The sequence below is a fragment of the Tympanuchus pallidicinctus genome, unplaced genomic scaffold (genome assembly GCF_026119805.1).
Source record: "Tympanuchus pallidicinctus isolate F22 unplaced genomic scaffold, pur_lepc_1.0 scaffold1, whole genome shotgun sequence".
Taxonomy (NCBI): Eukaryota; Metazoa; Chordata; class Aves; order Galliformes; family Phasianidae; genus Tympanuchus; species Tympanuchus pallidicinctus.
The window spans coordinates 107228078-107372256 of NW_026294618.1; the positions used below are offsets into that span (position 1 = coordinate 107228078).

Here is a 144179-nt window from a genome sequence, read left to right on the forward strand (position 1 = left end):
CTGCAGCTCTCCCATCACAAGAAAGAAGGACTCAGCCTCAGTAGTCTGCATTCCTGAAAAAGAAAATGTAGACTGCTTTACTCACGGTGTGGGAGCACAACAGGGAACAGTTATTCTTTTGCACCTGAAAACCACAGAAAGCATTTCTGCACACATTTTTGATACCTCTCCTGGCACTCTGCCACTCTTCCCTTGGACCAAGTAAGAGCAGCTGAGATTGTTGGAGAGGCACCAGGAGACAAAACCTAACAAGTGAAAAATTGCAGAATTTTGAGGTTATGAACTGGTTCTTACCTTCCTCAAAAGGAAAACTGAATCAGAAGTCTGAAGAAGCACAAATGAAGCTCCAGGATTGGATGCTGAATGCTATGTCTAGAAAGACTTGGTCTTTTACACGTACCACCAACACATCAAACATTTCCCTTCCAAACACAGATACACCTTGTTATTTTGCTTTTGTTGACCCTTCACAAGATGACCTTTTCTACAGCTTCTCATACTCTTAAGGCAGTTTGAAAGCACTGTTGTACTGTGCTTAACCCTGACCCAAAGGACAAAAATCACTATGCTGCAAGGAATGCTGCAGCATTTGTGCTGGTTAACACTTACTCCTTACTGCTAACTTTCTGTTTTCTGCCTATTGCATCATGGGGTTTTCTTGGATTCAGTATGAAGCAGCAAGGAAGAAGGGGCAGGGGAAGGAGAAAAACCAAACAAAATTGTTATGAAGGTTTGCTTCATGATGCTTCCTTAGCAAATGACAACGTAAGGATTCACCTAATGTTAATATAGAGATTTTCAGAGCAATAGACTTTTTTTTTTTTATTAAGAAAGATATATCATGTTGCCTAGTAATTACATCAGCAAAGCAAATGTATGGCATTGTGCCCCTACAATTTCTCTTCTGGCTGCCCAGCATGCAGCTCAGCAAGCAAGGATACAGGCCACTGACTGCAGAAGATGTGATTTTATTTATTAATTGCAAAGCTCCAGGTTATAGAAATGCCACTCAGACTTGCTATGATGCTTCCCATATAAATAATTGATCATGTTATAGCTCAACACAGCTACTAGAAGAACATGCAACGCACAGAAGATCAGGCATTTATTGATACTTAGTGCAGTATGTAGGGAACCAATAGAAGCCAGAAAAACTGTTCCTATGATTCCTTTCTTCACCCCCTATTTGGTTAGACCATAGGCTGAATGTAAGTTAGGAACTGCAGGTTGTGATGAAGGATGCCCACAGAGCACATCATCTCCCATCTCACCCTTTGCAGGATTATCTGCTATTATTTGCTGTACTTTGCTCTTTCACTGCCAGCAAATTTCTTGGAAATCTCTGAAAATCATTGTGTCCCTTTGAATGTGAAGCACTTCATTGTCCTGAACATGAATCAGGCACATCTGCAAATCTTAATGCTCCAGGTTTTATCTGATGTCATTTGGTCAGCCCAAGCCAAGAATTTCCAATATGGCCCATGCTTTGCATCTTCACTGCAGAATCTTGGAGTCAGAGAACCTGGCAGAAGAGTCACTGCAACACCCCTTCCTGCGATGAATGGCTCTGCTGCTATATGTCCAACACAGCCTTAATCTAACTTCTATTGCTAGAACAGTGCCCCTCAGAGTGAGAAGATGTGATCTCTTTTTGAGAATGCTCCATCTAAACCAAGCAGATTGCTGCCAAACGTGCCAACAATCCTTCTTGCACCTAAAAAGCATGGGCATGTGCATGCAGATGCTATGGAAGAGACTGACAACGTACTGACCTGAGCATGATAAACAGGGCTTCAAAGACTACAAGCATCATCAGCATCATAGTTGTCTGCCCTGTATTACACAGGGAATTTCAGCAGCTGCTGCAGTGAATTTCTCTCTTAATGTCTCTCTAATGTTCTATTGCACACATCCAGTCCAAGACATAAGGCAAGTTCCCAAAACTGAAGAGAAGATGCTAACACTTAAAAAGCCAACATTACATTTTCTCCTATATCGATGCCTGTGATCTAATAACATGGAATAACAATAAAAGTTAACTCTGGAAGTGTGAGCCATTTCCTGCTCATGTTCATGCTTTAGGGAAAGGCATAGAAACTTTTCACAAAGACTTCACCAGTATACGAAATGTGGAAATTTTCTTTTTGTGTATACAGGCAGTTGAAGGATTTTTTTTCCAACTATGGCTGTACATGTTCCCAGTTTTCCCACAAAAACAGCATGAGTAGAATGAAGCTCTGGTAAAAATAGATAAACGTTACTCTTATCTGCACCATGGATCAAATTTTACTTTTTCTCTTACATGTGAAGCTAGCTTGATGGCACTAAACTTTGCACCCCCCTTTGGGTCCCTGCAAGGCACACCTGTATAGTAAACAGAACAACATGTTATGTCTGCCCACTGCTCTACTGCAGCATTTCAAGCTTCCTTTGGAAAAACAGCTTCAAAGCATTCGAATACAAATCTCTTCTAATGCCCACCCATACTCGGTCTGTCTGCTCACACTACTAACCAGAGTGCCAATTAGTGTCAGTTGCAATGGTGGATTCTGTACTACAGGCATTCTTTAGCTGGGAATTGGGCTAAAAGACAGTTGTCTCATTTCACACTGGAAATCAAAAGAGTCATCACGCAGTAATAACTTTTGGTCACTGCTAACCCAGACCTCATCAAACCAGTGACCTTGAAACAAGAAAGTCTGCGTCCCACTTCCCTTCCTTCCATTTCTCTAGACCGGCAGTGCCAAGAGTTTTTAGGACTGGAAGGAATCCAAAAGTAATGGGTTTGTCATTGAACCCTGAGCCCTAAACTGGAAGCCAATGAGATCTATTATCGAAAAAATATATATGTATTAAAAGCATTCAATTTTCAGCAACATGCTATGAGCAGTGCAGTACCTACAAAACCCATAATCGCTGACCTCGGGACATCTCTCACCACTGGCTGAAAGCCATCCAAAATTTTCTTATGGCAACAGTCTTTGATGCGGTTCAATTTCTATGCAGAACACTGAATATTTGGACTCGGTCCACTCTAACTGACCACTTAAGCTACTGGGTTCTTATTTATTTGAATTATTAGTTCAGATTAATTGAAGAGGTTTTATTACTGAGCCAGTGCTGCTCTACTACTCCTTTCACAATTTGAATAAAGTGGGGAGATTATTTGGAATAATGGAGATCAAATTTTGGTCTTTTATTTCTATTTTTAAATAGTTATATGTACTACAGTAACTGGATTATAATTTACCTGCTGATCTCTGATTTCCATTCTTATGTGATTTCTTTGGGAACAGCAGTTGCTCTCTTTTCATTTTCAGAAAACAAAGACTCAGAATTTAAAGTGAGATCTGTGTATAACAATATATACATATCTGTATGTGCTATAGAAACTACAGCACAAATATCTACATATGCTGTCAGTTTTAAACAAATTAATCCAAGACTCTGAAAATACCTAATATGTGAGCATCCTACATTTGGCCCAAGATATTTAAAATTACTAAGGCCGGCTTTTGCATTACCCATGAGAGGTTCTTCTGTTAAAAAAAAAAACAAACAGTAAATCTTTTTTTCTCATGCCCAAAAAGTCCTTTAAGAGACTTGTAAGGAAATGCAGTGTGGATTGCCATGAACGGAGTAATAATCGTAAAATTAGAAACAAAAGAATGAGACAAAACAAAGCTCTTTTTTTTCTTTCTTTCTTTCTTGCTTGCCTTTTTTTTTTTTTTTAAGATTCTAAATCACACACAAAACATTTGTTCTGCTCCAGCTCTTTGTGAACTAATTGGCTCTCCTGGAGGGACAGGTAATTGTACTTGACTACACAAGCTGTCCTGAAGCTCCCTTGGAAAGCTCCAGTAAGCTTCCAGTGTTAGCAGCCATCAAGGATTTCACAGGTCAGGCATCGGATCGATACAGCTAAAAGCAGCAGGGACTGTAATGTCGACAGCAGGTTTCAGAAAACGCTGCAAGTGCCAGTTTGTTCCCCTTCATGCAGAAGCTCAAGACAGCTTAATTAACCCTTGGAAAATACAATTTATCCAGAGGCTCTGCGGGTCTGTGCTAGGCCTTATTGGTGAACTGATAGCAGAGATACTGTAGCTGGCAGCTCTGAATTCCCATTTCCCCCCTTAATGCCGTTTCAGTTAGGATGCAAACAAAACACGGTTTTAGGTGGCTGCGTTCTCCTTGTCCTGAAGAGCGTGCTACGGGAGGCCAGGGAGAGGCTGTTTTGTTAGAACTCACTGGCTATTTCAGCAGGAGCCGGGCCCAGCAGGTGCATTGATCACTCACGTCTCTGGCTGTGAGTGTGTGCATGCCCGAGAGTGTGCGGCGGAAAGAAAGAGCGAGCGAGCGAGAGTCAGCTCCCACAGGTCTAAATGCTTCTTTGCCCTCTTGTAAAGATGTTCCCTTGTTAGTTGTCTATTTTTACTATCTTTTAATACCGCGTGGCCACGAAAAGTACAGACAAGGTAATTTTCCACATCCCAAAACATCCACATCTTAGAAGACAAAGAACTTGCCAGGAGTGACAGAGCAGGAAGAAGTTAGCTTGTCTGACGTGATATTCAAATGTGTGTCTCTGGTGTCAGGCCAGCCGGCTGAAGGGTTTTTCCTTCCACAGCTCTTTTCAAGCTCAGGAAATCTTCCAAGTAGACACACACTGAGCAACCGAGGAAAAAATGTCCCTGTTACTGAGGCTTCACAATTCTACCACTTAAATATGCCTGGGATTTCAATATTTTAAATGTTACCTCCACTTATACTTCCATTAGTTGTGTCTTTAATTTGTATAATTTCAATTAATTCATGTAAACTCGTGTTCTTCACTTTATGTTTACTTTCATTAGTGAATGAAAACATAGCGTTTGTTCCAGAACAGTGAGCCTTCCTGGAGTAAGCAAGATAAGCACTGCTTTCTTTCCACAGATTCATTACTTCTTCTGATAGTAAAAGCCACGCAGCAACCAGAATGAAGTAGAGGAAATCAGATTAGAAGGACTTCTGTACACACACACACACAAACCATAATAAACACTTCCACACTTTCACACAAAGATTTCTGACATTTACACGACTATGAATCCACATTTTCGACTTAAGTAACCATTAAAGGCTCAGGAACTTAAGATGGAACAGAAAAAATGCTAAGCAAAAAGCAACCAGGAACCTAAATGAAAAGAAACAAACAAAAAAGACAAAGCCACAAAATGGGTTGGGTAATATCTGCGACTTTGGATTTAACAAGCTCACAAAAACAGCTCAGAAAAAGTTCTTGATAGGATTATTTCATACATCTGTGTCGTAGACCTCCTACCCAAGCAGTAGATATTAATTTGTCAAAAGAGCTAGCAGGAGATAGTCTGCCAGAGGTAGTGAAAGGATGCTGTGAAAGGACTGCAAGCAAAGGGTAATGCTAGATACTTGACACGTTTCAACCTGGTATATTGCTACCTAGTGGGGAGCCTGTGCTCTTTTGACGTTTGTATTAATGATGGGCAAGAAAAATAAAACAGTGCTTGAATGACAAATGCAGAAGCAGAAAGGGCTGGACTGTGCCCAACACATGTGTGCAAATACAGAAGATACATTGCAATGAAGAAATTGCACTTACTGTACATGTAGAAGGCTAGTTTCACGCCAGAAAAACCACCATGAGATTGTGTGTGAGTCTATGAGATACACCGCTGCACACTGTGCCAGGAGAAGACTTTGCAGATGAATGAAGACTCAATAAGGCAATAACAACAAGTAAAGTTTTATGATTGCTTACACCAGTGCTAAGTCAGCCTGCAGAATATGAGAAAGGGCCAAGAAAAGAACTGCTTCTGTCATGGTTTGTGAGCAGCTAGAAGGTAGGAATGCCACAAGTAGCACCGCTGTACATCAGATTTGTATTATTAAACAAACCCTCCTATTTTAGAGAAACCTTTGCTTAACAGTTCAGACTACAACCAAAACATGCTTAAGAAGATGATAGAACTCTATTAGTTATCCAGGATTTGTGAGATCAAGAGCAAGAAAAAAGCAGTGCTAAGCACATTGTCCCCGTTCTTAAGAAAGGCCAGTGCAGAACTGAAGAATGAGCAAGATACCAGATGATGCCAAGGGCAAGATTTATTATTAGTGCTAGAACATCAATTACATAAATGAACGTTTTTGACACTGGAGTGTACGTGCATGCTCACAGACAGGCAATGAGGTATGCAGGTATGAAAAAAAGAGCTGAATTTTCCTCTTATCTGCCATAGGTCTCGTTGCTCTCTCTTTTTCCTGTTACTGTCTTTTTCTGTACCTTTTGTTACATTTATTTAATTGTGGTGGTTTTTTTTTCCCCTCTCCATTATTTACCCTCATAAGGACTCAAATTCTGTCAGAACCAAGCATAACCTGACCAGCTGGTGTGCATGTGGGGACAACTGTAAAATTTGTAGCTAAAGCCAGAACGTGCTGTTTTCCTTAACAAATTAAATATTGCAACACAGAACATTAGAAGAAGCATGCACATTGAGACCATTTTCTTCAGGAAATGCAAATGGTTTTGGAGGACATGCAGTGAAGTGCTGTTTATGACAGATTCAGAATACAGTGGGTAAAGATCTTTTAGAAGAGCTTGCTCTGACATGTTCTAAGCAACACTATACTGCTGTAAGAGCCAAATAAATGTAAGTCTGATTTAGCTTGATGATTCCATTTTAATAATATCAACGAAGAGCTTTTACATGCCTCAAAGTATGAGATCATCCTCTTAATTATTGGGGAGAGCAGGCTCACAAAGGTTGTGTACCTATTTCTGTTTAAAGGTTGGCACTTTAAGTGCTTTAAAATCTGCATGCTTGCTAAAATTGCCTCCATATTTGGTGTGCCCTGCGAGGATCCGAGGTAAGGTTAGCGTCATAAGCTCAAATTCATGTCTGCCTGTGCTTTTCAAGATAGGGCCTGAAAAAAAACAACTTTTCCTAAGTGAACAAATTCTGATAAACTTTGTTTTTCTGTTCTTGCACACCCATAGCTGATCAAACTATACTTTTGACAGTGCATGAGGTTGTTAGCATTCAACATTTGGCACACCAAATAGGTAAATGCAGAAATTTCTGATCCTAAGTGATTATAGAACATACCAGGAATCAGAAAGAAGAATGCCTTCCCACTTATTAGCCAACTTTGATGTGAGCTTGGTAGTTCCAGAGGATACATAATAATAACTTCCTCTACCTTATGCCCAGTGGAGTTTTCATTTGACCCTCAAAAAACCAAATCAAACCAAAACAAAAAAATCTGAATACCAAATAGTTTTTGTTAAATCTCCCCTAGAAGTGCTGCAGTAGATTGCTGAACACACCTCCTGGCACTGTACCTAACTGTTGGACTCAAAGGCAGCATGTTAAGGTTTCCTGGGAGTCCATAGCCTGAAACTTTTCAGTCATGAGAAGCAAAAGGAAGAAACGTAGTTACAGCATATCAAAGTCTCCAGTAAGGGACTCCAATCTCCTGCTTCCATTCAGAATGTGCCTAATATATTCTCAAGTGTATATTATCCACTTTTGATCACATTACAAGGAAGCTGGATGCTGTTTTCCTTAGAGTCCTCAAGGTAGTTTAGCATACCCATGCTTGCTCCAGGTTCAGGATTTGACTCTGCAGATCTCTACAACTCATTTTACTCTAGAGCAGTGCAAAAGTCTATGGAAAGCCAGGACACAACACTGCAGAAGCCTGTCTTGCAAACATGAGCAGAAGTCATGCTCCTGTATCAGCAGACAGCTGAAACTGCAGATGTCCAGAGGATGTTGCTGAGAGTAAGCTGGAGGTCAGAACTGTTGCTCCAGGCTGATGCAGAGGGAGTGAGAAGGGGAAGCAGGTGGTGTAAAGGCAGTCTCTACAGACCCAAGGAAGTGACAGAGGCAGAAGTATACCTGACACTAAGCAGTGAGCAGCATGCTGCCTGGCACCAAGAAGTTCTTAGTTTCCTTCACTTATATATGTTTAATGTAGCATTTACCTTACCAAGAGGTATGAATAGGTAGAACCAATAGGTATGTTTTCTCCAAGCCCAAACAGATCAATCTGACAGTTTCTCTGTCAGATTCAACAAGATTGCTCAGTGACCAGGGTAAAAATTGGGATACCAGGTGTCATCCGAAAAAGATCACCGCAGTTGTGAATATCAGCTGTAACTGTTCCAAAGATGAGCTCATGCAGCAGCGAGGAGAGAGACGGGGCTAGGACAGAATGAGGATGAGATCAGGAGATTCAACCTAGTGCTCCAACTGGTGCTAGAAAGATGGAGAAAGAAACCTTGCTACCTCTGGAAAGAACAAGTACCTCCTGCAGCAGTTTAACACACTTAGGCTGAACACTCCAGACTTAATTTGCTTTTAAAACCTGGCCGATGTATACTCAAGGTCAACCATGTTCCCAAAAAATGTAATGGGCATTGATTTTAAAGATAACAAAGTGATTTTCACTCAGTAAACATAGCAGAACACAGTAACATAGTAGAAGAGGACTGGATGGAGAAACTTCAAAAATTGCACTGCTTAAATGCATAAGATTGGTACAGTAAAACAAAAGAACTTTGCCTTTCTCCTAGCAACACTGCTCTTAAAAGCAAGATGTAAATGGTGAGAATGCAGAAGAGGCGTGTTATTGATGTTCCATTGTATGGATGTGATACATAAACATTACTTAAATATGAAAAGTACTGAACACTACTTTCTGTTAAGATAAAGAAGCTCTCACCAGGCACCACTTCAGTGCAACTGAATGGCTCAGGGAATCTCTGTCAGAAGGGTGAAGGAAGGAAGAATGATGACAATGGGATGAATGATGGTCAACACCAATGTGATGACTAGAGAACCAAGGGACACCGAGACATTACCAGATAAATACAATAGCTCACAAAGGCAGAAGCTAGCTAGAGAATCATGTTGCTCTTTGCAGCTACTTACAGGTGAAGTTAGTCCCAGTTTTCTCTTTAGTGGCATAGTTACTCCATTTTCTGAGATTTTTGTGGGCCACCCCTCAGAAAGCAGTGCTGGGAAACAAGCACATATACATATTCAAGAGGCTTTTCCTTTGATAGGAAGAACATAAGGACCGCAGAGTTAAAAGTGGACAGGCTTCAGTTTCTCTGTCAGCATGAGGACTGTGCTCACTACAGTACTGAATAAAGCTTCTTAGAACTGTGAGAGAAATACTTAGTGTACACTATTCACTGTGGCTCTCTACATGTGCTGGGTAAGTATCCTGTGAAACAGCATGACTCTCCCTGCAGTTACAAAAACCGTAAAGCAACCCTCAACAACTGTTTAGACGAACCTGTTTTACATCCTGAAAGCCTGGAATCACTCTATTTAGTCAGCACTGGGGCAAAAGATGAATTAGAAATAGCTTCCTGGTGTGTCTGGAAACACATCTGTATTTCATCACATAATGGAATAAACATGGCATAGTTCAAATTCAGGCATCTGTTATATAGATGATGTGTTCATTACAGGTACAAATTAGGAAGCTCTTTTGGGAAGATCAGCCTATTCTGAAGGTCACTGTCAGGTTAGATTTTACTCCAGTTTCTTTTTCCAGAGCCTGTACCTAACACATCTCTACTCCATGCTCAGCTTTTCTTCAGCTGAGTTTTTACTCATGTTTTGCCTTTTAATTCAAGATCAGCCCCAAACTTAGGCGCACTCATTGCTGTCCTTAGTCTTTACAGCACTTAGAGCCTTGACAGTGTAACGTCATACCCAGCGAGAGCTGACACTTGCCCCTGCTGTCACTGCTTCTGCTGCAGAGGGGAGGCTCTGAATCCTGTGCTGCACATGGTGAGTCCCACTTCCCCTGCTGCTCTGCTTCAGCAACAGGAGGCTGCACTCTGCATTTCTGAGCAGCACCACGGCTGTCTTCAGTTGGCTCTGACATGGCAATAAATCGGCATTGCAACTGTACAGAACTGATGCTCAGCATGAGAAGGATCTGAGAACTTGTTCTGTTAAGAAGTGAAAGAGAAAGGAGTGTGGAGTGGACTAGAAAGGTAGAACTGAGGGGTAAGGTGCAGCTTTTGCAAGAAGAGGGGAGCACAATGGGAAAGGAAAAGCAAGGGTAAAGCAAAGGGATCAGTAGGAAGACCAGTAAAAATGCCAGAAGAAAAACTGAGATGAGCAGAAGAAAAGGAGATAGTGCTAAACAGATAAAACGGATTAATGAAAATCAACATGTAGATAAAAGTGAGTTGGTTTGGTTCTCTGTGGCACCTCACGCTTCTGCCAAGTATCCATTAGTTATTACGTGAGACCAATTGCTGCATTCCACCAAAGCAGAGTAGAGATGTATTTGGATGCCATTAAAACCCCAGGAGCAACTTTGGTGCTGTGATCACATCAGTAAAAGCATGTGCTTGTCCTCTCCTTTTAACGGCTTCCATTTTCAAAGCAGTAGAAGTTCTTAAACAGTTTTTTTTCCTTTGCTTTTTATGATAGTCCATAGTCTTAAGCTTGATACACACAAAAGACTCGCTGCTGTAAGTTAGTATTTGATGAATAAACTACAAAGAATTCGCTCTCTTTAGAAAACAGCAAAGTGACCTCATATGTGAGCATCATGATGTCACTTGGGACAGTCCATCACATGCTAACTTGTCGTGTATGGTAAGGTGGTAGGGTTTGGGTTTTTCTGTTGGCTTTTTTTGTTTTTAGGAAAAAAGAAAACAACTTGAATGCATGCTGCATGCCAAGATGGTAACCAGCAGAACAGGAGAGTAACACACTGAACTCTGGGACTTTTCAACACTGTGTTTATTTTATCTGTTTGCGTTTCATGGCTCATTCAAATGTCAGCATGAAAATCACACATATAAACAAACCCCTCAAAGCATTTATGTTTTTTACTGTGCATTTTGAACAAGGTTTTTGATATTTTCATTTTACAATCAATTAATGAAAAACCACTCTGAGCCATAAAGAGAAGATAATGTCAGGTTGTGACAGATGTTTTGTATGCGTGGTGCATTTATTGCAGTGCTTTCACTGGAAACCTGGAACGAGAAGCTTCAAATAATATTATTTTGTTTGTCCAGCATACCTTAAAAATATATCTGGGAGAAAAAACCCTTAGGAAAACCAAAGAAAAGTCATTCCAGTGGTTAAAAATCCACTGGATTTTTGTGTTATGTGTTTTTGTGTTACTCTGAAGTAACACAAGCCTCCAGCATTCTTGTCCAAAAGAGTAGAAAGCCAGGCTCTTTCCTCATTTCTCTTCTAGTTCTCTTTTACAGTCTCCTCAAATCTGGAATGCAAGATACCTATCGCCATTTTTCCACTTAAGATACTTGGACTTTCTTGTCACCTGCTGTCTGGATTTCACTGTACATATGGGCTTTGCTGCAGTAAAAAGTTCATCATCTCAAAGCTGACAAAAGGCCTCATTTTTTTTTACCACCCGATCTGCTTTCCCATGAGAGGAAATGCGTGTGGGCATGTTTGGATGCATTCTCCAAGCTGCAAGCCTTTGGATGTGTAGAGAAGATCGATGACAGAGCTTCTTCTCCTTTAATTTATGTCTGCCAATGGCTAGAGAACTTAGAGTCAACCAACACCAACAACTGGCAACAAATTCAGATTTTAAACCACCTCTGAGTCATAATCACAATAGGGAGCAGTGACTGCTGTGGCAGAACATGCTTCTATATCATAGCATGGATGTTCTAGGGCATTATTTACTTGGATACAGAAGAGCTTAAGGTGCTTCTTGTGAACTGAACCTGAGGTGACAACAAAGTCAGGAAAAGCAAATTCTAAAAATGATATCTTTATTTATGGGCACTGTGACAGTGGTCAGGCCAACTAGGTGACAGGTTGCATGACTATTTGCATCAGAACATCTACTGTACGTGATAGAACTCCAGAAGTGGTTGAAACCTGATGCTAGGCATTGTTGCTAAACAGGAGTAGTTATACCTGGTGTATGTGGAAACACCATATCAGCTTCTGTGTCCATATTTGCTGAAGAAACTCAACTTGGAATTAGCTGCATACTCCAATGACCACCTCAACATCAACATCAGGCTTAAATACAAAAAGTCACAGAGTCATATTTCATTTTGTTCTGTCCAGGTTCCCTTCGCAGGAAAGGAAGTCCAGTGAATTGAAGCAACCACAAAAGATAACCATAATCTGTTTTTCCTTAAACACCATCATGTCATTTATTGCTAGAAAAGCCACACAGAGCAAACATGCTTTCCTATGTCAGGTGATTCTCACAGTTCTGACAGAAGCCAAATAAGTATCACTAAAGAAAGCCATTACGCAGAGGCTAAGCTTTTACTTTACATTTACTTTTACTAAGCTTTTACTTTAACAGAGTAACTATTGTTTGTGATATTGTCCCATAAAACTGTTTTATCCTTGACTGCAGGGTTTAATAGGGAAATGGATTTTGTACTTGTTAAAAATGACATCTGCCTAGTCCATAATGTTCCTTCTTCCTTCCTTAAATATATTTTTTAAAAGCTGTTTTATGCCAGCAAGTTTTCCTGACAGGATACACATGCTCCTCTTGCTCTAAGAAGAAAAATTTCAAAATCAAGTTACCCTTGAACTTTACCAAATGGCCCTACACAAAACATCTCAGACTAGCTGATGAAAAGAACGTAAATCTTTTAACATTTAGACACCTGCTTGAGTTCTGCCTTTTCTAACTGAAAATTATAATGACTTTTTCATCAGCTTGCCTCACACTTGCATTACAGCAACATTCAGCGTCAGCAACACAGTGTCACCTAGGGCAGCGTGGCTCTGAGAAGCAGAGAGATCAACTGAAAAATCAAATTCCTCTGAGGGTTGCAGTGCAGTCCCTCATGAAACTCATCAGGAATCACAAACAGCTGCATTAAGGCTGTCTGCACTAAGAGGTAAGCTCTTCCTGGCAGCGAGTGCTCACTAAGGAAGAGTGAAAACAAGGGAGCAGGAGAGTTTCAGCAGGGCAAGGTAATTCTTCAGCCATGGACTGAAACTGAAACTGAGCTTATGCACAGTCTTCCTGAGGCGTTCTATGGAGGTCATCATCAAAGCACATTAGAGGTGATCTGGGCAGTTACCAGCTGTGTTTCAATCAGCAAGCTTGCATAAGAACTTCAATGAAATAAAAGCCTTGCAACAGGCAAATACAAAAACATCAGAGTGTCAGGGAATACTGCCCTGAGCGTGTCTGGAATTGTCTTAGTCTTCCTTGTGCCATAAAATAAGCCTGTAATAATGCAGAACTGGAGACAAGAAGTGGTTCCCGATAAACAGAAAAACGAACTTCACTCCTTTCTGCATTTAATTAAGAAAAAAAAAAGAAGAAAAACAAACAAACAAACAGAGATTTAAAAGTCTCATTGAAACTGTACTGTGGAGCCAAGGAACAAAGTGCATCAGAGTGAGAGAATGACAAGATCACTGATAGCTTGAGGGAAAATTCGCAAACTCAGAAACAAAATATTGTGAAAATTAAGCAATTTAATTAATCTAAGTCTAGGGCACAAATACTTTCTGCAGGGCAGTGAAACTGCCTGAATTGATTTCTGTTTGGCTTACAAAGTTATATTGAGCTACTGAGCACAACTGCTATGAAACCAGGAACAGTGCAAATATGCGTACCAGTAAGTTAGGACTAACACACTTGGGTGACTGAATGATGGCACCTACTTGCAAGTTCAGAATAGGATAAATTGTACAGAGTTGAGGAACAACTTCCATTTATTGGAACAGAAGTGTCAACCAGGAACAGAAATATCATGTGGGCCACAAACATCGTGCAGACTGTCCCTTGACTAACAGAAAATACAGCTGAAAAGTGCAGAAACTTCAGAAAGGTGAAGGCTGTGAGAGCCACTGTGATCATCCGGTCAAATAATCCCAGGCTGTAACATTTTAATATGTAATTTCTACATCCAACCAAGTAAAGACCAAACCTGTGACCAGTCATAACTTGGTAGGATGGAAGAGCTAATGGCAATATACTCGTTAAAGAAAGATTACTTTTAAGCCCATAAGAAATTGACTGATTCAGTGGGAAGCCATTCATCTCATTTTGCCTTGAAACCAATGGTTTGAAGGAGGCTTAGAAGCATTGCCAAGATTCTGACGCCCAGAAATGTGTTGGATTTAAGCTGGTGGCAAAAATTGCCTGAAGGCCATCATCTTTGGGTTGTGGTGCCCCTTGCAGACATTCTGTGTTGCTCACTACATTCAGTCCTTCTATACCTTTATTACAGGGTAGACTCATCTTCTGTACGGGTAACATTCACCTTGGATGCATTATTGCTTTTTCACACATCTTGTGACAAATTTACAAAGAGCTTCTTTATAGATTTTCTGCCACATATTAGAATAGGGAATGTAACTCTATTTTCTTTATGCATATTGTCTCTCATTTGGATTCAGATGCCCTTCACTCCGTAAGCGGAGGGTCAGCTCTTTCACAGGGAAAAAGTGCAAGACTGTTCTTCCCAATCTGAATGGGATGTTATTTATATGGTGATAGTGCTGCCAGTTGGCTCTTCTAGCATTTACCGTGCTTTCATAAAAGTGCAAATATAGTTCAATATGACTTTATAAAGCCATGTTGCATACAATTGTCATCCAGTGAAAGACACTACCTTTTCCCTATGGTGCTCCATTCCTAGGATGTCAGCTTCAGTTTCTAGCACCCTTCCTAGCATTAACTCCATGATGTGCTGAACTGATCCACATTGATGGAAAGGATAAATAGAATATTTACTGATTCACCATGTGTGCACACCAGCAGTGGCGTAATGGGAAGGAAATGGAAAATATTTTTTTCTTTGCTCCAGCCCCACGGAGAAAACGACAGGAAAGACTGAGACAGAACACTAGAGCTTAATTATCTCTTGATTAACTTATTGTTGCCATTTAGTCATAGGTGGCAGCAGAATAATGAAGTAAAAAAAAAACAGTTGCCACATGCCCTTCAGTGGTCATGTAAAACAATTGTTTCATTATTTATGTCAAAAGAGTAGCATATGAAAACTAGGATTCTTTGAAACAATTTCTCTTTTGCTTTTCTTTTCCTGAAGACATCTCCGAATTTCTGCGAGTGATTGCCTGATCAATCTAGAGGCCTTCTATGATGGAGTGACAGCATCAGTGGACAAATAGAAGGCAACTGATGCAATCTATCTGGAATTCTGCAAGGCCTTTGACACGATCCCTCTCCACAATCTTATCTCAAAATTGGAAAGATATGGATTTGAAGGGTGGATAAGAAATTGGTTGGAATGTCGCAGCCAGAGGATTGCGGTCAATGGCTCTGTGTCCAGGTGGAAACCAGTAACAAGTGGTGTTCCCTGTGAGTCCATCTTGGGACTGCTACTCTTCAACATCTTTATCAGTGGCATAGATGATGGGATCGAGTGCACCCTCAGCGATTTCTCTGATGACAACGAGCTGAATGGTGCAGTTGATATGGCAGAAGGAAAGGATGCGACACAGAGGGATCTTGGTAAACTCAGAAGGTGGGCCCACATGAACTTAATGAGGTTCAACAAAGCAAAGCGCAGAGTTTTGCACTCGTGTTGGGGTAATCCCAGGTATGCATACAGACTGATAGAGGAAATCCTTAAGAGTAGCCCTGCTGAGAAGGACTTGGGGATCCTGGTAGATGAAAAACTGAATATGTCATATATGTCCTCTAGCAGCCCAGAAGGCCAATGGTATCCTGGGCTGAATTAGAAGAGGGGTGGCCAGCAGTGTGAGAGGGATGATTGCCCTCTACTTTGTCCTTGTGAGGCCTCATCTGGAGTACCGAGTCCAGGACTGTGGAGCTTTTGGGGAGTATCCATAGAAAGGCCACAGAGATGATCTGAGGGCTAGAGCACCTCTCCTAAGAAGACAGGCTGAAGGAGCTTGTTCAATCTAGAGATGAAAAGGCTCCAAGGAGACCTCATTATGGCCTCCCAGTATTTAAAGGGAGATTAAGGGAGAAAAACAAAACAAAACAAAACGCCAAATTTTTACACAGATAATGATAGGACAAGGAAGAATGGTATTAAACTACAGGAACGAAGATTTAGATTAGATAACAGGGGAGGTTTTTCACCAAGAGGGCAGTGAGGTGAGAGGTTGTGGATGTCCCATCCCTGGAGGTGTTCAAGGCCAGGCTGAATGGGGCTCTGGGCAACCTGACATAGTGCTTGATCTAGCAGTTTGCTGGCAGCAGGGGTGGCTGGAACTTGTTGATCCTTGAGTCATTTCCTGCCCAAGCCATTCTATTATTCTTTGATCTCTTAAGGGGTTTCATCAAATCTTCTCCCACTCCAATTTCTTTTCCAAAAGACCTAAATCTGATGAATCTCTCAATGAGAGTAGGCCATTGTAGTGACACAGACACTTATACACGGCAGTATGAAAGTTTTATTTAAAGAAACAGAAAAACTGTAGTGATCTCAAAAAAATTCTAGCTACTTCAATTTTAGTGCTTTGTTCTGGTGTTGTTTTGATTCTCTTGGTACAATTTTCCTGGTCGAGCTTGACATGGCAAACACTACAGACAAAAAGGCACAATCTGCACCATTGGTAGTTCTGCTGTAAAGCATTCTGCTTAACTAAATGGTCTGAACTACCATTGCTTCCCAAACCTGCCCCAAATTTCAGCAGCAGTCTCTATACTTCCCAAGCTACATCAACCACAGGCTACTTCTAAAAGCTGGCTGTGAAGTGGGCAAAAAAGCCTTGAATGTTTGCTCTCCTGATCTCATGCCTCAGCCAAAAAGAGATTCTCGCATTCCATATACTACTCAATCTCTTGTGATTAGCCACTGTACTTCTCACAGTATTATATGTGTCCTTTCTGCCAACCTCTCCCATTCACCAGTCAATCCAGCCTCAGGTTTTTGCCAGTTGAACTTCAATTCAGCAGTATGCTCACTTCTGAATACTCGTTGCTCTAGTCCCTTTAGTTATCTGCAGCCTCACATTTGTAACAAGTCTGTTATGTTTCAGCATTGCAGAAGATACAGGAAGCAAAGGATTGTCCAGAGCTTCTACTGCAAAATGAAATTGATCCTTAAAACATGTGACAAAATCTAAGGAAACATTCAGACTTTCTACTACTAAGCAATTCAATGACAAAGTGGCTTCAGAGTTAAGAACTACTTTACCTTTCTATGTGAGCAAAATTCATAAGCACACACACAAAAAAAGAAAAGACTGTCAGATAAACAGACCCTCACACACTTATTGCCTCTGGCATAGAATTCTGTAGTCATCAGCTGTCTCTGGGTCACTGTAACAGCAAAGAGCTTTTAATGCCCTGGGCCCATCTTCCTCAGTAATGCTAAAACGCAGACGTTGTAGATGTAGGTTAAAATACATTTTTAGAAGCTGTATGTATCTCAATATCAAGTTATATGAACTACTACTGAAATGTAAATAAATTTCACATTATTTAAATCTTAGCATGCATCAAACTGATGCGTACTGAGCACACAGTAATATATGCACTGTTAGGCTACCATGTACAGACTGCAATAAGTATTTCCACATGTTTTTTTGAATGTAGCTTGCAAGAGTCTGTTGGTTTTGAAGGGACGACACGCCAAGTGTTCCAGTGTGAGAGATTTGGTTGGCATTGAGAATGTTTATCCCATGTATTCTTACCATTCATATAACCCACAGATGAGCCCAAGGCACAAATCCAGACTAACGTGCTGTACAGAAAGCAAAAGAAATCTTGTTTCTACCACCAGAGAACATCTGTATCTTGTTATCAGAAGCTACATTTCAGAGATTGGCCACTTCTCTATTTTTAAACCTGTTTTGTATGGGAAAGTTCCAGTCCTAAAACAGGCCTGTGGATGTCAGTGTAATGTATGCCTATTATCACTGTAGATGAAAGCCATCAGAAAAAAATGTAAATCATAATAAAATTGCCAGGTATTCAATAACAAACTGTTACAGCTTTCAAATGACAGGAAAGTTCTGGCCCAGAGCAATCTGATGTAGCTTCAGTGTTGGTCCTGGTCTGTGCACTAGCATTGAAACAGATGACCTCAAGAGGTCGATTTTGGCCTCAGTTTTATTATTTCAAAAAATTATAATTACCAAAGTGAAATATAAACCATCTTGAAAGTTTATGGAATGCTAACTTACACCTTCAAATTTCAACTAATATGCATGAGGAGGCAGATCTTTAAACTGGAGATGAGAACTTCAGACAGCTGGGCAATCACAAACCATGTGAAGTTTAACAAGAGCAAGTGCCAGAGTCTTTACCTAGGAAGGAGCAACCCTGGCTTATATAGACTGGAGGATGAAAAGATGGAGAGCAGCCCTGCTGAAAGGAATTTGAGGGTCTTGGTCTACAGTGTGCCTGGGCAGCCACAAAGGCCAACCACATCCTGGGGTGCATCAAGCACAGCACTGTTAGCTGGTCAACAAAAGGGATTGTCCCACTCTACACAGCACTGTTGTGGCCTCACCTCAAACACCATGTGCAGTGTACAAAAAGGACATAAAACCATTAGAGAGTTTCCAAAGGAGGGCTAATGATGACGGTGAAGGATGTAGAGCAGAAAACATATAAGGAACAGCTGATGCCCTTAGGTTTGTTCAACCCAGAGAAGACTGAGGGGAGACCTCATCTTCCACACAAGGGGGAGCAGAGGGGCAGGCACTGGTCTAACCTCTCTGACAACAGCAACAGGACCCAAGGGAACGTATGAAGATGCAACAGAGGAGGATCGTGGTGGATATCTGGAAAAGATTCATCACCAAGAGGGTGCTGGGGCACTGGAGCAGGCTCCCCAAGACAGTGGTCATGGCACCGAGCTTGCCACAGTTCAAGAAGCATCTGGACGATACTCTCAGGCATGTTGTCTAATTTTTGGGTGGTCCTACGTGGAGCTGAGAGTTGGACTTGGTAATACTTATGGGCTCCTTCAACTCTATGATTCTACAATGGAAGTAAATTGCAAAGTTTCCACTGATTTCAGTGGAACGCACTGTCAGTCTGAGAGGTCTTCCACCACACGAATATACAGTGGTAAAAATTCTGCATGTGATGATAGCTAGAAAGACGTGTCTGAGTGACCTCTAGGGTACTGAAGCTGTTCAAACGAAGCTGTCTTTTTCAACCCCGAACACTGAGCATTAATAAAAACTAACCCTTTGGTATACCTAAAGGGTGGGTAAATATGATCTATGTATTACTGATGATAGGAAGAGAGGCTGAACATAATGATTTACCCAGTTAAAAACACAGCACTAGCTGTGTTATTGAAAGACAGCAGTACTGACTTCACGCTCCCTTCCTTTCTTCAGCACTGGGATGAAGGTGAAATGTCAGTAAACGAGAACTACTGCAAGCTACTGCTCAGCAGGCCAGAAGTCCTTTTAATGCCCCAGCATGGAAGGAGCAGTTTATAGCTTTCATACAACCTTTGACGCCCTATTTGCAACTTTGAGAGATGGCTGCTGTAATTTGTCCTAATGCCCATTCCCTGGCTTGCTCACGAATTCAGTTTCACTGCAGTGTCTATATAATACCTTAAATGCTGGCAATATAGTCTCCATTCAGCAGTTAAAGCAAGTATGGAGTGTACTGTAGTAAAACAAACAGCTGTACCCTACACAGAATAGTTCAAACCTCCAAATGAAATACTGAAATGAATCTCTACAGTGCATCTAGCTTTATTGCACAGAGAGATGAGTCCATGAAGACCATATACACAGAAGCATTATTTTTTGATGGAAGCGTAGTACTTCGCTGTTAGAAAAGCAGTTTTGACTGGTTTTCCTGTGCTCTTCTTGTAAGCACCATGTACCCAGCTGTCCCTTTTATACAGCTTTATGTATCATTCTATGTATTATTTATCCTTCGATAAGACAGAGGCACACAGGAGTCAGAACTCGTTTACATATCAGTTATGTAGTAAGTTACTGCTGCTATTGTACAAAAGGTACTTTGGTTCACTCAGCAGTCCTATAATCTGATGATAAAAAGTCTCGATTAAGAGACAGTTGTAATATTTCCCCCTAAATATATTATAGTACTATATTGATTTAATGGCCTGTTAATTTTAAAGTGTCTATTTTGAAAATAGTTGCACGTAGTTGCCTTTATTATTAAAAAAAAGTATGGAATTGGAGTATTTACGTTAAAGAAAACTAAGGCAGAACGTCCATCTTCTCAACTCTAATAGACGCTCGTTCTTCATCTTTTTCTTTTCAAACACAAGAAAGCTCAAAATACTTAAACCAGGTTTAGTCGAATAAGAGAAATAAGAGGACTGCCACGCAGAAAATGACTAAATTATGCTCAGTTTAGGGGTTCCACTTTTCTCTTTTGCCTCAGGCTTTTGGGACATTAAGACCACGTTATAAATCCTGGTCAGTGCTTTCTTCTAAAGAGCAGAAATGAGAGTTTATTAGCATCACAGCAGTTGCCTCAATAATGACAAAACAGTTGCTCATTACTGCTCATTAGATTCATATTAGATTCATTTGCAATAGCAATACATCTTCTATTCATATTCAATTGCAAAACAACAGATATGATTTGACACCTGCTGTAGTACAGAATTCATTAGGAAGTAATAATACAAATAGGAATTCAACGGATGGACTGATGGGTCTAAAATTTGTCATTTAATGTAGAATTTATATAGGATAAATACCACAGCAGGCAATCAGCTTTTTCAAATCGTATGTGCTGCAAGAAAATAATTACACACACAGAAGCATGTATGTATGCCTGCTCTTTGCATATAAACATACATACAAAAAGAAAATCAGCAGTACCATATGCAATATGCTACGTACACTGTAAAATAAACGAGCTCTTCCTGGCAAAATCCCTAAAATACAGATTAATGTAGTTATTAATTTCTAGAACTAGGGAAATATAAGAAGTTTCAATTTCCTCAAAGCATTAAGTAAATAAGTAAACAGGCCAGACGTTCCCTTGAAAATATCTGGGCCAAGCAGAGCACAGGATCTTACTGAAACAGTGCTTAAATGCCAGTGCCTGAATTTACTTGACTCCTGACTAGTGCACAGCCACTGTATCACTGTATGTAACAGTGTGTAACTGGGCTGTAATCCCTCCTTTCTCTAGCAAATCTTGCCAGCCAAAATAAAATTACCTCAAAACTCAGTTCTTGCCTTCCTTTCTGTGCAGGGGATGAGACTATACCCAAGTAACAGGCCTTCCTGTCATGGAGAAGTAGAAGCGTGTGCTGATTTCAAAACCTAACCCTGCCTCCCCTAAAATAATTCATCTTTCATGATATTTCTGATGTTATTCCTTAACGTACACAACAAGCACCTCCTTGCTATCCTGCTTATCAAATTAATTAATCCCCTATTGCTCAAGCAAAGGATTTTCTGTTCGTTCTTACCATACAACACTCCAACTGACTTGTCTCAGTCTGAAAAAAATGCAGAATTTTGTTCACTTTACCTCTGGAAATAACTTTCTTCTGAACGCCTTTTCATACCTATCTTTTACAGAGACTTTCTTTCAGCAGAAGAGATCCTCCTCCAACACAATATACTGTTCATCTAGTTCTGTTTTCCACAAGCAAACAACAAAAACCCATATCAACAACAACAACAAAACCAACACAGCAAACTCACACCACAAATACAAGCATTACTCTCCCTGAATCATTTTAGAGATACTGCTCACAATTTAACTTTTTCACAATTTGACTCACAATTTATCTTCCTGATAAACTTTCATATCATTTTTCTGAACTGCAGAAGATTAGAAAGATGAATTCTCAATAAAAACTATCAAATACATATTCTAAACTTCACAATGAAAGTACAGCTAAGGATAGAAAGACCTGCAGAGATACTAAACTGGTAAACCATGCTGCATGGGAACTGCTGAGTTACAGCCTGAACCACTGATTGATCACCTGGAGAAAAGCCCCAGTCAGCCCTGGAAGCATAGGTGAAGCTCTATCCCTCTTAGACCTCATTGAAGGGCTGACTGGCACTGGGGAAGAATCTCTTGCTAGAGATCCTTTCTTTGTGGAGTTTTTCCTATGAGCCTAGATCTTTGCAGATGGGTGAGCATTCTTCTTTTGTAACATCTTCTCATGGTGCTGGTCCTGCTGCCATCACACATGCTACAATCCCATCAGCTTTTGTAAAGCTACAGCCCTTTAGACTGGCTGAAAGGCAGCCCATTACATTATTGACTTTCTTTGCTCTTGCTGGAAGAACACTTACTGCAAAGACCACATTACTGGGCAGTCTCCAGTTTGAGGACTGTTGCATGTGATTCAGTTTAATTTCAATCCTCCACATTAGACCTAAATGCCAACATTGCCCAAGATCTGAAGCCACATTTGGTCTTAAATGCTGTGGCCAGTTTTCTGTCAAAATACTTTTTTCATCATAGTCTGCCTTAAAGCCCTTCTGCTTTACTTCCCTGGAAAGAAAGACACCTTGCAGATCTACATTTGTTTGGTGTTAGAAACTTCACACAAACATGGCCAGTGTGCATTCATTCAGCTTAAGATGGGAGGGCAAAAGTTATTTATCTTCCTGATAAACTTTCATATCGTTTTTCTATATAGAGTTTCTATGTATTCTCTAGAGAGCAATCATATCTCCTGATTGTCAAGCTTATTTAGCCTCATAAACTTAAGATTCCATCCAATATACTATTTTTTGAGTTGTTTTGTAGGAACAGCTTTCCTTCCACAGAATCAGTGTCTCTGCACTTAGGCAAAAATCAGGAAATTTTGTTCTGCATTCTTGTATCAAGACTCCAATGGCTCACATCTTTATATTCACCAGTAAACTGTATGAGGAGATTTCTGCCTTGTTGCTGTTGCTTGGCAAATTAGCGTCACTGAATTAAGGAGAACCACGAGTAGATTCTTAGCAAATATTAGGGGTTAAAAAAGAAATAAAAACAGTGTATTTTTCATTATCTTCACAATCTCCCTTTTCCTGCCCATTTCTGCACCCCTTTGCACTTCTCGTGCTTATCTGCACACTGTCCAGGTTAATTAATCATTTCCCGTGTGGTTCTGTACTAAATGCCTTGCTGAAGTCCTGTTGAATCAGAAATCCCTATGAATTGGATGTACCATACTTCTCTTGCCTAGCACATTTGTTATCTTAGCAAAGAAACAGATCAAGGTAGCTGCATTTTTTCCTGTTTTCCATTTATCCTCACAAACCTTTGTTATTCTTTCTTTCAAAGTTTTCTGCAAAGCTGCAGGCTGTTTGAGTCGCACTGCCAAATTTTCAGTTGCTCAAACTACTTTCTCTCCTTTCTTAACTTATTTTCTGTATCGTAATATGTCATTCTAGACATTTATTTTCTTTGCTGTCTGTGAACTGTGGAATGGAAGTTGTAATCTTCCTTCTTGACTTATATCACCTGACACGAAATATTCAAAACACGCATTAAACTGAAAGACCGCTCATAAAAGCAGTGTTTATAAAAGACATACAAGTATTCCTCCTCTATGTAAGTGGGCACCGTTTTCTCAGGACCTCTGGAAACTATGCAGCATTATTTAAAGGTTATTTCAACTTCTACCCTCCTATCCCTCCCTGTCATAAAATCATATATGCTTACTCTGCAGGAAACATTTAAAAACAACAGGGCTTTTCTGCTTCAGCCAAGCATTAGAGCAGCATTTCTACACCTACATTTACAAGATTGCTATAAACACGAATAAATAAAAATAGCCCACGCTCTAAGCAAAGGCTAAATAGAATAAGCTAACTGCTTTCAAAGTCAGCTGCAAAGGAAACCATTGCAGAAAGCAGAGGACAATAGTGCAGCTATTAACCAAAGCTGCCAAATTAGCCTATCTGTCTCCTTTCCCAACTATGATTCTCTGCATGGAACTGACTGCATGGCAGTGGATGGTGGAGCATTACCAGGTAAGGACTAACCACTCCATTCCAGCATTCTGGGCATGCTGGAAAAGGGATGCATCACTATGTTGGATTTATTATGCAGTCCATTCGCCACTTCACCACTATTTAATTATTATTATTATTTTTTTAAACCAAATTGAAAGCAGTCAGAACAGTCATTAAAATGCAACAGCTTCCTAATTTCTCCTGGGGAAGAAGGTATCGGCACCCTGCCTTTTTCATTTGGGATGTGATCTGAGAAATAACAATGCAAATATATTAATATTGCATGGTCAGGGCTATTTTCTATTAATATGCCATTAATATAATGACCTTTGCACTACGTTTTCAGATTATGAGGATCAATATTTATTCTTAGGTCAGGGGAAAAAAATAATAATAAAAAAATCAATCTTGCAGTAAAATGAGTCGTATTTAATATATCACATCATAATAATTAAGTTTATATATATAAAGTAGCACTGATAGGTGAATAATGGGTGCTGTGATGGATGAATTTCCTTTCCCAAACAGCTTTAGGTAGATAAAGCTCAGAAACTGAAAGACCAGATTAGTGCATGCACCTTTCTTCCTAAGTGCATTGCCAAGCTCCTAGTGCTACTATTCCTGCAATTCCTTCATTTTCATCTCTAAATAGACATCAGATCTTTTAAAAGGATAAGTAACAGAGATCACAGGAATTAAACAGCCTTTCTTGCTGTTTGTGCCAGTCTTTGTGCCTTGGACAAGATGTACAAGAGTGTCAGTGGATAAGAACATACTTATTTCCTGTGATCACTAGCTTTGTGTGTGTTCCACCTGCACCTGTTGTTGGAGGGGAAACAACAAGAGAAAGAAGAACATATATTCGAGCTGCCCATGTTGGAAAACCAATTCTAATACATCATGCATATCATGATAATGCAGGGAAAATGTTTCCCATCATAGCAGCAGTAGCAATAGTATGTACATAGTAACTCTTAAAACAAGCCAACTGGATTGCTTCACCGTGGAAAAAGTGAGACAGGTATGAAATTATTCCTTTAACATCAGCAGCAGAGCCAGAATTAGGATTACTAGAATTACTCCCATAAGGAAAATCATTTCTGATCTCCTTTACTTTAGCCACTTGATATTTTGCTCTCTCTGAAAATACGATCCACCCCCACAACAATAAGAAACAATAAGAAACATTAAGTCCTAGCATATTTTTGAATTAAATAAGTGTGGCTAAAGACCATTTCTTTTCAATGCTTGTAAGTAATTTCCTTCTAAAGGTATGAGAAGTAAAATCCCTGACGTACAAGAAGAGATAGGATATGCACCCATGTTCTACGTATCTTTTTAGTTAAAGCAGTAGGAACTGGCAGATAAGTCATAGGGGCTAAAACAACCCCTCTAGGACTATCTTTGCTGGCCTGGCAAAGGGCAGTGTAGGAGTCAGTCAGTCATTCATTTAGGCTACTTGGCATTAAAGCAAATGTCACGTATTGCCGTTGACATCTCCTGTATTTTAATAGAGCATTTCAAATAATTTGTTTGTAGATTTACTTTTAAGATGAATGTTTTAAGATCTCCATTTTTATTTTTATTTTATTTTTTGCATTTTCTTTAGAGAGAGGCCTAATTTCTTGCCTGTCTTATAAAGGTCTCACCTCTTTCTTCTGCTCTGTTTAACACATAAAAGCTTTAATACCTTGAACTTATTGCGAGATACAAAATACAAGAATTGTCTACATACAAAACCTTAATCGGTCAGGAAGTTGGTAAATTATGTCTTCATGCCATCCATATTGAGCGTCCATTACTCCTGGACATAGCACATTAACTGACTCATTAGCTATTTCAAACCATATGGACTTAGGTTTTGGGTGGGCTGCTCTGATAATATCCTGAGGTGAGCTTCCTAATTATTGTAATTATGTGATCTCAATCATGGGGCCAGTCACACAAAATAGTGTCAAGAGTCTTTAAAATGGGAGTCGGTGCACCCAGACAGTGACTGAGTTGAGCAACATGCCCCCTAGATGTTGGAGATCCCCTGATACCGCAGAAAGTAATTACTCTCAAAGTTCTAAGAAATAGGAAGCAAGAACAATAACAATTGAATTAGCACAGGTACACAGAAATCTGTGCTGATGCACAAACAAGTGGATTTCTCTGTAGTAATTGGGAAAAGTGATTTCTTGTTTACGGTTTTAATACAGAGATGTTACATCTCTACTGTAAATTTAGTCATGATACATTAAACAACAAAGGCATCTGGATTGGAGGGGGACAATTAACAGTGGAAATACTAAAATGGCAGTGTTAAGTACCACAGAAGTGTCACAGTGCAACAGTGAGTGAAGTTAGAAATTGCTCACCTAACTCAACAAATCTAAGATTTGTGTATGTGAGGCTGCAAGATCCTGTGTAACTGAAGTTATAATATTAAAGTTTAGATATGAGAAAATAATGCTAAAACATAGGTATACTTTAAAACAAAGATATAAACAGACAGTCTTCAAACATGGATAAAAAGTTTGTTGTACAGTTAAACGTCTGAAGAAAGCTCTGGCTCTCTGATAATTTCACTGCATTTTTAACACTTAACTCATATTAACAGCACAGTGCTTTTTATCAACTTCTGAAACTTACTCTGTCAAGAGAGTTAGGAGTAGAGCAATGCTTCAGAGACAAAGAGCAGGATAAAACTTGTGGCTTAACCAGGCAGGTGCTGAGCACCACACAACTGTTAGCTCACTCTCCTCTTCCCAGTGGGATGGGGGAGATAACTGGGGTTGGGGGAGAGTAGAATTTGTGGATGGATTGAGATAAAACTATGTTCTAAGATAGAGGAAAGGATAATAACTATAATAAATATACATAAATATATGTATGTAACAAGTGATGCACAAGGAATTGCTCACCACCCCTGACCCATGCCCAGGTAGTCCTAATTCTGTTCCCTCCCAGCTCCTTGGGCCCTTTGCTGCAAATAGCCTTGGCTCTGTACAATGCTATTTAGCAGAAACTATAAACGTTAATATGTTATCAACTTTCTTCTCCTACAACCAAAACATAGCATCCTACCAGACACTCTGAAGAAAATAATCCAATTCTAGCTGAAACTAAGACAAAACTCAAGTTTGTACCTTCCACTTTCCAGAGCAGCTCCTAGACGCCAACAAATTCAAGAAGCCAGATACTTAATAGCACAGTGCATCCGAATATACAGCTAGATAGTGAAGCCAGGTACTGAAGAGTTACTTAGGGAACTAACCTTGTTTCACAATCTGAAAGGACTTCTGCTGGTAACTAGATGGCTACAGTCAAATTATGGATGAGCCATCTTAGGCAACATAGCACCACTGTTTTCTTTTTCAAGAGAACAGTGGTAATCATAGCTGCATTGATTCTGCAGAGAAGCTAGGATTTGCTCATATTTCACATAGCAAGAGAGATACTGCAAGAAATACAAATTCAAAAAAAAAAAGCCTGTCAATATTGGAGCCATTTATACCAACGTGCAAATAGCCTGTTGCACCAATTGTAAAACACTGCTCAGAGTTTGCACACACCAAGCTGCATAAAGGATTGATTCCTAATGAGAAGGGCCCGTGGCTCTCAGCTGCTGGCAGCAATGTGCCACTAATAAGTAAAATAACAATAATTTGATTTTCAGTGCCTACGTCTTGAGTCTCAGAAGCTGACATCTTTAGGGAGCATGTGTTCATTAGAACAATAGTATAATAAGCACTATTTGCAGTAGTAAAATACTCACTAGGAGGAAAAGGTGTGCTTATCCCTTACCCTTAACGCAGACTACATACATTACTACATCTCGATCAGTAAGCCTTATAGTTCTCCTTTCACCCAGCTAAAAAAATTAAAAAAAAACAACAATAATCCAGAAAACTCAGTGCAAAAAAAACCTGTTTCTGTCTAGGCATAAGGTATGCAACTAAGGTCATGCTCAGTTGTGTGCTGGCAGGATTTGTATATTTTTATTCTTATTAGTGTACATATTTTTCTCCTGTAAGGATTCTTGAACTTAGCAATAATGTTGGCTGTCTTATCTTGAAGGGAAATAGCTTCCATCATAATCGGTGTTTCTGCAAGAAATAAAAGAACAAAAAATGAATGATCAAAAACAAAAAAAATGACAAACCACCACACCAGAGAAAACACAAATAAATAAATATATTAGGCATTTATATCCTCTTCCATCACAGTTCTCAAACTGCTAATTTGAAGCTCCTGTGAAAGGGAAATTGAGGCTTTAACCTGACTAACGAGCTCATGTTTCTTGAGAGGCTTGCTGGCTGATAATAAGTGAGGTTTTCTCAGTACTTCCCACAAAACACAGCAATGCTCTATTTTTAGGGTGAAGATGACCTACTGTTTCTTCCTAATCTGCTCTTTTTTATTCCTCGAGTAAATTTAGTGAAGTTTGTTGCTTTTTAATTGGTTATATACATATGCTTATTTCTGGAGCAGGCAATTTACCGGCAAAATTGGTGTCGGCTTTTTTTATTTTCTATTTGCTGTGGTTCTTTATTAATAAGCACCTTGATTTAGATAACAAACACTACTCAGAAGTAGCTTGAACTACTCAAGAACTTTTTGCAGTAAATCTTTATGATAACCGTAATTTCTATTGTATTTCCATGCATTTATTTCTGAAGGTTTTTAACTCTCCAAACAATGACGAAAGCTTAAACGTTTAAGTCTTGGGTGTTTTTGTTCTGTTTTGTTTTTTTAGCCTTATCTAGGCTGAATAAGCCCAACTCCTTCAACCTTTCTTCATAGGAGAGGTGCTGTAAACCTTTGATTGCTTTATGGCCCTCCTCTGGACCTGCTCTGACAGCTCCACATCCTTCTTGTGCTGGGGGATGTAGCACTGCAGATGGACCCCACAAGGGCAGAGTTGATGCAAAAACAAATTCTTCTTGTTTCTGGGATCTCTCTCCTCTGACTTGTAGAGAATATACTTTATTCATACCATGTTGAATTTTACAGCTTGTAAAACAATCAGTAAAGACAGGAAAGATTTCAGATAGTCTTGCCTCTGGATGAAAACCTGGATGGTTGTCAACCTAGAACTTCTTTTAAGTAGTGCAAAACAACATTTTTACAGCTGTGGGGTCTAAGTCTACCACCTATGCTGCATTTCTGCTGCATGAGTCACTTGGATGTTACATATATAACCTGACTAAGTCTTCAAAAACATTAATGTGGTACACGCTACCAGCAATGAAAAAGGCCCTTTTTGCTGTAAGGTCCTTACTATGTTTATTTTAAAAGTCCTTACTTTTATCTTCTCCTCTACTGATGCTGATTGATGCTGATGCATGCTTTGCAGTCATGATCTGTTACTTGCGAAGTGTAGACACAGAAGACGATCTGGATTTTGCTTATTCTCTTGGAATCATCCCCCCGCCCCAGCAGGGCCTTGATCTGTTGGTAAAACGCTTTAGCAATTGCATGGAGATTGTGAAGGTCCATCTGGGGAGAAGAGCAGCTGAACAGTGAAGTGATTAGTGCCCTTTTTTTTTTCTAAAACAGTCTGAAGATGAGATGCAAGGTATGCCTGGGTGTATAGATTAGTGATAAAATGCAAAGACTGAAGTTGGATGTCAGGGGGAAGTTCTTTGCTATGAGAGCGGTGAGGTGCTGGAACAGCTGCCCAGAGAGGCTGTGGATGCCCTGTCCCTGGACGTGTTCAAGGCCAGGTTGGATGGTGCTCTGGGCAGGTATGAAATATGGAGGTTGGTGGCCCTGCATGTGGGAGGGGGTTGGAGCTTCGTGATCCTTGAGGTCCCTTCCAACCCCCGCCATTCTGCGGTTCTGTGGTTCTGTGGGAGCGTCACGGCGCGCGCTGAGCGCAGAGCCCAGGGCGGGAACGGCGGCCATAGGGCGGGAACGGCGGGAAGAGAAGCAGCGGGCGGGCAGAGCGCGCGGCCCGGCCGTGGTTGTCCCGCCCCGTCCCCGCCCCGGGGTTTCCCCCGGGAAGGCGGTGTGCCGCCCGAGAGAGGCCTGCGGGAAGTTCCTTGTCGGGAAGTTGGTGAGCGGAGGCGGAGGGAGGCTGCGGGCGCTCAGGGGGCTGGGGGGTTCGGCGGCGAGGACGTTGGCGGCCGGATGAGGGTGGGTGTGCGGCCAGCGGGGCTCGGCGTCTCCCCGACGGCCGCGGAGTGCTGGGCGCCTTCCTCGGGCCCGGCCGGCAAAGGATCTCGCTTTTTTCGGAGGAAAGTCAACTTTTTTTTCTTTCCTTTCATCCCCTCAGGGTGCGATGCCGCCCAAGGAGCGCGGCAGGGGCAAGCTGCCTGTTCCTCTGCCGAGAGACATGATCCTGAAGGACACCGAGGGAAAAACGTGGAGGCTGGGCAGCCAGATCGGCCAGGGCGGGTTTGGCCTGATCTACTTAGGTAAAATGCGGTGTATTGAGGTAAAACCCACAGTAATGATAAGGGCGACGTGTGAGTTTCGTGTTGATGTTCTCACGTGAATCAGAGGCATAAACCGCAGGAGGTGTAATTGCCAGTCTTCATTTGTTTCTGTATTTATTCTGTACTTATTATGTTTCTGTACTTTCTTCAGAAGAAACTTTCACTTGGTGTGAGTGTGGCAAGGAATGAGTCATTGTGAGGCACTTTGTAAAGCATTCTGAGTCACTGCGCATATGCAGGCAGCTATTGCTGATCTATAGGAAAGAACAAATCCTGTTTTCAAAGGCAGCGTTGTAAGTTTTGTTTTTTTCTTCTTCTTTCTACTGCATGTGTGCAGTTCTGGTCACTCATCTTCTGAAGTAAAGCAAAAGATGCTTTTTTTTTTTTTTTTTTCTTGCTTTAGTAAAGCAAAAGATGTTCTGCACAGAGGCTCTTCTTCACCTCTGTGAAACCACACTGAGTCTAGCAGTGCCCTGCAGACCTAAAAGGAGTTGTCCATCAGTGTCAGACTGTAGGATCAGGCACCTACTTCATAAAGAGATGCATTTTCTTTATAAGGATTAGTGTGTTTCCTCTTGTTGTGTTTGCAGTCATAAATGAGGAACTTGCATGCCACTATTCTTTCAGTAGCAGACTTACTATGATTTTTGTTGTGACTGGTTAACTCATTGTGCTTGTCTGTTTCCAACTGTTTGGGAACACTTTCACCAAACTGTTCTTCCTTTCCTTCTTTTTTTTTCCTCCTCTTGTCTGTTATGGCTAATCTCAGCAGAATGTCAACTAAAGGCCCATCTTTTGTTCCATGATGTGATGATCCCATATGTGGTCAGGTGTTGTTTGCCTATAGTTATACTTCCAGCTAGTAACGTGTGGCTGTAAATTGAAGGGGAGTGGACAGTTTTTCTTGCACATCTGGACTTCAGGTTTGTGTGGAAATTTATTTTTTTTTATATTTATTCGTTTATTGGAGAGAGGGTGGGACTGAAGCCATGTATAGGCACTGAGATTTCAGTGTAAATAAAAAAAATTAAGAAAAAAGGAAAAAAGCCACTGCTTCTGCTTTCCAACAAAGTAAACACAGTCACTGGAAAAACTTTGATAAAATTAGAAAATTAAGGCTGTGTTTGTTCATCGGTGGTTTGTTGTAACAATTATATGAGTAACTGGCAATAGCTGCTGGCCGTGGCCTACATCTGCCCTATATTTAAGGGTTTTTTTGTTTTTTGTTTTTTTCTTTTTTTGGACTAGTTTTGATGTGCTCTGCTGCGCAGAATTTCCTAAGTGTGTGATTTGAGGAAGAAACCGTTGTGAATCCTTATGTTCGTGTTAAGAGTTTGAGTATATCTGGTGGGCTTGTATAGTTTCATTTCTTCTGGAATTGATGCAGTTCACATGTACCTACTGGCTCTGCAAACTGAACCAGTGGGGACGATAAGAGTTTCAGCTATCTGCAGTTAGAGGAGTCAAAGGCCAGCATGCTAAGAATATTTACATTCTTTTTCTTCTGATGTGTATGATAGCTTTTTATGACCTTCTTTATACTACTGGTTGTTCACATTTGAGAGTTGCTGTACCTAGAGAAAATATGAAAAATGTTACCATAAGAAAACAGAGCTTGGCGGGAGCTAAGAAGTAAAATTACGTTACTTCTGGATATTGCCATTCAAGGATGAATCGTGGGAGAGGGTACAGGGATGTCAAGTGGGGGTCAGGATCCAAAGGAATGGCAGACAGAAGCTTTTAGAAGGCTCTCACAGAGGAGGGTGTGCAGATGCAGTGCAGAAAGTAAGGCTATAGCTGTGAGTGTAATTCAGGCCAGACAGAAAACGTTCCTGAGTCAAAATGTAGCTGCCATTTACAGTCAAATTGCAGTGGACCTTGTGTGTGGTATAGCACATGGAATTCAGTTGGTATCTTATAGATTTTATCAGTTATTTGCCTGATTGTTCAGACTGCTGAGATGATTTCGTGTCTTGTGGTGTTGCAGTTTGAGTCCCACTGGACTGGAACAGGAAGCAGTCAGTGGATTTGCTGAGAATGAGAATACAGCCTGGAACCCTTGGTATTGCAATTAGATGTCTTGTCATAAGTGACACCATAGCTGAAGAATTACAGCTGCCACTTGTAATGGTGTTTGTGTTCGTTTAATTTTTTCTTTTAGGATGACAGTGAATGTTACATGTAGGACTGAACTGAAGGCTTTGTTCCCCTTACACCTTATCTTACAATTAAAAGAGGTAATGGGCAAAATATATCCTCGTATTGACGCTGAGTGAAACTTTCTTGTTTGTCCACATCCTTATCTTAGATGCATGTTCATATTTAGTAACGTGTACCATATCCCTACAGAAGAGAGTCTGAATGGCAAGGAGAGTGATGATGATACACAGATTCTTGGTGCTGAGCCAACTTCTTTCTCTGTGCTTTTCAGCCTAGTTTCTAATATGTATGCAGCAAAATGTGAGAGTGGCCACTAAAATTTCAGCGAGAAGCTAATGCAGAAAGAACTGTGGAGAGGTGGGTAAGACAGGAAAGTGGAGACGGATTCGATTCCCTGCCAGATATGAGCAGCATGGCCCTTTTATAAAAGTAAAGGTTAACTTTTCTGGCTGTATCTTCTAACAAGTATTTTTACTGTAGTGGTGTAAAGATTTTGATGTGCGCTGTTATAGCTTAATTTGCCATTAAGGGTACTCCATACTCCATTAATCTACACCAATGTACTTGAGATATTTTACACGATCTCTGCAAAACGTGTTTACTGGAGGTGCATTCCTTGGAAGGTTCAGTGAATCAGAGCTGCTGAAAGCCATTCACTAACCTGGAGCCCTACAATGCTGGGAGTCTCTTTAGGAGCAGGGCTTCTAGTTATGTAGGTGACAGTTACCAGTAGCTACAAGTTTTGTTCTGCATTGTGAACATTTTCACTGTTTTTTCTAGTTGCTCTTTCCTGTCTGTGCGCCATCTTGTCTGTTTCTCTGTTGACTTGTTCCTTCCCTTGGATTTCTTTTGCATTTTTATTTTAACCAGGATAAATAGGAGGAGGCTGGCAAATACTGATTCCTCCTAATGCTCCCAAAGAGCTGCCTTTCCTCTGCTGCCAGAAGCACTAGGAACTGTCTAGAGATATTCTTTCAAACATTGCTTTTGTCCCAGCAAAAGCAGTACGGATCATACACTGGACCTAGCTATGCTCTGACATGCTGGTTTTTGTTCCTGGTGCTGATTTGCCATCCGATACCTCAGACAGAACCATTACCCCTTTGATAAGGCAGAAACAGAATGGAGAGTAACCAGGGGAGGACATGACATATTGTTGGTCTCACAAATAGGTTGTAGCCCTGTGGAGCACCATGGCAGAACATACAAAAATGAAGCTAGAGTTGAGGAGGGTGCTACTGAGAGCCTTGCATCCTCTCATTTATCTTACTGATTGCAGTCAGTAATTAACAGCGGTCTTTATATAAATCATTCTGTAGTCCTGCTGCAAGGACTCTATTAATGCACAATTTGGATGGAAAATTTGAATTCAGAAAGGTCACACAGTGTTTTGCTAAGACTCCATTGTTGCAGTAAAACCTGGTGTACACAGCATTACCTGATTTCAGACTTCTTTCTAACAAAAGCAGGTAGTTCTTAATACATGTACTTATATTTTGTTAGATTGTGTATTTTACTTGCTATGTGGTAAATGTGATCTAACTGTATTATAGCTGTATATTGCAATAGAACTTTATAAATGATAGGTAAAAAAGTTTTGAAACCATTTTTCATGACTGGCTTTGTAGCAGGTGTTTGTATATTGCTGTTTGACTGCTATATTTGCAGGTGTTGTTAGGATATAAGAAGCTCAGGAAAGTGATAATGCAGCAGTCAGTGATGCTCTTGTCCTCCTTGGAGATCTGTCACTTGCCTAGCTATTTTTTCTTCTCCATTTTTTTCTTCTTTTTTCTCTCCATTTTCCAAGAGGAGGCAAAAAAACCCTAACCAACCAACCAAAAAAACCTGCCTGTGCACTAAACAGTGGTTGAATGGATGAATGTATTTTAGTACCGATGTCAGAGAGAGCTGTAGTCATTGTGGCCTCTTCTGACTTTGAGTTTGGACCATGGTTTGCTCTGCTGTTGACACTTTGAGACCTGGTGTTCTGAGAAATAGACTGAATGGGCTGAAATAAAGGTTTCTTCTATTTCAGAAAAAGAAATTTCCATGGCTAATTTGTACACCCTTGCTAGGGGGTATAATGTGCCAGGGACCAGAAGCATTGATTGCCATTATCCATATTCTATCGCGTTCTTAGTGTTCATTCCTTGGTTTGAGTTAGGAAGCAGTGATTGGTTCTAGAGAGATGAGGTACATAATTGCTTAAATTAACTTCTCCAAAATTGTTTACTGTACTGCAGCAAATAAATTAACAATGCAGTAGCAATAATATCTAACTGTATATGTTCAGGATTATCTTTTTCAATTCAATTTCAATTCAATGGAAAGAAGAATATTAATAGCAAAAAAAGGTGTAATTAAAAGCACTAGCAGGCGACTGACTAGGGATGGATCTTTCTCAAACTTCAGGTGTGAAAGTGCTTTTCAGCAAAGCACTTGTTGTACCTGCAGGTGTGAACCTTAGTGTGAAAAAGTCATTGCCAGATAAATGCCACCTCAGGAAAGTATTGTTGTCTAGTCAGTAACATTAAACTTTATGCAATCTACTTGCTGTATGTACATTGATAGCTTTTCACCCTATAGGCAAGTTAGAACATACAGTTGGCCTCTTTTTGTTACTTAGCAGTTACCTAGGGCTGGTACTTGTTACAAGCTCAGATTGCTCCATCTGTTAGAGGAAATTCTCTTGCTTCTCCAAGTTCTTGCTGGTGCTGCAGGAGCTCACTACTATTGCTTTAATGTTCTAACACTTTTGTTTCCTTGTTTGTCCATATGCATGGCGATTTGGGAGCTGTTGTTTTGCTCTTTATTTGTCCACTTTGCAGGAGTTCTGATCAGAGACCAAGACCCTGACATGCTAAGTAAAACTGAAAGGGAAGAAGGCAGGTTTATTAATATTTTTTTTCCCAGTGAAGGAGGTATTTCAGAATAGGATTATATGTAAAAAGGAAAAACTGTGGTTGAAACATGTGGCACTTGTTGCCTTATGGAGGGCACTCTCTACAGCTGTCGTTGGCACCTGTAACCTACTGAAACTGGCATCATACCTTCTTAGTGGGCTCTACATCAAAATGGCAGATGGGCTAGAGCAGAATCTTGCCAGAAAACAGTTTGTGCACCACGTTTAGAATATTAGAGGCCTGAGCTCCTGTTTGAGAGTGCTGTAAGAGCAGACCATGTGTAGCTTTTCTGCCTAGGGTTAAAGGATGTATCTTGCCTATTCCAGCTCAGAGTAATTAACTTTGAAAGGCAAACGGGAGCTTCTGTTGCTGTGGAATGCAAAACTTTAGCTTTGGTGAATCACAAAGGTTTCACAGAGCGGTGTGTAAGCAATACAGTGAAATTTCCTGCCAGCACTGAGTGTCCTTCACTTGGAGGCATTCACAGGTGTCAGCAAAACGCTCTGACAGTTAAGCACAATTTTCTTTCAAAAAGCAGTTTACTTGTGTCCTGTGGAAGGTGATTTCACAGGCGAGGCAGATGGACGTGTATGTGTAATTCATGTAATAAAGCTACATTTGTAAGTCTACCTAGAAGAGGAATGTAGGAAAAAATATTCATAAACATTGCTTGGAAAAGAGTGTGTCAAGGAAGTGATGATGCATCATCAGACACTTACAGCACTGAATGTTTCAGTTCTTGGGGAAACACTGAATGGAAGGAAGTGCTGGGGAGGGAGACTAAGAAGCCATGTTTTTTGCTTGCCTTTAAATATTTGCATTAATATTCTCCATATGTAGGATATATGTGTAATTGTGTACTAAACAGCAGATGCTATTTCTTGTTTATTTGTTTACATTCTGGTTTTAGTAACTGTAAAGCTGCAACTTGGATTATTTTCAGTTGTTAGATGCTCTGAGCGATGCATTTGTCAGCCATTGGATTTAACAGCTGTTGGCTGACCTCAGCAGGGTCAGAGTTTTTTCAGGTTTTTTTATTGGTAGCTTGTAACATCGGGTTGTGGTATTTCTGATTAGGTACCCACTGAAACAAAGCAAAAGCATAATGCTACCAACCCAAGAACTTCTGATATACTTTTTTCACGTTGCCAAAACAAATATATCCTCAAAATATGCAGCAGTGGCAAAGACACCAGCTGTGGACAGGAGCAGGGATATTTTGCTAACTACCAAATCAGTGCTGTTTTCTTTTCCACCGTGTAAACTTTGTCAATAAAACTGGTTCTGTGAGAGCTATTGAAAATATTTCACCGTATTCCACATGTGACTGTCACAAATTAACTGCTAAATCTGTAACAAGCACATTTGAACTGGCAAGTAGAATTGACACCTTTCTTTGTCTGACTGCATGCAATTGTGCTTGTGGTTGTAGGAAAGCAGTTCCTACAGTTTCTGTTCTAACAGCTCTTTCTGTTATCATGCCGTATTAACATTTACAAAGCTACGTTGGTTAAAGTTGTGGCACTCAGCAACAAATTGGATGAAATCTGTGATTCAGGTGGATGATAAGACTGTAACTGCTGTGCCTAGATGAAATTAGGAAATTCTGGACAACGTGAGGTAAGTTATTTGCGGTGCTCTGTAGGCACTATAGTCACAAGTAATGACCAACACTGTGTATCCCACCACACTGCTTTGTTTCAGTATTTCTGTACTTTGCAGTGGCATGAGAGCTGTGATTGTAAAGTGAAGGAGAGGAAAGAAAAATGGAGCTGTGCCCTTTGCAAATGTTTTGTGGGACTCTTCTTGGCTTGAGATGGAAACAGCAGCAGCCCCTGCACAGATTCATCTTGTACCAGTGTTCCCAGTTAACAGTGGCTTAGTGCACAGTGGTTTTGGTTGTGTGCATACATGAGCACTCTTCCCCCCCGACGTAAGGAAACTGCATCTGTATTTCATATGAGCAACACAGTGTAAAGTGGGAACTCTCACATTTGTTGTGCTATTTTAAGATACCCTTTGCAAACATAATCTCACCATATAGTGCTTCTGGTACTCTGTGTGTACTTATACACCATCAGAGACCTCCTGCATATCAGCATTGCCCTCCTGCAGGGTCTCTGCTTACTGTCCTGCAGTCTAGCATTTAACTGATTGTAATATTATAAATAGCCATGTGCTACCACACAGAACGAGGCTAGCACATGGCTAATTACGAGTATACAGTAATTAACTATGAGCTAAACTCGCAGGAGAGTCTGTGGTGGTGGTCTATGAGGTATGTAATCAGACTGTTTGTTAAACCTTGGGAGCCTTTCCAGTCTGTTAAGTAACTATACATAGTAATGAGACCATTTTTTAAAAACCATTTATGTATATTTATGGACAAAAAAATAGTCTGTTTTATTTCTGCACCATGGGTAAATGCTGCTGCCTGATATTTGAATAGTTAATTAAAATATACAATAAAAGGTACATAGGCAACTTCCAGCTATCTGTAAGTATGCGATTATCTGAGCTTTATGTGCATAAGAGGTGTAGGATATTATCCGTTCTGTATGTTCTGCCTTATTTCATGTACGTGAGGTAAGGATGATCATTCAGTTTTTCCTTTTGTATATTTGAAAGTCATTTTCTAGAGCATCTGTTTCTCTGTCTTCTTGAGCTTTGTCTAAAAGTCTCTTCTTTTTCACATTGTAACAGATTGCAGTTAGGTTTGGTTTTATTTTTCTTCAGGATATGCATTCAGCATTACTCCAAAAAGCATCCGCACAGTTACAATGTGAGAACCATGAGGGTTAGGCTGGGCTATCTCCTGTTAATTGCTCTTCTTCGTTACCCTGACAGCTGTTACTGTCTGTTCCAGATTACATGAATGAGGCCTCTCTTTATAAAATGTCAAGATGTCTACAGGGAAGTTAGATCAGTCTTTGAAACACATTTGTTACTCCTCTGTACCTATCAAGCCTCAGTTAAGTAATTTGGTATTGAAATAATTTTTTTTATACACAGGTTGTTTTCTGATCCGTGTCAGTAAGAGAGTGCATCTAATTCTGCTTGAGTAGTGTGACATTATTGAATACAATGAGAACACATGGGATGTGTTCTTTTGAGCTAGTATCTTCAGCTGTTAGCACCTAGCCCACGTGTGACAAAGGAAGATAAAAGCCTCAGCACCTGTGCCTTAATTCCCAGTTTAGTACAAGAAAATGGTAAGAACAGAGTTTACCGAAATTTCCTTGCTGTTCCTAAGAATAGTTTTGAATTGTGTACTGAACAGGACTGGTACCCACCCGAGTCCATGGATAGTTCATGCATTCCAGAGCTACTGTTTTGGAATACGTTCATTTTTTCTTCATGTGCCGTTAACAGAAACATTCACGGTGAGGTGGTCAAGCTGACAACAGCGTGAAGGACAGCTGTGGGGGTTGGGGTGCAGTGCTGCCACGTTGAACCCAGAGCCTGAGTAAAGTTGAAGGAAGATGATGACGTCTGAAAAAATCTGTATTTTCTGACCCTAAAAAAATATAAGCTTGGCTGGTTTGATCAAGTTTACTTATTTTTATTATTTTTATTGTGTGGATAAAAGTGGTCTATTTTTGGTGTGTGCTGACAGTTGAAGTGTTTCTCACCTGGACTGTTGTTGGTATTTGATCATTGCAAGAAGTTTGAAAGGAACACTTATTTCCTAGGAACTGTATTCTTTCTACTTTTTTTTTTTTTTTTTTTCCAATGATGATTCTAAAAGATGATTTAGTCTCATTAAATTTTAATCCCAGTATAGCTCTCTGTAGCTTCAGTACTATCAGAGAGAGCTGATAGTTCTCTCAGGGTCAGAATTAAATAGAATCACATTGTCTGTGCAGAAAGGTTCTGTCTCCTGGGCTGTAATTGGCACATGTGGTCAATTATTGTTTTGAAATTTCTGATTGTACTGAGGCACAATCCCTCATCTCCACTTTTAGACCGGTGATGGCTGTGCGATCGCTAACTTAGGCCAGTGTCTAAATAATGTCAGAATAGAAATCGAGGTTCTGAGGCCGGAGTAATTTGGGTTAGAGGAAAGACGACAATCTTGTCTAGAGGCATAATGTAGGTCATAACTTCTGAGTGGTGTCTTTGTCACGACAGTGGATTGACAGGAACCAAATACAGAGGTTATCCAATTGACTGGTAGTCTGTTATAATGGAATACCTCATTGTGGTGAAAACGTGCAGTGGGGACGTCCTGCTTACTCTTTAGTTAGCACTGAAGGAGACAGCTCTGAAAACGTGGGTTAAAATTGCTTCTATGCTTGTTGATTAAACTTTTACGCTACTTTGTTGATTTGTTGTTTATTTTTAAATTTGCAAATCTTTGACCTTTAAAAGTAGGAATTCAGATAGAATGTTGGATACCTTTGTCATGTGTTTTTCTGATCACCTTAGTTAATCTTAGCTTGCTCTTTGCCGCTTTATTTCACGCAGCTTGATCCTTTCTTTCTCATTTTGCAGCTTCCCCTCATACTCATGTTCCAGTAGAAGATGATGCAACGCATGTAATTAAAGTGGTAATGTTTAGATCTCATTTCTAAGTTGTTAACTTTGTATGCAGAGCTTTCTCTTAATTATCTATCCTTATTGTCAGCATTCAGTGCATGTTGCATGCTTGTGGTGATGTTTTTTAGTTTTTATTTTATATGTCGTTGTTTGTTTTTTTTTTAACATCTTGATGTACTTTCCCTGCTAAAGGATGTACTTGGTGTTCCCACAACACATGGTATTTCCTTGACTTGATTCTTTCTTGATTGCTGCCTTGAATAGTTAGGTAAGGAAAATCAAGCTATGAATTAAAACGTGTCCAATCGATAGGATTCCTTAAAATAATATCTTAATTCCTGAAAGAATCTGTGTTGTATGAAAGTGCATTGCCAAATAACTACTTACTAAGCCTGCATGTCAGATAGCATCCTATGTGGGAGGTGGAAAAAGTGATTTTAAATCTCTTTGCATTTCTCTAGGACCTTTGATTACAATCTGGTGTCTTTCTGAGGTATTTTATTGTACTGTTTGTTTATTTCTAAATAGGAGTATCTTGAAAATGGCCCCTTATTTTCTGAACTGAAATTTTACCAACGGGCTGCAAAACAAGAGCAAAGTAAGTAATAGATCAACAAATTAAGAAAACGACAAGCATTGAATTCTGATTCAGTTGAAGAATAATTTTGTTTTCATTTGTCTGATAAGAACTGATGCTTTGGAGCATGACAGTCAATTCACTTCACATACACTGAACTGATTTTGCCTGCTGCAGTGATAATTTTATTTTGCTGTAAGTTTCTTTATTTCAATGTTATCTTTGTTCTTTCTGATTGGAAGAGAAAACAAAAGTATGACAAATATGTTAGAAAGTGCACAACAGTGTATGGCCCCAGGGAGCTGTCAGCCTTAGAACAGCAGTACTTCACTGACCCATTTGCAGCTGTAATTCTGCTAGTTACTATTCCCATGTACAAAGTTAGGAACTTGTGTAATCATCACAGGCTTTAGTAGAAATCAAGGCACTTGATTCCACAGACACTTTGGCATTGGATGTATTTGTGGGAACTGTCCTAAAGACTTCCGATGAGTGAAACCACTGATAGGCATAAGCACTTGTTGAAGCACTGCATGAAGTGAAGTAGTGCTTCCAAAAGACTTTGACAGCTACTGATCCTTGTTTGTCTGCCTTTGAAGGGAACAAATTGCCATGTTGCTACAAAAACAAATACTTCCTGTCTGGGAGAACTCAGAGAACTTCAGGATAAAGCTGTGATCTCTTGTTTGCTACAGTAACTGCAAAATAAGTCATACTTGTTTCATTGTTTATTCTCAGTTTTGGCTCCATAGCCAAAAAAGAAATGAAACTCTGAATATTCTCTAGTTACCTTTAACCCAATTTTATATTTTCTTTATTACTATTTCAGTAAGAAAATGGATGAATCTCAAAAAAATAAGATGCTTAGGAATCCCAGTGTTTTGGGGATCAGGCTTGGCTGAGCACAAGGGAAAAAGGTAATAAGATGAATTGAAATTGAGCCTGAAATTGACTGAAGATCACTTTTCAACAAAGTGGAGCTGCCACAGATGCGCCGTCTTGTCTCTAAGGTATTCTCCCTTTTGTGGATTTCTGCACAGCTATAGATTCATGGTCATGGAGAGACTGGGGGAAGACCTTCAGAGAATCTTTCAAGACTGTGGAAGCAGATTTAAGAAGGAGACTGTTCTGCAACTTGGGGCACGAATGGTATGTATACAGAGAAGGGAAATTGCTGTGCCTCAAATTGCTGAATCCAACTAATACAATCATCTTCCTGAAATGATGAAGTTAATGTAGGTAGCTGTTGAGTTTAGAAATTAAATGTATGTAAGTGGTGTGCATTTCCTTAATTTTTTCGTTCTTTTAAGAATACAGTTAGCATGGAGTGTGAGATCTGTGGATTGAATGTTGGGAAGCTCAAACCAAACCTTTTCTAATAGGTGAAAACAGACCATACGCTTCAAAAAGTGTGTCTAGACTGAGCTGTGTAAGCCCATTCTCATGCTTTAACATGTATTGATTTTTTTTTTCTTTCAGAGTTTGAAGGGTTTTGTATTAGACATCCATATTTGTCAGTGCTCACAATTGCATGCCTGAATGCAAAAATTTGTGTTTGCTGAACTGCACGACTCCACTGGTAGTACAGGCAGGATAAGGCTGGTGTGCAAACACCAGTTCCAAAGACCAGTTCAAAACTGGTGTGTTCTAACAGAACGTTGTATTATGTGCTCATTTGTGCTTTAACTTGTTAATGACTGCTATTACTGCATAGAAGTGCACAGCAAGTGGAGCAGAGGCAATGGTTGTAACTTGAAAGAAGAGGAATTCTAATTGAATCTTAAGGAAAAGTTTTTGCAGAAAGAATAGCGTTGCTCTAGAGTGTGTATCCCAGAGGTTGGACAACACCCATCATGAGAGACTTCTAAAACTTGACAGTACAACCTGGCCTAACTTACATTGCCACTGCTTGAAGCAGGGCTTTAGACTGGACGCCTGCAAAGTTTACTTCTAACCTAAAACAAAAATAACATGAGGTGAAGGGCTCTTATAGTCGTATCATTGACAAACTCTGAACACTCTTTGGCTATTTTTACACTCCTTAACAGCCAAGATTGCCCTCTTATGATTTGCCAAGTGCATGTGCACATGTTTTTTAAGTTTCAGTTAGAGCTGTTGCACCTCAGTAAAGAGCTGAAGAAAGATGACAGTGAGGAGGGAATGGTGATTTGAGATGCAAGCCATGTAATAATTGTCATAATCAAACATATTACAAACTTTCAGGTCTGACTGTGTGCTCTCCTGATGTTCTTCCAGAATTTATTAAGTGCTTTTTCTTTTTGCTTTGTGACCTGGTATTCTCATGGCAGTTACACAGGGATACTCATGGCAAGGTAGGACCTTTCGACCCTGTGGACACAGTGAGCAGTCCTCTAACTAAAAATGGTCACCTCAGTCTGTGTAGCCCTTGGCTTCACTGTGTATGTGTGACGTATTTGCTGGTAGAGTTGAGGGTGGAGTGGAGATGATGCTTTCTTTTTTGTTTTAAATCCCTTCATAGCTGGATACTTTGGAATATATACATGAAAATGAGTATGTTCACGCTGACATTAAAGCAGCAAATCTGCTGTTGGGCTACACCAATTCACGTGAGGTAAGAATGTTTACTTATCTACACTGTTATACTGAAGTTTAAGTGTTCAGTAGCTTGCTAAGTATATTCTTTGTTAACAGCCCACGTATTAGGAGAAGTTGGGGCATGAATATTCACATCCTCTCATGACAAATCCAGCAGTGACTCTAGAGCTTTAGGTTTGAGAAAGAGAGCAGTGAGTTTTGTTCAGATTCTTGGTGCTCTGCTGACTGGGATAGTGGTAAAGGGCAGGTAAACTGATCAACTGAGTAAGTTAGAGGAGCTGACTGTGGTTCTAGGTTATGCTGGTTTAAGTATAGTAGTAGGATTTAAGGATATGGCCCAACTCGTGGGATGTTCTAGCTTTCTAATATTCTTGTGAATGGCGATTCTATGCCTCTGAGTCTTGTTCCACTTGTTGTAGTGGATATGGGAGGAGAGTAGGGTTAAAGCCTCTAAATAAGTCTGTAATACCCTCAAGTTAGCCTTGACATTGAAGTGTTTTGATAAAACATTGTGAAACAAAACTTTTGATCCTGTCACGTTCTTTATGATCTTACCATGTCTTTTTTTCTTAATACAATTATTCTTTTTTTACTGAACATGGGGAAAACAATCTCTAACTTCACTGAAGTATAGTTAACTGTAAGCAATAGTTGTTCTTTTTTTTTTCTTTCCCTAACGCAGTGATGAAGAAACAGATATTGTGAAACAGCTCATTGCCATTAAAGGTTGAGCCATTAAATTGTATCTGCTTTCTTACAAGTTTCAAGTTAAATGATAGATTCAAAATTATCTTTTCAGCTTTCTAGAATACATAGTATAAGAAGTATGAAGACTTATGAAGCAGCCACGTTTTTAGGCACTGGTAGCAGCCAGTGCATAATCTCAGTTTATGACATTTACCAGCCTGCTGAATCTGGGAAGAAGGCTATTTAGAAACAGAACGATCTGCTACCCAATTCCATTAACATAACTCAAATGACTTTTTTTTGTCCTGACTGTTGTGTATTTTTATGACAACAAAATGCTGCTGTTTTTCACATTGAAATCATTTTGGAAGTGTCCGTTAACAGTAATCGTAAAGTTTTAAGGCATGTGGCTGACTGTGATCTGGTGCTGTTGACTTAGAAGATCACCCCACAATAAAGCTTTATTTTTCAGGTTGTCTGCATGAAGATTATGTTACTAGTATTTAGTTTTTGTGAGTAGTGCGTTCACTGATGGACTGAAAATAATTTTGAGTGAAAAGATAGTTTACTAAATACAGAAAATAGATATTTCAGCTGAGGTAGTTCCTAGCTCAAAGTGTACAAAGTGTAAGCTGCTGCAAAGATATCGTTTCAGATTTTGTTTTGGTAAAATGTGTTTTCCACTGAAATGATTCTGCAAAACAAATGAATCACAAAGTTAGGAGGAAAGGATTTCTAATACTTGTTTGCCTTGGTAAGATGTGAATTGTGTTTCTATTTCCTTCAGAAAACTCAGAGCTGTTCAGATATTGCTAAATAAGAGTGAGGTTGAACTTAAACTCCCTAATCAAAGGTCCCCACAGTTCTGCAAGTGCCATGGGCCTACAGGTTTCACTGAAACCATGATAACTGCTCCATGCTGGACTTGGAATCACATTAACAGAGCCTGAAATTGTAACGTGGATGTGTGTGTACATGTGGTGATCATTAGAGATGTATTTTAAGGTAACATTTACTATATTTAACTTACACAAGGCACTTGTCTCAATTAAGGCAGATTTTGGTCAAACAAAACCAGATTTCCCAGATGTGCTTGCCTGTATCTTAAAACGTGTATGCTCTGTGGCTTGTTGGAATAATCTTAGCAATGTTACAGCTGAAGTTTTAGCATTAGAAGATGTCGTGGAATTCAGTGCACCTTCCCCTGAGACTGGTTATTTTGCTGTGCTGTCTGCCTTCTGTACTTCATTAGTTTTTCCTGGCACTCTACATGTAGGCAGGCTCAGTACTGGACAGTATCTCCACGCAGACTTGAGCATTCAGAATGGTGCATGTATACTTGCACACACGATATTGCATTTGTTACCTCTTGGCCATGTTCACATACCTATAATTCAGATGTAATTTCGGTATGAAAGTTGCTTCTTCCAATGTTCAGATGTCCTGTTCCTATTGTGAGGTTCATGATGTTTGGACAATCTTTACAACACGCTGCTGGGCTGATGAATATCTTATGGTTTTATTGCAGCAGTATTTTGGAAGCTCTGTGAGGCCCCACCACTGACTCAGTGTGACAGCAGTGTGGAATAATCTGTCCTGTGTCCTCCAGATGGTTGTCAGAGATGCTGTATTTTAATTTGGCGATCTTGCATCAACCTTACACACTTCAGTTCCTCAAACACTATTATTACCACAAAATGTCTGTGGAGCATGTTTTGCTGTATCTGCTTCCTCTGTTAAAGTGGTGGGTGGCTAGATTACCTTGTTGTGTTTATAAAAGCAATGGAATTGAGAGTTAGAGTGGTCAAGATAGTTTCACATTTAGGGAACAGGAGCATCTAGCCAATGGCAGAATCAAACTCAGGAGCAGATAAGCTGGGAGAGCTCTGGCTCCAGGGAGTAGCATGACAAAGCTGACTGACTTCACAGTTTATGTGGTGAGTTTTTGCTATGTATTCTATGTTAGAGAGTTATTACTCCCTAGGATTTAGGATTTTAATAGAAAAGAAAATTGAAGTGTAATTTTAATTATAGAAGCTCTGCTTTTTAACTGGGATCCATAAATCTCTATGTAGAAATACTTTTCAGATGTTTTGTGTATTGTTTTGCTGAAGAGGCAGATCTCTACGCAAAAAAAGCATATGTATATTTATACTGAGCTTTGCATTGTTTGTTATTTTGTGGTTGTTGATGTGCAGTGTTGTGTCCAAAGTTGCCACTGATGTCCTGCAGTTCCAGAAAAGATCATTTCTCTTTGTTGAACTTTCTGCTCGTATGCTGTCTCGTCTATAAATTAACCTAGTAGGCTTACACTGCTGCCAATAAATATCAGTCCCTTCTTGAAATAACGTGAAATCTATACTGCTATCCTTTACCTTCCGTGGCAAGACAGAGAAACAAATAAAGTAAAGGTCCTGTCACTCTATGACCTCCAAATGATGTTTAGATATGGTTAGAAGATCAGAAATCAACTGACCTCAAAGAGCAGCTAGCTGCAGATCTATTCAGTAAAAGGGAGCGAGGCCATTCAGTGAGTTACAGGTCAAAAGATCAATTCTCTAGTCAATATGTTTCTGAACATGGACCCAGCACGATGACTGACAGAACAGCAGTGATGTACTGAGGGAAGTACACAGCCCATGAATCTGAGAGAGGCCTGAAAGCAAACTTGAAGTGATCAGACCTGTAAATTAGACAAGTCAAGCACTGTCTCAGTATTGTGGGGAGTGTCACAATTGTCTTCAAGGGTAGTAACTGTATGATAAAACAGTAAGTGTTACTGATGTAGACCCTAGAAGAGGAATTTGAATCCACTGAACTCATTTAAACAGTAATGCTGTTAAAAGAGAGAAATGGGTGCCAGAGAAAAGCTCAACAGTGGAGTTTGTATGAGTGAAATGAGGTTTGGTGGACTCTCTCTTCAAAAGGTTTCTTGTAGCATTTTTTTTTCCATGCAGTGTATGGGCAGACATGCTGCACTGTTGCAGACTCTCAAGACTGTACCAGAAGCCACGTGTTTGGATTTTTAAGCTGGAGGCTTTAAAATTGGATTTGCATCTATTTTGACTTAGGTTTTAAGTTTTTCGTAGGCATCATAGTTAAAGAATAAAATTTGGACATAAATCATCAATGGTCTGAATTGAAAATGAAAAAGGAGAATGAAGAAACATTTGAGAATGTTAACTTTAAGATCAGCTTTCAGTAGAAAAGTACAAAGATGTAAAGCGCGTGCATTGGTCATATGGGAAAACATGCATGAAAATAATTCCAGCTTTAAGCTGTTTTTCACTGTGTGATGAATCACTGACTTCTGCACTTCAGACCTGCTTGACAGATTTGCTTAAGAGCAGGTGAATGGAGAAAAATGAAATTCTTCTCTGTTCTCCTTCGTGTGTTTTAGGAAGGATACGGTACACAGAGATGTCATACAGAAAATGTCTTTAACACATGGATGCTGGCTAAGATGCATGCTGACATTGGTTCAATTTACTTTTGTAGTTATGGCCAGTGTGTTGGACTTCAGTTGATTCCAGCACTAGGATTTGTTCCTGCTCCTCCTCTTGGCTATAAAAACCAAACAAAAGCAAACAAACAAAGCAAGAAAGAACAAAAGCACACTATTACAGAAGAAAAGGAGAGCAAAGAAGCTAGACTAGGACCCCAGAAATGGCTTAAGATTTGGCCTGCAAATCTCATCGAATGTCATTGATTCTTTCTGTAGCCGAATGAGTCTGCAAAGGGGGCTGGTTTCTTCAGTAGTGTTTGAGAAGTGAAGTAAAAGCAAGGATTGGTTTAAGCACAATTTCAGCATTGTGATGAGCGGTGTATTTCAAATATATTTAGAAAGATAGAGGAACTGTTGACACTTATTCTCAGTGTTCAGAAGGAATGTATATAGTCAAGTAGCATTTTATCGTACAGTTGTTTATGCTTTAGCTTCTACAAAACTTGTGATATAACTGTTCTTTTCTTTGGGTTTTCTACTTCGGTGTTATTTCCCTCTAATAGACTCAGTCCTCTTAGTCTACTTGATGCTTGCCTTTTTCTTCCTTGTGTATAAAGCTTGTAATAAATGCAGTTCCAGCCAATATGTTCTTTCATCTTTACCTGCTACAGCTTGGCAAAATTCAGGCGTTTCATAAAGCATTGAAACTGTGCGATGCAGCATTTCATTTATGTTTTAACAATAGTGTTACTACTTTGCCAATACGGTTACTCCTAATTTCTTAAGCACATTTCTCTAGCATCCCATCTTGTCCTTCATTTTTTTCTGGCGCCTCATTCCATTCTGTATGTATGAGCAATGAGCCTGTCTCTCACTTCAAACTGTCCTCTTCACGTGGATGAGCCTTTTAGACTCTGAATGTAGAAATTTGATGCTGAAACATTTTGGAAGTGTCCTGAAATCCCTCCTGCAGATGATTTCTTTCCCTCTCTTCTTTATTTATTCCTTTTTTTGCCTTTATTGGCTTTTGTTTTGTAAAAGATGCTGTTTCTGTACTAATCACTGTACTTAAAACTTATCATCCCAAGATGGGCTCTGATCCCAAGATCTATTTTAGCCTGTCTTTTCTAGTGTACTGTCCAAAGGAAGCTGACAGCTCTATTTCCATTGGCAACCTGCCTCGTATTAGTAGATGTTTGCTTAATTATTTACAGTGCCTCACATAAATTTAGTGGAACCACTGAAAATGAATTGGAAAGGGAAAATCTCTATGTTGTGATCTGTTCAGTGATGAAGTTCCTGTTCTATGTGCTTCAGGAGAGAGAATATACCCGAGGAATCCAAGGTGTCACACTTACAGCTTCCCCAGCCAGTGCAGCTATATGATATAACATGTACAAGTTGTAAGAATTTTATGCTTAGTAGCTATTTAGCACTTTACATTTTAATTACAATTTTAAAAACAAACAAACAAGAACCCTGAGAAGAATCAGCGGGGTTAAAATAAGTGTGGGGGAAGGAGGAATATATAGCATAATGCAGCTAAACCAGCTGTTGTAGGCTTACAGCACTTGCACCTTCATCATCCTTGATATTTCTTGCTTGCAGTGCCTTACATATCTTATTCTGCACGTTTTCTTATTCTTTGTTTGTTTGCTGTCCCTGTAGTTTGCAGATTAAATATGTTTGATTTTTGGAAAACATGCTAACACTGACTTAATATTTCTCAATATTCTGTAACACTCATCTTCCATTCCTCCTTCCTGTACTGTTTTTAAAATAATAAAACAAAGCAAATAAACCCCTACGAATTACTTAGCTATCCTTACCCACCATGTTCTGAGCAAAGTTAGAAGGGCGTGCTGTGGTACATTATCAAAAAGTGAAAAGCAGCTATAAAGAACTATATATCTTTTTAATGATGAAGGGGCTGTAATGAGAATTGATGAAATGAAATTAATGGTAATTTAAAATAATGTAGACATTCTAATAATAGTTGTGACAAGGTTGTAACAGTGCCTTGCTGGTGCTAAGGGGACTCAGTTTGCAGGTGGCCGAAAGGCTTTCTGTTGAGAAGCTGCCATCAGCTCTGTGATTATGGAAAAGATGTGGTGTGAGAGCTGTAGAAGTGGTAAATGGCTCTGCCAGAAGAAATGGGCTGAGCAGTGACAGATGTGGCCAACTTTGGAGCTAAGTGGTGTGCTCACAACCATTGCATCTGAGTGGCCTTAAGAAGTCATTGCTTTTGGGTTTCTGTGTGTTGCCTCCTTCAGTGAAGTTAGGGTAACCTAAAGCTACTCCTTAGTTGTTGGGTTTTTTTCTGCTGTAACTTTAAAATTGTTTTACTGATAGTAATACTGATGGTATTTTAAGCAACTTAAAATGTTGCAAGCAATACTTAATACTAGATCAAAGAATATGTAGTTATTGTGGATGAGAGGCAGCAACTTCTTTACAAAGTTCAAGTTTGACTGGTAAGAACTGGTGGCTGCCCTTATGGATGTCCTGCTGTTAAGATATCTGAAAGTCCAAGGCTGGGCTGCCATCTTGAAAAGGTCGAGCATGTTGTCGATCAGTCCCAACTCAAGTAGAAGCAAAGAGCTGTTGGAGATGCTTGTCCTTGATTGTTTTCTTCTAATGGCTAAAATCTCATTTGAATTTAAGATATAGTCTGATTTTTTTTTTTTTAAAGGTTCAAGTCGCCTTTGGATTTCTTCTTACTGTACTTGGTTCAGCTGTATAGGCAGTCTGTAATCAAGCCAAATCCAAAACCTTCCACTTATCTGGGGAAGCATATACCTTCTAGCCTGCTTTCCTTCCCAGCCCACCAAGGATGCAGAAGACTCTCAAAACTTGGTATTACAGAACTTTGAATTAGTTCTCTCATATGGACTGTGAGCTCAATTAGGTACCAGAGCATCAGGAGAATGAACGTAGGAGAAAATCAAATCAGTGAACCCAACAAAGTTTATGCCTCGTCCCAGATTTTCTGAACGTGCCTACAGTCTTTAATCTTGTATCACAGTTTGTGTAGTCTGTCAGGTGAAAAACATCATCGGTAATCTTAAAAGCCATCACCCTGCAGGAAGCCAGCGCTGCATCCCAGCTTACACGCTCCAAATAAGCACAGATCCTGCAGCAGAAACACTAAAACCAAGAGACCAGCCATCCCAGGATTTGAAGCTGCCTGGAGCACAAACAGGAATCAGTAATTCAACAGCATGCGCTGCAAAATGATGCGCAAAGTTTTCTTGAGGGTTTTTTGTTTGCTTGTTTTTCCTCTACCAGAAGTGATGTAATTAAATTAAAAGTGAGTTCTGGAAGAGTTTATTTTAGACTGTTTTTTTTTTTTAGCTGAAGAGGAAACAAAACTAAGGTTACAGTAAGAAAAAGGTTTTCTTTGTAATATAATATAGCAAAAATGCTGCTAGATGATTCAGCTTCAGCACCACAGTTTAGTTCCACTGGCAGTATAATGGCAACCTGTAGCTTTGTTCTACTTTATTTTTTGTGAAAGTACTGTCCTTAGATACTTGTTTTAAAAAAAAACAAATAAAAGCAGTTCTCTAATGTGACAACAGGTCAGTGGGAGAGAGGAAAGTGCCAGGTGAGCATGTGCAGATGGCAAAGTGAGAAAATAATCTTTGGGATATTATGGGGTGGATGTGTTGTGATTAAGGTCCAGCTGCTTTTTCGCTGTGTTGTGGTAATTGACCAAATGCATGTATTAAATCCTCCGTTGTTGGAGGGTAGAAAGTGTTCAAGTGAACTTCATGGAGTGAACTTGTCACTTCTGCCACTTACACAGAGGACACAGATGCAGTACTCCATGCACTGTGCTTAGAGAGAAATGGTACCAGGCGATGTGTTGGGGGCTGTCTTGACAGGCAGCACAGGAGCATTGATTTCACTCCCTGGATTTACTTCAGAGTAACTTAGAGTGAAATTTGTGTCTTTTTAAACATTAGTTTGAACTCAGGAATGATTTGCGAAGTTGGCTTTCTGGGATGTGGGGGATACTGTTTTGTTTTGCTTTGTTTTATTGTACACGTTCTGTTCAAATAACCATTGAGATCATTAAGTTGCTGGCAGTGGCATGCAAGAAGATGAGCCTGTGGTGAGGTGCCCTGCACTCCATCAGCTGTGGCCCCTGCTGACACTGGAGTTCAGTGTGCTGGGGGAGCTGCTGCCACTTGGCACGTGATGAAGCTGTGCAGTCTCAGCTGATGGAGAGTTTGAACAGAGGAGTGTTGTAAGTAAGGGGAGAAAGGGGTCCCACAAGCAACGTGAGGATGCGTAAAAGACATATGCAGTTTCTGGGGTCTAGATGCCCACCTGGAGAGGAGAGAGCTTAGGAACAAGATAAAAAGACTGAAATTCTGCTCGACTCCGGTATAAGATAAAGACTATAGCAGTAGAAGGATTTAAATGGGGAGGGCAGCTGTTATAGCCCCCAGTTGTACATATTTTATCCTGAGGCACCATTTGGTTTAATAAAATTTAGATCTAAGGCTGTCCTTAATCTATCAGTTTCTTAAGACTTAATTATAAAGGTTATACTTTCAAAGGACAAAAGCATTATTCATTTGTCTGTTCATGTCTTCCAGGTTTATCTTGCAGATTATGGACTTTCCTACAGATATTGTCCCAATGGGAACCACAAACAGTATCAGGAAAATCCTAGGAAGGGCCATAATGGGACAATAGAGTTTACCAGCATAGATGCCCACAAGGGAGTAGGTAGGTTTCTTTTTTGTATTTCAGGGAAGTGATTACAGAATGAGTAATCAGGCTGTGAGAGCCCATGTATACAATCCCAGTGGTCGTGGGGATTGCTTGGGGTTGATCAGACCCTTGTGTGGTGACCTCTTGCACCTGCAAGCACTTCTTCAGTGCTGGTGGGGAGGGGGCAGCACAGTTTAAACTGAAAGGCTGCTGCACGTGTGGTACAGGAAGGGGGACTGAGGCGCCCTAAGAAAAGCCCGCCATTAAGCTTAATTAGTTCTTGTTGGGAGTGCTGGTTTGTATTGCTGTACTCTGTAGAGACAGAGGCAGTGTTTGTTAATGTTGCCTTGTCAAGGAAAAATGTTTCAAGTTTGCGCTGTCCTTTAGGGAGAGCTGTGGCTGAGTGTCACCATCTGTGTTGTAAGAGGGTATTTCAACATGTTTCTCCTTCTGCAAGGAGAAAAACCTTTTCTGAAGCCATAAAGTGTTAACTTTTTGAAATCTTTTTCCAGTAGCCTTTCATATATCTTACTTATTTAAACTCACTTTGATGGTATTGGAAACACATTTGCAGGTAAATTACATACATAGTCCTTTTATTGGATATTGATTGTACTGCCTTGCATTCCAAGGCAGACTTAATTCAACAATTCCCTAATTAGTTAAAGTCATAACCTATGTCTTGTATTCATTTACCATTAATTAAACCTTAGCTGTTTATTACACCGCAGTCCAAATCCAATAGCAGACCCATAGAGCCATGGAAAAGGGAATGGGAGGTCAATATTGAAAATATATGGTGCAGAGTCCCTCTGATGGCTGCGTTGTTCACAATCAATATGGTCAATGCAACACAACTTTCTTAGTTGCTATGTCAGCAAGACAAAAAGTCAATTCTAATGTTATGCTAGTGAAAAAATGGTGATTATTGAAAAACTTTGACTCTTGCTACAAAACAGCGTGTTTGTTAAACTTTTCTTCCTTTACTCCCCCTTTGCACTCCCAAGGTCTTCTAAGACAGTAGGAATGGTTTTCTGTTGTCAGTTTTGCTCCAGTCATAACGTCACAAGTGGTAACTGCTGAAATTCCTGCTCGTTAATAGCTGCTGGACTGTTACCTTAAACTAATACTTTCTAACGAGTTTTAGTTGGCACAAACAACTGTGTATTATTGCTTTTTCTATTAAAAGGGCCATTGACCATGTAATGTAGAGGGTCTTGATAATTTGCCGGCACTGTTAAAGCCTGCAATCGTTTAACTCTGGTCATTAGGAAAAATGAAATAAGACTGTCAAGTATTTGCTGCTAAAGGGATGGCACAATTTCACCTTCTAAAAAGTATTTGGTGAGGAAGAGGACCAGCTGTTTCAGCCTCTTCTAACTTGCCCAGTGCATTTTCTGGAGGTTTGACTCTGACTTGTTCCTGATCCTGAGAGGTATGTCTGTGTACTTGTATTTTATGTGGGCGCTGTGAGTATGTGGGGCTCAGTTGAGTAGTTGTAGCAGCTACCTGGTCTGGTAGAGCAGTGCCTGTCCTTGATTGCTTGATTAGAAGATCGGTAATTGCCTTTATTTGAAAGGAAAAGGGAATTTTAATGGAAATGTGTGGCAAAGCGTGTCCGCATTCAACTGCAAGTTCTTGTGTTTAGCAAGCTTGTGGGTTAGATTGCTTTCTCAAGTAGCTGAAGCCACGCTGGAACTGGTGAAAGCTGGCAGACTCTAGAGAACAGAATATTCAGAAAGGTGGATTGGAGGGCTGCTTCCCCTATCTTACACTTAAAAAATTTATACTTCATAATAGCTGTGAACAGAAAGTCTGCAGTTTTTTCAGTTGCTTCTGCTAGAAAAGCCTGCAGAACATGATATCTGGTGTGCTGCAAAGAATCCAAACTGTTCATTCCGAATGTCTCAGCTCTGACTTTGTAACAGCCTGAATCCATTAAGGTCGGGTCACCAGTTTCTTGTATGCAGCAGGTCTCTCAACATCCCAGGGAAAACAGGCGTCTGCAGCGACTTCTGCCAAAGATTCCACAGATCCAGATGGCAGAATACAATGACTGGTTTCGCTCATCCCATATCTTGTTGTGAGCTTCAGATTTGCAGAGATCTTTTGAGAAGCTAAAGGCCTCCAGCAGCTTTGCAAAGGGTTTTCTCAGCAATCTCCTTTATTCCTGACATATGATTGAGTCTCTCAAGCACAGTCTTAAGCACCAAGTGAGAGGGGGTGCTCTTCCAAAAACTGTTTAAAGTACCGTTGCCAAATTACAGCTGCATACACAGCCTTAGTTCTGGTCTTACCCAAATTTTCAGCATGGAATGTTTTACCTGAATGCTCTCAGAATGTAGTTCATTTTTAAAAATGTTATTTTATGTAAATGAGATCTTTTCCAGAGGGCATTTTCTGATAAATGTATTTTCAAACCTTAAACCCTCTAAATAAGTACCAGTTGCTGTACTGAGGTACGCAAATGAGAACATTTTGACTTGCTCTGGTTTTATTCATAAAGTAGCTACCTGAATATATGCAGTGATTTGAGTTGCATGCTGAAACTTAAAACAAAATTATGAATTTGTTGCTTTCAAAAGTGCCTCTTGGCAATGCTTGAAGCTGATAACCTTCTTGCATAAAGTCAATCAAATGCATCCACTTCCTACTAATTTAAATCAAAACTGGTGTTTCCCTAGCTGAATTGAGAGATTAACCCAGCTGCTTGCCTGTTTATTCCCCAGGCTTGTTGTGGAGCTCATCACTGGTGGAAGTTATGCAGTCCATCAAGCTCCAGAAAGTTTCCCTTTTGAGCGGCAGTATTGGTCCATGTTTGTCCGGTAGCCTCTGGTAAGGGTGGAGTTGGATGTGCCATTCTAGGAGCAGATGTGAATTGCACCTTCAAGCAAGCTGACTTAGCGTGTGCCAGCGTGAGCTGTTAGTGGCTTCATGCTGGAACACAAGGGGAATTCTTGTGAGCTGGGAATGGCAGGGAGGAGCTGCCCTGCTTGTTTCTTGGCTATTCATGCTGGTTTTAGTTTTTGGGAGAATTACACAGTTCAGATGTTCACTGTCCACTGTGTGGACGCCAACCTGTGCAACCTGGTCTAGGGAGCCTGCTTTGGCAGAGGGTTGGACTTGATGATGTCTAGAGGTCCCCTCCAGTCCCTGCGGTTCTGTGATTGTGGCCCTGCAGACTGGCTCTCCTGTGCCCTCTGAGGTTTCTGAACTTGTTGGATGTTTGCAGGTATTCACCACAGCTGCAGCTGTGTTTTTCCTGGAGTTCATCCTCAGTCAATCCAGGGCCACTGCTGTGGCTTTTTGCCACAGAATCCTACCCACAAGACCAGCTCTCTGAACTTGGTGTCTGGATCTCTTTGCAAATGGTGTATGGCCGATAAGCAGTGCTGGACGTGGCACTGTTGTACTGGGTTTGTTAAATGAACCTCCTTTTTACTGTGATGCAAATTCCATATTGCACAACTGCACTGTTAATTTTAGCATAGCACTCGAGTGTGCATTGTATTCATTTTTAATGACCATTCTATATAAACTGTATTACATTGTTGATTGATAATTAAAGAGAATTATATCTGTACCCAATGTACATTTTAAAAACTGTTATATAGTGTTAAAATGTAATATTTAGATCAATGCCTCTTATGGATTTTTGTAGATTTTCTACTCACTGAGGCATGCAGTCAATACCTAATTTCTCTGGAGATATACTGCGCTTAACATATTGAGTTTTTTTTAAACACTCCAGTCCTGTGCATTGAGTGCATAAGACCAGTTTTAATTTGCTGTCGTTGATGAGCACAAGACTCTGAACCATCTCTGCTGAATTTCCTCCAGCTTGTGTTTTTTGCCATGGATTTTGAGGTAACTCTCCCTTTTAACAAATGTAGCATGGTGGTTTTGCCATCTCATTGAGCAGTGACTACCAGCACCCCTGCAGGACTGATCCCTGCACCTGAAAGACAGCAGTAAGGCTAAGCAGAGCATCTGATGGAGTTTGCCTCAGTAAAGGCTGCTTTTTTAGTCCTGTGCTGGGCTCCCCTTGGTGCCATGTTTTAGCCAGCTCTTTTTACCCTTCCCACTGGGTTACTGCAGCCTGGCTCCTCACAGTCCATCCTGATGTTCACATGCAGTGTTTGTACAGGGCACGCAGCATTGGGCTGATTGTAGAGACAGCTCTGCAGTTCTTGTTCTTGTTTTCCCCGTGGATCTGACAGAGCTGTTGCTGTTTGATATTAAAAACATAGCTTGGTGCTTGTCCATTTTCCCTTTTCTGTTACATGCAAGGGTTGACTTGAATATCTGCAGGGTTCATTTTGTGAGGAGGGATGTGCTGGAATATAAACACCTGCGCCTGGAAAAAAATTCCTTCTGAGCCTGCATGGCTTCTAGAGAACTTCAGCTCTAAATGGCTTTGGATCAAGAGGTTTATCTGGCATCTGTCCATGTATAGTAAGGAGTCAGAGGGACTGCATTTTTTGTCAGTCACATGAATTATTGATTTGCTGCACTTTGGTGCGTGCCTCCCAAAGACTGTGCAGGACAGACTGTAAATCTAAGAATGAAAAGAAAATATAACTGATAAAAAATGGGTGGAACTTTGCAGTGTGAAATAAATAAAATGATGTTTTAGTTTCTGAATATTGGATTGGAAATGTGTCCACAGTAGAAGAGGGAGCAGAAGGTCACGGTAAGCACAGGCACAGTCAGGCTTTAGAAGGAGAAGAAGGAAGATTGGATAGGTTTTTAAAACCACCTCCGTGAGCTTATTCTGTCCTGCCAGAACAGTCAGAAGTGGCAAAAAGAAGATGTTGAACATCACCATTTTCCAGCACAGCTGATGAGTGTGGCTGGAATTAGAGGTTTTCTTTAATTTTGGTTTCTCATGCTTTACACCAGGAATTTAAACAGCTAGTGACTCTCACAACTGCTTGTCAGCCCTTTGTCTATATGTATTATTTTTACAGAGGAGTAAAGCTTCTTGTTTCCATGTGTTCTGCTTGCTGCAATCCAGGACCTTTCACTTCCAACCTGGCACCTGTATCTCTTGCCACCACCGTTTTGTCTCCCACTCAGAGCTCATTGTGAACTTCCCTTGCTTTATCTTCTGCTCCCTCTTCTGCTGCAGACATATTTGCAATGCAGTCTCCCTACCTTCCCATTACTTAAATTTCCCCCCCACACCAAATCAGGACACTTCAGCGCATCCCATCTCACCAATCCTGGTTTGTATTCCCTCCCTGTCTACGAGGATCACAGTTTGGGAATATCTGGCCCGCAGGACCTGCTAGCTGTCAGTGTACTCAGGCGTGGCAGGACAGAACAGCAGTGTCGCTGCTTTTGTGGTTCCTGAGGTGAGTGATGTGGCCTCTGTGGTGAGGCCACATGTGAGGTTGCATCCAGTGGCTTGTGGAGGCAGCTGGCCAGCTGTGGCCGTGCCTTTGGGAGGATGTGAGCCCTCAGCACTGGGGCTGATGTTGCCACTTCACCCACCTGTGGTGAGCTGAGTGCTGGGAGTCCCTGCCGCGCCTGCGTTCCGTGCCTCTCAGCCCTGCAACTGCATAGCCGTGGGATTTGAGTTTGGAGACCAGAGCTGGCATAGGATGAGTTGCTTATTGCCATTGCCCAGGTTGAGTCATCTGGAAGAGGTGCCAATTGTAGCAACACGGTGTTTGCACTGGATCTGTTTTGCTTTGTGGTAATTGTCAGCGACTGTTTCTGCAAAGCACCAAATTAACTGTGCAGAACCACGCACGTGGGAAGCAGAGACTGCCCCGGCCCCTGCTGGCAGCTGTCCTGCCCGAGGCTGGCTGACTCTGTAGATGGCCTGCAAGCATTGCGATTCATTTCACTTTTTGGCTTAGCTGTGTTTTCCTATCCTGTTTCCTGTAGCCATCCGTTTGATTTTTCACTCAACTTAAAAAACAGAACAAAACAAAAAAACTCCACTTTTATTTCATTTATTAAAATACAGTAATGATACATTTCTACCATAATCATATTTCTCCATAGTCGTGTTAACTCTCCTTTTCTTTATGGGCTTTGGGATTAATGGCTGTGGTATGAGTTATATTTGTTTGGGATTTAATATGGCTGTGATGCCAATGAGAATGGGAGGTTCCAGTTCACGTAGACACAGGATGAGCAGCTAAAATGATCTTTGTTATGAAAAGCTTCCAATTTAAAGAAAAGCTAGTGGCAAAATTGTAATGCAACAGTGCTAATTAAAAATAATAGAACAACATTTCATTTATTGCTCATTAGCCTCCCGGATTCTTACCAAAGGCCTGAGAAAGTTAGCTGAATAAGGGCCATAGAGGAAAAGTCCCGTTTTCAATGGTTTGAAGATGAGTTTCTCAGAAGTAGTGTGGCATCGAGAGCTCAGTGTGGTATCATTTATGTTCTATTTTGAAATAGATATCTGAATTTATATTAGGGCTCAGCTGCCAAATCCAGTATACAAAGATGCATGGTATATTTCCTTCTCAGGGTGAATTGCTTCAGTTACTTTATTCTGAGTTATTGTTCAACCCTATGGCTGCAAGTTGAGTATATGTTTGTAGTGCATATAAAACTTCTTGTGGCCTGACTCTGATTTCACTGACATGGCTGTTAATTCACTAACTTCAGTGGAGTTAGTCCTGATTTATTTGGCAGAAGTGAGGACAGAATCGGGCCTTAAATCTTCAAATAAAAAAGCTAAACTATAAAAATACAGTGAAATAAAATACTGCCAACACATTCTCATTAGATAGCATTTCACATGAGACTAAAATAATAAGAGAAAATCCTGGTTAATAGAAGAAAAAGAAATCAAATATCTATTCAGAAAGGAGAAAGAATTATGAATTTGCAGTCTACAGAAAAATAAGAGAATTCAATGTAAGTATTGCTTTGAATATATACATCTGCAACAGTGACAACTTATCAAGCAGAATTGTTGTGTTTCTGCCTGGCAATCACATTTAAAATGAAGCCGGATTGACTTCTGAGCTGATGTTTGTCAAGAATTTGTTTAATCCCCAGTTCGGTAGCAAATTTACTTTTCAAGTAAGCTTATAGTTAATATTTATTTATTAGTGCTTTATTTGGGTGAAAATCTAATTATTCCATTGATCGTAGATCATCATAACTCATTTCAGATTAGTTATTTGAATATGTTTTTTACTGGGATCAAAACTATGTCAAATTTGAGGAAGTTAGCATCTCTGGTGCTGAGCTGAGAAGGGAGCAGAGAGAAAGAACAAGCTGACCAGGCAACTAGTCACATGTTGACATTTTCATGTGGATCTATGAAAAACACATGTAGAAGTCTTTTAGCAGTAACACTTGCAGTGACCTGGGAGATAAAGTGATGTGGGAATTTACCATCTCCCTGTCAAACATTTCCCCTTCTACTTCTGGTGATGTGCGGCTCAGTTACGTGGGCCTGTTTTCCTTTCCAGCTGTCTGCTGTGGCTTTAGGAATGCGTGAAGGTCTTCCCTTTGCCCATCTCTTGTCCGTGCTGGCTTTGCTGTAGTGCCAGTCTGGGAAAGGCTGAAAGATCCAAGTGTGAGCAGCAGGTAGCTGAGCACAGCAAGCTACGTTCACCAGGGAGCGTTTAGTCAGAAGACCACTAATCTTAGGTTAGCTCCTGAAATCTCACTGACTTAGCATTGTTTACAGATTGGTATCAATTAGTTCCTCATGTGGAAAAAAGTGTCCTGTTGTAATTCTGACTTTTTTTTCACTGAAGGCCACTTTACGTCGCCTGTGTTACACGAGCAGGGGCCAGAGAAGCGTTGTGTGAAGACTAGAGGATCTGCTGTGGGAAGCTGGTTTATATGGTTATAATCTGGAATTGCCATAATGGAAAAAGGAGTTGTGAACACATGTGTATGAATGGAATTGTTCCACGGTTAACAGGAGATTTATGGCAGAAGAAATCACTACAGAACAGCAAGTGGTAGAGATTGTGTTTTTATTTTAATACGAGAGCCAAGTCTTGCATTAGGACACTGTTGAATTTAGTGTAGAAAATAAACGACCCCCGAGGGACAGCGTAGTGTTGTGTCAGATTGAAGAGCCTTTAATAACCCATAGTCTAATAGCAGTTAAGATAGAGAACACATAAGAAGTTATCTTCTGCTTTTACAATAATGTGAGCACGGTAACAAGAAACAGTTATGATGTGTTGGCATCGTAGCTTTTAGCAGATGACTTTTTAAATTAAAAGATAAGTTTGCAGAGTGACTTTCTGGAATTTAATGAAGGCCCATAAAATATGACATCTGTTTACAACAGGATTAGCAGCACCGTGCTCAACTTCCACTCTGTACTCCAGACAAGATGCATCAAACAAATCTGAAATCTTCTTCCATTCGTGCTAAGTTCAAACTCATTTTGGAAAAGCATAAATTGAACTTCTGCATCTGTCTTTAATCTTGATTAACAGGTTTTGCAGGTTCCACGTTGTCTTGTCTTGGCAAACTATAGGCTATAAATGTGCACAAATACATAGAGCAACAATTCCTGCTTGTTCAGTTTTCTTGAACTTAGTTTTCTTTGGCTAGCAATAAGCAACAGCAAGTGGGTTATGCTGCAATTTCCCCTCGGAAAAGTCAATCTATTGATTACCTTCAGTTACCTGTTTTTCTGCATGGGAGATACCTGGGGACAGGTTTAGTTTTGGACTGAATTTTATCTACTGTATTTACATTCTGTAGTTAGTAGATCCGTTTGGGTTGTGCAGGATGAGAGTAAATTCTTCCTGAAATAATTTCCTTTGTGGAAACAGTAGTGGGAAATTTACACAGGACTTGATAAGCAGCAAGTAGTGTGTTAGCCTGAGCCGCGGCTCTCCTCTACACGAGCTGTTGATGGCACTTGCAGACCACTTGGGTGTGCAAATGTACACTAGATGGCAGTTTTGCCATATCTTCCGAGCACCAGTAGCTCTGTAGGAGAACAGGAAAGGCCATCAGTGTTTAGTCTGCGCTCACAGGGTCCCTGCATGACCAATGTGGACCCCATGGACTTCCTGCAACATGTGTTAGCAATTTAGCAGCAGACATTTATTTCTTTGTTTTACTGCTTGGCTCTTTGAGAAAGTGTTGGTACTCGGTTATGGGCTGTCTGGATCATGTCAGAGGCCATGGGGATCAAGTCCATGTGACAGGCCAGACTGAGGAAGGATGAAGTTGGAGGAGGTGAGGAAAGTGACCCTTACTTCAGCAGTAACAAGTCACTGCCTGTCTGTGGACTGTGGCCAAAAGCCTGGGTGTTTTAGGTCTAATGCAGCTGAACAAACAAAACACTTTGCCCATTTGGCTTTTTCATATTTCATCTACAGTACTTCGCTCAAAGTCTTCTCTATTTCTAAGAAGAGGTTCTTATTCTTTATCTTTTTTCTCCTTCACCTTTTTTTTCTCCCCCCCCCCCCCACATTCTGTTTTAGCCCCATCCAGACGAGGTGACCTTGAAATCCTTGGCTACTGCATGCTGCAATGGTTATGTGGGAAACTGCCGTGGGAGCACAACCTGAAGGACCCCGTCGCTGTCCAGGCTGCAAAGACAAAGTAAAAACAAAACAATACGCACATACACACGTCAACATCCTTATCACTTAGCAAGTCAGTCTGCAAGGACAGCCACACATCCTGTAGGGAATCACCTTACAAGAAAGCAAGACCGATTTTCCTTAATAGAGAGATGCTAGAAGCAGTTAATGACGTGAACTTTCCCTAATTGTTATGGATGTGTGACTGTGGAGATGCCATAAACTCAGCTGCACAGTCTGGTCGTTTTGTCTGCTATGTATTTTTTCAGTACTCCTTCCAAAGCAAACACTTGTGCACGAGCACATGCCTTAGTGCACGTGTAGAAGGATGTTAAAGATTTCCACTATGGTTCGTGGGGGCTTTGTAGAGACGATGGTACAAAAGTCTCTTGGAAGTTGTCTTTCACATTTGCATTCCAGGTATTTAACTTTCCATTTGATACCTATTTTTTTAGCTGTTTGATGTAGGTTTTTAAATTTATACAAGCCTACTGCTGGTACGTTTAAATAGCAGCATACTAAGTAACTTGTGTAAAAATCTTTTCTTTTTCCCGGCATGACTCATTAGAGCTTACTAAAGCAACAGAGTGCATTAGTGTTTTCTTTCACTGTTTTCACAGTTGGGACTTTAGAGAGTTAATTGCATGTGGTACAGCGTTGCCTGCAGAAGGCTGTACAGAAGAGCATTTATCCATAAATGTAACATCACAATTGGAGGAGGCAGCAAACTTTTAAGTAGGGCAAGTCACAACAGAGGTACACAATGGGGATAGCTGATCCGCAGAAATCAATCTGCAAATTCAGTGTGGCATCGGCTCTCAGCAGAGAAAAAGGTTAGCCTGCAGACTGTGGATAATACAGATTGCATCTGTAAATGTTGACATCGTATGTTATGTTTAATATTTCTCCTTTAGAACCTCTGATCATTACACAACCCCCTGCAAGGTAACGCTTACACAATTCAATGTTAAATCAATTTAATCAATCAAGTTGCTTCGCTAATTCTTCCCTTGCGATTAACCCTTAATTCTTCCCTTGCAACTGCTAGGATTTTCAGGATGCCAAGCAAACAGATGCTTAGGAGGAAACGCACAGAAAATGATAGATTAGATTAGCAGCGATATCCTCCCAGCCTAATTAATTAAGCACCTTGCTATCAAGTAATGTTCCCCTTTAACGTACCTTGTTTTTCAGTGCCTGAACTATTTTCAAAGGCCAGAAACAGTCATCAGCATACGTGTGTGCACTCAGTAGCATATCTGTCACTGAGTACATTAGCAGCCCAGGCAGATCGCTTCTGGGCGCTCCAGTCTCTTGCTGTGAGGAAAAAGGGCCAGGCCTGCAAGGTGGGATGCAGCTGAGAAGCAGGAGTCAGAGCAGGACTCAGTTCTGTTGTTCGTGGATGGTATCAGCCTTCCCTTCCAGGTTCTTAAGCCTCTTCTACCAGAGACGCTGGGTCAGTGAGGTCACTGTGCCAAACCTGTGGGCTTCGCTAAGGGCTGCTGGTATACTTGAGCTCAGAAATCTTCGTGCTATAATTGGAGTGGGGTCCCTGTCTGAATCGGAATTTAAGTTAAACTGAAGGAAAATAAACACATTTAAATGTTTCGTTCCTCCAAAACAGTCGTACCTTTTGATATTAGAGAACAGCTCCTGGTGAGACCAAGGGTCCATCTGGCCTTGTATCCTGTTTTGGAGGACGGTCAGGAGAAAGAAGTATTAAGAAGAATAAAAAAGGGATTAAAATACTCTTTTATTTACTGCATTATTTTTTGAACATTACAGATTACCTGTATTTATTAACTAGGGAAATGAGGTGACTGTAGCATGGAGATGTGCATTGCAAGTAGCTATATGTTAAATAGCCCTCCTCCACTTTCTGTTACAGAATGCAAAGCCCACATAGATAGCTTTGCAGGGATAGATAGTTTCACAAGCCTGAACTTCAAGGTATCCCTATTACCACAAAGCTGAGGGCTTACAGCAAGGCACACTTGGTCATCACATTTCTCCTGCTGGCAGAACTTGCCTGAAGCTAGGGTCTCAGTGAAGCTGCTGCATACCAAACTGATTCTAAGTGACTGGGTAACTAGATTGTGGCACTGGAGGATATTTTCTAAGCACCCCAATTCTACCCATTTGAGAACATATCTCGTTCCTGGTCGGTGGACCTTTGTGACTCCTTTAAACAAAACAAAGGATCCTTCGACAGCGTTAACAACACAGCTAAAGTAACAGGTCTCACTCAGGAAAGGGAGCTGGTGCATCTGCAGGCTCCTGCAAGTGCCAAGCAATGGGGTTTCCTGCCTGCTCAGAGATGAGAGCTGGTGATGCATCACCCCATTCTAAGGTATGATTTGTTCTGAACTCTGGTTCTCTTGCTTACTTCTGGTGTTGGATAGACAGAAAGTACATCTGTGCCCTTGCCCTTTTTTTATTTTTTACCTGCACAGGACTCAGTGCTGCTCCACCTCCTCCCTGTCATCTCTGCCACGCCTGCTTGTAATTTTGACAGCCATCACGCAGCTGTCTGTGAGCTGTATGGCAGAAAGAACCGGATGTTAAAGGCAAATAAGGGCTGCAAATTTTCCAAACACAAATATTAATCACTAAGCTGAAATCAGAACGAGTTCAAAGGATTTTTTTTCTCTTTCTAGAAAGCTTAAAATACATGCAAAGAAAAACTTAGAAGTACAGTCTTAGCTGTAAACCTGGTCCTGCTGAAATCAGCAGCCTCCAAAGAGTTAAAAATACAGCTGGAAAGTGGAGATCTTGTTTTAAAAGCAGTGCTGTGAATCATAAGCTATCCTGGAGGTCCACTTCCTTTGGAATTGAGACTTGCTGTCTACCTAAAATCCCAAATGAAGAATCACCTGCTCCAAAACTGCATTAAATTGTTGTGCTCTCATGTTGTTTCAGACTTATGGATGAGCTCCCACATTCGGTGATGGAATGGAATTCTTCTGGAAGCAGCTGTAGTAAGTGTGCTCACAGTGTGTACCACGTAGCTCTGTTACAGAAACGATGTCTTACTTTATCTGGGGAAGCAGGAGAAAAAGAAAAATGATACAAATGTAGGCAACTCTTCAATTTAAAATATTCAGGTTAATTGCCAAACGTTGACACCTTCAGGCAGATGAGGCCTGAGTCCATGCAGTTACCAGTCTTAGGACAAACCAAGAATATCCGAGTCAGTGCCACCTGAACTTTCCCGACATGCCTCACAACTGCATCCCGTCTAGAAATCAGACCTGGCTCTCATTCCTCCCTTCCTTTTTTGTCCCCATGCTTCTCTGATATCCCGTCCACATCCTCGTTGTCTCCCCTAAACTTCCCTCGCTGTTCTGTCTCCCTCTGTACTTGCTGAGTTACGTTCTGAGAAGATGGCTGCGACTTCTTTGCTGCACGTGGAATGGATCAGGGGGGAGGTTTCCATTGGCAGCAGCTTTTTATAAGGTTTGGCTCTTTCTCCTGCCAGATGTAGGAGCACAGGTTTGGTGGTGGTAATGTGCAGTAAAAGCTGAGGGACAGGGGATTAATAAAGAAATCTCTACAGTGCTCAGAGATACGCTCTGTATTAAATAGGGTATTAAGATAGCAAATAGTACAAAATATATGTAATTCAGGAATGGATGCATTCAGGGCAGTTTCCCTTTATCCTATTTGTGTAAAATTTGGCACTGGTGGAACCTCTCTGAATGCGTATCTGTCCAGCATAATAATTCACCCTGCAATATCTGTGTTTAGCTGATAACAGGGTAGTTACATAATACTCATTGTGAGATTATATGTCAGACTCATTAATTTAGGGTGTAATTTAATTTAACTAATATTTCTGACTTCAGTGGAATTGGATCATGCCCTTCATGTACAAGCTTAAGCTTAAAGCATTTTTATCTTGAAGGCTTGTTTACTGCAAGGGCAGAAACTAATTTCTGGATGCTGTTGGATGCTGGTCACTCTGCAGTGCACAGCTCCTGATGCTTCATGGTACTCGGCGATTAGGAATACCTAGTGCTTTTATTGCAGGAGCTTCTCATGCTGCTTTTGTGCCTTGTGCCATGAGCAAGCACTAAGTGGGCAATGCAGGCGTGGAGGGCTACAGTTTGAACCCCCGCGAGCAGTAGAACAAAGATCTGAATCTCATCTGTGATGCACGGTACAGTGGAGCAAGGGATTTCACCATAGGCAATCCAGGCTGTTCAGGAAGGAGTGACTATCTTAGGAATAGGATAACTGCCACAAGAGGTTTATAGCTCAGCATTTGGGGTTTGAAAAGCAGATGAAGGCACAGTTCATCCTGTCATCTCCCTCCTTCGCTGAAATACAGAGGTAGCGCAGGGAAAACGTCGCACTTCCTACGAAAGGCAGCTTCTGTTTTTATTTATTCCTTTATTTTCGTAATATCCGCATCTGAATGATTGGGATGCAGGACATGTTACATAAAGTGCATTCACAGTCTACGTACAGATTCAGTAAGTTTTTGCTTCTGGGATTTCACTGGCTGCTGATGTCTGGTGTGGCACTTCAGTTTTAGGATGCACTTGGGCTGCCAACTGAAAGAAGAGTTCCATCCACCCCTGTCTGTTTGCCCTAACAGCATTATTTTTGCCCGTTCACTGGTTTTCTTGTTTTTAGAACCACTTGAAAGTGACTGCAAAATAATGCTGCTGTTAGACTGTATTATGTGTAATCCCAAAGTCAACGTTTGTCAAAGTATTAGGAAACAAAATTTTGTCATTCGCCTCAGCATTCTAAGGATATCTCTATAGATGAAAATAGAACTGTTGAGAGTAGTTAATATTTAAAGTCATATTATGGTCCTTCAAATATAAAATACTTCTGTTCTATGGAGAAGTATCCAAGGTTTGTCAGTAGAGTTGATTAATTATTGTACTTGGCTAACTGACAGTACCACAAATTACTGCATCTGCAGAACAAGACGCAGTGCTTACGGGTGAGCTTGTTTATCCAAGTCTATCTTTTCCTTCCTCATCTCCAAAAGACAAGATACTGGCAGCTCTGTTTTGAGCGTTGTCTTCAGCTGAAATTTTGTCATCTTGTTTGGCACTATTGGGTTGGCACCCACTTTGGAATTAAACGCTTTCTGAAGATCTAGGGCTACACCAAGTGAAATTTGCATTTGAAATACATTCCACAGGTGAACTATCCAAGTTTTTGGTGTGTGTTTATGGCTTAGCTTACGATGAAAAGCCAAAGTACCAAGAGCTTAAGAAAATCTTGCTGGATGGACTGAAGATGAGCGGAATTCCCTATGATGGCCCTCTGGAATTTTCCACTGCAGGATGCACACAAAATCACTGTGCTGCTAAAGCATCAAAAGTAAGTAAGAGTTTGGGAATTCTTTCTGAAATCTCCTGCTTAATTGTTGCCTTTTGTTTTGTAAAAGAGGAAGTAGTTTAAGATGGCAAAATGGGACTGACACAGCAGTTCTTTTAGCCTTAAATACACCGTGTTTGTTAATTCCTGTTTCCCCTGGCTTTGCTAAAAAGTGGGATGTCAACCCTGAAAGAGGAAGAACTGTCATGAGTCCTTTTGACCTACAGCCTCTCACTTCAAAGCAGTAGGTCTGCAGAGAACGATTTACTTTCAGGGTAATGGGGAAGTCGAGGACTTTGTTCACCAACATCTTGAAGACAAGCCTGGATGCCAGGTTTTTCCTTCTTTCCAGATTAAAAGCATAGCTGCCTTTATCAGTGAAAGCATTTAATTCATTTTCTTGCTTTCCAACCGCTCTTTGTCATTTGCCTTTATACTCCTGCAGCCACTAATGTGGAGGAGGTATGATTCTGGGATTTAACTGTTATTGGTATGCAGTGATGCACTGACACGGAGTTGAGAAACTGACAGCTAATAGTGTTACGTTTGCCTTTTGTACTGGTAAGTCTGAAACGATACGGTTAATAAAACCTTGTTTTAATAAGTGGAAATTGAGGTAATTAGCGGTCTTACTGGACGGGCTGTGAAATGTCACTCCCAGCATACCTCTGCCTTGAAACTACCCGTATGCAGAAGCCCTGTTTCTGCCTGTGATGTGTGTGCAATAAGGCAGGGTCAAGGTACCATTCATTTTTAATATTTCTGGTGAACTTTGGACCAGCACAAGCGTACGTGAGCCAAGAATGCAGGATGCAAACTAATGTGACTGATAGGCTGCTAGATGAATGGTGATTCAAGTATCAGTGCACAGATGGTTCTGATTTGCTGAGTTTTGTAGCTGCTGCAACTGAAGACATAAAATATCCTTCTAGTCATAAATTAGCTCTTTGGAAGCAAAACCTTGGCACCAGAGCTTTACAACCTTCAATTAGTTGGGAAAGAAGTATTTGAATGACTGTGGTATTGACATCTGTAGGCCTGCATAGTAATCATTCCTAATAGAAGAGAATATCTGTTTGAGGGGGTTTTGCATGGCTAATTAACCACCAGTGAGAATATGTAATTTTTTCATGATCTCCTGATTGTCACCTTTCTCTCATGATACAATTACATTTTATTGTAGCTAGTGCCTCACAAACCAATTGTCAGCACTATTTACGTGTTACGGAAGGCAGGACGAAAGTTCATGTTTAATAAAAAGGCACTGAGTTTTGATCCTGGTAATTACAGATACTTATTTTAGCAGTTTTATTGACTTTTCTGGTTTTAGCACTTTTAACAAAACCAAAAGCTGTGTCAGTGACAGAGTTTTCCTTGCTGACTGTGACTGCGTTGTCCTCACTAACTCGAGTCCACTTTTCTCCTCCAGTCTGTAGCATTCTCTGAACTTCACAGCTACCTGGCAGCTCGCTTAACTAATCTCCAGCTGATCGGGTTGGGTCTCTGGCTCTCACATCTTACATTTCTTAGAGCAGGACACCAAACAGCTGATCTGTGTCTCGTTGCCTGGCCTAAGACTTGCGCAGTGCGGTGTCAGAAAAGGTAAAAATTCTGGACTGTGGAAGTCACTGCAGCACCTGCTGTTTGCGAATGCTTCAGGGCCACGTGATTACGAGTGGAGAGGGCAGGCAACGGAACCTTCCCTGGTTTTACTGCTGTTCTTAGACATTGCAGTGTTCAGGCTGAGGGCCCGCTGCACGTTGGTGCTGGAGCCCCGGCAGCACGGTGGCAGGCAGGCACTCACTTCCCCTTTGCAGCTCCTCATGCTCACTCTGACTCCCTTCATTCACACCTCTGCGTTCTCTTCCTACCTTCCCTTTTTTCTCCATCTACTTCTCCCATTAAACACGCAGTCTAAAGATAGAGGGAGCCTCTGCAAACAGGTCTGATTCCTCACTTCTGAGAAGCGGAAACTGAATCCAGCTGCTCTGTCTGCATCTACCTGCAGTTGTTTTGTACAGGAAAGAGGTGAACTTGGGTTAATTCCCATCTGAAGGCCAGTAAACACCCAGCGCTGCCACCGAGGAGGTCTTGTAACAAGAGCTGCCCTCGAAGACGATGTGAAAAGGAATTCCTGTAGAATTTGAATTTTAAGGTTCAGCTCCCTGTATTGCGCATTAATTCAGTCTTGAGATGACACTAAAAGTGTAACAGTGGTTACACCCACGTTCTTTGTTTCAGTTGCACATTGAACAGATGATATAACATTAATTAGGTTAATTCTCAAATTTGTTTACAACAGTTTTTGGCACTGGATAAATATTCTCAGCTTTCTCACCTCCACTGAAAATGCTAGAATTAGGGCCAAATGAAGTATGTAAGGCCAGCTGACTACTTGCTAGATGTTGTAAGCTTCGTGTTGGAAAATGATTTCATTAATACCAACTTGTCATGTCATTGGTACAGAATATTGTAATTTTCAGGCATGCAACAACTATTTCCCTGAGTGCTGTAAGTCTTGTATTGAACGTGATTTGGGTTGAAGTACGTGTGCCTTGTGAAGGCAGCAGACGTAGCTGTCAGCAGGATTAGCAGCTCCTGCATGATGCACTGTGGTGCTGTGATGCAGAGAAAACAGCTTGGACCTCCAAACTGAGAGAAGTGTCAGGGTGGCACTGAGCCTTGCTTATATAATGAGGTTTCTCAAGGCTATTGACAGCATTATGTCCTGAGGTAGAGTGCTTGAAACTGGCTTCACTTATTCAGGACAAACCTTTATGTTTCTAAGCCATGATTTTCTCAGATCTGTAGATCTGTTCTTTAAAGGTGTTCTGGATTAAACTATAGGAAGTGCTTACTGGCACTTCCAACAGTGTTTAGCTTGTGCAATTCCTATCTCCTACATGTATTTAGTTTGCAGCATGCAAAAGCATATTACTGCTTTTCTAGCTTCTATATTGAGACACAGCTGCTGCACATAGGACCATATGCAAACATTGCAGTTACAGAGTTATTAGGGTGCCAGAAGTACCAAAGGCATGTGGCATACAGCCTGTGTTTTGGCTACGTTTGTCTTCCAAGTTAAAAAAGCCAAAAACAGACATCATTTGATACGTAGTGCTTAGATTAGCACTAGGAAAAACTTGTATTAACTCAGTGCAGCTATTCACCACATCATCCCAACGACATTCCTCTAAAAGACTTCACTTTTTAAATTCCATTACCTGAGTTGGAAGGGTTCCTGTCTTTCAGTTGTCCATCTCACTCACTGCACCCGTATGAAATGCTCTCAGCTCTGCTTAATGATACAGACAGTGACTTAGTGGCCTTATTCCCAATAAAGGTGATGAATGAATGTCTTGAAAGGTGTAACTCAGGTATAGTTTGTAGCATGCTTCCCAAATACAGCATAGCTCTAACTTTATACTGCCTGAAAATGGTGTTTATTGGTAATTAAACTGCTGAAAAGAATTATTTGGAAGGACTAAAGCTTACTCTCATTCTTGTTTTCTCAACACTGAAGCTAAATTTTTTTCTTTTTAAAGTACTGAGGCATTTTTTCCTATACAAAACTGCTGACTGTTCATCAACAGGCTCGCTTACCAAAGCCTATGCCAAAACCAGCTCAACAGAAGCAAGAAAAGATGGAAAGTGAGGAAAACATCTGTCAAAACAAGGCCAGGACGCGAGCAAGAGGCAGACTGCTCCAAGATGAAGAGAAGCCAAGTAACTTGCACCGGACGCTTCCCCAAACAGAGCCTCAGCAGGTGAGGATTTGGGCACTGCAGTAATGCATGGTGTCTCTTGGGAGGTCACTCTCTTAGCTTGCTGGTCACCTTTTGGGAAGGGCCAAGAGAAGAAGAGCGCTTGAAAAAAGTCAAGCACTGAGTCATGAGCACTGAGGCAGACGCTCATTGGCTGGCGTTATGGGATGCTTGCGGCTTTGTATGTTGTGCCCAGGTAAGAAGAGCAAAGTTGGCACGCTGCCTGTCTCAAACCTGGCAGGTACAGTTCTGGAATAGCACCTCTAATTGGGAAGCCTGCTGGTTTTTCTTCAGCATTCAGAATTACTGTACGTCAACAGGTTCACTTACCAAAGCCTTCAGCAAACCCAGTGAGACAGAGGCAGAAGGTGAAAGAGGATGCCTCTAAGTACCCAAGCAGGCCCCAGGCTCAGATAACGCACAGGAAATGCCATGCTGAAGAGAAGCCAATGACTCTGAACAGCACCATGCAGGAGACTGACCCACAGAAGGTGAGGATTTTGCTGTTAACTTAGAGCAGGCATGGCACGCAGGGAAAGAAGGATGAGCTTTGCAAAAAATGAGTGGCAGAAAAACTAACAGCAGTACAAAAACTCAAACCTAACACAGTCACTGGAAGCTTTGCGTATGGTTTCATACAGCTCCAAATTAACATTTGTTGCATATAGTTTGGTAGCAAAGCAGTGTCCCAGCGTGCTCCCAACAGATACAAGTGCTGAGAAAAAAAACAGTCATCTCCTTCTGTGGCCCTTATTGGTATTTTTTGGTAGAAGCTAACAGCACTCTTTATAGAGTTCTTAAATTCCAACTCCTTAATCTGAGGATTTGAGAAATTAACTAATTAATCTCACTTACTGGTAACTACTACATAAAAGGGTTGAATGAGTGTGTTGTGTCTTACTCTTCAACCATCCATTTCTACAGAAAGAAAAAAGCAGATTGAGGTTTTACTAACATTCCAACTTAGTAAATAACCTCTGTCCTTGAACAAATTCAGCCCTGTTTATCTCCTTCACATAGAAGAACAACATGAGGACACTTTTGAATAAGCACGAAAATGCAGCTTTATTATTAATCCAAAATTATTTGCTTCTGGCAGTCTGCTGATCACTGCCTGGAGACTCCAGCACAAGCTAGGAGACAGAAGCAGAAAAAGCACAGCGGCACCTGAGAGCATCAGGCAGGAAAGTGGTGAGCAGAACAGTGTTTGGAGACCTCTTGGCTGGTAGCAAAGTAGTCAGACTCTGGAGGGTCTCTGGATTTCTGACACAGTGAAACTTTTTTCTCTGAAGACATGGGGTGCGACTTCATAATCCTCAGATGGACCAGTTAAAAAATACTAGCAAATAAAAACAAGTAGTGCCCACCCAATCTCTGTTCCTCCTGTGTGTTTTGTATGAAGGCAGCAACTTTCACTTGTTAAAAAAGCAGCAGATATGGAAGGAGAGACGCTCAGTTTTCCATCATGGCATGGGGAGGGGGTAAAAGAAACCACTGGTATCCTCATAACATCCCCTGCTCACCTACACAACTGGACTGTGGATCTTCACATGGGAGACTTGCATTTCCCTCCTCTTTGAGGAAAGAAAGGAGAAGTACATTTTAAATAACTGGAACTGAGCACCAGTCTGATATTTGGATTGTGTGTTTGTTTTGATGTAACCACTCTAAAGAGAAGCCACTGTTGCCACTGGAATGGTTGTGTAGCTCTCACTGAACTTAGTGCACTGAAGTTAAAACGCATGTCAGATAACAACTTGAATATTCGAGGAACTGGAAACGGGGGAAAAAAGGCAGGATGGCCTTAGTTTTGTATTGCAGACTTCCTTTCAATTTCTTCCCTGTAATTGAGGAGGTTGGTGCAAAAAGCTGCGTTTCGTAGCAGTGAGGTTACGAAACTTCCGAAGGATGGTTCATGTACCAGGCTGGGGGAGGGGGAAAGCCGTGGCAATTCAGGAACCAGAGTGATGAGAGTCTGTCTGTCAAGGGTTCTCCAGAGAGCAATTCCAAACCCTTCAGTCAGGCAGCTGCCTGGAGCAGCTAACTGCAGGCACCCCGCTCCAACTGCAGCGCTCACAGAGCCGGCGTGCTGCTGCTGTTCATAGGCTGAGATGATGCAGTTAAAGGCCTGAGCACGGAGCTCGGAGGAGAAGTTCTGTCTCCATGGTTTATCTTCTAAGAGAAGTACGTTCAGAAAAACATCATATGGCTGGGACAGTGACAAAGGGAGAAGAAAGAAGTGGGTCTGCTTTGTGTGATACTGCTAGGAGCTGTTAGATACAAACAAAAAGGAGAAACAGTTCTGTGTCACAAGGGGAGCGCTGGAGTGAGAGGAGGACAAAAAGAGTAGGACGGTTGTGAGAGACAGGACATGTGGCAAACAGAGAGGGTGGAAGGCAGAAATAACACCTAGAAAAGAATATGGAAGTGATGAAATAGAGAATGAAAAGGAGCTACCTTTCTGTTGGACATCATAGTTACCTTTCTATCAGATGGGGCCCGGGGCCCAGCTTTTCTTTAAAGGTAAAAACAGACACGTCTGTCATTGTGAGGAATAAGGCAGCTGATAACAAAGACAGGATTTCTACTAAAACTACTTATTGTGAATGTATGTAAATTTTTCTAAGGGGTGATGAAAAATACAGTTTGCACGAACAAAAGCATAGTGTCTGGGGGAGTCAGAGCAGAGATGAAGAGTATGCTCCATTGCTGCTGGAGACCTAAAGAACCAGCTGCCCTGTCCAGCCAGGAGGAGGAACACGATGCATATTTGTGCTGCCTGTGATAAACCAGAAGGCAGAAAGTTACACAAGTTGAAGCGACACATCAAACTGCAGATTATTTTCTAGGTTTCCAGGCTTTATTCACAAGAATACTGAAAAGACTTAAATATTTTAACATTTGGCAAAGAGAGTTAAAGATAGACAAGAATTGCAGCTGCTCAGGAATAGACAACATCTTCCAAGGGTGTTTAATCAAACCTGTAGTTATGCACTTAATACACATCTGCAAATTCAAGAGTTAAGATTTGGTCAGAATTGTGCTGCTTTCTCTTGGGTAGCTTAAATACCTGGATGTTATCTTTCTCTGCTTGATGGCTTGATTTTTATTTTTAGTGCTTTGAATCTCACTCATGTAAGGTTGTTATTACTGTTTGGGTTTTTTTTTGTCCCCTGCAGAAAGACACAGGAAGAGAATTACCACCACTCAACCCCCAAGCATCATTCTTTGAGTCCAAAAGGAAACTAGAGCAGCTCTTAACTACAGCTCATCCACTGTCTTTGCAAGAACCTGGTCTTTCTGTACCCACAATATTTAGGCTCGCGTTTACTGAAGAAAGATACCACTACAGTATAGCTATACTTGTACTTTTGTTTCTGATATTACTTTCCTTGTATTTTCTTTGATGCCACTGTTTCATTGCCTTCAGTGCAAGTGCGCCGACGTTCCCCTCATGGTGCTTTTCTCAAGGTTTCTTCACAGAAGATTTCAATGTCAGGGGCTGAGAAAATAATTTTGTAAAATAAAGCTGTAAATGCTCACCCTTTAAGAGCAGGTTCTTTTATACCTTCACAGTCTGCACCAAAAAGTTGTGTATGTACCCAAGTACTGCTGGGGTTGTTCTGTACTACGAATTTGGGGATTTTTCAGAAATGAGTTCTTTGTTACAGACAAATTAAAAAAAAAATAAATCATGAAAGACTGCAGCATGGTATTTAGTTATTTTCAACACCAGTATGTTGACATACGAGTTATAACAACATCTTTAAGGATTTTCTCAACAGCATAATGATGCATTAAATGCAAACTTTTCCTCTCTTTGTCCTGCTGGGTAAAGGGGAGAGAAAAGCTGCAACTGCTGTTCAACAGAAGGCTGAGATAAAGGCAAAAACCTGTAACGAAGTAACCACACTACTTTGTTCCAGCTCCATTTCCATCGTACTTCCTTACCTTGTTGCAATATGGACATTCACCAAAGATGACATTAAAGCTCTGTCTGCTGGAAGGAAGACCTTGTAGCCACTGCAACACAAATAACATGAAACAAACGTAGATTTTAATTTACGTAAGTTTAAAACACATCCCTTAACAGAGTTTTGCAAGCTTAGTTCATCTGGGATGCACCTGACACAGTGCAGGTCAGGTGAGCTGTACAACCACACAGTGAGGAAGGTTCTCTTCCACACTGAGCTTGTTTTACTCCAGGCTGTTCCAATCACAGTGGCTTTTCTAGCAACCCGTATAGGAATTTGCTTCCTTTGAAGCTGTAGGTGCACAATGCTGATTTTATACCACTTGCCAGTCAGTTAAGAAGCCAAGTCTGTCCCATTAATTCCTGTACCTCATACAGGCAAGCCTGATGAAAAGGCTGTCCGCATCGGGGCTCGTCGCACACTTGATCTGGCACGGCGCCGTGGAGGCGGTAGGCATAGCAGATTCCACAGTCCTTGGTGAAATCCTGAAAGCACACCAGCTGAGGTTCGAAAGGAAGAAGGGCTGAGACAGAGAAACATTTCCATCTATGTTTTTCGTTTTGCACCTTATTTGGAATCACTAAACGTTGCTGCCTTCGACATCCATTTTTTCACTTTGTGGTATTGACAGTGAGAGCAGTTGCCGGATGTACAGGACTGCTGGGTTGCATTTTATCCCTCACTGCATTACAGCTGGTTTGACAAGCATTTTCATACTCGGGCCCCACGGTTTCTTTTTCAAACACAATGATTTGTCGTTACATTGAGATAACAGAAACAAGACCTTGCAGTCAGATATTAATTTACAAATTTCACGAGTGAAAGCCAAGCTGGGAATCCAGTGTTACAGCATTGTCAAAAATTAATTCCGAGTTTATTTGAAATGCACCCGTATTTGGATGGCCTCTTGTCCCCTGTAAGCAGCTCTACCTAATTAGAACGTAAGTCATCAACATCCATAACAGAATGTTTGGATTTTCCACATCTCATTAGCTCCTCTGGAACTTCCTCTTTCCCTTTTAATAGTGAAACCTATTATTAATTGTCCTGCTGCTACGAGGGCCACAGGAAAGCGTGCACCTCAAATCAAAGGTTAACAAGTACTGACAATTGTTGCTTGAAGTTCAGAAGTCCTTATGACAATATATTACTCCAATTACCACTCTAAGTCTCTGACTTTCCCTGGCAGTTATAAAATGACCGTTTAGATTTTACTTACTCAGAAATAACGACTGGTCATTAACAAAAAAACAACTTACACTTTTTTCTAACACGGCACGAGATGGAAAATCAATTTCTAAGAGGTCTTTCAAGTTTTGTAGTAAACTAATTTCTGGATCCCTGCCAGCGGGGAAAAAGGGAGAAAAAAGTAAATGGTAAGAACAGCAAATACCATTCTATTTTCACACCTGTATCACTAGGGATGCTTACCACAAGTGCATGTTGTTGTTCAGCTTAGTTCTCAAAGGGTTAACCACTGCAAACAATACACACACACGGTTATATATCCTTATCATCCCCTTCTGTCACTTGCCCGATTCCACCCCTTCTATTTCAGCAATAAAGGGCGAGTCGTATTTGTTGGTGATCATTTTTTGGGTGGTATTCTCTTTTTTCATGAATTAAGGCAGCTAACCCAAGGATTGCCCTCAGTTTTAGAAACTGATCGTGCTGGCATTTAAAACACCAGACTGATGAATTTATTTCCCTTAAGAAGTTGGCAAAAAAGCTGTGCGAAGCAGAGTGCAAGACTTAAATACTTCCAAACACCACTGGGACACATGCAGTAGATTATTAACTTATTTATAAAAAGAAAATCGTAGTAAAATATAAATAGAACTGCATCAACAATCATCAACAGGACATAAACCGTGCTAGGAAAGCACGAGGAAAAAATGGCATTCAGCAAAACATCAGGCTGCAGATTTATGCTGTTAAAAAACAGTGTCTGTGTCAAACCCTCCTGTACTCACAGCCTTGTTCCTGGCTCCACTTCATGCTTACCCAGGAGCCTGACACAGCTTTCTCTGGTGCCTGCTCACCAGAGAGCAGATTCTAGAAGAGAAACAAATGTTGCCTGTCTGCTGCCTTACCATGATCTGCTCCAAGGAAGTAACACTCAGGGAGCATCTTTGGATGCCTGGGATCCACCTCTACGTTCACAGAAACATTGCTCCCTACAGGAAGGAAGTCAGACATAAGCGGAGCTTTTCTTTGCAATCAACTGCTTGAAAACAGAAACATTAGCTTAGAAAACTGTTATAAATTAATGAATTCACACTGCCTTTAATTGCTGCAGATAATTGGAAAGTTGGTACAAAGCATTCAGTTTCAAACAGCAAATATTCCCCGTTATGTGATACCCTAAGAGCCCCAAAGGATTTGCTCAAAAATGTTCTGGATCCAGGTTGAAAACCTTGCAGCACATTCTCTAACAGACAAACAAGTGAAATCCAACTTCTTTTTTTCCTAATTAACAGCTGCGTTAGGCTCGACCTTCTTGAATAAATTGGAAGGAATTAAGTCGAAATTTAGCCTTAACTGAAGATCGTCTGTGACTGAAAACAAAGGCCTCAAAGCCTTTCACTGCCCTCCACTGACCTGAGCTTTCTGAGGCTTTCCCTTCCTTCTCATTGGTCTTTATCAGTACAGTGGTGCCAAGACAAAGCCAGCCTGACACCAGAAATGTATTATCTGATCCACTGTGCTCCAACCAGCTGCTGACCTCAGTCCCCCCCCGTTCCTCCCGTCACCCCAATGAAGGAGCTGCCTCAGCATTCCTGCCCCACTCCACAGCTTTCAGGGACAACTTAGATCTGCTTTGGTCCATTGTACCTTCTCAGATTTCTACAACACGCAATTGGCATTTTGGATTTAAGCTGAGAATCAGAAATCTTTTCAAAGATAACATTTTCACCTGTATTCCTAACCTAAGACTTTGCTAAGTTTCTCCTTTGCAAGTACAGGACTCCTTACTCTCTATATACACCAAGACCTTGAAGTGCCACGTGTCAGCATATGAATTAAGGAACTTCCTCAGATTGTTAACATATCGTATGCCTCCAATTTCCTCTCCTCCTTTCTCTGTCCTTTCCACCTGCCTCTTTGTCCTCTCTTTCCCCCTTTGGACTGCATTAATTCTCCTTTCATTCTACCAAAACAGGGACAATCTAAAGCAACAGTCTACCGAAAAACTGGAATTTGTGAACGAGATCAGGGATTCTTCTAAGCTCTGTTCTGCAAACACTGATTTTCTAGAGCTGTCATGCCAGTTCTCTTTGTTCTTACGAGTTACGTGCAGTAACGTGGAGATGAAACTTACATTTTGTATTTAACATAGAGAACTGCTAACAATTCCATAAACAGGCGCAGTGTTCAGTGGAAGTTTGTCTTTAATACAAAGTAAGAGTTGTGTTTTACTGCTTTTAAGCCTTCTTTTTCCTGACTGAAAAAGCCACCACCCGGTTAGATGAGCAGAGGAAAAAAAGCACGCTGAGTTTACTTCTAAAATTCATGCATTCCTTCCAGTCTGTGTGTACCTATGGCGATCCTCCTTGCTGTAGCACCCCTGGCTGGATTTTCTGGCTCCAGTACCCACGTCTTCCCATCAATTTCATCCATGGTGTCCCAGAATTCTTTCAGCGATTCCAGTGCTGCCAGGAACTGATTGTGGATGGTTACCAGGGAGTCCTGGGAAAAAAAGAAATGTAAAGATTTTACGTGGTTTCTACCTATGGCAATACAGAATATTAAAAAACAACTGCTGTCATTTAAGCAGCATTAAAATCTAGCATGCCTCCACTTAGAGTATGGTAGACAAAAAGTGCTGGACCTTATATAACAGCACTTTTTAATCGAAGCAACATAAAGTAGACAACTTTATTGTCTTCAGCACAATTTCTCTACTCTTGGTACTTCCAGCACGTTGTGAAGCATACATCATAACTGATTGGAAAACTGGTGACAATTACAAGGTAGATTAAAAAAAAAAAGCTATGATACGTAGCTAAGCAATGTTATAAGAGTCCCAAAATTAAGCAGCATAAAACCTGGGACATAACATGATGTTTCAAACCGTGCAAATACTGCAAGAGAAAGAAACCATGCAATATGCAGAGGATTACACTCAAAGGATTTCAATACTTGAGAGTGGAATAGGCAGAATAAAAAAAACCTAGTCATTATACAGGACAATGCAGAGAACAGCACTGCAAAAGAAGCCTTTTAAACATCGCTGAGCAAAACAGATTAATTCTTCTAGAGGAAGTTTTCAAGATAGAGAAAATACTTAGGAGTCCAGCTTTCAAAATGCAGATGCCAAAGGGTGCAAAATACAAAGAATTCAGGGAGCCAAAAAAGAGGTGAAGAATGCAATAGAAAGCAGGAGCAATGCTCCATCCATGCCTTGATCCAAAGTAAACCTGAGTCTGGTATAAGATGGAATTAGCAGAGAAGCTTGGAGTGCCACGAACAGAGCCCAGAGGAGAACAGCAAGCACTGCACACACAGCTTCACGTGGACACGCCAGGCTGGGATTTGGGAGTGCTGAATTTGGGAGTGCTGGAAATGGCTCACACAAAACACAACTGAAAAATAAAAGGCACGAGTGAAAACAAGGAATGACAGAACAATGACACAGGCTTCTTCAGCTACAATAAAGAGATGGGAAATTAAGAAGATGTGACAAGGGTCACATTTCAGAGATGCTTCGGCCCGACAAGTTCTGAGTGTGAAAAAGAAAAAGCAAATTAAATACTATGCTCTAAAGAGGTATTTTTCTACAAATAACACAAAGCTTGCACGCACCACTCTCCTTTAATCTTTTAGTAATTATGCTCTTTCACCAGAACAAAAAGTAGAAATCATACATATATATATATATATATGAGATGAAAAAAATGTTGGTTTTTTTAATATACCAAGTTCTCATATTTTAAGCACACATATTCCAGAGAGAAACAGTGCAGCTTAGAAATAAAACGCTACGTTTTTCCCTGCTGTTATTAAATTAAAGGAGGAAAGCACTTAAGCAGAAAAGTGTGAATACTGCCAATCTCGAGACGTAACGCTTATTATCTTTAAAAGCATTTTGTTACTTTTATAATACCTGAAGTGATATAATAGTGTCAGTCACTTAACCACATCTTAGAGTATAATATCTTCATCTTAAGTACTATTATTTCCAGTATTTTAATAATTTCCACACAGTCCTGAAATGTGATCTTTTGTGCTCTGATGACACTTAAATTAATAGCATAATTTTCTGGTGCTTGCAACAGTTGCTTTCCATTTTGATTTTTTACATTTTTCTGTATCACATACAGATAAATCCTCTAATAATCATTTTTATCTTTATCTTCTGGGAATTCAAAGGGTTTCACTAGAAAAAAGAAACATCAAGGGATTATAACCCACAGATAAGTTTTAAAATCCAATTAATTTTAATACTAATTGTAATTTTTCAATGGTGTTGCTTAAAAAGGTAGTTAAATCTTTTCTTAAACGCACTGTTCATTTGATCTTATTTGCATGCTTCATTGATGCTGCCAGCTGTCTCCTGCTATATACAGAAGTGCATCTATAGGTATTTAAATCCATCACACGCTTGTCATGCAAACCATGAGAACTGTAGCACTCCTTTTTAGTTGATGAACCAACTGGCTTCAGAAAAGCGCTGGGCAATAACCAAAGAGCTTCGTGCTTTTTTTTGTCTGTACTACACCAAGATGGCTGCTAACAGCACCACAAAGTGCAAACTCTGCTTCTCAGCAACCTGTTCAAAAGCACACTAGAATTTTAATGAAAGAAGTCAAATATCCTTAAAAAAAAAAAAAAAAAAAAACAACCAACAAGACACCATTCACAAAATCATTGTTGGCTGCCCACCTGACTCTAAAAACCACCAGCACTCCACCCTCTGTAATTATTAGGTTTCCGCACCCATCAGGCAAAACATACAGTATAAAAACATAAAGAATCTTTCACAACAGCTTAAAACAGAACAAAGATAATTTTATGTTTAAAATAGACCCTGCATATATAAGTACAGAGGCCACTGAGCCTATGGCTAGAACGGGGCTAATTCACAGCTAACAGAGGCTCAGAAATCCTGCTGTGAAGCCTCGATGCAGTTTGTTGTACCAGTGGGTGTGAGAGTTTTCTCTACCTGGGTCACATGCTATTTCTTCTCCTCCAGTCAGCATCTCTCAGGTTTTTCATAGTTCAGATTGTGAGTGCAGAAAGCAAAGGATACAATTAGTACAATTAGTACAATTAGTGATGACAGCCAGCTCTCCCTCAATGAAGCACATATCCAGCCTCACCACACCAGTCCTCCCAGGCTCTGTCAGACACAAGTCTAAGAGGTGCTCATGTCACACATGCTGCACAGCCCTCAGGACTGAACGGTTCCCAGTTTAGAAGGACATGATTCTGTGACCTGAACTTCTGAGAACAGGTATTACAGAGACTGGGTTATTTTACAAGACAACAGATGGAGGCGTATCACCTTCATGTCACTGCCACAGAACTCCCCAGTCTTAGAGATCTGATCCCATTTTTAGCTTTTGTGATACCAGCATCCTCCATTCATTGCAGCCACTGACAGGAGATGAATCGCTTATTCTGGTCAGTGAAAATCTGGACCTATCAGATATACCAGTGATATTCTGCACCTACCTGGAGAAGAACACATTCTAGTGCTGCTCCTGTTACTCCTAAGCTTTGAGTTTCCTGCCTCTCCCCCGACCAGCCTCACCCTAACAAATAGTCTTCTACCTAGGAAGTCTCAAGTAGTTCTGCAAAATTTGATCCTATTTCTACTCTCTGCTCTCTCATCTCCATCCCATCACCAGTCCTCATGCTAATTTGTTATTCCAACTCAAAACACTTCCTCCCCAGTCACTTCAATTAAATGAATAAGAAGGAACGGGGGGGAAACAAGTCACTCTACTCCTGGTTCTTATTTATGGAGCTAGAAACTTGAAGGAAGTGCTACATGATACATGACAACATTCCTGACAGATCTCAAACACCTCTTCCAACTCCTGGATGGACTAAATACTGACCAAACAGCAGTGAGAAGGCTCAAATTAAACACAGTGCATTTTACTAAAATTTATAAAATCAAGAATAAACCTGGTGGGGTTTCTCTCTTTTGTTCTGTTGAGTTCTTTTGTTGTTGATGTCGGGGTTTTTCCTAATTCTTCCTAACATAACATTTGCTGACCCTTAGAAATACAGTAAAATTAGAAGAACCACAAAGCCTTCTGAACTGAAAAGGTAAAGTAGACTGAGCTATGGATGCTGCCATCTGCCTCCTGTGTACTCCCAGATAAAGAACCATTTAATAAAGGAGCAGTTGCTGGCTGGCAGTGGATCACCTGTATTACCTCAGTGATTTACCACTCTTTAGATTCCTTGGGGCTGCTCTTTATTTCACACAAACCAAACCTGAACAATTTTCTTCCTCCTTAGCACAAACTAAAGTCAGACACAACACTCCTTACATCTTTACAAAGCGTCAGCTGTTTCTGCTTTTTGTATTGATAGATACACAGAAAGCAGATCTGTGAAGCTCCTTTGCTAAAAAAAAAAAAAAAACAAAACCAAAATTATGCCATGTTTTACTGCGTTTCCATTAAAATGAGCAAATAATCTCATTCATATCACTGTGCTTTCTGAATTTTGTATTACTGCATCGTTGGCTGGCTGCGTGACCTCATTAGTCATTAATTTCCACTCTCCTGACCTTCATGTAGCAAACCAGGTGGGCAATGGTCAGTATAGAAACAATATCCTGATGTGAGGGCAGCAGAATACAAGTGTGCTGAAATGCAGAACCACGCTGACAGTTCATACCGAAATCTGTAGACAGAACATTTATTGGGTAATTTAGAAAAAGAATATAAGTGAAATAAGTAGATGCTCTTGCACTTGTCATTGAGAAGCACTCTGCATTTATTTGGCACTGGGAACAGTAGCAGCAGCATTGCCCTTGGTGCTGATTTCTTACTACTCTAAAATGCCTCCTCTGAGCCAGAATGCACTGGCTGTTGCTGATCATGCTGTGAGACACCTGCACTGGCTACTAGGCTTGTCATGACGCACAAAACCCTACCATCTTCAGCTTGACATTGTGCAAGTTATAATTATTCATCCAAATGAATATGTCAGAGCAGCAGCAGCAGACCTCTCATCAGAGCAAAAGAAAAATACATCAAAACATTATCAACCCAGCAGGAAGACAGGGACCATAAGGAAAATTACCCATTTTTAATATGGATGCCATAAAGCCATGTCTATTATTATACCAAATAAAAAAAAAACAACCAACAAACCAGCCACCCAACAACCCCTCAAGTTTAAAGTCCACGAGCACTGAAAAGAACCCCAAATAGGCAACAGCAAGGGGAAAAAATTCAGCAAAATCAATTACCAGAAACCTAATTATATTTTCTTCCACGAGAGTTTACATTACAACAGCACGACTGCATATTTGTCAGTTAAGCCTTGTCAGTTTTCACATCAAAGATGACCAAGAAATATTGAAGTTCCATTAAAACTTCATAATATTTTACTGGTAGATAAGTACAGCGTGCTCTCTTTCCTTTTAGGTACCAAAATTTTTAACCACTTGAGAACCTGCTAAAATCAGCTACTGCTGTTGTTCCATCTTTATCTAAGTTTAACCCTTACCCTACCAAGATGCTCACTTTAAGAGGACTGTGCATTTATTTCATTCAATGCACTTTGAAAATAAGCACAAATTTAAATAGTGTGAGGAACACAACATTTAGGACAAACATTCTTTTTCCCCACTCAGAAGATCAGCTTTGACAGCAGACTGCACACCTCTCCCACCAGAAAGCACAGGCTGTTGCTACTTGCCTCCACAGCACAGCAGATTGCCTGCAGCTGAAAGCAGCCTCTTATGATTTCAGAACAGTCCTCAGTGACGTACATACATCTATCGCTTGTGTTTCCAACCACCCCAGAGGTAATTCTAACTGAGTGCCATATTTGTTAAGATCACATTTTTTATTTTCCTGTAGAGTCATATTAATATATTTGCTCACATCTTTTAACTGGTCAAAGCAGGTTGCTTTTGTTATGTTATTCAAGTACATCACATTAAAACCTAACGTAAAGCTGGTAGCTTTGTAGTAACTAAGAGTACAGTCGGAGCAACGCCTGTCAAGGATATTTGAAATGCTTTTAATTTGAGGTAACATACACTGCAATGACATAAAAATTAAGAAAATGATATTAGAACTGCAGGTGACTCCAGAGGTAAGAAACAGCATTTGAAATCCTGCCTGTAATATTAGGAAAACATTTTAGTGCCAAATATCAGTAAAATTTAAGGAGAAAAACAGCACCTATTCAGATTGTTCAAAACTGCACCAGGGAATCAAAAACTGAAATAAACACAGCTTTTATTTGCAGTGGTTCATTCTTGAAGTTACTTCCTCAGGCTCCCAAAGTGGATCTGAGGAGATGCACAGAACCTCGAGCTCTGCATCTCATCTGAAAATCACTCTGATGCAATCACTGGGTCACGTCCCCCACACAAACTTAGCAGTGTCAACATGAGCTTCACTGATGGGCAGAAATCATCGCAGGAGTTAGAATTATGAAATGCTATCCGTCACTTGACCACAATCTGTTTTTCTGAATTAAATGACATCAAATCTCAACCACTTCCTAGAGATAATTCACATGAACTTGCTTCTGAAGTGGTCACTTCTAGATCCATTTCATCAAGGACGCACACTCCATTAAGGGAGAGTGAGACATGAAATAAAGCAGGAGACTGAAAGACAACAGCTTACATTGACAACTGTTAAATTACAAAATTTGAATTCTCTTGAGTATTTTCCTGGTCTTTCAGTTACAAATGAAGTTTTCTTATGTTGTGGAAATCATTCAGGATAACAAACTGAGGGAACTGTGGTTTTTTTGGTTGGTTGTTGTAGTTTTTGGTACAGCAGCCACCTTTGGGTGGTGCTTCTCTGCATAAAAAGCTTACTGTGCACAGCATTTCCTAATACTTCTGAAGGCTTGAAGTTCCAGCTGTACATACAGCTTGAGAGAAAAGCAGTACGAGTGCAAAGCAATCAACACACAAAGTACACATACACGAAAAATGCCTTAAAAGCAACCTCATAAGGAATACAAAGTTCAATTTTACATTCACAGAAGCAGGCCTGTAAGTAAAAAGCACAGTTTTAAAACTGAGTTAAAAATGAGGTCCAGTGCATCATTACCACCTACCTTCATATGTCTCAGTTATTGAAAATAAAGGAGAACAGTAACGGCTACGTGAGTTTACCTGTGGCATCCAGGAAATGGCAAACTGAACAGGAAAATCCACAATGCAATCTGGTGGCTCAGTAGGATACTGAGGGAGAGAAAAAATACATACAGTTCTGGTTTTGGTAGTTGTTTTGTGTGTTTTTTTTTTTTTAATATGATTAAAGTCAGACTGCTACTCAGCTGCCAAATTCAATAATGAAGTTTAAGCACTTGATGCATCTTGAGAACTTGGCTCCCAAAGGAAAAATATGGAAGGCATTTTCAGAAATACTTATAAATGTTAATTCTCTTTTAAAGAAGAAATCTACACGTAAAGTGTTCTTGTGTATCGGGCTTTGAAGGAGGCAGGAGGATCACAGCTTCCTCTATTCAGTCTTCACATAGGCAAATTAAAAAAGAACTTCAAAAACAGATCACAGAAAGTAAAATAGAAAATATTTCTTGGCAACTTGATGGCACGTGCTGAACAGAAGCATCCCCCTTGCTCCTCAATTGCCTGTAGTGGATACAAAAGTTTAAAACAAAACCAACAAAACAGAAGAAATTCCCCGAGGCAAGGATTAATTGTCCACTGAACCAGAATATTTGCTGAGATTGGAAGTGCTTTTTGTTTTGAAACTTAATCAAAGCAATCATGAAGACAAAGTTAAAACTAACAGCTATTCTCTCCACCTGACCCCCAGATTAAAAGGTATCAATTAGGAAGAAAAAATACATTTAAAAAATTGACTGTTTTTTAATAACTTGCACTTTTTATTAGGCCTTCACTTTTAGCTTTCTGTCAGATATCTGCTTTCTGAAGACGACTCCTACAACTTGAGCACTGTGTGATTTGCTATTTTATCAAACTGGAGGCAGACAAGCTAAAAAACAGCAAGAGAGCAAGAGAACTAACAACTGATTTGGACAGGAGGCACTTACAGTTTAGGAAAGTGTACCCACAAAAGCTGCCACAGTTTCTTTTACTGTAGCATTCGCGTTATTTTTCATGAAATGCTTTAATGCTTGCATAAAAATAAACTTGTTTTCAATGTAAAAAACTTTGCCTAAAACAAAGATCAGTTTCTGTGGGATTCATTTTAGGACTGCCCTAGTTAAATATCAGCAGCATTAACCAATTAGGTGCTTATTTTCTTGGTAAGTAAATTCACTTTATGCATTCTTTTGTATGCTGCCTTTGAACAAGTGGTTGCAAACAGATCCTAACAAACATTATTTACAAAAAAAAATATTACCTTATCTCTTTAATGCTTTTCAACCTTGCAGGGTGAAATCCTGTATAAAGTAACACGATGATTCTGCAGGAGACAGCATTTTACAGCACTATCCCACAGTGTATCAGCAGCACCATACGCACAGTCAGACTGGTATGGTAGAAATCCTACTTTTCAGAAGGATTTAAGCAATTGCTAGAGCAAAGATTTATATACTGTATTTTGAGCATGCAGCTGATGTTATCTAGAAAAAACATTTTCAATAACCCTCGCCAAATCATTCACTTAATTACTGTCAAAGCATCTTGTTTACTACACGGCATGCAAATTATTGCAGTAGCTATTAGAGTTCTGAAATGGCAAGCACCCAACCCACTTCCAAGAACTAAAATATATGAGTTCCTCATGTCATACAACATGAAATCTGAAAAATAAAACCTGATGTATTTGGTTTTATACCTTGCAAAGACACATATTTGGCTTTCAGAAACCTTCTAGCTTGTTTATTACATTGCAAGTGGAAGAAATTTTCTGCATCAGGCGTTCTCAGGCAAACTGAACTGAAAACTATTCCACAAAACGTAACCTGAGCATTAAACAATGCATCCTGTTATGAGGACAGTCCCAATAATTTACACAAGTTGACGCTGCGTAGCACTGGATCCACAGACAGCGATGACATGATGCTCTCCATCCTTCCAGACTGAGTTTGATTGCCCCACGTTTCCCATGTACTTTATAAATGCAGATTATAGAGAGCAACCATTTTTAAAAGAGCAATTCCTAATACAAAGAACACTGAGCCAAGGATAAGTGAAAACCTTTGACAAACTGAAAAGTCCTCCAAGTACATCCAAGCCATTAGGGATGGTAGGCACATTCAGAGGATTATTTGAATACACATTATAACTTCATGAAGAATGATTTTCTAAACCACTTGTAGAAGTTTTCCATCCCAAAATCATTGTCGGGGTGCTTATTAACTCATCTCAGTGCATGGCATCTGCAAGGACAAGGCTGAAGCAACCACTCTGCCAGCAACGTGTGCTCAGGGGAGAGGTTTAACTCTCAAACTAACCACAGTCAAAGAAATAGCATAACAAAAATAAGCATAATTGAATTAAAGCATGCTACCAAAAGAAATCTCTTAAAAAGCACAGTCTTCTCAAACGCATGAGATATGTATACAAAGGAAAATCAAACCCTTGTGTCAGCAACATTTCACATATAAATTCTCTCCTCTGGCAAGTTTAAATGCCAGACAGTTTCAAAAGGACAAACAATTGATCCTTTAATCACAAAAATCACTTGAAAAGAAAAATTTGATGATTACTTTTCACAGCAGACAATTTAGATAATCTAGTCTTTTTATTACACCGCATCTTTAGTTGATAGAAGGTGCTTTCTTCTGCTATTAGGAGCCTCAGCCACACACATTTCGTTACTATAAAGAAAAGCACAAGTTTTTAGGAGGACAGAAAATGGGTGAGCTTGATTCCCACCATGGTACAGCAATAAGTTAAACAGAACCAGCCAATGCAGAAGTGTAACATTGTTTGACTGGTTTTATCAGGTGCTTGAGCTTTACAGTTAGAAGTGCTTTACTTCAATCTCCATAAGCTGAAGAAAAAGCTTAGGGGCAACAGGCTGCATGCATTTCATTTCTAATGCCATACTAAGTACATAGATAGCAGCTCCCTTATAAACAATGCCAATACAGCCAGGTTCTTGCACACTAAATAGCCCACAATTTTACCTCTTTTTTTCCCCCCCCATGAGTGTATTTAACAACCAAGTGACTAGCAAATTAATTATTTGTTCATTACTGCGTGCATAAACACATGCATATATATTTAGAGCACTTTTATTAGTTTTTGAAAATCTATGTTAATAACCAGCATTCCCCGGCAATTCTCTGTTGTGTCCTGTAAGGTAATAATTTGTCTTACATAAAACTAAAAAACTGCTGCATTTCTATTTCTTAAAGAATACAGGAAGTTTCTGATGATGAAATTTAGTTTGATGTACAGTGTCCAGTTCTTATTCCTTCAAGATTATTATTCCAGATGATGGACCACCGATAGTTTCCAAATTGTATTTTACCCCTAAGCTGATTTTCTGAAGGTAGCAGCAATGACCACACAATTGCCATCACATAGCCCGGATCTTCATAGATTCTGGTAGGAGATTCATGTCTTAAAACAAGAAATTCTACAAAGAAGTATTACAGTTTGAGTTCAGTTCTACGTGTTAGGAAGAATTAAAACTTTGCTGCTTCCATACATGCCACGGTTTGTTTTTTGTTGTTGTTGTTTTGCTTGTTCAATGCTTAAGAATGTCAATTCTGCAGTCAGTCTGTCATAAATCTTGACAGCTCAAACAGTAAGACTTGCCACAGAAGCTACATAACATCCTCCAATTCCTCTTATAAGTTTAGTCTCTGGACTGAGTGATAATGTATGAAAGTCTCTAAAATAGCTTTATTAATTGCAGCATCACAAAGTGTTTCTCATGTGATGTGCAGCCTCTTGTAAGACCTTCAGACAACAATAACATATTAGGAATTTTCATTGAAGTTCAAGTCTGAAAATTCTGCATTTTACAAAACAATTTGTAAAAAGCCAACCACCAAAAACCAGATTATTTTGCACAACAGACATGCTATCAGACCAACTCTCTGAAATCCATACAAATTAGAAAATCCATCTTTTTCATGGAAATCTTGAAGTATTTTCCCCCATATAAATTCACCTTTGCGTTTAACTTCAGAGTGACCAGATGCTGTCGACCACGAGAGTCCTCAGCCTTCAGCTTGATTGTGGTGAGCCCAGCATCCACATACGCGACTCTGAAAGAGAAAAGCAAGCTCTGATGGGATTTCGAGAACTCCAGTTTGAAAGATCTGCAATACTCTTATTAGTATGATTCAAATATTCATCAGGGCAAGTCTGATATGCCGAGCACTTCGGCTGTTCTGGATTTACTGCTGTTAATACACCACTGCTTAATGCAGTCATACATCTTGGGGTTATTTACAGTGTGTGTCACGGCTCACGCTGTGGTCAGCGAGCGCTATGTTTCAGTTTTCCATCACTGGAACCTTTGACACACACAGCATGTTCCTGTCAGCCTCTACTTATGTACACATTAAACTTCCTGTCAAATCTTTGATCCATTTCTGCGGTTTCTTACACTGTGAGGCTTTCATGCTCTCGATTTGCTTTTGTCTTCAATGAAGCTCTCTTCTGTTATCAATAATACTATTTTTGAGAATTCGGTGGCTACCGGTTCACATTCTGAAATTGATTTTTCACAAAAAGCAGTTCTAGAACAGGTACAAAATGTGTTGTTTGCAGTGATTCACCTTTGTTTCATGACAGTTTCACGCAGTATAAATGCACTCAAGCAAGTAGAAAGTACGTACTAAACATAAATAAGTTTTAATACAAAACCTTTTTGTTTAAGACGTTACTGATACGTACTTCCCTAAACAATGAAGATGATGGAAATTATGAAATACACTCTTCCACCAAAGTATGTTCTGCCGAGAGGCTTCAACAGCTGCTAAAAAGGTTGAGACTTATCCCTATACTCAACAGAGAGCTGAGCATGTGGGCGTTTTGACATTGTTATGGCACCATTCGCGGGTGATGATAAACAAGCAGTCTACAGTTGTTACACAAACTTATCACCTAGACTGAATTTCCAGAGCAAGTATCTGCTAGCTAACCTAAGTAACGTTTTTCTAAATTAACACACACTAGCCCAGTCACTTCAACCAGCACACTGGAAAAAATGTTTCTCTTTCAAGAGCAAATAGATACACAGTTGTAGAAGTCTACATAGGAAAAAGTAGAGCTACACATGCCTAGCAGGAGGTGAAAGGAACAAAGTGATCTCCGTAATAACACATGAAAAATAAGGTTGGAAAAAAGTAGTAGTGCTACTGAGTGCTGAAAAAGACATTATTTCACATTTAATGCTGGATAATTTAAAGCAATATTACACTGGCCTACAAATTTCTGGGAATATTTTGCCACTCCTCCAGAACAGTTTAAAGAAATAGAAGTCTTGATCAAAATGTAGTCAATTAAATTCAGTTTACCTAGAGAACATTACAGCATTTCTCCTCCAATAGGAACAATCACTGCTCACACCTCATTCTAACTTTACCTCAAAATTATATTACACATTTTTATAAAGATAAGAAATTACTTACAACCCAGGCTTCCATCTACTGTTGCAGAATGCCCGGAATGAAAATTCACTGCTGGTCTTCCTTTTTCTCAACAGAATGTAAAAAGCAATAAACTGCCTCCAGGGGATGAAGGAGGATTCAATTTTCCATTTAAGATAAAAGAAAAGAACTCAGTAGCTTACTGGCTACTCATTCTGTAACATCATTCTACCAGTCTCTGGATAAAAAAAAATAAAAATGAAGAAGCGAGTTCTGTACAACTGGGGGAAGCTGGATAACTCTGTAAAAGCCATATGAACTTCTTCATACGACCTCAGAATAGAAGAAGGAAGCTTAGAGGTCATCAAGCTCAACCTCCCTGCTAAAGCAGGTTCCTTACTGCAGGTCTCACAGGTAGGTGTCCAGATGTTCCTGAACATCTCCATAGAAAGAGATTCCACAACCTCCCCGGGCAGCCTGTTCCAGTGCTTCATCACCCTTACTGTAAGTAATTTCTTACTCATATTCACGTGGAACTTCCTATGTTCCAGTTTTGGGCCATTACTCCTTGTCCTATAACTACACACCACTGAAAAGGAGTCTGGTCTTGGCGAATTGCCTCCTACACTTTAGATATTTATAAGCATTGATCAGATCCCCTCTCAGCGTTTTCTTCTCCAGGCTCATCAGTTGCAGATCTCTCAGCCTTTCCTCACATGGGAGACGTTCCAGGCCTTTTATCATCATTGTCACCCTGTGCTGGACTCTCTCTACAAGATCCCTGTCTTCTTTGAACTGGGGAAACAAGAACTGAACGCAGTTTTCCAGATGTGGCCTCACCAGGGCAGGGCAGAAAAGGAAGATCACCTTCCTCACCCTGCTGGCCACGCTATTTTTTATGTGCCCCAGAATATAATTGCCCTTCTTGGCCACAGGAGCACACTGCTGGCTCATGGCCAACCTGTTATTCATCAGGATCCCCAGGTCCTTCTCTGCAGAGCTCTTCTCCAGCAAGCCATCCCCTATCCTGTACTGATGCATGTTGTTACTCCTCCACAGGTGCAGGACTCTACATTTATTTCTTTGAATTCTCCTTTCCATCCAAACCTCCAGCCTGCTCAGGTCCCACTGAATGGCAGCACAGCTTTCTGGCACGTCAGTCACTTCTCCCAGCTTCATACATCAGCAAACTTGCTGAGGGTAGACTCTGCCTTGTCATTCAGGTCACCAACAAAGACACTGAATCAGACCAGACCTGCTCCGACCATGGGGGAACACAGGCTTCTTAGCCTCCATCTAGACACTGCGCCACTGCTCACAACCCTCTGAGCTCCGCCAGTCAGCCAGTTCTCAACCCACCTCACTGCCCACTCATCTTTCTAAGCTTCTTTACAAGGACATTGTGGGAGACAGCATTAAACACCTTGCTGTGGTCAAGGTACACAACACGCACTGCTCTCCCCCCGTCCACCCAGTGATGACAACATAGAAGGCAATCACTCCGGTCAAGCACAATTTGGAGATGTCATCCACACGAGGGTGACAAATCTTACAGAGGTTTAATGCCAATAAGCTACCTACTTGAAGCATTTTCACTACCTCAACTAGTCAGATTATAGCACTAGAAAAACCTTTCACTTATTTTACTACTATAAGGGTTCACAAGCAAACTTCCCCATCTCAGCAAACTATTTTGTGCCAGTTTCTTCATCTTCTTAAAGCTATATGAGTAACTTCTTTTGAACACTCCAGCTTCAAGAAGGACAGCAGTTACTATAGGAAATTCAGTTAAACCGTAGAACCTATTGAAATGTGACCTTTGTGAACAAGTATTTGACTATGAAAGAATGTGTACTCCACACTAAAATTAGGTCAAAAAATAAAGCCTCCATTATAACAGAGAAAGCGATTATATCTAACAATGGCAGCCTGCCCACTTACAATATTCATTACTGGTTTTACTCTCAGCAGTTGAAGAGGAAAGAGGCATAAGATCACTTCAAGTAACGTCTACAATTTGTTTTTGAGAAACTCCACGTATTCCTTAGATAAGTTATTTGAATGCACTTCTGCCATCCCTAAAAGCTTCTTAGCTCACGTTAGAGATAAAGGACTATTACCCTATTGTTTAGATTCTCTTTCAAATAAGAAAATTTTTCAGTTGGATTTGGATGCATTCAGAGATGGATTGGCTGGAGCACGGCCCAAAAATCTTACTGAGAAAAAGTCCACAACAAGCCAGTTTTTGTCTTTTTTTTTTTTTCCTCCCTCAAAGACTAATGCTGATAAATAAAGCCAGATGTGTCACAAGGTGTGAGCATTTAATTGAAGTTTTCTGGCAGTAAGAAGGCTTAGTTTTCTGCTAGAAAACCGTACCACCATGTTTTTAATATGTAAGTACACATCTCTTGCAGCCCAAAACCAGTTTAGGTTAAGTGGCCTTCTCTGTAGTTCATTATATTTTTAATTAGAGGAGAAACTTGCTAATACACTTCAAATTATCAACTCATTGTAAAGCAGATATGATTCCTTATGTACAGCCCAGTCCTTTTAACAACCAACTCCCCACCTCCCAGGCTGAACAGCAACCATAACAAGAGATCCATGTCTACAGAATTACTTGACTCCACTGGACAAAAGCACAGCACAAGTTGTTTGTCCACAAAAAAAACAATTTTAACTAGAAAATGTAGTAAACTCCGCCTTAGAAGCATGCTCTCTGATAAAACACTGGTGTGTTTTTTAACAGTAAACCACTGAATATTTACATTTATAGCAAGAGAAAAGTACTCCTCTCTTTGAGATAAGCTACTAAAATTATTTCAAGAGTGTACTATGCTCAGTGATATGCAATTTACAAATACATATTCTCAGACCTGCTTGAAGAATATGCCATCAGCTGTACCCACCAGCTACATCCTCAATAATGGAAATTACTGTAGCTGATTTAAGAAGGACATTTTAAAGAGGAGGTCTTCAAAACAAATTCCCACTTAATGTTACTTACATATTACTTATTCATACGCAAAAGTGAGAAAACTTAGGACTATTCCTCAACATAAGGCTCTAGAAAAAAAAAAAATTACTTCATGTGGTGAAATAAACATGTTAAATACCAGCCAAGATTAAGAAAAAAAAGTACATTTGTCATTCTGAAAGTTCCAACTGCAGACCTCCTGCTTCAAACTTTTGTTTTAGAGAACCTAAAATACGGCTTCTCATTCAAAACTCTTCAATCTTTCATCTTTGCCCCTTGAAAGAAGGCACTCAAATTAATTGCATGCTATCAGTAAAATTAAACACAGTCTACAAATTTATTTTCTCTGTGCCTACACAGAAATAACGGCCTTCAAATCCATAAAGGTTACGTAGATATAAGTCATTCCAAGCTCTCTGCTAGAGGATTAAGTTGTTTGATATCAGAGAACTTGCTAGTAGTGACATGTGATGGCAGGTAAAGCCTTCCCAGAAGTCTGCAAATCGGGAAGCATTGCAGATTCCTGAAACATTTCTGCACAGACATTGAGTATTTCATCACAACCCCAGCTCCTTTATTTTTATAAGAGGAGATCCATGTCTTCCTTTGAAGAACTTTAATTTGACACTCCTACAATCACAGCTCATCTGAGGACCTACCAGACTGTGAATAAATATCATCTGTGTGAACACATGCAATAGCCTAACAAGTTCCCAGATGCAGCTAGGTGTACTTTTCTTTCCTCAACAAAGATAAGCATCTTTTGTGATTCACTACTATTTTACTTCCCTGAGAAGACCACCTGAATTTCATTCCCTATTTCATAGATACTCATTTTATACAACAGCATGGTACCCCTCCCATGAAATCCTGCACTCAGGTGCACTAAATCAACCCAACCAGGTAACACAGCTCACTCTCTCCTTGTGCAGTAACCAATTCCTTCAAAAGCAACATGGTCCCCTGTTTGGGGAGACCCAAACATGGTCTACCTGCACAGCTGAGTCAAGAAAACCCACCAGATGCCTTTCATAGGCCCTCATCTTTGTTTGAACCACCTGGGTAGCCAGAAACAATCAATTTCTCTAGTTTCTCAAGGGCTGATTGTTCTGCAGTTCTGGAATAACAAATTCCCAAAGTCTCTTCTGTGCTTTTTTAGTTTTGTGAAGAACCACCATCATGAAGTCAGTTATAATTATATAACTCACTGCATGACTGAAATAGTCAAGAAAAAAAAAGCCTATCAATATAGTATTGTTCACTATGCCAATAGTTTGTAGGTCACAGAATCGATTGGTTAGTAGTACAGTCTCAAACCCCAGCTCAGTTATCCAATACTGAAAAATGTGTCATCAGCTGAAGCAGGGTTTTGATTTATTTTTTTCATCCCTTTTTTTTTTTTCCACTTTTTTAAATAAAAAAAAGCAGCAGGCTATTTTAAAACTTTTTCTGAACAGGATAAATTAACAAGTTACATGTGAAACCAACACCTAACACATATGTATGAGGGCATTCAACTAGGTAACAAAATAAACATACTTATTCCAACCCAGTATTTCTAGATCTCTGACAAGACAGGAGTAGTATTCTGGTGGCCTTGGTACATGCAGCTCTTGTGTATTCTTCAAAGCAATTTCCTGTTTAAAAGAATGTTAAAAACATCATTAAGGAAGATTTCAATATTTTTGCATCTACTTAGTTATGTGATTTTTGCGATTCATTCAAAATATTAAACTTATGTAAAATTAACTGTACACTGCATTTGTTTTGTTATAGCCTCCAGCTAAAGCAGACAAAAGCTGTTTGGTAAATTACTTCAGATACTGCTAATGAAAACATCTGCAATTTAAAAAAAAACACAGATGTTGACAACAGTCTTCAGATGCAAATATCAAATGTGCCTCTTTTTCATCTAATAAATTGGAAGCCAAGCATCTTGTCTGAAAGAACATTTCGAAAGAAGGTTCTGTGAAGCCCACAGCTGCCTCCTGAGCATCACAGCCACATAAGAAAACATGGAATCCCTCATATACAGCCACACACTATCTGTCAAAAAGTTATCAGTGTCTCTGTTTTAATACAATAGGATCCCAGAGTTTGTGTACAGGCATTCATTAGGCAGGTGCCTCCAAAGTTCTATGAAAAACTTCATACCAAATTACAGAGGAAAAACAACAGAAAAACAAACACAAAGCCACTTGTTGCCCACCTTAGTGTTGCACTACTTGGACTTGAAAAGCATACTTAAAATTTTGCTTACAGATCATAGAAAGTGAGATCTGTTTCCAAAACTACAGTAACGAGGAAGGATTACTTTCAAGAGCTGCTATCAACGTCACTCAGCCTCAGAGCTTTGTACCTGACAGATGTGGAAGACACTACTGAAGCAGCATCAGGAGCAAGGATTTTTTCATTATTTTAAACTTAATTCTACCCTGAGATGCACAATGAAAGTAGATAGTCAAACTGAAAAAAAAAAACAGTGTTCCAACAGGATACAGTGAAAAAGCAAAAACAGCTTGAGCAACCCACTGATATTGTGTAATACTTTTCTTGTATGTTAAAAAAACATTAAAAAAAACCAACACCACAACAACAAAAGAGAAAAAGCACAAGCATCGATATTCTGGATATTCTGCCACTTACCAAGATAGTTTTCAGCTCCACCACAAAACTGACAAGATCTGGACAACTGTGCAACCTCTGGAAGGAACAGAGCATCGTTTTCATATCATAACATTTAGTGGTAAATAATTCCAGTCTAAATATCTACTCTTCTGGTGTTATCAAGCCACTAACAAGGAAAAAAAAAAAAATCTCAACCACATAAAATTTTAAATACCTCAATTAAAAAACAAGCCTCCAGTTCAGGGAACCTCAGTGAAAATTAACTACCATCTTTGTCAAATATCATCACGTAACACATTTGTTACATGACTTGTGAAGACTTCATACTTCATGCATTTATCTGTATTTAGGAAGACTTTTATGGACACTTCAGCTTCTACCAGAAAGAAGAGATGCTTCTGAATTACTCAAAACAGTTTCAGTTCAATTTTCTTTAAGAACTCTCAAGAACCACCTACTTCCAGATACCGCACATTCTAAAGGATGCTTGTTTGTCATCAGATGCAGCACATATTTATGCTCCTGTTTCTGTAGCTCTGTAACTTAAGATACTCCAGAGCTGCAACTCTTGTCCTACAAAGCAGCACAAAGTCTGAGATGCCATCTGCACATTTGGCAGATGCCTCCTTACAATAGCCTCCATGGCTAGAGGGCAGTTATATCCTTACTTAGAGGTTTAACTTAGATTCCTTGACTGTCCACAACACAGAATGAGCTACATAAATCAACAACTTCTGTGATTTTTTTCCTTTATGCATTATGAACAATTTATTATATATACGGAGAGAGAAATTAAGGAAAGTGTAAGATGTCAGCTGTAATTTATTACGAGTTCTAACTCAAACTTCAAAAATGAACAGAAGGAAAACAAACAAACAGAAAGCCTCACTCCAAACCTTGAATAAAAAGCGACTATTTTCTAATTCCAATCCATCCCACCTCACAGCAGTCTGCAAATACTCAAGCATTTCAAAATAGCACATCTTGCCTACAAGGTGAAATTAGAATTCTTTAACACTTTCAGAATGAGCGTGAGTAAAAGCTTCACAAATCATACACACACACACACACTTAAGAGAATCATCATAGATAGACATCTAACAGAAATGGTTTTAAAAGTAGCATACCTGTTTCAAAATATGTCGATATCCATGAAGGATCTTCTTCAGCTGCCAGCCACACTCTATCCTGGACAAACAGTACTTGGTATTCATTTTAAATTCATACTACATGATTTTGAGAAAGGATCACAAAGTTTGGTGCCAACAACATAGAAGGAATTAAACAATACTTCAAATTTCTTTGAGATTTCATATTCAAATACATTTCAACTTTTTAAATGTCACTATCCACAGCCCATTAGAAATTAAGCTTCTTTTTTTGCTGAAAGCAACATAATTCTTTCAAGCCAATATGACTTTATAAAAAAATACCAGTATTTTAAAACTCAAGCCTGAAAATGTCAGTTACTTATAATGGCCTTCTGGCTAGCTGACCTAGAATGTAAAATCTACCTAATATCACTTGTTCACAGTTCACAGCAGGTAGAAGCATAGAGTGGAATGCCAAGAACGAATGCATGCATGCATACATACATACAGTGCACATACCTAAATACCACTGTGACAAACAACTGCACCAATAAGAACAGGGCTTTTAAAGAGAAGCTCAGTAATAGCATAGCATTTTAACATCAGTATATAACTCCTTTAATTTACAACTCTGCATTTTCTGTTTTCCAAATGGTGACGTATAAATAGTTTGATCTAAATAAACATTTTCTCAAGTACACTGACTTATATAAAAATAGCCAATTAATGAAAAACAAAATATTTTGATACAGTTGATATTTATTATCACTGTTTATTAGCGTTTATTAACATTCATACTGGAAAAAGGTACCAATTAATACACATACTCATCATTGCTTTCATCAAATATGCTTGCTTACATACACTCACACATCTTTTTCCATATGACTATCTTACCTTGCATTTTTCAGTTGAGAATCTGTTGGTAAAAGTATCCGGATGTGGAAGTCTCTACCCTTGAAAATAAGCATTTAGTTAGTAGGAAGGCCAGCAAAGAAAAATTGTTTGATACTGTGAGCAATACTTCCTGAAAGTATTGACTGCTAAGCAAGAAAATTTCTCTTCTGTGACTTCCAGGAATATTATGCAGAATTTATTCATTTAGAAAAAAAAAAAAAAAAAAAAAAAAGCAGTATGAGTAACAGGTAGGAATAATCCTGGTTTTAATTCTCAACTTGAAATATTCTTGATCTCTGTAACTCACAGTATTCAATAAGAATGTTTTCAGTAGATCATATTTTATAAAGAAAAATAATACATTTAAAAAAGAAAAAAAGCATTACTCAGACCTGGACATGCCATAATCCAAGTCACGCTGAAGTCTGTAAGAACGTCTTTTCAACTCAAGGAAGAGAGTAGACTTTTATAATGAAGTACTATGCTAAAAAGGAACTTGGGCACTGACGCACAGAAGACTTTCAGCATCTTAGAAGCCATAAACTCAAATAGTCTCAACCACATTAACATACTTCTTGCCCCCACTGGTGCAGTCTTTATGAAGCAGCTCCTAAACACCATTCACTTCTATTTTCATTAACTGCTCCTATTCATGACCTTGCCCCTTCTCAAAGGATTATGAAAACAGAATTGAAATAAAGGTTTGTAAGGCACCTCCCAGAAGTGGACAATTAACATCTCAAAACTTCAGATTCTCTTCCATCTCAGCACACCTTGAACTACTACCACAGATTCTGACATTTCTTCAGAAGAAAGGTAAGAATAACAGCAAATATATTCTAATTTTGTTTTGCCTTGACCCCAGCAAGGCTTTCAATACCTTTTTCCATAAGAGGCCCTCAGTGAGGTAGACTGAAAGCTGTTAAAGGTGCCAGGCTCTAAAGGTTGTGCTCAGCATGACAATGTCCAGATGGAAGCCACTGACTAAAGGCACACACCAGGGGTCAACGCTACTAAACCCTAGTTATTGACCCAGATGAGGGGACACCGCAGTCTCAGCAAGTCTGCAGAGGACAGAAGACTGGAGGAAGCAGCTGATATGACATGAACTGGTAATAATACCATGCACCAAAGTACTAAGCAAGTAAAGGGCAGCTCTGCAGAAAAGGCCCTGTCTGATCCCAGTGGGCACAGAGCTGACCTCAAGCCAGCGGTATGCCCTTGCACCAAGGGAGGTGAAGTGCCTCTAACGCTACATTAGGCAGAGCTGCCAGCAGGCCTAGGGGCAATGTTTCCTCTCTGCTCAGGGGTGGTAAGGCATTCCTGGGATGCAGTGGGACAGAGACACACTGAAGTTAGACCATGGAGAGCCACGAGGGTGATTTAAGCGTCTGAAGTACCCTTAAAGCCTGTGTGTACAAATTACACACAGATGGGGGGAAGAGCGGCATCAGAGACTGTAGTAGAGCCCTACACTGCCACACTGTTGGTGCACCAGCTCGTGGAGAATGAAACCTACTGCACTGATAACGAAACTGTCTATGACATATGATTCAGAACACTGAAGTTAACTATGCCAACATACAGTGATCCGAACCATTTAGTGTCAGCCACCATGAGCAGTGTCACCACCTGCCTGCCTGCTTAATGCCGACCTGCGGAAGCTAGCAGTGAATATGGTTCCCTTCCACCTGCACTTTTTCATGCCTGGCTTTGCCCCTCTCACAAGCCATGGCAGCCAGCAGTACCATGCTCTGACCGTCCCAGAGCTCATGCAGCAAATGTTTGATGCCAAAAACATGATGGCTGCGTGTGACCCACGGCACGGCCGCTACCTGACCGTAGCTGCTGTTTTCAGAGGCCGTATGTCCATGAAAGAGGTAGATGAGCAAACATCCAGAACAAAAATAGCAGTTACTTTGTTGAATGGATTTCTAATAATGTTAAAACAGCGTTCTGAGACATTCCACCTCGTGGCCTGAAAATGTCTGCCACGTTCATTGGTAACAGCACAGCCATCCAGGAGCTGTTCAAATGCATTTCAGAGCAGTTCACAGCCATGTTCCGCCGAAAGGTTTTCCTGCACTGGTACACGGGGGACGGCATGGACGAGATGGAATGCACAGAGGCTGAGAGCAACACGAACGACCTGGTGTCTGAGTATCAGCAGTACCAGGATGCTACTGCTGAGGAGGAGGGGGAGTTTGAGGAAGAGGCTGAGGAGGAGGCAGAGTAAGAGCTATGCTGATGACACCTGTAAGTTTTGTTTAAAGCTGTACGAACTGTCATTCAACACTTCTGTGTTGTGTTCCTTCTCTTGTCTTCAAGTCACTTCCAATGCTGTATAGGCACCATTAAAGCATTTCTCATAGTGCAAAAAAAAGTTAAAAAAAATAAAAAATTCCTGACAAAGAGAAAAGAACACACGGTCAGACTCAATGGAGTGACACACACCTAAGGGATAAGAGGCAGTGGGTATAAGTTTAAATATTGGAAGCTTCACTTAAATGCAGTGAGGCTGGGGGAGAACAACAACAACAAAAAAAACAACAACACAAGAGAAACACTTGTTGGTAGTGTAGGTGGTCAAAGGTCCAAAGGTTGCCTGAGAGGTCCTGGGGCTTCCATTCCTGGAGTTACCCAAAACCTGAATGCACACAGCCTGCCCTAAGTCTCTGCCAAGGGACTCCAGAGTCCTACCACGTCTGCGATCCCCATCAGCAAAAACAAATCGCCTGCCCCAGAGCGGAACACAGCCCACTGGAGCACCAACTGCTTCCAAACTCCTCCGAAGGCTGAGCCTTTCAATAAGATCGTCAGTGACTTCAGACCCTCGCTACACCGCAGCCCCGGCCTCGATCCCACAGCCGCACCATCAGAGAGCAGCCGCTCACGCTGGCGCCTTGTTAGTCACGGCAGAGCCGGGCTGCGACCACACACGCTACAGAGCCGCGGCCGCAGCGCGGCTCCCCCTCGCCTCACACGGAGCCGGGCGCCTCCAGGCAGCGCGACGGCCCCGCTGCGCCGGGCTCCGTTCAGAGCCCCTCACACAGCCGTCGGGCAGCGCGACGCGAGCGGAGCCGGTACCTGCGCGCTGACGAAGCCCTCGTAGGCCGTCCCCTCGCCGTTCTGAGGCAGCAGCAGCGGGCACTGGCGGAACAGAGATCCCCGAACCGCCATGCCGCCGCGCATCCGCGGCCCGCCACCGTTCGAACAGCGCCAAGGCCCCGCCCATCAGGCTGCGCATGCGCGCGAGGCTCAGGGGCGTTCCGTGTGTTGGCGCCGGGCTGCGCTGCCTCTCCCGCCCGTCTGTCAGGCGGCCGCTATGTGAGGCGCGGGCTCCTTCCCGCTTCGGGACGTCCTGAGGAAACGGGGCTGAAGGAAGCCCTCGAGTGGGGATCGTGATCTACAGCCATCCGTACGGCGATTAGCAGTTCGCGGTCACTGTGCCTGGGGAAGTCCGGAAAATGAGTTTTAAACAAGCCTCGGAGGGTTATTATATGCAGGTTGCTCTGAAAGTAATGCCTCCCGTTTATTAACACGGAAATTACAGCAAAGCGCACAATAACGCTGTCAAAACACAGATCTCTCTTCTACAAGGCACTCTTTTTCGACGGTCGCCATCGGTAGAGATGCATTTTCTCCAGCAATAAGCAAGAGCTCTTCGTTTTGTGGTGCGACAGCTGGGCATGGCTGCCTGCAACATGGCCACTGCAGCATCCCCCACCTCACTGTGCTCACACCCGCTGTCTGATCTCCATCCTTGTTCAGCAAGTGTCAGCGGTGCTGTTTTTTCTTCCTGGAGGAATTCAGTGATGCTCTTTTTCTTCTTAAGCACTTCCACGTCGGATGCCGTCCTGTCACAGCGCCCCTGTGTCTCACAGCGACAAAATATAATGGAATATTGGCAGGAATATTGACCTCTACTGCCACACAGACAACATCTACCTCTGATGTTGTGGGCCATCGTAATAAATAAGGCATTACTTTTGGAGCAGTCCTCATACATGTTTCAAGAGGCCCTACAAACTTGCCTATAACTCAGGCTGTCGTATACCTTTAAAACAGTGCATCTCAACCTGCAAAAAAGTGCAGATTTCCAGCAAATTTTCAGTGTTGCTGCGAAAGACATGTTCAGTTCCTTGTGAGAACTAAAGGTTGTCATCCTGATGTTGCTTTAGAATGCCCCCTCCAAAGCAAGATTCAAACCAAGAAAAGTTTTCAAGTGCATGCACTAACAGGTTTTAAATGCCATTATGTTTTACCTGTGCTCATAGTTTCCTCCATAAAGCTGTTCATCACAGCGAGATGAGGTTTGACGGGAGTTCTTCATAAGGCAAAGGAGTCCTGATTCCATTTTTCAGCCACAGGTCACCTTTATTAGTCTGATTATAATCATTGCTTGCCAGAAAAATCACAGGGCATGTTATTAATTATTTGTCCAGTAATTTCTGAATATTCAATAAGCTAGATTTTGTTACTAAAGTTATCCCATGAAGTCAGAGACAGCAACTGCATTCACCAAAAAAAAAAACAAAAAAGCAATTCATACGAAACCACTTAGTAACTTAAGAAAGTGACATTGTTTCCATGAATTATTTTTAAGCTTGATTTTTTATATATGTGCCTATTGTGAAATGCATCCTTAGAAAGTTTGCAGATGACACCCAATTGGACGGAGGTGTCAATATGCCTGAGGGTAGGAAGGCCCTGCAGAGCAATCTGGAAAGGCTGGATTGCTGGGCTGAGGCCAATGGGACAAAGTTCAACAAGTCCAAGTGCCAGGTCCTGCACTTTGGCCACAGCAGCTCCTGGCAATGCTACAGGCTTGGGCAGAGTGGCTGGGAGACTGCATAAAGGAAATGGACCTGGGGGTATTGATCAGTGCTTGGCTGAACATGAGCTAGCAGTGTGCCCAGGTGGCCAAGAAGGCCAATGGCATCCTGGCTTGTATCAGAAATAGTGTTGCCAGCAGGAGCAGGGCAGTGATCATCCCTCTGGACTCAGCTCTGGTGAGGCTGCATGCATCTCAAGTGCTGCGTTCAGTTTTGGGCCCCTCATTGCAAGAAGGATTCAGGCACTGGAGCATGTCCAGAGAAGGGCAATGAAGTGCCTGAGGAAGCCGGCATTTTTCAGTCTGGAGAAGAGGAGTCTCAAGGGTGACCTTATCACTCTCTACACCAACCTGAAGGGAGGTTGTGGTGAGGTGAGTGTCGGCCTCTTCTCCTGTGTAACTGGTGATAGGACTGGAGGGAATGGCCTCAAGTTGCTCCAGGGCAGATTCGGGTAGGATGTTAGGAAATACTTCTCCAAGAGAGTGGTCAGGTGCTGGAACAGGCTGCCCGAGGAGGTGGTGGAGTCACTTACCCTGGAGATGTTCAAGAAATGTTTGAATGTTGTACTGAGGGACGTGGTTTAGTGGGAAATATTGGTGACAGGTGGACAGTTGGACTGAATGATCTTGGAGGCCTTTTCCAACCTTGGTGATTCTTTGATTCTAAGAAAATAAGGGTGCATTATTCTTCACATTAGTCTCCCCAACATAAAACAATCAATTTAGAAATATGTAAAATTGCTAGTACTGTCCTTCATCATAGCTCACTGTCATTTCATTCATCTTGCCCCTAAGAAATGACCTTTTCTGTGCATATTCCCACCTTTTTCCACAAGTCTCCAGAGTGACAGAATCTCATCCTAATCCCATTTCCATTTAGATGTTACAGAAAAGCATTGTAGACCTCAGATGGAATAAGTAATCATAATGGAAAGATAATAATATGCTTATGAAATCTGGATTTTATAATAGCAAATTGAAAAATTACAATAGTATTTCAAGCCACTGAAGGTCAATGTTACTAAATGTGCAAGGCTGCCAATCAAATGTTTTCAAACATTATATTTTAATACATAATGTAACTATTTCACAGAGCACCTCTTTTCTGAAACACCTCCTCTTCTGCAGAGTAATCATAAATCTGGTGGCCAAAGCAGTAGTTGCTTGTAAGGAAAAGCTACAGTAAAAAAATATTTAGTGTATTTTATCTGTCTTTTAAGCAGAACTAAAATCACAGAACTTCACAGGCCTCTACAAACTGCACAATAGGCCACAGTGTAAGAATTCCAGTCCTAACAAATGCTTAAAAATGATATAGAGAAAGACTTCAATGAACAAAAGAATGCTTTGAATAGTATATAATGGTTTCTATTTTCACTGAAGTCAAATCAACTTGCTTATTCTTAAAAGCTACACCAGAAGTGTCATATCTTTATCTGATCAGAACACACTGATAAACAGTGAAACTGTTTGCCCTAGACAAAAACTAACGTTTAAACCCTATTCTCAGCTAATTAAGGAGCATCACCCCCCCCCCTCCTCCTTCCCCCCACACATCAGAGCTTCAGTTTTCCACTGCTTGAAAGCCCAACTCCACAACTCAGCTGCACTAGCAGCCCTTGGCAGTACGCAGACCTTTCTGTGATTAAACCATTGGGCTACGGTTGTCTGAAAGAAGTTTTCTGATACAACTGCTCCACCTGAATGTCTGGCTCACTACTGCAAAAGACAATTATGTTCTTCCCTTCACCCAGCTCCCAGCCATGCAGCCCCTCCTCACTTCTGCCCTCTCTGGTTCCTGATCAATCTCCTTGTAAACTAGATCCATTTGTTTGTTGATCAAAAACTGATTGCTTTTTTCATGAATTCATTTTAGGCAAACATGCCTTGCTGAAGCTGTGATGCAAGCACTAGCGCTGACATGAAGAAAACAGCCATAACCCAAGCCACTACCTTTGGAAACAGTGAGATGTTAGATCAGTCACTAAGAAAAAGACAGTTGAGAACCACCGTACTTCCATTCTACCACAATCCTCCCAGTCCACAGCCTATTTTGGGCAGCTTATGCTTATCCCCTCATCTTACCCACACAGTTTTTGCTAGAAAATATTTCTAGTGATTATTATGAAGTTGTCTTCCATTGCAATTTCTTTCTGGCTATTTAAAACCATTTTGCAAGGTTAGGTAAACACTGGATATTTTAAAAGGTTTCAGGTCTAGAGGGCTATCAAAACTCACATTTGTGTTTGTACATATATACAATATCGTGGCACTCTGTTTGGCAAATGGCCTTGTGAAATGACTGATGTATCAGCGTTAATGCACACAAATTAATTTCCACGCATAAAGTTTAAAACTTCAAGCCCAATTACATCTTCCCAAATGTTGGGAATACTTCCTTTGCAATCAGTGGTATCAATGGAACATGAAACCAATCCGTATTTTATATGAATTCTAAACACACGAAAATATGCACTTTATCTCTTTCAAACCTTGCAGAGCTCAAACTCTTGGAGATCTTCCAAGCAGCCAGATGAAAGTTGCCTTTCAGAACCAGGGAACATATATTGTTAGAAATTCCAAACGATGCTGGGCCAAAATCTGGCCTTGCTTTTGCCACTGTCAAATGAGGATATTTCAATGGAGATGTGTATGTATGCACATCCGTGTCAACATAATAATGATAAATATGTTGCAAGAGAGGGTATAATGTTGACATTCTCTTTCCTTCAAGCAGAATTCCTAAGAAAATCAAGTTGAAGCACTGTCTTGTTCCAGCCAGAAGTTTAATAACCTCCCTAGACATTTGGCAGACACTTCAGGGTAGATTTGATCAAGATCAGAATCCTCAGATTTCGTTGTAGCTGAATCAAAGCAAAACTGAGGTTGAAATGAACTATGTTACTATCATTGTATTTCTTTGCGTTACGATACACTGTTATGACTGGCTATGTCTTAGCCCTAGTATCCAATTTAAATCAGTATTTTCTATTGAAATGAGATATGAGCCAAAATGAGGGAAGTGATGAAGACAAATCACAGATAATAATTTGTCCTATATTTTCAAGGCTTCCTCGCACTCAGTTTAGAAAGCTTCAAAATAATTTTTTTGCCACGAAGCTAAAGTTTTTTCATACGTTTCATGGATGCAAAAACAAAGGCTCTAAATTTGTATCCATTTTTTGGCAGTTATTTTGCATTCCCATATTATTGGAAAGTGCAAAATACATGGACAATGAACACTAATTTTTAGGATGCTGGGGTCAGAAAGATGAGTCATTGTTGCTTAGTGTGTTACAAACATCTTTTATTCCTTTTGATTCTTGAACCTCTTGAAAGAGCTCCCTGAAAACTCATAGAAAATCGAGCCATTTTCTATGGACAGTAGTCTATAAATCCAGGCAAATCCATTCTTTTCCATAGGAAGAAAGTTGAATGCTTACTGTTCTGTCTAAACTTAAAGTTGTATGTGATCAGCGGCTTAGAAACTCATTGTATCTGCATATGTACCTCACAAAGAAAGGTAATGTTTGTCTAGATTACTTTGCAAGCCAGCAGATGCAACCCTAGTGATTTTATGCTAAGCAAAAAGTTTTCATTATCCGCTTTATTGCATCCAACTTTATAATAGTTTAAGTAAATGCATAAGAGCACAGACTATAAAATGCAGAGAATACTGTGCAGAAATTAAAAAGAAAAAAGAAAAATACATAATGTATGATGTAAAAAGCAACAGATAAAGAAAATTAAAAGGATTTTACTAGAGAAAAACAATTTCATTTTATTGTAAAGCTCTAAATGAATAAAATAAAGTCTTTGAATGTGAAGATGATTAAAAAGACAAAATCATTAGCTAGAGATATTTACAAGTTTAGACTTTCATTTTGATTGTAATTTTAATTAGCTGGACACTGAGGGGGGATGAAAATGAAAGCCTACATCATCTACTTACTCTTTAAATTGCATTCCACCTTAATTTTCTGCTCTTCAGTTCTTAATTTTCTCTATTTTTGTTCTAAGTAATCCAGTTATCGGAATAAAGTGATTTTCTCTCAGCCAGGTTTAACATTCAGTGTTTGAATCTGTGAACCAAAAGTTCACCCCTCTGCTTCAATTTTCATTCTTTCAATAGCAGAAAACTCTACAGGAAACTTTTCCACTCTTTTGTCTGTGCAGCAGGGTTCTTTATGTACACACGACAGCTACGTAGCTAATAACAAAGGATTCTATTCTAAAAATAATTACATTCCACTTACAGTTTCCCATGGAATTTACTCATAAAATGCAGGATGCACCAGAAGATTAAATGCCATTTTCCTGTTCATTAAAGCCATTTTTCTAAATGTAACTGAGTTATTTGCCTCTTTGTCTTGAAAGAACCACATACCCAAGAAGTGGTTAGAGTCAGTTTATTCTTAAACAAAAGAGCTAATTGCATTTAAGCTATGTCTGCAGCGTACAGTTAACTTACACATTTGTTCCTTGGTTTCAGGCCATGCCTAGATTCTTCTTTCTGAAACAGCTGTATGGATGCTGAGAAAAATGTTGACCCCTGACTTTCTCTTTCGTGCCAAAAAATGCTTCCCCAGCTGATTTGTGTAGGTGAAGATACACAGTGGATCCTCCTGCTTGCAGCAAAGCTGTTCAGGTTGATTTAAATATCTCATGCAGCTGCTTAAAGAAGATTTACCTTTACCAGAAAAACTCTGGATGCAGAAATCCAGAGCTGAGACAGGTGCTGCAGGTGCATAAGTGAGACAGTGTAGACCATGTGAGAACAGCCTCACCATCAAGCCTTACCACAGAGTCACAGAATGTCCTGAGTTGGAAGGGGCCCACAAGGATCACCAGAGAGCAGTGCTGCCCATGCACACCCTGTGTGCCACCATGAGGAGCTGTGGAGTGCCATGAGGTCTTTCAGATCTTTATTAGAAGAATCACTGAAAACACATTAAAGAGAACCTTTCCGGGGGAGGATGAATCCTCCTTCACCAAAGAAGCTTAGGCTTCAGGGGAGCAGCAGAGAACCTGAACCAATGGAAACTGACCCACATGAAGATGATGTCAAGCCTGTGGAGGTGGATCTACCTCCAGAGGAAGGACCAGTGGAGGTGGATCCATCTCCATCAGGCCTGGGCAAGCACTGTAACATCATGCTTGCCCGGTGGCATCACCATATCTGTTGGCAGTGCAGCAGGGGCTCTCAATTTCCATCTCGGTGTTGAAATGTCATCATCTGCCAGAGAGCTCCTGTGCCAGCTGCTGCTCCCTAGCTGCCTTCCTTCTCATCTCCCATTCTTGCCATTCCTCAACACCTCTCCCCTCTTCTTTCCTGCTTTGGCAGGACTCGATGATCTCTGGAGGTCCCTTCCAACCCCTACAATTCCGTGATTCTGTGATTCTGTGATTCCCAAGTTCTGAGGAGAAGGGAAGGGATAGGACTGGGACTGGTGTCCACAAAACTGATGTGCTGGGACAACAGGAGCAGATCAGCAGACAGCCTCAAGCTACCTGCCACCTCAAGGTGAGCCCTGAGAAAGAGGGCAGGACTGGGACTGGTGCTCTCTGAGCTGCTGTGTGGACAGCCCTGAGCTCCCTGCAGCCTCCCAGTGGTGTCAGAGAAGCTACAGATGCAACTGTTCCTTCGGAGAAGAAGAAGAATTCGGTTTGGTCAGGAAGAAGGGCTGAAGTTCAGCATGAAAGTCCATTCCAGTTGCTCCTTAGGACTCTTTTTCAAGCCAAATAAACAGTTTAAAAGGACAATAGAATTTAAAAGGACGATAATAAAAACAATAAAAAAGTAAAGCCAGTAAGTGCCTCTCTGTCTTTGGTACTTCAGGGTCTGCCCTGGGACTGCTGTGCGCCATCCCACTCTGTCCAGTGGGAACAGCTTTGCCCCAGGAGGTGAATCTCAGACGAGGTCTGCACTCACTGCTGCCTCCTGCAGCTGCCAGCCCTGTCCACCCCTGACAGGCAGTGCCTGAGCAGGTCTTTCCTCAGCACTGCTACGCTTGCTCCAAAGCTTGTTTGCATGATAGCAGTGTGGGATATACCAAATCAAGTCATTTTCATACATAGCTCCTCAAGGCTTTCTTCTTGCTCTTTCAAAATGATTTCACCTCTTGCAGCAAATTTAAAGAAAACAATCATAGACTTCTTACAGCAAAAGTTCTCTTTTCACAGCCAGGAATGGCTGGTGGATGCCAAATGATAAAGAGCATCATCCCCTCACATCTTCAAAGAAGGGAAGAGCTATGACACCCCAAAAAAAGAAAAAAAAAACCCAACACCTTCAGACAGAAATGCAGTAGAGGCCCAAGCCTCCTAAGTCTTCTGACTCCAATACCACAACTATTACTGAGTTTTTCAAAGGTTTTGTGTTTCTTGACATCTTTCATGTCTATGTTTCATGTGCCATTGATTCCTGAAAGAAATTAAAATAATCCACAATGATTCTTGCCAGACCAAAATTACACAAACACTGAAATTAAAGCCAGTTTCTCATTAACAGGTCTGTCAATTTAACCTTTTTCATTACCCAAGTCAGTAGCATACATTACGAAAAGGAAGCAGAAGGATAACGTCTTACAGGTAAGATGAAAAGCAGAGTATGTATGAGTACAATTCCAGTGCCTGTAACTACTAGGATAGAAACTATGTATAAGAAGAATCATCATCATCTGAGAAAACTCTATTCCTGGAGCTTGAAATCACAGGCATACCTTCATACCAAGGCCCAGCAGACTTTCCTAGTCAGTACATATGTCTGACCCCAAACCACCAAGACCATAAGCAGAAAGTATCATGACTGGTCAGCTAATCTTCTCAGCTGCCTCCAAAGCAAGTTCAATTGATTCCACTGCAAAGATTATCTACATGAAGGATTCCTCAGAATTTCTGAGCCTTCCCCTTAACTGGTCCTGTTGAGATTCTTCTGCAAAGTTGACTTGTAGGACAACTTGTTGGCCCACAAGGGAGAGCTGGAGAAATGCTATAAAGGGACTATCAACTCATTAGGTCTTTCATCTGCACTGAAAATAGATTTTACATAGGGGGGAGCAAACTTGTATTTCTGTCAGATTAGCTGATTTGGGCTATCTGCACTGCAAATTATGGGTTCTTTCAAAGCTCGGCTGAAGAGTTCATGTTTTTTTCAGTATGTACTTTCTCCTTTGAAATAATTTCCCTTAGAAACAATTTAGTCCTGAAAGATGTTATATACCCTTATCATAAGACATGATTATTTTTAGCTGGCTAAAAGCCAGCAAGCTTAGTTTTGGTCTTGACAAGATCATTGTGGAAAATACTGTGATGCACCCTAGCTGCAAATGGGCAGTCATTTGAACATGACTAAGATAGACTAATGCTAAGAAGGGAGGAAGGGAGGGAGGGAGGAATGGAGGAAGGGAGGCAGGGAGGCAGGAAGGCAGGCAGGAAGGCAGGCAGGCCAGAAGGCAAGAAGGCAGGAAGGCAGGAAGGCAGGAAGGCAGGAAGGCAGGAAGGAAGGAAGGAAGAAAGGAAGGAAGGGGGGGGGGGGGGGGGAGGGGGAAAGAAATTACAGACATCACACCCCTCACTACCACCTGTTTTGTGTTAAGCTACCACACTAAGCACTGCAAATACAAATGTTAAGTTAAAGGAACATCGACTTCAAAATCAGCACTGTATTTTCAGTTTTACTCATCTTCATTTTACTGAATTGGATATTTGTCATGTAGTCACCCTCTCCCAGCTTGTTCTAATAGGCTCTGAATGCTGTCGAGATACAGTTGTCTATTCCCTTGACAGAACGATCAATTGCAAATATTATATTTAAAACTAAAGGTCCAATTACGGGATCAATTTATGATCTCACTTGAGGTAATATAATTCTGATATAGTTCATTGACTTTTAACATGAACGCAATAGCGTTATTCCAGATTTGCTCATGTGTAATAACACTGAGTTCAGTTGGTGATTCAGTATCATTACTTTAAAAAAATTAACTAGTAGTCTAAGTTGCAACACTGGGTCCTTCCACTTTTGAAATCACACTTCATAATTACCACTTGTGGGTCAAAAGTTAGTTTAGTCCAATGGTTCTTCAAGGGATGACACGCTGTAAGGATTTTGCTTAAGAAAGTGAGAGATGAACGCATGAAGACTGTAACATTAAACATGTAGTAGAAATTTGTTTAATGGTTCTTTTTTTTTTTAAACACACTGAAATAAAATCCAGTCTCATTATTGTGTAGTCTTCAAAATATGGTTCAAAAACCCATGTGAGTTCCATGGCATGCATAGTCACTGAATAAGCAAGCATCAATACTATACAGTCATTCTTCAAAAAGAACGATGTATTTTTTTCAAGTTTTAAAGAAAGAGTTCTCATAAAGTATTCAGCATCTGTACAATGTTGCTGTTGGGTGATTTATTTATTTATTTATTTATTTATTTTTGCTATTGTTATTTTATCAAGTTCCTTATTGTTCTAGAACATTCTGAATAACACAATTTTTGTATTGCTATTACTATTTCAGAAGTGAGTGTCAGTATCATTTTCAGTTATTTTCCCCTCTACTTGGCCTTTTCCTAGCAGAAATCTGTCAGAAGGAAAATATGGCAGTGCAATTCTCTTCAGAGCTTTCTCAATGATCCTACACCCCTGCTTCTCTGATAACATTACAGAGCTGGAAAAGAAAGGAACACACTTGCATGGGAAACTTGTTTATGTATAGAGGCATACTGGCCTTTTATGATGGTGTAACTGCATCAGTGGAAAAGGGAAGAGCCGCTGATGTCATCTGTCTGGACTTCAGTAAGGTTTTGACACGGTGCTCCATAATATCTTTTCTCCGTGTTGGAAAGAGAGGGGATCTGGTGGATGGACTATTCAACACATGAGGATGATCGGGTTGAGAGATCACACCCGCAGGGTGGTGGTCAGATGGAGATCAGTAATGAGTGGAGTCCCTCAGAAATCACTACAGGCACCCGTGCTCTTCAACATCACTGACATCTACAGTGGCATCAAGTGCATCCTTAGCAAGCCTGTGGATGACACCAAGCTGTGTGGAGCAGCCAACAGGCCTGAGGGACGGGATGGCATCCAGAGAGACCCAGGCTGGCTCCAGCAACGGAGCCGGGCAAAGCACACGAGGTTCAACAAATCCAAGTGCAAGGTCTTGCACCTGCGTGACAGCAAACCCCGCTCTCAGTACAAACTGAGGAGGTAAGGATGGAGCAGCCCTGCCAAAAAGGACTTGGGCTTACTGGTGGATGGCAAACTGGACATGAGCCAACAGTGTGCCCTCACAGCCCAGAGAGCCAAGCGTGTCCTGGGCTGCCTCACAAGAAATGTGGACAGCAGGACAAAGGAAGTGATCCTGCCCCTCTGCTCCGTGCTGTGAGACCTCACCTGGAGCACCGTGTCCAGATGTGGAGTCCTCGGTACTGGGGAGATGTGGACTAGTTAGCACGTGTCCAGAGGAGGGCCACAGAAACGATCCCAGGGATGGAACAGCTCTCCTGCAAGGACAGGCTGAGAGAGCTGGGGCTGTTGAGCCTCTTCATATCTGAAGGGGAGTTGTGACAAAGAAGGGGACAGACTCTTTTGCTTGCGATAGGACAAGGGGAAATGATTTCCCATGAAAAGAGGGGAGATGGAGATTGGACACAAGGAAGCAGTTTTTTACAATAATGGTGATGAGGCACTGGAACAGGTTGCCCAGAGGGGTGGTGGGTGCTCTGTGCTCAGAAATATTTAAGATTGGGCTCCGATCAAGTGTGGGTGCTCCTGTATATTGCAGAGGAGCTGGACTATGTGACCTTTAAGTGTCCCTTCCAACTCAAATGATTCTATGATTCTGACAGTCTAGCAGAAGTGTGTTTAGTCATCCCCCATACTTAAGATAGTGTCCCTCAGGAAGGCATTTAAGTAAACATTTAGTTTAGGTATTTATTTCAGAGTTCTTATTATCATGTATGGTTTTATGTGGGTGATATCCTCAGGGCAGTTCTGACCTAGAATTCCTTAATGTTTATAAAGAATATATTTTACTGTACGGAGTTTTACTTTTGTCATATTAACTAGAAAGAAGTAGGTGAATAAACACTACTGAACTTGCTGCAAAATAGCTACAGATAACTGAAATTAGAACAGAAATCACAGTGTCTGTGTTTAACTTCACTGGAACAAATGACTAACTTCAGACAGAAACAGCTACATTTAATAAAGCATGTGAGGACTGAAAACATGATTAAAATAGAATTCAGGCACCTAGACTCACACTAATATGACATCAACTACAAAGTACAGAACACATAAATATGCTTCAGTTGAAGGTGAAATTCTTATGTTTCAATTAAAAGCAGGATCCTTCATACTGACAAAGATTTTCTTACCTTGGAATCAGACTCTTCTACTGTGAAATCTCATATAGTACTACCAGATTCTGAATTTATGCTAGCTAGGGGTTTATCTTTGCATGTTTGAATGCTTGGAATTAGTTTCAGGTATAGAAGTTACAGTAAGAAAACACTTGGAGAGCTGCAACTTTTTAGAGAAACAACAAAACTAAAACAGGTTTAGAGAATTATCCATCAAACTACATTTTTATGACTGGCTATTAAAATATTGATGAAAGTATATAAGATGATGAGTCAAGGATGCTTAAAGACTGAATGTATGGGTTCCTCAAGATTTACACTGAGTATAAGAATTTCACTTTATAACCTAATGTGATTAAATGGATTACTGCTGAAAATGCAGATGTTATACTACTGTCATTTAAAAAAAAAAATTAAAAAAGGCATTTAAAGTTGTTTCCAATTAAGTCATGAAAAATCGCAAGGAAAAAGGGGAAAGGCTTTGCTAAGAGTGCAGCCATGTAGAAGGTCCTGGTTTTGAGACTTCGAAGTATCAGACTATGGCCTTGAAGACACTGCAAGCTTGAAAGACCTTACTGAAACTGGATAATGTTAGAGTACTCCTGCACTACTCAGCAGTATGTGTGAGCTGCTTAAAAGAAGGGATTATTATTAAAGAAAATGTGCTTTTAGATTGACCTTGCACTCACATTTCCAATGTAGCTAAAGATAAAGCATTCATAGAAGTGTAGAAATTTCTTGCCAGCCATGTAACATCTCAGTTAAGCATGTTTTAAAATGGTAGTGATGGTGATCGATAGGAAAAGTCAAATATTCCACCTTCCTTCTCAAAAGAGAGGTTTTAATATAAAATAAAGCATCACCAAGGACAGCAGGTTTTATGAAGGCAATCACTTTTTAATAATAATCCTGACTTCTAGGCATTGAGCAAGAAGCTGTATCTGAGCTCAAGTTAAGAGTGAGCTTTCTGTTATTGTTTTACATTGTTTTATATGGTCTATTTGAAGCTCATGCTAGTAAATATTAAAATAGTGCATAACACGTTAGATCATAGATCTTGCTTGATTAAAAAAAAGAAATAATAAAATCAGTAAAGATACCTCTGTAATAGAGTCTTCTGTATTCCAAAGGCTTTTCTTCTGCCAGTCAACTCACAGACATTACTTTTTTGTCTGAAGAATGCACTTGACCATAAAAAATTACGGCAAATACCTTCAAGTATGGGAACAAGCTCATGAATTTTTTCCAGGTCTCCTTGTTCTGAAGTACTCCACTAATATATGCAAATCCATTTTTAAAATCTCAAGTCTCAGTATTTATTTTCTTCTCCATAACTAGATTGTGGAATCACAGAACCAGAGAATTGGTTGGGACTTCTAGAGATCATTGAGTCCAACCCCCCTGCTAAACCGTGCTCCATACAGCCAGTTCCCTGCAGCAGGTGAATTCTTCAAGGCTAAACAAGAAGTATTTTTCTGTTTAGTCTAATGTTCTTTCTCCTTTATAGAAATCAAGCCTTCTTCTTTTGGAGCTGATCACTACTTGACTACTACCTGATGGCACTCTGTCTACATTCTCTAAGATATGAAGCAAAACACTCCTAAAAATCTGATGCTGCTGGAACTGTGAAATATAGTTATTCTTATCATCATCATGTACACGTCTCTTTTGAACAAAGAACTGAAGGAAAAAATTCTTCATACAGTAGGACTTGCTGGGCTTATTGGCTCATATTCAAAACTAAAAGCTTTCTTGCATTTTCTAATACTGTGGCCTCTTCACCTAGTAGTTTGGGGAACTACTTTAGGTAGACTGTTATTTGTCTTTTCTATCTGTATAATTCTTGTACCTTTATTTTCTTCTCACACAGTGTCCATAACTCAGTCAGTAGTGCCCAAATTCACTCAAAATGATTCAGCCATCTGATGAAGTTCGACTTGTATTCTGTCATTGAGACTTACCTGAGTTTTACATGGCACATCTACTTCAGAAAACGTATCAGTACCTACAGGAGTATGAGATATTCTATATTTAATGCACCCCAATCTATTAAAAATCTCACAAATTTCATTAGCTGCAGCTTGTACATCCATTTCAATTTGTTTGATCATATGCATTTGTAGTTAGCTGACATATCTAAACACATGTCCTCTTCCATTCCTTATAACTAGCCAGGGGCATCCCCTCTATAGACAGACCACTTTGGCTTCATCTCTTGAATATTTCATTTGCTCACTGATGTATCATACTTACTACTTCAGTGTTTGGGCATGGGTGGCTATTGATTGGTACACATGTGATTACCATTACTACATGGCAGACACCACTCAAAACCACTGCATGTTCCCTTATTCCACAAACTGTTATTTAAAGAGCAAGTTCTGAATGTTTGTATAAGAACAGAATTAACTCAGTTTCTTCATAGCCATATAAACTATGCTCTCCTGAGTGCATACTCAGGCATGTCATTCTTTTTTGTGAAGTTTCATTTTTTGTTGGGCAAAAAAAACAATTTTGCAGAATCAGTGCCTTCATGGTTTGCCTAGCACACAGTCAAAGTTGTGAATAAGATATTTTTTATTTTTTACAAGATTTAAAAAAAAAATCTAGATAGCCTTTAGTTATCAGAAATGTAACAGTTTGTTTTGTTTTCCTCTACTTAACGTTTCTCATTAAGTGAAAAATATCAGTGATCATCCTCATGAACCTCCAGATTTTTTGCTGAAGATAGAGTGACCATTTTATTGGAAAATAAAAGATTGGAAAAAGATATATTTTTTCTCGTAATACTTTTAAACAGCAACTTAAAAGAAAAACTACGTTAAATTGCTGTGATCCAGTCCTTTGAAAGGTCTGTGTGTTGGCTGTTCAGATGTAAAATATTCTGTGCTATCATGTGCACGTGCAAAATACCACCTAGTGTTCTTCCTATGCTAGCATGTTCAAAAAGGAAACATTTCTGTACCAATATACTTCCTGGGCAGATCAATATTTGTTTGATCATTTTTAATTATTCATTCAGAATTACCACGACGTTTCTTTTCGCATGGAAATACAGAACAGGTTTTGAAAACTCTGGCGCTATGACTTGTAACATTAAGGGTCATTTCTCTCATTTCTGTCTTTGTTCTACAGCACTTCTTCCAGGAAAAGGAGTGAGATGCTTCAATTACTCCTGGGGTTGCGAAGTTTCTTCCAGGATGAAGAACGGCAGTAAATGCAATTACTTTACTTTTTCAACATTACATTTATTTCTGACACTGCGTAATTAGAACAAGTCTTGGTTAGAAACTGCCCCCAAAACTCTCCCACTCTCTTTCAAAAATACAGATTGAGGTCATAGCAGGCACTGCTACTCTTGGCTCTCAGCATGCACAGAGCACAACAGATCCCAGGCAAAATTATAGAGGTGCTAAGTTAGAATAGGCTTTTCTCCTAGAACTGTAAGAGTGTTCCTCTTTTACAATTCAAAATAAAACAGAAATTCCAATCATTTAAACAGAAATTCAGTGAAAAAAAATATATATCCATCATATGGCATCTTAAAACATTTGATATTTTAAATCTATGGTATATGTCAAGAGTATTTTTATTGTCTTTTATGTATTACCTCACTTGGACCATTTGTCTTCCAAAGTATTAGTGAACCTTAATTTGCTTTAACAGCTTTGAATGGATTTTTATTCTTTCTTACCACAGTCTTCCAACTCTTGCAATTTGAAAACTAAACATGAACTGCAAAACTCAATAAATCCTGTAGTATTCCTCTATTACCAATTTTTATATAATTAACCCCCAAAATGTCTTCAATTACTGACAATTATTCTCGTGCACTTCGAGGGACAACACTAATTTCACACTTAGGAGCATTTTAAAAGAAAGGTGATTCAGACTCTATAGAAAAAAGTTCATCTCTCCAGAGATTCACAGCATTATTGCAGGCTGTACAAGTGAAATACAACTCTATTCCAGTGCAATACAGATTTCACAGATTTTACAGATTTGATGCCTATTTTTGGAAGAAAAATCCTGTGTATTTTTACAATGCTAAGGAGGTCTATTATAAGCTTGGTTGTGTACTTTATACACCAATAAAACTAGGAAATTCCACAGAATTGATAGGCCAGATGATGTCTAATGATTAAAGGATAGAATCAGAATCTCTTACTTCCAGAGTCCTTACTTTCAAGCCTCCATTTTAGCATTTCAAGAAGTTAAACCAAAATCATTTACTGCATCACATGAACTCTTTCCTCATCACTGAAAAGACACAGCAGTCTGACTTACAGCACAGGTGTCTTTTGTTTCACTTGAATGTGATTGGAAGTGTGAGCAGTAATGAAAAAAATGTAGAAGCAAGAGGGTAAATGCCAAGTGCAGATTTCCCCATGGTAGGTATGTAACACACTGAATAGAAGTTTGATTTTTGTTAGGGACATCTAATAGAAGACTTTTCAGAAGTAACAGATTCTGAATTGTGAGATAATCAAGATAATCCTGTGTTGCTGACAAATCTGTGCTGCTTATGGGTGCAAGCTGCTAGGGAGTCCTCAGAAAGATGTGTTTTGAAACCACTGGAAAAAAAAAATAAGTGCAGAAAACATGAGGTTGTAATAATCCCATGACCAGGCCATTTACATTTCCTGAAGTTTATCTTGTGCTGTTTCTGAAGAGGAATTAAAGCTGTGCTGAAAAGGAAATGTGTGGTAAGAATTTGGGCCTGTAGGAGAGCAGTAGCAACTGCAAAGAGGAGCTATTGGGCAACGCACCCCTGTGCTACTTCCAATATTACCACATTTGCAGGATGAATGAATGAGCTCTGTTCTCCTGAAATTTTCCTACCTATCTGGCCTCCAAGTAAATGTGTAAAGCAGGAACCAGACAAGCAGCTGATAAAAAATCTGCCTCAGCAATCAAACGCGTATTTTTTTTCTAATATACTTTCATATCAAACTCTGGTAATTCTGAGCTGTTTCAAGATGTTTTCCCTTACTTTATGAAATCATACAGTTTTTCATCTTCTGCTGGTTCTTTCTCTCTGTCCCATAAGAAAATGAGTGGAAAGGATTCATGATGTAATCATGGAAGTAGGGTAACGATTTACAGCTTCTGTTTCAGAGAGATCAGTTGCTTTGTAGGGGCAAATTACTTTTGTTATAACTATGTTGTTGGGCTCTTTGTTGGATCTTGTGGCAATTGGCCATTTCTGTGCATATTTTTAAAAGGTTGTCAGTAGAGTCCCAAGCACTGACTGGGTACTCTTACTATAGAGTAGTAAGAATCCAAATAAAGGAATAAGTCAAAGGACACCTTCTTCAAATGAGAGATACAAAATGGAACTAGCAGATATTGACAAGTAGCAGTCTTCAAAATATCTGGTAAATTATCTAGTATGTGCTGTGCTGTTCAAGCACAGAAGACATGGAAACAGAAGAGTTATTTTCAAAACAGCATGCAGACACTTAACAGCAAAAATAACAACCTTTTCTTGGTAAATGACAGCCAGTCTTAGCTCTAGTATATAGCAGTGATATGAAGGAATGTTGTAGAATTAATTAAATGATTATTAATGATGCATTGCAACTTCCAGGATACTATATGAATAGCTGCAGAATAAAGACCAGCAACTAAACATCAAAAAGAATAGACAAAAGGTTATTTTGTTTTAAATATAAACATCAAATACAAACACCATTAGGTGTAGTGTTTTTATTAAGATTTCAGTCTTTATATCAGGCTCCAATTTCAAGTGAAATGCTGATCTAAATTTCTACTGTCATGATGCTAATGCAGAAATAATACTAAGTGTGTTAACCAGATACAGGTTTTGTAGTATCTTGAGGTGAGTTGGTTGACATTTTCTTTCAGAAAGCTAAGCTACATCTTCTGTCTCTTTCACGGCATACCATAAAAGTTCTATTATATGTCACTAGGAAGGAAGTCAGAACTTTCTTTAAGAGTCAGCTGGATCACTCTAGTAACTACTCAGGCAACATGAGTGACAACATGAGAATGCAATAAAAGGAAGCTCAAAATCATGCTCAATCAGCGGGTCTGTAAGAAAACAGCGCCTAGCCTAAGGATAAAGAATGCACCTCGAGGACATAAATAAATTATGACAGAGAGGCTAGGTTAGATCTGTCTTTGGGGAAAAGGAAGAGCCATGCAGGTATAAACTCTCTCTTTGAGAAGTGTATTAAAATGCAGCCTAATCATAGAATCATGGAATCATTGAACGGTTTGAGTTGGAAGGGAGCTTTACAATCACCTGGATCCAACCCCCTCCTGCTGTAGGCAGGGACACCTGTCTCTAGACCGGGTTGCTCACAGCCCATCCAGCCTGGCCTCGAATGCTTCCAGGGAGGGAGCATCCACAGCGTCACTGGACAGCCTGGTCAATATCTCACCACCATCACATTAAGGAATTTCTTCCTATCTAAGTCTAAATCTGCCCTCTCTCTGTTTAAAGCCATTTCCCTTCATTCTGCCACTACATGCCCTTACAAAAAGTTCCTCCACAGCTTTCCTATAGGCCCTTCAGGTATTGGAAGGCCACTAGAAGGTGTCTTTGGAGCCTTTTCCAGGCTAAAAAGCCACAGCTCTCAGCCTGTCGTCACAGCGGAGCTACTCCAGCCCTCTGATAATCTTTGTGGCCCTCCTCTGGACCTGCTCCACCAGGTTGATGTCCTTTTTTTGTTGGGTGCCCCAGAAATAGACACAGTACTCCAGGTGGGGTTTCATGAAAGCAGACTAGAGGGGCAGAATCACCTCCCTCATCCCTTTGATCACAATTCTCCTGATTCAACCCAGGATACAGTTGGCCTTCTGGACTGCAAGTGCACTTTATCAGCTCATGTTAAATCTTTGGTCAACCAACACCCCCAAATCCCCCTTAGGGCTGTTCTCAAGCCGTTCTCTTCCCAAACTATGTCAGTGTCTGTGCTTGGGGATTGCAAAGCCCACTGAAGATGATAATTTTTTTTGGTACTGACCCGTGTGTCTTTGGATAATTTTCCTGCAAGTGATGCAGTCAACATCAGAAGGTTTTGCAGAGTGTAGAAAGGTATAATTTCTACAGTATTCCACAGTACTTAAATATACAATACTTAAAACAATCTCAGTGCTATTAGTAACAGCTTTCCAGCTGTTGTCCTCCTCTCTGGAGTCAATAATGTCTATAAGAATTAGGGGAAAGAATTTAACACATACTGAAATGATTCTTACAAGAGATTTTACAGTTTAGCTAATATGTAATATGCAATTTAAAATTATTTAAAATTAAAGCAATTACAGTACTTTTTAGTATGACAGATCAAGCCAAGGTATAATATGAACAATATCTATATTTTTAAAGTTAGCTAAACATTTAGTGTATTTGCACAAAAAACGTCTGGATATTTTTTACTGGCATAGCCCCAGCTATATTTTGAAGTTGAAAAACGGACATAGCAAAAGATAAAACTCAGAGAACATAATAAGGTCTGAATAAAATTGCCAGAGCATGATATCTCATCGTGAAGACTCATGGAGTGTTGTGAACTCACCTGTTTTTGTTTACCTATTGCAGTGGTCCTGGTATACATAAAAACGATGTGAACAGCAATACCTAGGTACAGCATAGTGAGTTAATAATGGCGCTTCAGCCTTAGCTGTGAGTTCCCTTGCATTAGTTGGTATATTGCTGATATGGACGGTGCTTTGTGGTTGAAAACACAGCAGCACATAGAGTGTCAGCTGGAAATCCATTTCACAGTTGTGGTACAATATATAGAATACAATAAACCCATTCCCACCTTCCCATTCCTTTCTTACAGTAGGAAGCCAACATTTAAAAACCCATAGCAAACAAACACCTGCTAAGCATAAATCACAAGCATGAACACTGCACTGGACAAGTTCAGAGAGATGTGATGGGAGAAAAATCTGTAAAAAACCTTAATATTCATTGGAAAAACCTAACATTTATTTCACAAACTGACAGGTGGCCAGTGAGTCGACTTCAGAACAGCCATAAAGAGAGTGTTAGCTATTATGCTAGTAGAACTTAAACAGCAGAGATTTTTAATAAGCTTCTCTCTGTTAGGAGTACACTGAGGGAGCCCAAGCAGCAAAAGGCAATGATCACATCTAGCAATAACAAGATCAACTAATATCCATCACATTTTCCCCTGTTTTGCTTCTCCCTATTAGTATGACAAATAGTAGAAGTGGAAGCAGCCTAACAAGATGCTAAGCAAAACAGGTGCAGAAACAAAGCCATCTTCCACTTGAAGAGTCAACGTTTTTCTTCAGAAAAAAGTATCTGTGCTGTGCAGGTTGGAGCCTAGGTTGCCCATTGTTGTCACCCGTTGTGTGATGTGTGCATTATTTTATCTCCTCCTGCAGAGTTTGGTTGTGACATATGTAACACATGTGCCCGTAAAGTTACCCAGAAATGCACTGAAAAGATTCAATATATGTCATTGCAAGCATATTTCTTTGTTAATTCCATAAAGACAGTCTGCAGAAGCCAAGTCTCCTACAATTTTTGTGTCCACAGTGGGAGAAAGCGGCACATTGCATGCCATCATTATCACAGAATTGCAGTGTGCTCTGTAATACTACGACTCTTGCCAGAGAATGACAGTGGAAATGGCAATGCTCCATTACTAATACGTAATGAATGACCAATCAGAAGCTGAAAATCTTATGACCAGTGGCAGCTTATGCTATCACATCAGTTAGTAAATTGGATGCACTTTGTCAGATGGACACAATATCCCTCCACTGTAGGTGGTCTCTGTTTCATTAGGTTTCAGATTGATGGGAGTGAACAATAATCCAAAAATGTGCAATAGGTACATCAAACTCATTTTTCATTAACAGCGCTTCCCAAACATATTGGAAGCAGGTACAAAACATAGATTTTGTTTGGCTTACTCTGATCCGTGAAGAGACTATTGGGTATCTGACTTCGCTGCAGGAGGCTTATAGTTTCAGTTAGCAGAACCTGGTACAGCAACTGGATGAGATGTTTTTTGTATAATCTTGTCATTTAGGTGTGATGCAGAAATAGTGGGTGGCAAAGCTGCTAATTCTTTTCTTATCAAGTAACAAGTAACCAGCATTCTATTTACATACAAAGCGCTGGAATTACTAGAACGTCTCTGTAAATTACATGGTGGATGCAGGAATGGTAGTGAATTTTTTGGTATTTCCCAAGAGATTAAGAGATACATTGCTGCTTTTTGCTGATTCCAAAAGAAACTAAAAAACTGTAAGTCTTTACCAGCTACACTGAAATAATACATTTAAAAGTTACTGGAGTATCTTACATATACTTGACTTATAAGAATGTCTTTATTCAGAGTAAAACAAATTAAAGCAATACATTATATGCTCAGATTTTGGTAAATTGGAATAAAGGCATTTTTAAAGTAGGGACTCTGGATCAATGAAAAAAAAATATAATAAGGATTTTAGACACTACATGAGATAAATAGGAAGAAGAATCGTAGAATTGTAGAATCATTTGAGTTGGAGGGGACACTTAAAGGTCACATAGTCCAGCTCCTCTGCAATATACAGGAGCACCCACAGCTTGATCGGAGCCCAATCTTAAATATTTCTGAGCACAGAGCACCCACCACCCCTCTGGGCAACCTGTTCCAGTGCCTCATCACCATTATTGTGAAAAACTGCTTCCTTGTGTCCAATCTCCATCTCCCCTCTTTTCATGGGAAATCATTTCCCCTTGTCCTATCGCAAGCAAAAGAGTCTGTCTCCTTCTTTGTCACAACTCCCCTTCAGGTATGAAGGGCTGCCATCAGGTCTTCCCAGAGCCTTCTCTTCCCCAGGCTCAACAGCCCCAGCTCTCTCAGCCTGTCCTTGCAGGAGAGCTGTTCCATCCCTGGGATCGTTTCTGTGGCCCTCCTCTGGACACGTGCTAACTAGTCCACATCTCCCCAGTACCGAGGACTCCACATCTGGACACGGTGCTCCAGGTGAGGTCTCACAGCACGGAGCAGAGGGGCAGGATCACTTCCTTTGTCCTGCTGTCCACATTTCTTGTGAGGCAGCCCAGGACACGCTTGGCTCTCTGGGCTGTGAGGGCACACTGTTGGCTCATGTCCAGTTTGCCATCCACCAGTAAGCCCAAGTCCTTTTTGGCAGGGCTGCTCCATCCTTACCTCCTCAGTTTGTACTGAGAGCGGGGTTTGCTGTCACGCAGGTGCAAGACCTTGCACTTGGATTTGTTGAACCTCGTGTGCTTTGCCCGGCTCCGTTGCTGGAGCCAGCCTGGGTCTCTCTGGATGCCATCCCGTCCCTCAGGCCTGTTGGCTGCTCCACACAGCTTGGTGTCATCCACAGGCTTGCTAAGGATGCACTTGATGCCACTGTAGATGTCAGTGATGTTGAAGAGCACGGGTGCCTGTAGTGATTTCTGAGGGACTCCACTCATTACTGATCTCCATCTGACCACCACCCTGCGGGTGTGATCTCTCAACCCGATCATCCTCATGTGTTGAACAGTCCATCCACCAGATCCCCTCTCTTTCCAACACGGAGAAAAGATATTATGGAGCACCGTGTCAAAACCTTACTGAAGTCCAGACAGATGACATCAGCGGCTCTTCCCTTTTCCACTGATGCAGTTACACCATCATAAAAATCAACAAGGTTGTCAGCAAGTATCTTCCCTTGCTGATGCTACATTGATCGTCCCATATCATCTCCCTCTGTTCCATGTGCCTTATCATAGCTTCCAGTAGGATCTACTCCATGATCTTCCTTGACACTAAGATGACAGGCTAACAGGTTGATAGTTGCCTGGATCATTCTTTCTACCATTTTAAAAAATGGGTGCTATATTGCCTTTTTTCCAGTCATTGGGGACTTCACCTGATTGCCACATCTTTTCAAACGTTGTCAGAAGTGAACACTACCGTCTACTTTCACTATCTTTGGTTGATACTATTTTCCTTCTGATTTTTATATTAAAAAAGTACATACAAACATTGAAATAATTAGATTTAAAAAGAAAATTGGAGTGCTGAATACAATGCTGTGAAGCAAATATCCATCTGTTTTATCTTGTTTAGATTAGTTTTTAATGTTATCATGAACTAGTCTTATTTTGAACAAGTATGTATACTGTTAGTCATGCAACAGCGCTACATATACAGTGAAGATAGGCAGCATGTCTTGCCCTTTAGATGCATCTTATCTCAATTTCACGATTAATTTCCACTTACGATATTTCATTGTCTCACTGAGAAATGTACAAGATACTAAAGATTTAAAGATAGCTCTCCACTTGAACAGCATGAACATGAGCACTATTCTGTATAGGGCTGAGGGAGGCAGATGTCTGCATGTGCATGTATTTAGCATGAATTTCTACGAAATATATTGACGCAGAGTCTCACATCATATTAATTTTTTCAACTGCATTCCTTACCATTGCTTAAGAATATCTTTTTGCTTTTATGCTTTTCTGTAGTTACCTAACATAACTGGGCAACTTTTCTTCTGAAGTTCTAAAATGTGGCCGTTGCCCTGGTTTTCAGCCTTGAGCATATCTCTTTAACAGATCACTTTCAAGATGATGATACATTGATATTCTGCTTTAATTAGTGTCATGAAAGAGAAAAAGCCCTTCAAATGTCAATGGTTTGCAAAAGTTGTTGGAGCATCTTCTTAAAGCAAATCTGAAGGACTGGCCCTCACAATTTTTTTTTTTACTCTCACATGATCCTATTACAGGAGTTTTTTTGTAAACTCATGTTATAAACGATTATTTTTAGTTAAGAGAAGCACCAGGAAAGATTAAAAAATGGATATAAAGACATTTTGGTTCTTGATCTTCTTTCTTCTCATCTCAACCTTTAGAAAGTCTTGCTGGAAGAACACAAGGAACAGCAGGAAGGTTTCTAACGGATCTTTGAGACCTCCTTGCAGTCAGATCCCAGGGGAGCTAGAACAGTATACCTCTGTGGTTCAAAAACTCTTTGGGCCAGAAAAAGAGGCCTTTATCTGCTGACATTTCAAACATATTCAATCAAATATTGATCTAGAAAATCAGCCACTTTTTCTCTAGCAAAGAAATTAAATTAGTGCTACCTACTGAAGATCTACAAATGGTTCTCCTGAAGATAATGATAGTACCCTAGGCTATTTGTAGGATCAAAAAGTTTTTATGGACACCAGACTGATTTAATATTTCCTGTAATGCATGGAGAAAAAAGGGTGAAAGATCTGCTTGCCAATAGTAATGTGCTGGAGATTATCTCATGTGGCGAATCCTTGCATCAAGGAGCCAGGTAGGTTTTTCAAATCTATCTCATCTTTGGATTCAAAGGAACAGAATGTAGCCCATTTCGCCTTACAGAAAGATTTTCATCACCAGAAACATGTGTATCTCTTATTTGACTCTGGTGGCACATGCTCCTCTAACTCATAAACACGCTGTCTCTTTGTGTTCTGCTTTCAAGATGTCCCTTAAGTTGCTTTGAAAGAAGTGAGAAGTCTCTTCTTCATACTTTGAACACTAACACATCATAAAACTCGTCTTGTGTAATAGTGGGAGAAACATCCTTTCAAAAACAATTTTAAACACCATTCTTAAAACATTTTCATCATTTATGTTATGAAAACGGTTATCTTTACGAAAGATCTTAAAGTTTTAGTAATTCAATTAGAAATTTATTCTATGAATTGACTTGAAAAAATAATAAGGCATTAATTTTCATTAAAGTGTTCCCCACACATAAAATCATGTCATAACTGATTTTTTTCTGGCTAATTCAGTAAAGGATGGATTTATCACTTCTCTCACTTCTTCACAAAAGCAAGATATATAGAGTTGATTATTTGAAATGTTAGCAGGTTAAATTCATTACCAGATCTGTATAACCGGATTAAATCTATGCGCCAAGAAGAGGCATTAGGTGTGCTTTTTGTAAATGTATGGAAACATCTCAGAAATGTTGGAGAACTGACTAGAAGAGTTATTCAAGCAGTTTGGAAGTTTCAGACTTCATCAGACTGAACTATTTTCATATATTGTTGAGTCTGGCTGGCTTTGGTTTCTGTCTAACATGCTAACTAGTTCCTGTCCTATCAGTAAGCATAGCTATCATAAAATCATTCAAATAATAATCATTAAATATTCTGTATTCATTTGCACAGAATCAGACAATTGTTTAGGTTGGAATAGGCCTCTTGAAATCATCAGGTTGAGCTAGCCTGGCTCAAGCAGGCTGCCCTTAGACCTTCCAGTTTTGAGTACCACCACAGATGGACTCCATTATCTCTCCAGGCAGCCCACAGTAGTATTTGACCACCCTCGCATCACAGAATATTTTCTTGTGTTCAGATTAAATTCCACGCTTTCCAGCGTGTGCGCATTGCCCTTTGTCCTATCAGTGGGCACTGCTGAGAAGAGTCTGGCTCCTTGTTCTTCATTTGCCCCCATCAGGAACATGGATAAGATCCCTCATGAGCCCTCTTCTATTTATATAACTTAGAGGGTGGGTTTCCACTTTTAGGGAATCAGTGAAACTTCTATAGCTTCCAGTTGCCTCCCTTCACTAAATCTTTTGCAAACTCAATAAACTTTCCCAGGCTGTTTTAAGTACTAAAATACAGTCAGCAAGTGCATTAAGTAATTCCTTCTATTCTCCATTACTCATTCCCTTTTCTGTCTTCCAAAATATCTTTGGGCTTCAGAAAACTCATCTTGTTTCAGACAGTGGAAGGCTCCACTATTGCTATTAATTTCACTTTCATCTCCAGGCAGAGAAGGACACCAGCAGAGCAGGGTCTCATCTTTCAGAGGGAAGACAGGTAGCTCTGACATACCTGCCTACAGTCTGGTTACATTCCGAGTAGTATTATGGCCCATTCTTTGGCCTTCATTCAACTGATAACTTGCTCTCAAGGGGCAGAGAACCCAGAAAATCTGCTAGTTAGAAATACAGAGAATTTTTATGTTTGAACTAACAACTACAAATCCTTCTTTATAGGAACGAGAAACTTAGCCTCCCAGTACTGGTAATGATTTTGCTTGCCAGGCTATCCTAGGGAGCAATTACGTGTCAGGTGGGGAAACAGGTTGCTCGTTTGCTTCTAAAAATGAAACCTTGCAGGGCTCAAAGATGCTCCAAGCGTACTGAATGTCCCCCTAAACAAGTGACAAATATGAGAGCAACACGAGGAGAGAATTCAATTAACCCTTTTACATAAACATTGTAAGTAAGGACCCACAGTGACATGCTCAAAGTTCTCAGTATGTACACACTAGAATCATTATAACATAAACCCTTCTCTTAAATGAACCAGATAGGCAAGCAGGGAGTTTTTCTAATTTTCTGTGTACAACAGGAGATTCCCATACCAATTTATCTGTGAGAACTCATTGACTATGCCATAAAAATATGGACAAACTAAGCTGTGTAATCACCTGAGACCGGGGGGGGAGGGAGGGAGGGAAAAAAAGAAATTGAGCAGCCACAAAACTGAAGACATAAATAGAAATTCCTATGACTTGCAGTCAAAAGAGATCTCAGTTTTTTATTATGGATCAACCTGAGTAGGAGACATAAAAAGGAGGAAGAACTGAATTCTCTGTTTATACAGTGGTAGAATTTGACATCCAAGTGCCATGATATTCTGCAGTAGGAGTGTCATAATTTAATATATTTATTAATGAACTGGAAAAAGGGATGAGCACTGAAGTGATAAAATTTGCAGGTGACACAAAATTATTCAGGTTAATCAAGTCCAGAGAGGGTAATAAGAAGCTTCAGAAGAAAATAAACAAGTTAGGTGAATGATCGACTTGATGGCAGATTAAATTCAGTGTTGATATATGCAAATTAATGTACTTTGCAAGGATTTTTTTATCTATTTTTACACCTTACTGAGTTCTAAATTAATTGTATCAAAGGCAAAGGACCTAAATAGCGTTGTCAAGAGTGCAATGAAGTCTTCCACTTGGTATCTAGCTGCAGTAAAACAATTTGATACAGGAAGGAAGAATAGTTTGAACAACTCTGCAGTGTCATTAAAGCAGTTGTCCTCCACATCGAACACACCATGTACAGTGATGGTTACCAACTGCAAACAGAAGATTTGCAAAATTAGAAGAGGTTCAGTTATATCTGGCAAAAATTAGAGAATAATGAGAAAATACTGGAACAACTGGTGTCACCAGCACTGCAGAAATGTGTTGCGTGATAGATATGAGGAAAAGCTATGAAATAATGTTTTGAATCATGTATGATAAGAACACCGAGTGAAATTTCAAGCAAACGACACACTTCTCAAACAGTGTGGAGCTTGTTGCTACAAGACAAGTCAGAGAGAGATTGGAAGTTTATATGAACGCAGCCATCTTAAGCTACACCTTGTTGGGTTTTTATTCATTTGTTTTTGGTGTAGCAAAGATAATGCTTCAGAAATTATTTATATCTACTATGTATAGACTGTTTAATCATACTTTTCCTCAAATTATTTCTTCAGGATGATAATCCCCCACCAAAAATATCTGCAGTAAGAGAAATGAGAAAAAAAAACGAGAAATAAATTGAGAAAGAGGATAAGAACATATATACAGACACTACATATAGGTAATGGACATTTACTATGGGTCAGCTGTGCTTTAACTGTCAGCTACGTTTAGTTGAAGGAGTAGACTGCAAACAGGAAATGCAGAGCGCCACAGAGGTGGCCCTGAGTTCACGTGGCCGTATTTTTTAAGGAGGGTTTTCACTGTTGTGTTTAAGGTTGATTGCTATTAACAGTAAGGAGTGCTTTACGACAGCCAGTGAGGGAACCATATACTGTACACCGCGGTGAACGTGAAATTTAATACATAGAAATTCTAAGGGATTTTCACAGGTTTAGTGGAGTGGTGACATATGTTATCATCTTGCTCACCACTGACTGGAAAACGATTTTACACTGTCACGTCACATCGGCCCACGATAACCAGAAGTCATTTATTTCCTAAGAAAATGAGCAACTAGATATGACAACTTGTGTTGCCTCATGGTGGGGTGGTGGTAGTATTTATTGATGATGTGAAACGTGACTTTCTTTCTTTTTTTTTCCCCCCAGAAGAAATTCAGATCAATAGTAAGGTATAAAGAACAGTACAGCTCTTTTCTTCTTTCCTTTTTGGTTAGTGCGATAATAAGAACTTCTGTCACTTGCATAAATCTTAGATTAAAATGATGTAGAGATTCTCAAATTAATAATTAATATATCTACAAGGGACAATAAATAATTAGACTGCTTTGTAAATATAAAATTCCTCATTATTTAGCCCCATTTTTTTGGCAGAGGCATGGAGAGAAGTATCTATCTGTCCAAACATCTATCTGCCTATCTTCTGGGTCTCTTCTGCTTTTATTTTTCTGTCCAGTAAATATTTGTTGTGCATTTACACTCTGGAATCTAAAACGAGACTTCCATTACACAAAGAATGCATACTTATCATGCTGTTTTTATTTTCCTCAGAAAACATAAATAATTAAGCTTGACTTCAAATAAAAAGATGAAATTAGCCTTTCTCCCCCTGCACTACAATCTTTTTTCTTTACGATTTTCCAGCAGAATGGTAATCCTGTACTCTTGCTAAGAAACAATACTAGGAATTATCACATAAGAGCTCTCTTCATTTCAGTCCTTTTGCAAGATGGATGCCGTTGATGTATACAAAGAAATTTAAAAGGCTTTTCATCAGGTTTCATCCTCTATTTCTACTGTAAATTCAACAAGCTACAGTAGTTTAATGCAGAAGCATAGACATACATAAAAAGCTGGAGGGAACGGTGTATGTTATAATGCTGTTATAAACCTGTCTGCAATATTAACACACACTGTATTTTAAATACACAAAACTGTTACAATAACTTGAAGGTTGAGACAAACTCGTGAAAACAAATAAATTCTTCAGGACACCAGGCAAAAGGTTGTTCTTGGCAGGAAGATTTAAATACAGTTATTCAGCAGTCCAAATTAACTCCCCCAAATAAAAAGCATTCTCCCACTAGTCATGTTGAGTAAATCCATGCACAAAATTCTCCAGGGAGTTTTTTCATCTTATATACGTTTAGGATCAAAATTTATGCTGTGGGGAAGGCATTCTCCCTGCATATAAGAGTTCCATAGAGCAGTTCAGAACTAAAGCCTAATCTAAGTGCTCTCTGAGGCTCTGTGGAGGAGCCTTTCTCTCTCTCACTGATTACATAGAGAGCCTTTGGAGATTAATGGCCTCAAGTTGTGCCAGGGGAAATTCAGGTTGGGCATTAGGAAATATTTCTTCTTCTGAAGAGTGGTCAAGTGATGAAATGGGCTGCCCAGGGAGGTGGTGGAGTCACCGACCCTGGAGGGACTCAAGGAACTTTTAGAGGTTAAGTGACATGGTCTAGTAAGTACTATTGGTGATAGGTGGGCAGTTGGACTGGATGATCTCAGTGGTCTTCTCCAACCTTGGTGATTCTGTGATTCTGCCGTTAGCCTGTAAGAACTGTTATGAGTGAAGTGCCTCAAGACAAACAGAACAGTTGTTCTGCTAAGCTGGCAAGAGTTTGCAACACTTGCAAATGTTCATGTTTCATTTGGTTTTTATTTAAGCACAAAAAAACTTGTTAGTGGGTTGGGAGTTTTTTTTTGTTTGTTTGTTTGCTTCGTTATGTATCACAAAGAGCTCAAGAAGGAAAGAAATTCCAGTTAAATCTGCAAGAAACATAAACATTACCTTTAACTGTATTGATAAAATGCATTAAAAACACCACCATCCACTAAATGATACATTTGGAGATCCAGGATTTAAGGAGTATTAGCAATTCAAGGTTTTTTTTTTTTTAATTCTCACTTTTGACTGAAATTTCTGAGCAACAGTAATGAGGGAACATGAAATTCAGAAACTAAATCCAATGAAGGTATTTGTCTCAGAAGTATTATACATCTGCAGTGAAATGCCCATCACACAGAAGGCTGCTTTTTACATCAACAGAGCAAAATAGCCACTGAATTAATTTAGAATCTAAGGGGAAACATGCCACCCTAGGCTCCTTTGCCTACACCTGGAATAAGTATACTAAGAGAGTATAGATGATGTCAGAGCTCTTAGTCACATCAAGCCCACCCTCAAGTCTACAAAATGAGCATCACAAGAAATAAATAAACAGTTGGGAAATGCAACCCTTCCAACCATTCTCAATCTCCAGAAGCCACTACAGATTTATACCAGTATAATCAATGTAAAAATACTTACATTTTCTACATATTTTATTCAATTAGGAAAAAACAAAACAAAACAAGAGCATTAGCTGTGCTCTGCCAATTGGTCATTTCATTCACCGTAGATAAGAATGTCATATTTCAGCCACTCACAATGACTCTTTAATGTGTACCAGAGACACATATATTCAGGATACTTAGTTCACTCAAACTTCATTTTCTAAATTATACATACATACATGCATATGTATATATTCCCTCCCCCTCAATTTATGCTATTATCAGCTGAGTGTAGGACTATTTTACATGGCAGGGTCCCTCCTTTCTGGCCTATCATAGTACCTGCCTTTTAAAATGACCCCTTAAACATACTCAACACTCATCTTTTTTTTCTTTGTTTTTTTTTTTCTGTCTCTAGCAACATTAATAGAGTAAAACTACTGATGTGCTTAGGCACAGTTGCACTGAATTAAAGGTGGTTACCATTTCAGATATCCTGGAGCCATATGCAAAATATGAAAATTTGAGGTCTTTACTGTTGGTCAGAACCTGAGTATGTTCCATGACCCTACACTACACTCAACCTATGAAATGAGAGAAGCCTAATAAATCTCTCTGTAATAGGTAATACACATTATGACAAGGAAAACTTAGATCAAGCTTTCCCTTTGAAGTTTTAACAGACGCTCCAATTTGACGACAGCAACTCACCTATGCTTGCAATAAGTTTGCAAAGCCTGAAGCAGCTCCAGTCACCCTGGAGTAGAGCTTTGGATGACAAAAAACTCAGGCAACAGTAAGCTTCAAAGGGCTTATTCAAATATTCCAGCTCTATTCTTACCGGGCATTGCAGGCAAACTTTTGAATACATTTCTCTGTATCAAAGAGTATTTTTAGCTTGAGCTGTTCATAATAATATTGTTCATAAGAAAATTGCAAGGCCTTCCAGACTGAAAATGAATAATCAGATGTGCCTCTCTGCTCCACCCTTCTGCAAACAAGAAGAGAGAAAGAAAGAGCATAGCAGGGCAAAGGGAAAGGAAAACTGCCTCTTGGATCTGTATGCTGCTCACTGTTCTGTGTAACTACTTCAGGTCCCACCTGGGAAGTCCACCAGACCAAAGGTAAAAAGAATATAGTCATAGAGCATGACAGCAACAAATAGGCAAAGAGTTGCTGTAAGCAACACATTCCCTTCTGTGCACTTACTGTGTCTGTTAGTGCCTAACGTTTCAACTAATCCTGCATGTTCTGTGACAAGGGAGAAAGCATTTGGCTGCCAGATGCTTGCAATGAGACAGAGAGCTGACATTTCAGGCTGATGCAGAAGGGCATCGGGACAATGTGTAGAAGGAGAATGTTTACCTGTTTCTGTTAGGAGGAAAGGAAAGGGATTTAATGCATCTGCAGCTCTAATGTAATGCTAATACAGCTCCAAATAATGGAGAATTAGGAGAGATGTAAACACGTTCTCAGGCAAAGACTGTGCAAAATGTTTTCTTCTGAAGAGAAAATTATTCTAATCAAATGAGATTTTCTCTTTTTAAGAAAAATTAAATGTAAGGCTCCTCACCGCCTTTAGCAAGACTTTGGGTAGCAACAAGACATCTCCATGCAAGGAGGCATGGCTTGGACCTTAACTGGCTGCTGCATATCAACCACTTCTCTGAACACATTCACCTGGTGTCATTCCTAAGGCTCCAGGGCATGCTGGAGCCCCCTCAAATTTCTCTTACTATCTGGACTGTAAAGTGGACATTGTCCGATGCTCATGCTTTGGACAGACTGAAGTGGAAACAATAATAACAGTCAGGAAGTAAAGCTAATTAAAATAATTAGTAGTCTCAAAAATTGTAATCTATTATAAAGTATAATAAATGTTACTGTGAAGACTTTCTAAAACACAACTCTGCATTTAAATGTACTGTCACTGAGAGATGAGGGCAAATGAGGAAACACTGAAGTGAATGCATAGCGACAGAGCCCACTTCTTGTTGTGACCCAAATCTTGCAAAGCTTTGTGCATGCATTTGACTTACTGTATTGCACTTCTTTTTATTTCAGTGAGACTGTCAACCTCATAATCATCCGTGTAAATACATGTCTGACAGTCAACACCTAAAGGATAAGAATTCCATCTATCTTCAGATGGGAAGGATTAAGCAGAAGTAATGCCGTGTTTGTTGAGGTGCTTGTGCTCTGACCACAGTGTTACGTACCCTCCAGAGATATGACTACAACCCCTTTAAAAGGCCTTGTATGTTTTTAACAATCAGCTATGTAATAAAGATGAGGTTCCCTGACAAAAAACATGAGGCAGTCATTTCTGAAGGGCTTTTCTTCCTGTGGAAACCCAGGAATCTGTCACCATGTAGGCACAGGTCTCCTCTTATTCATGCAAGAGTCAAAGATAACTTTGATTTCCTCAATGAGTCTTCCCTCTGGGTTACTGTGGCACCGCATTATCTTGGCTCGTATTTTTCATTCCCTGTTTAACAGTTATAAACACCTTCCAACATCAAATAAGAGCAGCAAGTAATCCAGATAAAAGAAAATTCTTCAGCCCTAACGGGTGGACTAAGATTTATATGCCTGTTTCAAATTTCCGTTCCTCATTTCAGGAGTTGCAACATTTCACAAGTACCATATAATGTGCTACTTGATTGGCCTTTCCAAGGATACAAGGTGCTCCAGCACATTGTTTGGGAGTTTTATAGATATACATCCCTACCACTTCTGCTCTTCATCAAAAAAATATATCATGGCTTCTCTTTCTGTGCTCTACAGTCTTGACATTTCTTAATATAAGGTTGTCTTCCAAGATGTCAAACTGGTTTTGAATTATTTTACAGTGTTCTCAGTTAAAACGGTGTCATGTAAATCAATCACATCCTCAGGTTCCCTGTCAGGGACCTGCAATCTTAAAGCACAGCTTTCAGATGGAACCAGTGCTGTTGCTCGATTTCTTTGCAGGGAAGCAATGATCAGTCTGGGGTTTACTTGATACTGTCCCAGGTACAACTTTTACAAACAAACAACAAAGGGCAGGGACATCGGGAGTGAGTTTTCACTGTTTAATCTTGATCCAAATGTTGCCAGTTATCACTGTTAACCGAGCAAATTCCTGTTGTACTGATGCACCTTTGGAACTGGAAGGCTGAGTGAGATGGTCAGCTTAAACACAGCTCACTGTGCAATTGGTGTGGTGTGAATATGGAGGGTATGATACGTTTTCCAGAATCAAGGTGCTTGTAGCTCACCCGAGGTCACAGAAGTTGTAGATGGCGGAGCTGAGAGCTGATCCCACGTCTTCTGAAGTGCTGAGCAGTGCTGCGCTAGGAATCATTCACTTTTTTCTTCCCTCCACCGAATAAATTCTTTTATTTATTTTCTTATATTGTCTCTGAACTGCAACTGCTGACCTGGAATTTCACCTAGCATACTACTGTGACCATGACATTACCAGTTAGTGACAGATCCTGAGATCTCATCACATCACATTCCTTGTCCTGCTTTCCCAGGCTTCAGCTTTATGCTTTACTGGTAAAGTAGGTGTAAATCACCAACACTAATTATTTTATTACTGCTGCAAAGTTTCTTTAAAGATTTTATAGAGGCCCACGGTTTACAAATGATTTTGTAAGTCCCAAAGTATTAATGTTTATAGCTGGTAGTTAGAACATCATTTATTAAACATCTTTTGAAAAACCATCCATATGTGTTCAAGCATGTTAAACGGTACCTATAATAACTTAGTTTTCTGAAGTAATTTCCATTAATCACATAACATTAGTAAAATATTTATGAATGTACCTTAATATAAAATGTCACCATTACATTCCCTGAAGTCAATAATGCAAGACAAATTACCAGCGAAGAATGATGGTGTTTTAGAATAATCCATAGGTTTGGAGACTTCAAAGCTTCGGTGCCATAGTTGTTTCTTCTTCTACCATCAACATATGCAATTTTACTTTTTCCTCCCTTTCAGATTCATAATGCATTTCCTGTTGTCTCCTTCAATGCCCTCAAATCCTGAGGGGGGCAATCTTGTAATTACATGCATTAACTCTATTATACTGTGGACAGATATGATTCTGCACCCACAGAATGAGTAGCTGCTGTGTTCTTAAATGCCAGCTACACTTTAACTGTAAAGGCACCTACTATTTTATTGAAACTATTCTTGTTTTATTACTGTAAACAACTTTGATCATAATGATGCCATTTGAAAGAGCTGATCAAGCTGAGAAAAACGACACTACAGTCATAAAGTCACACTAAATTTTGCTATTAACATTTTATAGTGCATATAAGGAAAGCGTTCCAAGTTGCAACTAGAGACAAAAGAGAAAATTAATTTTACAGAGAAATGTAGATTTAAGCATTAGCAATATACTGGTACAATCATTTGCACCATATTCTTAAGCACAACAGATGACCCTCTTTGTAGATAAGAAAACATACTGGTTGTCATATCTTAGATGAATCTGTGCTTGCTCTGTGGCAAACATGAGAATATATTATGGCCCTTATCCCTGAAACAAAGGTAGAATTATTGTGTGAGGAAGAAAATGTGGAAATATCATATAAAAGAATTTGAAAAGTTATTAGAAAGAAAACACAGTTCACAGAGCTCTGGCAGAGCTCTTAGTATCTGTGCTTGGATATTTCACTAAAAGTGATATTTATTTGGGGCTATAAGGTAAAACAAAATGAATTCAGTAGAACATATGCTGTAAATTCACCAAGGAAATGCAGGTGATGGATCCTAACAGTGAAGTGGCAGCTAGCTCTGCTGTAATGTAGAGTGAACTGTTTGTAAGAGGGCAAAATGAAAATAAATATTAATTGATAGGAAACATACGCAATTGGTTTTATTTGAATAAATGAAGTTAGTTAGATATTCAGGGTGGAACCTGGCCTTTGTTCGGGCAATTGTTCTCTACTATAATAGCACAGACTCAGGCAGCAATAAATGGGAAGTCTTTGGATGTCAAAATCCTGGTATTCAGTAAAAGAAGCGGCATGGGGAAAGCAGAATTACACTGCTAGTTCTGGTGACTTCTAGCTATATGAACAGCTCTTTTTTTATCTTAAGTTGCCCAAAGTTGTGTCAGGGGTTGCAGGTCTCAGTTCCATGCAATGGGAGGTCTTCATTCTCCTCTCTTACTGCAGCTGCCTTAATTAAAATACCAGGAAGGGGATATCTGGTAGTACAAAGGTGAAGTAGAGGAGATGCAGTTGTTGGATCTCCCTTTTCAAAAGAGCTGAAAGGGCTGGGAAAGCAGGAGAAACATCCAGAGACCAGGTGGCAGCAGCTTGAATATACAGCTGAAAAGTCTCCATAAACAGGAAAGATACGCCAAGGTACATATTCTGATGTAAAGAAGTATGAGTACTTCTAGAACAAAGCAGAAGTCGTGGGCAGTTCCCTGCACTGGCTCTTGTGGAGAGACCACCTAATTTCTTACTGACACTTTTATTTCTGTAACAGGTTTTGTTTATTCTTCAAGGCAGAAATGTTGTTTTTTTCTCTTGCCCTGAGCTAAATTTTCTAGGAATGCTATGCAGGAAACACAATATCTAATATCCTACTGTTTATCACTTCATTGTACTAATGCAGCTTCACATACAGTGACACAGAAATAAGATAATGCACTGTAGCTATGAGTCTTTTTGCAACTATTTTTTTAACAGAGCCTTGTTGCACAGTGCATTTTCAGGTACCTTCTATTTGCTGCTCTTGTTTAATCTATTCTGTTTAATCATACTTCGTCATTTGTTATGAAAAATACTGGGAAACAAGATTAAAAACACCAAAAGACGACGATCCTGATTATCAGCTGTCACAAGAGAGCTCTCAGGGCTGCGTGTGTGGTGATCAGTAACACGGTGCCTTTCAAGTAAAATCTTAGCTGTCCCCAAAGCCAATGTCGTTGATAACCCAGGCTGAAGCAAGTATGCATTAAAGAAGTGCTTGAACTTATGTGAGGACTCATTTGAAGGATGGAAGTCTCCTGAGTGAAAGTGTTAAAAACATTATTCTGAAGGCACACAGAAATGACTTGCATGCAGTGCCTTCTTGCTGTAAAAGCAGCCTCAATCCCAGCATCATTTGAGACTCACCAGGCAGAGACTTAAGATCTCCCAGACAGAAACCTTTTGAGGACTGTTAGGTAATGTTTCAGCAATCACATCAAGAGAAATTCAAGAGTGGTTGTCTTCTGAAGAAACAGAAATGAAATCTTTGCTTATTTCGTGTTGGCCGTATTCCTCCACATTATTTTTCTCCTATGAATACTTGAAGTTCTCCAGCAGCTGAAGACTTTCAGAAGCCAGGAAATAAAGCTGTAAATGTGACATCTGCACTTGGAAACAGTGCTGATTGGCGTACCTAGAGGCTGATGGCTTCTATTTGTCTGTAATTTGATAGAGCATAGGCAGCAGCTACATTTACTTCTGCAGAATCTCCAGTGGGACCCAGAGGAAACCTACATGAGGCTGATAACATTTTTCATTTTGTGCTCAGCCAGCTCCTAGCTATATGAAACTTGACAGGATAGGCATCACTCAGAATGGTAATCTCTGTGGTGCGAACACATGGATGATAGAAATTGGACCAAGACCAGAAGTCAATTCATCCAGCCCGCTGAGAGTTGTCATACAGTAACTCCTTTTGGTCATTGCTAACTTGGAAGAAATTCAGACTAAAGGCTTGGAAACTTACTGGTATTAATCTTGTAAACCACTCGTTAACTCAGATGGTCTCCCTGAAAACTGTATTACAAAACTATGCTTCCAACTTTGTTGCCATTATTCATGAAGATTTTTGGAAGTGCGTATCCTCACGTTTAACTTCATCATTCATTTTCTCCATTATATTCCGTCTGAAATTGCATCTGCTCCTTGAAGGTTGATAAACACTGGATGTATTGACTGTTCCTAAAGTGGGATTGGTTGCTATTATTATTTAAGGGACATGTATCACTAAAATATACACACACGCATACTGCAGACTATGCTACATGTGAAGAAAACATTTTTAATGTGTGAAAAACTTAATTCTAAAATTTCAAAACTCGAAGCAAACTTAGAAAACTTCTAAACATTCTGTTGGTTTAAAACCATAAAACTTGTTCTACATTACAACAAGTAGTTGTGCCTGTTTTCCATAAACTAGATTTAAGTGCATTTAAGTAGTTCTTCTGTGGAGGACAGCATTATAACTGCTTGGCTTAAGGCTGATATTTATGCAGTGTCATGAAACTATTACATGTTTTTAAGGTTTTTTTTGTTTTTGTTTTTGTTTTTTTTTTTCTATCAAGTTTAAGTATATTTTCACTCAAATTAGTCTACCTTGTTTTATTTCCTGTGCTATTGATGCCTCTCTTCGCAGACTCTCAAGCCTTGTTATTCTTTTGTTTTTCCATTGTCAGCTCACAGCACTGTAAGAACTACTGATGAAGTACTGTGTCCTGACAATTAAATAAATTAAATGAAAGCACTATCGCCTGCAATTCATGATTATTTGACCCCACTGGACCTTATCAACCCTATCCATAGGTGAACAAGTGTGTACAAGAGCTCCAGACGCAGAGGTTGGATAGTTAGTAAACCAGTGGCAGGAGTATTCCAGAAGAACTGTCCCAGTTTTGCATTATGTATGCCTGCTCTTCTGACTGGTTTAAAGCAGAAATCATATTTTCATTGGGTACTGTCATTGTCGAAGAATTTCGTGTAGTAAAATGGTATGGTAAGCCTTGATAGTAAATAACAGTAATAGTAAAACTAGCTGGTAATAGTAAAATAGTATAGCTAGATAGTAAAAAAGCTATAGTAAAAATTGAGATAGCAATAGTAAAATGTGATAGTGAGATGCAGTGAATTAATTAAAAACAGAGTAAATGGAAAGCAGAGAAGAAAACACAGAATGGAAATAAATGCAAGAGCATCCCAATGACACGTAAATTTGAATGTATTACACAGTAAGAAAAACTGGTAAGTTTTGCATGACTTTGCTATGTCAGAACACTTCCAGCACCTCCAGGATCTTAAGATTATCTCACTGAGTTTCCAGGACAGGTAAATTGGTGTACTTGTGTTGGAGACTCTAACCTAAACTGCTACAGGACTAATACAACAGAAGATGGGAATGCTGTTTCATTAAGATTTTGTATCAGGTTGAATATACCACCTGTGGAGAAAGTGGGAGGATAAAAATCTGTCAAATGAAGAGACAAAAATGAAGAAAATGGAAAATGAAATATATTTATTAATACTACAGTAGAATTCATAGAGTCATGGAATCATAAAATGGCCTGGGTTGAAAGGAACCTCAAAGATCATCTAGTTTCAACCCCCCTGCTAGCAAATCTCACAAAAAGCTTCACAAAACATGGAAGCATAAGACACAATCACATGTTAGTATTAGGCAGTCCATCAGCAAGCCACGCATGCATATGAAATAAAATATCTGTCCTCTCTAACATGGCTAAGACGAAACTCCATTCTGTTTCGCCTACATGGCAGTGAAATGAAATAAAAACCTGGGAATTGCCATGCAGCAAGGTTGCAGGACGGGCAGAACGATCCCTTTTGAAACAGAGGTAGCTTTCATATGCTGATGGCAAAGGCGTATGACAATTTAGGAACCACACCTAAGAGTCACCGAACCGGATCACAGCAGCAGCCCAGTGCCCTGTCTCCACAGCCAGTGGTCGGGACCAGATGTCTCAGCAGAGTTTGCAAGAAAACCCATAATGGACAATTATTGAATAATTCACTCATAGGAGAAGTTTCTTCCTAATCTCAGACAGCTAATGATTGGTTTATGCCCTGAAGCATGAGGGTTCATATATCTCCACCCCCAACCATTTTTATCCTATCTAAGGTATCCCTGGGCGCTCTCATTATCCAAATAAGTGTATAATCCTTTTTGAATCCTACTAAGCTCTTGGGCATAATGATAGCTTGTTGCACTGAGTTCAACAGGCTAATTATGCATTGTGTAAAAAAAGTATTTCTTTTTATCAGTTCTAAATTTGTTTCTTTTCAATTTAATGGATGTCACTTTGTTCTTACATTATGGGGAAGAGTAAATAAGAGCACCCAATTGACCTCTACCATACCATTAATTATTTTATATCTCTCTATCACTTCCACACTTATTAATTTTCTCTTTCAACTGAACAGTTCCCATCTTTTAAATCTGTTAATATGGAAGTTTCTCTGTGTCTCTGTTCCCTTCTGTTGCCTAACTTTGGGCTTCTTCCATCTCTGCTATATATTTTAAGATGGCAAGCCCAGCACTGAATGCTGAATTTAGGGAAAGTGTGCCAACAATGTGCATAATTGCACAATTACAATATTGTCATTGTTTTCCTTCCCATTCTTTACACATTCTCACATTTTGTTTGCTTTTTTAACCTCCACTGCTCATTGATCAGATGTTTAATTGAGCTGCCCGCAGTGACCCCCAGGTCTTTTTCCCAAGTTGTTACAGTTAATTTAGAACCCAGCAATGTGCATGAGCAATTCAATCTGTTCCTTCCAATATGTATTTTCATATTTGTCAATGCTGAATTTGGCTGCCATTGTGCAGGCTTATTAGGTCTCATTGAACATCTTTGCAGAGTTCTCTAGTGCTGACTAACCTAAATAATTCTTGGCTATTCAGAAAGTTTATCACTCTCCTGAATGCTCTTTCCCAAGTGACTGAATATATTTGACAGAATCAACCATAGGACAGTGTTTTTGACATGCTACATGAAGTCTGTAGCTACGTGTAAGACTACTTTACTATCTGACTAAGACATAGGGTTTAGAATAAATAGAATTTTCAATAATAATAATAATAATAATATTAATAATGAAGTTATGTATTAAATTGTTTCTGGTTGCATAGTAAGTCCCCTTCTGGACACACATCACAAGCACAGTGTATTTCCATACAATGAGCAATTATCTTTCTTTCAGCCATAACCATACAGTGGGATCTTATGGGGATTCCAAAGGGACAAAAATTTTCTGCAATGCTCTGTATTTGGTGCTGCAAAAGACAAAGCTGTAGGCAGTCTTTTGCCAGCCTGTCTTTCGCAGTGCTTAATAAATGCCTCCTCTCAGTGCTTGACCATCCCAGCTCCAACCTGCAGGTTAGCAGGTAAAAACTTCTGAGTCTGAAAAGACAATTTTTGTGCAACTAAGACTTACTTTTACTTCACCTCTGTATTTTTCAAGTGTAAAATGAAAAGTTTATGCAAGTAAACGAGAAGTTTAGATCTCAGTTACCAATACGTGTTGGCCGCCCTAGTGAAGTACCCAAAGCTGTAGCCAAGAGGCAGCTTTCCTTGGCATATGTAAGAAGGATCTTCAAAGAGCTGATTTTTTGGCTCATTTACTTATTTTCCAGAGGAAGTTGAGTGGATTAGAATAGTAAACTGTAAAAGCAAATTGCATTTGTAGCCCCTTGCGATGCACTCACCATAGGGCTTCTCCGTTTTGGGGCAATTTCACATCTCTGTCTTGTTAACATATTTCAAGGTGCTACATGTAGCATCGTAATCTCTCTCAATTCATTATGGTGATTTCAGGGGTCACCATGTCACGCTGTTGTTAATTTCACCCTTTCATGTGTAACAACACTGATGCAAAATCTTAGTGTGCCTATATACTTCTAGTTGTGTTAATACAGGAGCTGAGGGAGGTGGTGTGATTTAGCACAAAACTCTATCCACTTTGGGATATTCTTGCTTCCTTGCATCTAATTCCCTGTGGAATTTGAAGCTCCTCTGTGTGCTTTGGAAGCTATATTTTTTACCTTCTCTAAGAAACACCTTTTTCCCCATTTCTCTGAAACATCTTGGTGCTGGAAATGCTTTGGGTGAAGACCAGCTAAACAGCTTCTTTAGAGTCTATCACTACCCCCCTCCTCCCACCCCCCCATATACATCAGCCTACAGAATGCAGGTATGCAGCAGAAGCTTTCTGTTACTTTCACCAGGCCACAGAACAGGTCATGGTAAATCTGATCTCCCCATTCTGCAGGAATACATCATCTCTGCAGCACACCTGAACTCTGCTGACCCCAGCACAGGCCACTTCTCAGATGGCGGCCTTCTGTGCAGTTGCCAAACTAATGGACTGAGTACATATTGGTTCTGACATCCCTAATCATGTTAGACAAAACCAGCCCAAATAACACAAAAGAGCTGAAAATAGGATTTGCCCAAACAGAACCTGAATCTCAGAAAAACGTAGAAAGCAAAACTCTCAGAAAAACTTGCGAAAGCAAGAGGAAGGCTGACTTAAAGATAAATACACTCACACTGAATTTGAAAGATTCTAACTAACTGCGTGGATCATGGTAAATAAAATTACTGAAAACACAATCTAAAAATCAGAGCAGGATATTAGAACACCTATGTAGAAAGAGACATGTAAACTACGCTCCACCACTGTTCATCTTGCAAGGAAATGCATTTATTTCCCATGAAACATAAAAGATCTCGTTGTCCTCACAGCCCTAAACTGAAATCTTCATATGCACTAAAAATTAGTTGACCTCTTTGTTGGTAATGGCTGATAGGGATCACTGCTGAAAATTAGCATGAAAGTAGCATATTCAGAAAGTATCTATTGCTACTTATTTCAAAATATTTTAATAAATGATTTCTGTAAACTAAGCAGTGGACATTTCTTACAATGGCAATGCACCTATCATATTGTGATTCGTATTTAAAATTGAAAATGCAACAAAACTGTCCAGGTGATCTTTGATATCTGCATCTCCAGAGGTCTCCTAAGGGCAAATATGCTCCATGCATTGCATTGAGGTGGTAAATTTCATAACAAATTTGATTTTCAGCATTTTGTGTTAGCACATGCATTCTCAAATCAGTCAGCAATCTTAACGTAAGACAGCGGATCCCAGAGCGTAATGAGCAACAGAAGACTCAAAGAAATCAGTGCTCATAAAACTGTGTCTTCATACATTTGAACTGTAGTACTGAGCAAATAAATTTCTTTTCGTAGTCTTACAGAGCAAAGAATTACTTAGCAGTCTTCTGCACTATCCAGTTGAAACATGTGGGTCCAGAAATCAGTTGAAAAGCTCTTACTAATTTCAATGGAACAGAATAAACCCTCGGATACACATCCAAAAGGGTGCTTTTAATGTGTATTGTATGCTGTATATTCTCTATAGCAAAGTTAGCTTGAGAACTCTGTTAAGATTAAACTGAAATTGATTAGAGAGTCTGAATCCCCTTTGAATGCATTAGATTTACAGCAGAGTAGCTTTCCCTGGCCCAGAGCTTAGCAGACTGCTGCAGTGAAGAACTGAAATGTTATCATAAAAATGTATTTGCTAATTCTTCACTTTCAGCTAAAACTTCTCTTTTCAAAAATATTTACATAAGTTACTTTGCATTTGTCTGCAAAAATTTAAGCCATCTTTGCAGCTAGATTTTGTTGCCCCAAATTATTGTTTCCCTGCTTGTCTGTTATCTAACATGCATGTAAGTGACAGGGATGGTGCACTGTTTACCATATTCAAGAAATTGTTAAGTTATGGCATAGTTTTCTTGCTGTCATTTTCAACATCACTGCCACTGCTATTCGTAAAACAGAAATTGTTTTAATTTGAAGGAAATTAGAAAGAGACCAGCATCAGCCTGCTAATTACCACCATGAGCTGGATATATTGGCAGTGATGGCCTGACTGAAAGCAGTGCCTTCTAACATGGAATGCAATATTGTCCTATTCAGATATTAACAGATTATAATACAAAGTAATGCTTCCCCAGTCAAAATGCCTTCAGTATGCAAGAACTATTCCATGTTTATAGTGGTATAAACAAGAGCATAAAACCCTTAATATTATGAC

The 144179-nt window shown here is 40.0% G+C and overlaps 2 protein-coding genes and 1 pseudogene across 7 annotated transcripts; 2 read left to right on the forward strand and 1 right to left on the reverse strand.

Moving 5' to 3' along the window:
- Window positions 1–29226: 29226 nt before the first annotated feature.
- Window positions 29227–74126, forward strand: VRK2 (VRK serine/threonine kinase 2). Of its 6 annotated transcripts, none has more exons than XM_052700635.1 (14): window positions 29229–29463; window positions 30163–30304; window positions 39883–39938; window positions 40456–40525; window positions 41334–41421; window positions 41545–41653; window positions 43005–43097; window positions 51821–51953; window positions 61379–61499; window positions 64400–64458; window positions 66642–66823; window positions 70414–70587; window positions 70905–71075; window positions 71684–71955. In XM_052700635.1, exons 1-14 carry the CDS (start codon window positions 29452–29454, stop codon window positions 71753–71755), a joined length of 1482 nt encoding a protein of 493 aa, XP_052556595.1. In that variant the 5' UTR covers window positions 29229–29451; the 3' UTR covers window positions 71756–71955. The 6 variants fall into 6 exon arrangements, with proteins under 6 accessions (XP_052556683.1, XP_052556595.1, XP_052556440.1 ...); XM_052700480.1 differs by lacking the exon at window positions 71684–71955 and adding an exon at window positions 73764–74126 and having other exon boundaries at window positions 29232–29463; XM_052700907.1 differs by lacking the exons at window positions 29229–29463; window positions 71684–71955 and adding exons at window positions 29833–29943; window positions 73764–74126.
- Window positions 73423–101055, reverse strand: FANCL (FA complementation group L). Its single transcript, XM_052701030.1, has 14 exons — window positions 100947–101055; window positions 97860–97918; window positions 96999–97059; window positions 95890–95946; window positions 94783–94880; window positions 88841–88937; window positions 84892–84960; window positions 78098–78248; window positions 76652–76735; window positions 75990–76035; window positions 75818–75899; window positions 74927–75043; window positions 74536–74607; window positions 73423–74086 (listed from the first exon to the last, which is right to left on the reverse strand). Exons 1-14 carry the CDS (start codon window positions 101049–101051, stop codon window positions 74051–74053), a joined length of 1134 nt encoding a protein of 377 aa, XP_052556990.1. The 5' UTR covers window positions 101052–101055; the 3' UTR covers window positions 73423–74050.
- On the forward strand, window positions 99292–100095 carry LOC128081707 (tubulin beta chain-like; annotated as a pseudogene).
- Window positions 101056–144179: the final 43124 nt, after the last annotated feature.

Coding starts and splice junctions, on each gene's coding strand:
- VRK2 (XM_052700480.1), top strand. Junction 43,098..51,820: donor GCTACACCAATTCACGTGAG/GTAAGAATGTTT, acceptor CATGTCTTCCAG/GTTTATCTTGCAGATTATGG. Junction 66,824..70,413: donor GTGCTGCTAAAGCATCAAAA/GTAAGTAAGAGT, acceptor GTTCATCAACAG/GCTCGCTTACCAAAGCCTAT.
- FANCL (XM_052701030.1), bottom strand. CDS start 101,051: ATGCGCGGCGGCATGGCGGTTCGGGGATCTCTGTTCCGCCAGTGCCCG. Junction 75,044..75,817: donor GTGCCGTGTTAGAAAAAAGT/GTAAGTTGTTTT, acceptor GTGTGCTTTCAG/GATTTCACCAAGGACTGTGG. Junction 74,087..74,535: donor AATGTCCATATTGCAACAAG/GTAAGGAAGTAC, acceptor TTATTTTCTCAG/CCCCTGACATTGAAATCTTC.